The 121,873-nt window shown below is 36.2% G+C and overlaps 8 protein-coding genes, 2 long non-coding RNA genes, 2 other non-coding genes and 2 pseudogenes across 15 annotated transcripts; 2 read left to right on the forward strand and 12 right to left on the reverse strand.

The window, feature by feature from the left end:
* The first annotated feature begins 2,956 nt into the window (after positions 1-2,956).
* LOC113326874 lies at positions 2,957-4,899 on the forward strand. 4 transcript variants are annotated; one of them, XR_003348587.1, is made up of 4 exons: positions 2,957-3,525; positions 3,616-3,681; positions 3,777-4,262; positions 4,584-4,899. It is a non-coding gene; the product is annotated as an uncharacterized LOC113326874 (long non-coding RNA). The 4 variants fall into 4 exon arrangements; XR_003348586.1 differs by having other exon boundaries at positions 2,957-3,465; XR_003348585.1 differs by having other exon boundaries at positions 3,616-4,262.
* A 12,100-nt stretch (positions 4,900-16,999) lies between these two features.
* LOC113326889 (berberine bridge enzyme-like 8) lies at positions 17,000-18,899 on the reverse strand. The gene has a single exon (XM_026574555.1). The coding sequence runs from the start codon at positions 18,718-18,720 to the stop codon at positions 17,125-17,127; it is 1,596 nt and encodes a 531-aa protein (XP_026430340.1). The 5' UTR covers positions 18,721-18,899; the 3' UTR covers positions 17,000-17,124.
* Positions 18,900-21,493: 2,594 nt separating this feature from the next.
* Positions 21,494-23,385, reverse strand: LOC113326894 (berberine bridge enzyme-like 8). Its single transcript, XM_026574560.1, has one exon. It carries the CDS (start codon positions 23,266-23,268, stop codon positions 21,643-21,645), a length of 1,626 nt encoding a protein of 541 aa, XP_026430345.1. The 5' UTR covers positions 23,269-23,385; the 3' UTR covers positions 21,494-21,642.
* A 583-nt stretch (positions 23,386-23,968) lies between these two features.
* On the reverse strand, positions 23,969-25,798 carry LOC113282168 (berberine bridge enzyme-like 8). The gene has a single exon (XM_026531124.1). It carries the CDS (start codon positions 25,673-25,675, stop codon positions 24,092-24,094), a length of 1,584 nt encoding a protein of 527 aa, XP_026386909.1. The 5' UTR covers positions 25,676-25,798; the 3' UTR covers positions 23,969-24,091.
* Positions 25,799-27,782: 1,984 nt separating this feature from the next.
* Positions 27,783-28,679, reverse strand: LOC113275498 (berberine bridge enzyme-like 8; the record flags this gene model as incomplete). Its single annotated transcript, XM_026525051.1, has 1 exon — positions 27,783-28,679. A coding segment is annotated over exon 1 (897 nt), but the record flags the coding sequence as incomplete, so codon positions are not given.
* Positions 28,680-29,268: 589 nt separating this feature from the next.
* Positions 29,269-31,026, reverse strand: LOC113326899 (berberine bridge enzyme-like 8). Its single transcript, XM_026574567.1, has one exon. It carries the CDS (start codon positions 30,933-30,935, stop codon positions 29,340-29,342), a length of 1,596 nt encoding a protein of 531 aa, XP_026430352.1. The 5' UTR covers positions 30,936-31,026; the 3' UTR covers positions 29,269-29,339.
* Positions 31,027-32,367: 1,341 nt separating this feature from the next.
* Positions 32,368-35,089, reverse strand: LOC113326909 (annotated as a pseudogene).
* Positions 35,090-35,648: 559 nt separating this feature from the next.
* On the reverse strand, positions 35,649-40,975 carry LOC113282175. The gene is made up of 2 exons (XR_003326663.1): positions 40,751-40,975; positions 35,649-36,165 (listed from the first exon to the last, which is right to left on the reverse strand). It is a non-coding gene; the product is annotated as an uncharacterized LOC113282175 (long non-coding RNA).
* TRNAW-CCA lies at positions 39,283-39,354 on the reverse strand. Its single transcript has one exon. It is a non-coding gene; the product is annotated as a tRNA-Trp (tRNA).
* A 2,400-nt stretch (positions 40,976-43,375) lies between the features above and the next one.
* On the reverse strand, positions 43,376-45,152 carry LOC113326917 (berberine bridge enzyme-like 8). The gene has a single exon (XM_026574582.1). It carries the CDS (start codon positions 45,135-45,137, stop codon positions 43,548-43,550), a length of 1,590 nt encoding a protein of 529 aa, XP_026430367.1. The 5' UTR covers positions 45,138-45,152; the 3' UTR covers positions 43,376-43,547.
* Positions 45,153-59,862: 14,710 nt separating this feature from the next.
* On the reverse strand, positions 59,863-61,639 carry LOC113326924 (berberine bridge enzyme-like 8). The gene has a single exon (XM_026574589.1). It carries the CDS (start codon positions 61,622-61,624, stop codon positions 60,035-60,037), a length of 1,590 nt encoding a protein of 529 aa, XP_026430374.1. The 5' UTR covers positions 61,625-61,639; the 3' UTR covers positions 59,863-60,034.
* A 20,597-nt stretch (positions 61,640-82,236) lies between these two features.
* On the reverse strand, positions 82,237-83,946 carry LOC113326933 (berberine bridge enzyme-like 8). Its single transcript, XM_026574593.1, has one exon. It carries the CDS (start codon positions 83,930-83,932, stop codon positions 82,337-82,339), a length of 1,596 nt encoding a protein of 531 aa, XP_026430378.1. The 5' UTR covers positions 83,933-83,946; the 3' UTR covers positions 82,237-82,336.
* A 2,268-nt stretch (positions 83,947-86,214) lies between these two features.
* LOC113275574 lies at positions 86,215-115,841 on the reverse strand (annotated as a pseudogene).
* A 232-nt stretch (positions 115,842-116,073) lies between these two features.
* Positions 116,074-116,145, forward strand: TRNAT-UGU. Its single transcript has one exon. It is a non-coding gene; the product is annotated as a tRNA-Thr (tRNA).
* The last annotated feature ends 5,728 nt before the right edge of the window (positions 116,146-121,873 follow it).

Consider the following 121,873-nt stretch of genomic DNA (forward strand, 5'->3'; position numbering starts at 1 on the left):
TGTTTCCCCGAGTTTTTTTTCCATAGAGAGGAGGAAATAAAAGGAGTTTCCCATCTATGTCATCTTCCATGAATGTCGCTGTATTGAGAAGAAGAGGAAAAAGATTATTAGCTGCTCCATTCAATGGAGAAATCGAGATTTTGTGATTCTCTACAGTTTCATCATCATCTTCCTTTATAATGTGAATGTCCTAGTTATGCACTTACTGTCTTACAACATCAACCGCCATCCGCTTCTCTTGTTTACTGGTGGAAAGTTCTTATAAAAAGAGAAGTGCATTTAGGATTGTATAATGATTTTTTGAGTTTGTTTTCTCGGATGACTGTGCCTGGATGGACAGTTGATCATTATACATATCATTTTGTTCTTAAAGCTTGCAGTGAGATTTATGATATTCGTAGAGGTAGAATTGTTGATGTTGTTATTTGTAATAATGGGTTTGAGTCGAATGTGTTTGTTTGTAGTTTTTTGGTGGCAATGTATGCCAGGTGGTGCGTTAGAAGAAGCTCGGAAGATGTTCGATGAAATGTGTCATAGGGGAGCCCCTCTTTCTGAGGCCCGGAGGGACTCGACTGAAAGGAGAGGAACTGACGTGACTCGACCAGAGGGAGAGGGGATTTATCCACTCGAGCCTCCTGCAAGAGGAACTGACGTGACTGATAAAGTCTCATGTAATTCAATTGTTGCTGCTTAGTAATCTGGGGACTCGGATGAAGCTTTGATGTTGTTCGAGAGAATGGCGAGAAGTGTTAAGTTTTGGCCTAACGTGGTGAGTTTGGTTATCATTCTTCCTGCTTTTTCAATCTTCATATTAAGTGTCTAGTTTCGAGTAAAAATGAGTGAGATGGCACAAAAGGAACCAAGTTCATTTGTTAGTAGTTGGATAAACGACTCGTGTAGCATAAAAGGGAGGGAGATAGTGCATCTGTTGAGCACCTCAAACGGGTAGTGGAACTCTGGATTTAGATTATAAGTATGTTGATCTGTGGGGAAATTAGGTCATGTAATTCATAGTTAGGGTCAGTTGTACGTATTCTGGTCCTATTTGGATTCCTCATATCATTTTTCCAGTTCTTTTTATGAGAGGAATAGATATTGGCTCATTTTTATGTAAGTTCTTTTACTGCAAATCCTTTAATCTCCTAGAATATGTAAATTCGGGGTTTAAGGTTTTGGTGGTGGTGTTGGGTGGTGAGGACACCTTGTTCTGATGTTTTTTGGCTTAATTATGTCTTAATGGTTGGAACTGAATCAATAATATCATAATGGTATTGGCGTTGGTCATAATGGTTGAATAATTTTGTTACGCAGCTTCGAAAATGGTTGCATTACCTATTATGCATCTACAAAAATTGTTGCATAACTTGTTATGCAGTCCAAAAAATGGTTCAATAACACGTTATGCAGCTATTATTGTAGGTGGATGACAAGTTATGCATCCTTTTTTTTTGTATAACTTGTTATGCAGTACAGAGAATTGTTGCATAACACGTTATGCGCGCAATTACTTTTTGTTAGTATTGAAACCAACAGAAAAAAGGTTGCATAACACATTATGCACCTATAATAATATCTGCATAACATGTTATGTAGTCGAGAAAATGGGTGCATAACCTGATATGCATCCGTAAATATGGATGCATACTGCATTATGCATCAATTTGTTTTATGTACGCACTAAAATCAACCAAAACAATGGTTACATAACTTGTTATAGATGCATAACTTTGTTATCCAAATGCATAATTTGTTATGCAGTGGAGAAAATGGTTGGATAATTCGTTATGCGTCTGAAGAATGTGTTATGCATCTTTTTTGGTGGCTGCATAATGGTTATGTATCAAGTTTTCGAAAATTTTAGCTAAAATGATGATCACCTCCGATTTTTTCGTAAAAAACAAAAATTTGATATTCTTGTTTGTACCGTTGCGTAGCTCTCTTAAAAAGATTTCCAATGATATAAAATTTGTAAAATTCCAAGGCGCGGATTTTTAGATATGTTATATCCAAGTTGCGTTGCCAATTATACCCCTGATGCATAACCCGTCATGCGGATGCATAATCCGTCGTGCAGACATTTTTAACAATTTCATATAATTATGGGTTTCACGGAACTAAAAATTAATTGTGGGCTTGATAATGAGAATATTATTTTTTTTTGGCCCAACCACTAAGTTTCCCTTTTTGCAATGTGAAAACTATTACCACACCTAGGGGTGAGCATAAAAACCGGAACCACGGATTTAACCCGTATCCGTCCGCAAAATTGCGGATTTCACCCAAACCGCAAGACGTATGGGCCGGACACGGGTGGGATTCTCAAATCCGCATGCGGTGCGGATGCGGTTGCGGTTGTCATTTGAAAACTGCGGATTACCGCAACCGTAGAAAGAAGCAAAGTTTTCTTACCTGAGTATGAACCTAGGCCCAAAGAGAAAGAAGTGAAGTTCTTTGATCACTTAGTTAACTAAATGAATTTAGGCCCAAAGAGAAAGAAATAAAGTCCTTAAAACACTAACTGAATTTAGGCCCAACAAATAGAATCAAAACTAAGTTAACTAACTGAATACAATCAAAACTAAGTTAAGACACTAACTGAATTTAGGCCCAACAAGTACAATCAAAACTAGGTCAAATCCGCGGTTAATCCGTAACCGGCCCGTACAATCCGAGGATCCGCAAAGGTTAAATCCGCGGATGATTGGCCGGTCACGGTTCAATTTTGCAAACCCGCAACTTTGACGGTTCGGTTACGGGTGACCCCTAATCCACAACCGTCCGTCCGTTACACACCCCTAACCACACCTATTTTTAAAAAGTTTTCCACTGTGAAACCCACCGGCGGAAAACTTCATGGCCGCACCCAATTTTTCCTCAAAAATTACTCAGTCGTTTATATTTTCATTTATACTTTCATTTATACTTTCCTAAAATTATACTTTCATTTATATTTTTTCTTCGTTTCCTTTGTTTTCTCAGTCGGAGGAGATTTACGAACTAAAATTTTCTCTAGGTTGCACTATGACTTGTTTCTTTTTCACCTGGAAGGAGCTTTGAGATTCGAGAGCGTTTTCTTCTCTTCTTCTTATTCTAGATCTGGTTTCAAGTTTCAAGCCATTGTTTTCCAAGAAAACTGAGAGATGAGTGAGATCGAGAACAGCAGAGATAAATCAGATGGAGTGGAATTTGAATTAGGGGTTGGTTTGAATAAATCGCTGAGCAGCTGATGAATTTGGGAGGTCTGAGATGGTGATGAACACATGATGAAATAGAGATGGAAGATAAGATTCTGCTGCTGTGTTTTGATTTAGAAGACATGGGTTTAGAGCAGATTCGCAGATGGATGAGTTGCTGCTATGAAGAAGGTTCTGTGGATTGTATGGAAGATTCGAGTTGGGTTTGTGGCTGATTGTGAAAGAATTAGGGCTTTAGTTATTTCCCCAAATCAGGGATGGTCAAAATCGGGTTAGTAATACTGTTGATTCTCGTTACTTCAATGTATTTGGTACCGTTGGTCAAAATTGGGTTAGTAATACTGTGATAATCTCAACTTTTGTCAATACATTCGATTTAGGGTTTAAGTCCCTAAATTTTTGATTTTTATGCTTTTTTCAGATAAATGTTTACCAATGCCTTGAAGGAGGAGTGATTGCTGTTCTACAGTCTTATGTTGATGAAGATGTAAGTAAAGATTTCTTTCTTATTTTTTTTCTTTGAACGATGATGGAGCTACCATCTGATGCATGTCTGGTTTGGTCATGTGTTGTTTAGTTCAGAAGGAAGAGTCATTCTATACTTTGAGTTGGGCTTGTAATATTGATGGGAATCCATTGTTAGTTGCTGCTGGACTCAATGGAATTATACGTGTTATTCAACCAAAATAAATTTCTCATTCTATATTTTGAGTCATTCATAGAGAAACGAAATTCTCTTTTCCTTCAACTAAAATAAATTTATTTTATTTCTGAGTTGGACAATGATGATACTCGGTTTGCTAGCAATCATAGAGAAGCTGCCAGGGAGATTTCTAATGATTTGGGTACAGATGAGGATGTCTTAAGGGTTTGTTGTTTTCCCTTAATTAGCTATTTGAATTCACAAGATCTTCTGTCTGTTCGAAGCGTCTGCAAATTATTGCGCTCCACTGTCCGGGGTGATGCTCTTTTATATACTGATCATCCATTAAATGAGTGGGTTACAGACGATGGTTTTCTGCAATTAGCTAGCAGGGCTCAAGGAAGCTTGAGAACTTTGAGTAAACAGTAAGTGACTTAAACTACATTCATTCTCTTGTCAGTGTCATCAGAACATTATTGACATGTATGGGTTTGATTATTAAGGAATTAGGATAGTAATTTTGGAATTTCAGGGAAAAGTTATTTTTATTGGTTGAAAACTTAGCTGTGGATGTTGTTTTCTGCGGAAACTCTCTTGGCTGTGTATAACTAATGGTTGTAGGGGTGATTTTTTCTTGAGATTCAATTTGAGATTTTTGTATGACGTGCAGGTTGGTGATTTTTTGTTGTTGTTGGAGGTTAAGTACTAAGGAGCTAATTTTTTTGTGTTTGTATATTGGTTTGCAGCCGCGTGTGTGGGAATCCACATGCTATCATCAGAAAGTATGGACTGATGTGCCGCAGGCAGTGCTTCCGTAGCAATGCCAAGGAGATCGGTTTCATCAAGGTGAGCTGTCTACAAGCAATTGAGATTTTGTGGTAAATTTGATCATACACTTGGTTAGATGAGTTTTTGTGGCAATTCCATAATATATGTAACATTTCAGAGGTTGTGTTTTCTGAAAATAAAGTTCTGAATTGGTTTTTTCTTATCTTGTACACATCTCTCAGCAAAGTAGACCCTGTGGTAGGTGTTTGAATGGAATTTGTCATTTTGTTGTCATTTTGAGAAGCAAACAAAGAGATACCTTATATTGTTCTTTGTTCTGTAACAATCCTGCTGCATCATTTTAGAGTGTTTTATTTGCTAGAAGCAAACTGGTTGCTGCTCTTAATTGGATGTTGTACTGTGCAAAGCCCTTGTCGCACCATTACATTGACATTGATTTTGTACTTCTCAAATTTGACCTATTCTAGGATTTTAAATTGATATACTGCTGTAAACTTGAATATATTAGATGGGTTGTACTTGGAGTTTGTCATCAACTAAATTCAGGGATTTTTGTACTCGGATTCAAATTATGTTGTATGGAATTCAGACTACAAGAAGGTGAAAATGTTGTTGGTTGTTGAGAACTGGGAAAGGTGTTTATGCTGTTTGGTTTGTACTGGAGTTGATGAAACATGAAAGAAGATGATTGGTTTGTGTGGGAGTTGATGATGCAGTCTATAAAATGTTTGCATAACATGTTATGCATCTACAAAATTTGTTGCATAACTTGTTATGCAGTCCAGAAAACGGTTGCATAAAACGTTATGCATCAACTTTTTGTCACTATTAAAACCAGCAAAAACAAAGACTGCGTAACTTGTCATGCACCTACAATAATATCTATGCAGTCGTGAAAATGGATGCATAACCTGTTATGCATCCGAAAATATGGCTGCATAATGCATTATGCATCGAAAAAATTGTTGCACAATCTTTTATGCATCGAGAAGATAGATGCATAGTGCATTATGCATCAATTTTTTATGTACGCACTAATACAATGGCTACATAACTTGTTATAGATGCATAACTTTATTATGCAGACGCATAATTTGTTATGCAGTGGAGAAAATGGTTGCATAATTCGTTATGCGTCTGAGGAATGTGTTATGCATCTTTTTTGGTGGCTGCATAATGGTTATGTATCAAGTTTTCGAAAATTTTGCCTAAAATGATGATCACCTCCGACTTTTTCGTGAAAAACAAAAATTTGATATTGTTGTTTGTACTCGTTGCGTAATTCTCTTAAAAAGATTTCCAACGATATAAAATTTGTAAAATTCCAAGGCGCGGATTTTTAGATATATTATATTTAAGTTGCGTTGCCAATTATATCCTGATGCATAACACGTCAGGCAGATGCATAATCCGTCATGCATACATTTTTAATAATTTCATATAATTATGGGTGTCACGGAGATAATTATGGGTGTCACGATACCTAAAATTAATTGTGGACCTGACAATAAGAATATTATTTTTTTTGGATCTACGCGTAATTTTCCCTTTTACAATTCACTCCCGTTAAGGGACTATGGCATGGGCTAATTGGGCCTTGTTCCCGCCTTGTTCACTCACATTAAGGGACTAATGGGCTAACTGGGCCTTGTTCCCGATGAACAATTAAGCCGAACTAAATCGCCGACCAATTCGCGAATCCGATTGATTCGCGATTTATTCGTTCCCGACCAATACGGAACCATTTGCGAATGATTCGCCGAATCGCTAACTAGAGATCGGCCCTTCCATCGTGGCAGCGGTAAGTTCTAGTTAAATCTTACATTTGGTCGATTAAGAAGAAGCAACGCTCAATCTCAACAACCACTTCGGATCTAGGGAAGGGATAAGGAAGCAACTAGCTAGAATAAACTATAAACAAAAAATATTTAGAAAAAATAGTTGTTGTAATATATACTTATCCAGCAGTTAGACAGTTAGATGGGAAAAGCTAATGTAGAAAGATTTACCTGGCATTTTTAGGGGCGATCCCAAAAAAATTAAGGGTAATTTTTTTATTCCCAACTCATAGACAACGTTATGGGATGTCCAAATTTACGGAGATTACCATTGTATCCTTATACAATCGGTAGCTAAGGTAGTGGTATAATCTACCGATTATTAGTATTCTTAATGTTGTGGTCGTTAGCAATCGGTAGATAGGTGAAGGTCATAAATAACTTCATAACCTACCGATTATTCTAGTTCCCAAATTCGAAAAAATTGAAATTTTGACAAAAACAAAATTTGGGGCATCTGAATAATCGGAGGTTATTTAATATCCGATTATAGTATCTCCTAAATTCCAAAGATTAGTGATTTCGGCCAAGAAGAAATTTGGGGCAACTTTATAATCAGACGTCATATTCACTTATTTACTTACCGATTATTATAGTTCTCAAATTCGAAAAAATTGAGATTTATGCAAAAACAAAATTTGGGCAACTGTATAATCGGAAGTTAAATTACCTTAATTTGACTACCGATTATACAGTTGCCCCAACAAAATAGAGCCGTTGGAACTCTAAACTCTATATAAGGATTGTATCATTTTACCCTCTATGGAACACAAATACCTTTAAACTCTCTCCAACATCATCTTCAACATAATGGCCTAACCATTCATTAATCCTACAGAGTTCACGATAGAAGAAGATTTATCTTTATGTAGGCGCTATGTTCAATTCTATCCGAGACGAGGAGAAGAACGTAGGCAAGGAGGCATAATGAGTATGAGTTATTTGGGGAGAATTCACGATTTTTTTTGCGCTGACACCGGTAACCCAAATAACCGTCACTCTGCTGATCTTTTCTGCCGAATTGGTTCAATAAACGGACACGTCGAAGAATTCGTCCATTTAACTTATCTTGTGAATCAATATCGATTGAGGGGTGAAACCAATGATGAGGTTATAGAACGATCTCTCGGGGAATGGCGGAGATGGAAAAGATCAAGCTTCCGTTATGAAGCTCATTTTAGAATCCTTAGGGCGATGGAAAGATTTAATCCGTTTAGGATTCGTCCAACACGTCCACGACGCTAACCACAATACCTTGTAAAATAATTGTGGAAGTTTAATGAAAAGTTATGATTGTAAAATTATTATGATGTGTTATGAATATCAAAATATTTATGAAAATCAGAAGTTTTAATTCTTTATCTAACTACCGATTATACTCCAACGGCTATTTCGCTCAAAAGAAACTAGTCGTGCATCGAAAACCACAGACAATCGGTTGATAATACATATTGATAAACCTCCGATTATACTACTCTAATGAAACTGAGAACTCTGTTGACAAAACAACCTATAATCGGTAGATAACTATCCTTAGCTTTCGATTTCTAATAATCGGTTATCAGTTCTCAACCATTTTCTACCGATTGTATGTAATCATTGTACGTAATTTCAGTACAGTTTTGTAAAAGTACGCATCAACGGAATTTTCAAAAAAAAAAAGAGACGTTGGGACTCTCATCTATATAAGGAGGGTAAACTCTTCTTATTTATGCACCAAACAACACATATATAGCATCGTGTATTCTACAAATAGATTTTCTACTCTTATGAATTCATTATATATCTCAACTTACAAGCATGTAAATGTTTGACGCAGCTGAAGATTTGGTCATTGTCAAAACATGGTATCATGAAACAAGACGTGAAGATGTCATAGAAGGAAGGTTAACACCCGAAATATTTTAGGGGAGGGTATATAGCCAATTTTTGCGAGAGTGTGGAAATCCAAAGCAAAGATCACTCCAACAAGTTCATGATCGTTTCCGACTTGTCCAAAAAGGGGTAAATGATTACATAACGATACAAAAGAGGATCTTTAACGATATACACTTAAGCTTGTCGATCCAACAATTTGTAAATATTTGCATACTTCTTTTAAATAACACCTGGTGTCTCATCTTTCTTACTAAAACGAACTTAGCATTCTTTTGTGTTTGTTTATGTAGGAGACACTCGTAAAAAGACAGTACTTAGTGGAAAAGAGTGAAGAATTCACTTATGGTGGAAGTTATGAATTCCTGAAGTCCGTGGCAACAATATAAACATTGATTGATTGTTACAATAGGACGTTAATATGTAATGTTGTCTACCGATTCTGGGAAAATTTTCAATTTTTTTGTCAGAGTTTGGTGACAATCGGAAGTATATGTAATATGTTGTCTACCGATTTTGGGAAAAGTTTTCAGTTTTTTTTGTCAGAGTTTGGTGACAATCGGATGTTTATGTAATATGTTTTCTACCGATTCTGGGAAATTTTTTCAGTTTTTTTGTCAGACTTACAATCGGAAGTTAAATTAGAAAAGTTAATAACCGATTATAACATTGATTGAGTCTGTTTACAAAAGCTTGTATAATCGGTTGATATATTAATAATATAACTACCGATTAGAGCTTTATACTTCACAGTATTTTCCAAAAAATTCCAAAAAATACATCTTTCAAAAGTAACGATCATTCATTTTTCACAACTCCATTTTGACTACCTAGAAGTATTTTCTTTAATCGGCCATGAGACCCCTCCGCAATGCTTGTCGCCTCGTTCTTGAAGTTACGATATTCATATATCCATGTATACACAAACCTCTCCTTAATCAGTAACCATTGTGTTTTACAATACTCAACGGGTTTTGGGTAGTCCGTGCCATATTCATCCTCAAATTTCTTCAAGTTACGTTCGTAAATTGCCTCGGTCATTGACCAAACGATCTTGTCCCATGCTTTCATGAACGCTCTCCAAATCATTCCATCATCCTTCTATTTTTCATCAAATAACCTCTTCTATTCCTCTCGTTCTTCCATGGTTAATTTACTAATGCGCTCATCCTCTTCCTTCGACCTCTTGGTACCCTTCCTTGGTTTTTTAGCTTGGAAATGGTGATGACAATTTTGTTTGAGGTTGCATTGAATGTGCCACGTACATTGCAAGTTTCGGGCTTCAGGAAACACTACCGATATTGCATGCATTAAGGCTTGATCGTTATCCGTTACAATAACCCTTGGAAAATCATCGCCATTATAAATAGACCTCAACTTCTCCAACATCCAAATGAAACTCACGTTGTTCTCATGATCCATTAAACCCCATGCAATCGTAAACATGTTTTTGTCCGAAGTGTGAAAAGCAATGTTCAACAACGACATCTTATTTTTGTTTGTCTTATAAATGGCATCTATCAACAAAATTTGATGAAAACACTGAGCCAATTTGATCATTTCTGGATGTGCCAAGAAAATACGTACCACTTTACCATCTTTTTCTTCCGTTCTCAACGTGTAGTCATGTAACTAAGCTAACCACTGCTATTGTTGCATGGCTGTTCTACCATCCATTCTGTCCTTTTGATCGTAGCTAGGGACGACTTAATTGTAGACAAAGAAGACAAGTTGTCGGGGTCGTCCGCCTTTATTTTACTTAAGATCGCACTCGCCTTTTGGATCCGCATAGACCTCAGCGTCTTCATTTCATGTGGTTTAAACTTCGCAACCATTACATGTCCAATAAGAGTATCCGGATCATCGTGGTTGTGACAACCATTAGCAATTTTAGACATTTTCCACTCTTTACTTTCCCTACCATCGGGCTTATAGAAGACAATCTTAAATGGGCACCCAATCTTCTTTGTATGAGTTCGGTATTTCTTTCTCTCCGTCTTCCTTACATACTTATTATTCTTTCCCTCGTGACTCTTCTTCTCCCCACCTTGCTCACATATCATTTTAAACCGAATATTCTTAACGCAACGGTTCTGAACTACCATGCACATCTTCTCTTTTTCCTTGTTCATAAGCCATTCCTTGGCACCCTTCTTACTTCCAAATATCTAAATGTGCATATAAGAAAACAAAAATAATAAGCATAACCATCTAACGTACATGATTGGAAAAAGACAAGATAATTCATGACCATACCAAATCGTTTGCATAGTGTAGGGAAGTATCAGGCTTCAAATAATAATCATCATCAACCGCTACAACAGCCTACGCACGATAACAACAAGTTATGCATTAGCAATCAGAAGGCAGTTTAGAGAATAAATAACCGATTATATAACAATCGGTAATCAGTTACGATACAAGGCAACCGATTATCTAACAATCGGTAGTCTTGTACTACCATAGGCTACCGATTAACAAAATAGAAAAATGTACAAGCTTCTGTATAAAAACTTCAATAATCGGAGGATAAATTAATTCATAAACAACCGAATATGAAATATCAAGAATTACAAATATTTCATTTTTGTAGAAATTTGTATTTGGGGCGACTTTTGAAAATCGGACGTTTGTTGATGTATAAAGCTTCCGATTGTGACAAATTAAAGCTTCCAATTTGTTTTTTTTTTTTTATATTCGGTAGCTTAATACATCAACAAACGTCCGATTATAGATATATTGCAGACATTTTCTTATAATCGGTAGATATGTTACTCAATTGGCTACCGATTAAATGTCGTTCATGGCATTCAATGCATGCAGAAATCGAACTTTCACGTTCAAAAACACACTCAAACGCACATAACATGGGTATTAGAGTTTGTTAACAACATACATGTATGTTTGATGCATCATTAGCTTCGATTTCGGGTGATTATCCGTTTTCTTCCATGAAAGCGTCGTCTAGGGTTTCATCTTCATGAAAGTTTGGATCATTCAACATATACCCCAAATCATCATCTCTAAACGGTAGTGAACCTTGAACTTCAACAACTTCACGTTCTTCTTCGTACCTATCCATGTTTATGGAAGTTGGCAACAATCGGAAGTTGGCAACATACACCCACTTCTTCTTCTTTTTTATCTTCTTCTTCTCTCACTACAATCGGAAGTGGTGTTATCTCACAATAACTCAAAAGAAACACTACAAAAAACAAGGCTTCTAGGAACGGCCACTTCTACAAAAAACGTCCCTAGAGGTTAGTTGTTGGGACACTCTGCTTTAGCCGTCCCTAGAATTGTCCATTTGGGACGTACCACTCTGGATGTCACTAGTTGTCCACTAATTGGGACGCATTATTTTAAGCCGTCCCAATAGATAGGTTTTTCACGGTTGTGATTGAGTAATCGGTAGTTTAATATCTTACGCCTGAAAACACAAGAAAACATTTTACTTTGTTGGTTATATCGACCTTCTTTCGTTTTCTCTTTACCTTCTTCCTCTTCTGCTGAAAAAATCTCGTTAAGATAAACCTCCTCCTCCGTTCGTGATATTCTTTACACTAAGTTTGAGATCTCCGTCTAGTATAGTCGTCCCTAGGATAAAAGATTGCTTAACAAAAAATCTCGCTTCACTGTAAACGGAGGAGGTTCATTCTAAGTTTAGCTTTATAACTTCAACTACATCCATTCTTGTTGAGATCTCAGAAACGATGCAATCTAGACGGAGATGCAAACCTAATATCCTAATTTTATCTCAAACTTGTAAATTCTAAAGCAGCAATAGACGGAGATCTCAAATTCGTTCACAGTGAAGCGACACTTGATTCTCAGGTTGAATTTCTTCCTCTTTCTCTCTCAATCTTACGTTGATTTGATTTTAGGGTTTGCGAATTTTGTTTTGAAAATCTCACGTGGTTGTTTTTTGATTTTAGGGTTTGCGAATTACAAGAGAACACTTTCCGCGTCTTCATCGATTTTGGGTTTGCAAATTACAGATGCTCATCATGCAAACTTTGGGTAAGAATCTATCTCTCATTCCCTTTGAATATTTTTTGGTTTGATGTTTGAAACGAAGAATTTAAGGTTGCGGTTAGGAAAATCGCAGTATCTAATATTTTGAGGTAAAATTTGTTATTTGTTTCAATTAGAGAATATTAGTTTTGAGTTGAATCTGCTATATATTTGGTTCAATTAGAGAATATTATTGATTGAGATTGATAATTTTGAGTTGAATCTGTTATTTTTTAGTTCAATTTTATTGATTGAGTTTGATAATTTTGAGTTAAATCTGTTGATAGGAGTAAGAGGATATTCAAATTTCACTATACAGGAATGAACAAAAAGTGTAAGCACCAGAAAAAAGTCCTCCAGCACAAGTTTACTCTAGATTTGAATCGTTTTACTACGTTGATAGTAATTTGTAAATCATCGGCGAGCAAACTTTGCATCCTTTATATTATTAATTGTTGCTGAACTATATCTTTCAACCTTGCATCATTAGTACAGTTTCACGATTAGGATCTGTTTTTGTCGACTTTCGATGTAGCGGGTAAAATCCTATAAGAGGACCAGAGTACCATTCTTTCCAGTGGTTCAGATCAGGTACTCCTCAGTTTGTTGAAAATTAGATTTGATTCTGCGTTTCTTGTATTTCATTTTATGTACAGCACAGTGTGAATTGATCTATGATGTTAGCCGAGTATATTAGTCATCTAAAGCAAGAATGAAATCAATTTTTGACCCACAGCCGACTTCATGTTCCGTTAGAAAGAAAGTATCTCGAGTCGGTAATCTTGGACACATTACACGTATTTCTAATAGGCTTATTCAGCTGGGAAATGGAAACAGTCACATCCATGAATACATACAGGTTGGTGATAGTTCACATTGTCTATACTAAAAATTCAATTATTAGCTAATTTGCTTCTTTTTTTTTTGTTATTTGTGTATGTGATTTTGTTTGTCGATTTCGTTAATTATGATGTCTCTCTGAAACAGGGAATGCAACTGCTCTGTTACTCTTCTTGTCTCCACTGTAAGTTATCTCTCTCCATATGTTCTTTTGATCTTTTCCATTATAGAACTGAGAAATTTCATTCAGGTCTTACAGAATTTAGACATTAATGTCTTCTTTCAGATTCTAATTACATATTTGGGGTTAATTATTTTTCATGCTTAGCTTAATTAGGTTTCTTGAATTATCTTCTTTCTTGTTTTACCGACACCAATGGTGATCGTTAATTACTCTTAGTAACTTAACAAATAATTTCAACCTATTTCTATTTCTTGATAATGACCATCATAATCTGCAGAGTGACATTTCGTAGAATCATAAAAACCAATCTGACTCAACAATCCTCTGGTGTTTCCTTACATCATGACCTTGTTCAATTTCCTTATCTTTCTGGATGGTATAAATCTCTACCTTTCTATCTCTCTATAACATGATTGCAGAGTTAGTTGTTCTAAATGTCTGTGTAGGTTGCAAATTGCATCTCATCTGTGTCAATAGGTAAAAACAACAGGGTGCAACTTAGAGATTTCCTTTGACCTTTGTATAAGATAATTTTTAGTAACCGACACTGATTTCGAAATTACTTGTTATAAGTGATTCGCTGCTAGTAATGTTGCTGTGAGGCAAAGAGTGGTCCTGCATCAAAAATTAGCATAATAAAATAGTTAACAATCTATCAGATGCCAAGGCTTTATGTACACCTTGTATGCTAAGGCTTTTGTATTGTCAATTATTGTTACTAGAACTAATAGTATGGTGTTTCCTTGCGTAGCTTGGTTCAATAAGTGACACAGATGTAGATCTATTAGGACACTGTTAAGAGACTATGAATTTTAGGACAGGAGTGTCTCTCCGTTAGAGCACAAATAGAAGGGGATATCTTAAAATATCTAATAAAAAACAGATCGAGAACCTAAATTACTATGGTGTGCGATAAGTATAATTTTTCTCTTTTTCTGTTGTGAATTCATAAAGTGAAGTACTATGGTTTAAAAATTACTCGTACGAAATGATGACTTTTAGAGTTTTGATTTGCAGGTGAGAAGAAGCTATCGAAAGGTGATCGTTCCTGATAAGTAGAAAGAAGGTGTTATCCAAGAAACATCTCATATCTAAGAAAAACAGGTACATCATGTTATTTCCTTCCCTCCATCCATAACTCCTTGTATTATATATAAGCTGACTCTGCTCATATGGTATCTCTGAGTTTATTTAATCTAATCATACCTTATCTAATTTTTGATATATTGGTGAAGAACAGTAATCGAGTTTCCATCTCACGTTCTGTTATTACAGTAATTTTTGATATGTTGGCTCTTGTAGATTGCTTGAGATGTGAACATCGGGTGTTGAAGAAGGTATGCTTTCCTTACTAACAACTCTTATGTAGTATTATATTTTTCTCACCTCTTAGTTGATATTTTGGTTAGTATTGTAGGAGGCAACCTGGGGTTTATCCAACATAGCAGCAGGTACTCCTGCTCATAAGAAGTTGATATACTTTAGCGAGACATTTCCTTTGTTGCTACATCTTCTTTCTGTTGCTCATTCGACATAAGAAATGAGGTAGCGTATGCACTTGGTAACCTTTATGTCTCCCCGGTTGAAGAAAATGGCCAACCAAATACCCGAGTCCTTTTGATAATTTACCCTCGCATTTTGTTTGCTTTGATCTTGTTTACTCGATCCTTAGCGGATATAGAAAATAGGGCCAAACAAAAGGTTCAACAGTGACACACTGGCGGCTCCAAGCCACATATGAAATCCGACAAAGAGGTAAAGCTTCGAGTCGTATCTGTTTTTTGCAGTTGTATTACGAATTGACCTAACTTTTGAAATTGATTTACTTGTAGGGTCAAATGGAAATGCGGCAGGATACTGGAAGTTCAATGGAAATTCTGGTGCCATGTGCCAACGGTATGTGCCTTATCCCAAATATTCTAATTGAGGTGAGTTAGAACTCCTCCAAAGGCATATAACACAAACTGGAAATGCAAACCCATAAACTGAGTATTTATTCCTCTATCCCTGTCCCAATAGTATTTACCCTATTTGGTTTGTTCATTTCCATTTTCTCGTAAATAAACTGTGTATGTAAGTTAAGATACTAATTATTTTCAGTAAATAATGCATACGACAATATGAGATGCTGATAATTTGGTTCTAAGAAATTTCTTGTTTTCAACTTTCCCTCTTACAGGGAGGCGAACTTATTTAGGTTAGATACTACGGTTTCGTTCTTCATGTATGTCGATCGATGACTTTGTTGCAGAATTTCGATGATGGTAGATGGTAGGAATTAAATGCTACGGAGAAATAAAGTTCGTTCTGGAGCAGAAGCAATCAAATACATTTCCAGTGCAGATGGTGCACCGTTTACGTCCAAGATTTGTACAACTATGAACATCACCTGTTGATTGTTTTTGCGGAGTTTTTTCTTTTGTTGTATGAGACTTGTTATTCTAAATTTGAATCATTTTTGTGAAAAACTTGATTTCATGAATGAGAAAATACTGTGTGAATGAATGTTCATAAGGGTAAAGGGAAAGGCATCCTGCCAAAGAAACCAAGAAAGGTCTTACCAATTTTTTCAAACTTTAGCAACGCTTTTTTGGAGTTACTATTGGGTCACTGCTACTGTTGGAATTTTTCTCTAGGGACGGTTAGAAAAGTATTTGGGATGGATTCTAAAACCGTCCCTACAGCGTGAATCCGTCCCTATAAGTATTGGTGACGGTTGAATTAAGCCGTCCCTGGAAGCTAAAGCCGTCCCTAGTAGTATTAGTGACGGTGGTTCAGGGGACGGTAAGAAAACCGTCCCTAAATACCTGTTGGGACGACTTTTAGACTTTTGGGACAGTTTTATGACCGTCCCAAGAGGCCTTATTTTTTGTAGTGAAAATTCCAAACACTAATATATAGACCCCAGACTACCGATTACAAGAGTTTGCTTCCAATTATTTTGTGAAGCTACCGATTATTGTTTTGGCTACCGATTATTCTAGTTTCGTCAAAGGTTGAATCTGGGGCCACTTATAATCGGTAGTTTACAGGTTTGATTAGCTACCAGTTATTGAAGATTTCAAAAATTTATCAAAAGAAGGATTTAAGCAAAATCTCATTTTGGGGTAACCCATAATCGAGAGGTTAGGTAACCTATTTAGCTTCTGATTATGGCTACATCCAAAACGCAAACCAAATGGTTGTCTATGTACCCTCAAAACCTATGGAATTTGGCCAAGTTTGAATCTGGGGCTACTTATAATCGGTAAGTTTATAAGTTATTTTATCTACCGATTATAAAAGAGCATATTAGCCGAAATATCCACACATTAATCGGGAACTAATGAGTCTATATGGACTACCGATTATTGGTTAACTACCGATTGTTGTATTTGCTACCGATTGTATAAGGGCATATCGGCCATTTCGAAAAATCAAAGATAAGGGTAGCTTAGATTTACGCTTGGATGACCTTTTTTGTCTTTTTGTGTCGCCCCTAATTCTTTTGGGATCTCCCCTAAAAATGCGAAGATTTAGCCAGCGTTCACTGATTTTCTAGTCAAAATCTATGTAATGATGAAACAAAATATATGCACCAAAGTACCAAAAAGAATTTCAATCCAAAATCTGAACTTCAATATATGCAATGAAGATTAAATGTTTCTTAGACTTGTCTTATTCACTCAAAGATACATAACTGAGATAATAATTATTTGCACACAAGTTCATATATGTGATCCAAACACCCTTTTAGGAATTGCATAGTTACTGCGCAATACTTGGGATACTTTGTTCGGTTCTGAAGAAATTGTCTGGATCAACTTTGGTCTTCACATATACTAATCTGTCAAAGTTACCCTTGAAGTACTTGATGCCCCAAACCTTAGCTTGTGAGTAACTGGCAGTGCCATTTTTACTTGTTTCACCCAAGTCAAGATCTCTATAATTGACGTATGCTTCTCTTGGAGACTTGGAAACATAAGGAGTCATGAATTCATACATTCTTCTTAGCTGATTAATATACTCGTCAGATGTCGCCCCCTGTTCTCCGTTTGGAGCAGCAATGTAAAGAATTTTAAATAAGGTTCCATTTCTATGGGGGAATGGAGTTTTAGATTCTGAAATCTCACTCATTCTTCCACCATAAGGCATAAAAACCATAGTATTTTGCTCATCATTTAGCAATCTTTTCAATATCAATTCTAGATCAGTTTGCGAAATGGGTTGTCTCACATAGTCAGATTTTCCCTTAAAGTTTGACTTAGCTTGTGGCAACCTCCCTAGAATATCAATTGAACTGTTAAAAGGAAGTCCATCCAAGAAAAGTACCGATTGAATCCAACTCATTTCGATGAAATCCTTACTATGACTCAACTCAGGAAATGTCGCATCCATCACAATTTTAAGCTTCTTAGCATCCCCAAGAAATAGGGACCTAAATGATGCTGTAATTGTTTTTTCACCAGTTGTAGTAGCATGCACACGTAATGATAGAAATATGATAAGTTCTTGAGGAAGCCTATGTGCAATATCTTGCCACTTATGAACAAGAGATAACGCACCTTCTGCTAAGGTTTTGTCTACTCTGAAAACTGTTACAGTTGGTGGAACCAATACTAATTTGAGCTTCCATGAAAGGACAATTCCAAAGCTACCTCCACCACCTCCACGGATGGCCCAAAACAAGCCTTCTCCCATGGATTTTCTGTCGAGTATTCGACCATGAACATCCACAATTCGAGCATCAATAACATTATCACCTGCAGTTCCGTACCTTCTTAGCATGGCCCCGTACCCACCTCCACTAATGAACCCACCGAAACCTACAGTTGTGCAAATGGCAGCAGGGAAGGCGAGAGTGTTGCTTTTCTTGGCAATTTCATAATACAGTTCACCTGTAGTTGCACCAGATTGAACCCAAGCTATTTTACCTTTTACATCCACATCTACTTCTCGAAGATTTGATAAATCGACGATAATGAATGGAACATCTGATACATATGAAAGTCCTTCAAAGTCATGGCCTCCACTTCGAACTTTCATTTGAATTCCATGCTTTCTAGAACAAATTACGGCGATTTGAACATGAGATTCTTTCAAAGGTGTCAATATAAGAAAAGGTTTGGGAGTGGAGGATGTATTGAATCTTAGCATTGCCATAGTGGATTGCAGGACAGATGAATAGTTGGCATTTTTTGGGGTGTAGATTGGGGTAGAAATATCAGAATGAAGGGAAATGCATTTCAGGAAAACCCCATGCGTTGAGCTTAAAGTTGCAGACGATTTCGAGAATAAGAGAAAGAAAGATAACAATGTTGAAACTAATAGTAAGAAAGATGTTCTCATATTTGCTTGTTTCATCTTTGTTGTAAATATGAAGGTGATCGTATTGTAAACCTACTATTTAATGGAATTAGAGGGTTTGATTCGTTCTCCTCGTTTTTTATTTTATCATTAGCATGGATTACAACACTTCAAGAAGACACATAAGGAGATGGGAACGTTCAGCTCTTAGATCATTGAATTTTGCCGCCTACTACGATCTCATATTTGACTGCTAAAGCCATATAGAGTATAAACGATGCCTTGTATATATCAAGAAACGAGAAAAATATACCAAGTCGCATATCAATATACCAAGTCGCATATTAATATGCATATAGCTAGCAAACTTTGAAGATGTACGCGTTTTAATGTATCAAGTTGATGATTTATTATTTACCTGTATACCCGGCGATAGTTTGAATGTTGAATTCTTGAATAATGAACATATACCTTAAAATATCATGGACAAAAGTTGAAAATTGTAAACTAGAAGGAAGGTGTTTCAGAGAGTGGTTGTGGTAAAAATTGCAAATTCTGTTTTTTTTTTTTACCAACAGCCATTGTTTGCCCCGAACAACCATTAGCACGTTAAAATAAGTATTTCAGATTAAAAATCCTTTTTCTTTACTTGATTAAGAGAGTATCATTCAAGACCACGGGGAGACAAATGAAGAGGATAAAGAAGTAAAGTTGGGTCTCCGGCTCCCCATCCCAACAAATATGGTTCCTTGCTAGTTAAATAGCAAAGAAATATCTTGATTGAATCTGCCAATTAACTGTACAACAAATATGGCTTCCTTCCTACCTACTTCCAGCACTAATATGACTTTATTTGGCAACAAAACGTCATTTTCAGTTGCCTATTATTATCGTTAGGTTTCAAAAAAAAAAAAAAGGTTAATAAATGTCAGTATATTCGTGAAATATAGGCTCATGAAAGTTTGATTTCTCATGATATTGAGATGTTTCATTATTCATGAGTGTGAGTTTGTTTTAATCTTTATTTTTTGAGATAAATTAAAGTGATAAAACTAGTTGTTCCAAGTCATTTCGTTGCTATCTTTGAGGATTACAAAACTTTGAAAATAGTTAAACTGAAAGGAATTTGTTTGAGGATCATCTAAACCAATATGTAAAGCGTTAGTGAGTTCTTCAGTTAAACAAATGGCACAAAATACTTTGGGATACCCGAGAAAACCAATAAGCTATGTGATTAAATTCCAGGTTCAAGAAAGTGATTGTTTTCTTGAATTAACTTCTAAGAACAAGAAAATAAAATAAGAAATAGGCGAAGGTTTGTATGTATCAAACCAACTACTTGCTTGCGAAGTGCGGTCATAAATTTTTGATCTTTCATGAGATGGAGATGTGCCGTTCATGAGCATAAAGACTCTTAAGCCATTTCATTGATTGCAATCTTTGAGGTTGATGCATCTTTGCGGACAGATAAACTGCTTTATGTTTGAGGGAATATTGAATCAATTTAATTTTTGTGAGTTTATGAGTTAAGACAATTGGATTTGTTACATTCAGATATCCGAAAAAAATCTATGAACTTAAATATGTTTGTTTCCATATCTATCAGCACAACTGTAGTCATGTGCTTCGAAGATACTGACACTGGCGGAGAAGGAGTCGACCTTCTTTATCATTATCAGTTATTGGGTGGGAGTTGCAATACTCTTCACCAATCACTCAGTATCCGTCAGTTTTTTTGGTGGTATGTATGATACCTTAAGGCTAAAACAAACTACAAAACCATGAAATGTTTTTCCGGAGCTACATTTACATGTTAAAAATTATTAAGTTACGAAATTGAAGGGACTAGAAGTGCAGTACTACTTGTTTTTTGGTCCAATGGGGGCCATGGCCATGACTGACTATCCGTCAATCCCACAAGACTTGAAGTCTTAAACTCTGACGCTTTTCCAAGCGCCATTTTCACATCTTCGTTCCATAAAATACTACCTGGTGCCATTTTCACATCTTGGTTCCCTTGTAGACACATGTAACACAACCTAGCCAAGTAAAGAAATTAGTTAGATACAATGGCAGGCTATGGCGATATTGTTCTAATTCCGTATAAGAAGGAATTAATTATGTAGAAATTTAAGCTGCTAAATGGATTGTGACTTTTCTTGATCCACCTCACGAATTGTTTCCTTTTAGATCCGTCTATGTACAACCCAGCAGGTAAGTTTTTCAAATTTTTTTCTTAAAATTTTGAATAGGTTGTGCTAAAAATAGGGTTTTGCAAGAACCTATTAACAAGATTTTCTTGATTGTTTTACTTCTAGAACCATATTTGGCTGTTGCGCTGTATGTTTACCCCGACTAACTAAAAGTATTGCTGAGGAAAAAGAATGATGATATTCCAGAGGAAAGACGACATCGGCTGCTGCATTTGCTGAGCCCTAGGTTGTTTGCTGGAGCCTGCATGTATGTTGTTTGAGTTGTACATTCTTTTTGTACGATGTTTATTCCCATGCCAAATGTTAATATTAACATCAATCAGCTTAAGTTTTCTGCTTGTAGTTTAAAGAGCGATATTAACTATATCCAATTAGGATGATAACAGATACGATCATTTAATTCTTTTTTGATTCTGCAAGCTTTTTTCTAGGATTTGGCAAGTAGCAAGAACACGGATGAGGATTTAAGCTAGCAAAGAAAACTGCTTCTGCTTTTTGATGGATGCAATCTAGTGTCTTTGAAGTTTTGGGATTGCAAACAAAGTGGAGGTATTATCTGTATTTTCTACAAGGTATAAGGTATTTATTCTGAACATTTCATGTAGGCAAATAGGCAATGATTTTGAAGTATATCACAGACTTTTCTTATTCATGGCTCAGAGATAACTGAGATAATTGTTATTAGCACACACAAATACTTTTTTTCTTTTTGAAAATCACACAAATACATATATGCAATCAGAACAACCTCTTACAAATTAAATCGTCAATATGCAATACTCGGAATACTTTGTTCGTGTCTAAAGAAATTGTCCGGATCGACTTTGGTCTTCACGTATACTAATCTGTCAAAGTTATCCTTGAAGTACTTGGTGCCCCAAACCTTAGCTTGTGAGTAACTAGCTGTGCCATTTTTGCTGGTTTGGCCTAAATCGAGATCTCTATAATTGACATATGCTTCTCTTGGAGACTTGGAAACATAAGGTGTCATGAATTCGTACATTCTTCTGATCTGATTAATATACTTTTGAGATGTTGCATCCTGTTTTGCATCCCAATATACTAAGTATATAATCTTAAATAAGGTTCCATTTCTGTGTGAGAAAGGAGTTTCAGATTCAGCAATCTGACTCATCCTTCCACCATAAGGCATAAACATCATTCCGTTTTGCTCATCTTTTAATGTTCTTTCCCATATCTTTCCTAACCCAATTTGTGAAATGGGTTGTTTCACGTAATCAGATTTTACCTTAAAGTATGACTGCGGTTGAGGCCTATTCACTAAAATATCAATAGAACCATTAGTAGGAAGGCCATCTAAGAAGAGTACAGATCTAAGCCAGCTCATTTCGATACAATCCTTAGCCTCCAAACCCAACTCTGGAAATCTTTCTTTCATCACAGTTTGAAGCTTCTTGGAATCCCCCAGAAACAAAGAGGTAAATGTTGTTAGGATTGTTTTATTTCCTGTTGGAGTAGAATCCACTACACCTACCCCGAGCATTATAAAGAGGTCGTGAGGAAGTTTGTGTGCGACTTTTTGCCACTTACGAACCAGTGAAGTTGCACGCTCTGCTAAAGTTTTACCTACTGAAAAAACAGTTACAGTCGGTGGAACCGAAACTAACCTGATCTTCCATGAAAGGACAATTCCAAAGCTACCTCCACCCCCTCCCCTGATGGCCCAAAACAAGCCATCTCCCATAGATTTTCTGTTGAGTATTCTACCATGAACATCAACTATTCGGGCATCAATGACATTGTCGCCTGCGGTGCCGTATTTCCTTAACATAGACCCATACCCACCTCCACTAAAGTGCCCACCAATACCTACAGTTGTGCACATTCCTGCAGGAAAGGCGAGAGTGTTGCTTTTCTTTGCAATTTTGTAATAGAGTTCACCTGTGGTTGCACCAGATTGAACCCATGCGATTTTATCCTTTACATCCACATTTACTTCTCGGAGATTAAACAAATCAACAATAATGAATGGAACATCTGATATATATGAAAGTCCCTCAAAGTCATGACCTCCACTTCGAACTTTAATCTGAATTCCATGATTTTTAGAACAAATCACAGCTGTTTGAACATGGGATTCTGTCAGAGGTGTTACTATTAAAAAAGGTTTAGGAGTGGCGGATGAATTGAGTCTCAGGCTTCCCAAAGTGGATTGCAATATGGTTGAATAATTAGAATCTTTTGGGGTGTAGACCGGGATGGAAACATTAGAATGATAATAAAGGCATTGAAGAAAGTTGCCATGAGTTGAGCTTGAAGCTTCAAGGTAGACAAAGAAAGACAATAATAGTGAAATTAAGATTAAGGAAGAGTTTGATGATGTGATACTCATTTTTGCTGGTATCGGCTTTGTTGTACATATAAAGGACATCGTATAGACTAGCAATGTACAGTATATATATTGTCGATAACTTGTCTAGGACTCTCCAGTAATTTTATTTTAATGTGACGAACAAGATTTGAGTGTCAAACTCTTAAATCATCGAGATCTGGTACACCTAGCTAGTAGTAAAAGATGCCACGATTATATGTCTGTTAACCATATAAAACACTAAACGAGATCTTTAGTCAATATAGTGACACAATAATACTACATGCCTTCTTAAGTATCAAGTAATTAATGATATTACTTTTGAATGTTGAATTCTCCAGCCTTATCTGTTTAGCGAAGAAAATTGGTCGGCAAGTAATAAGTTCATATTGACTGGTTCACCGGTCGAGCAGATTTCAAAGAACTGAAAGTATTAGGAAGGTGCATAAAACATATTCTATTGTCATGATTATCGATGTTTGAACTTTTAACTTGCCTGAATTGATTGAAACTGTTTATTAATATATTTTTTGTCCGATTTTGGAGATTTTCCGTGACAGAAAAGATTGTACAAGTAATGCAATGCACGCATTGTTGTATATTGACTTAATATTGTATTAGAAGGTACTTTAATCTCATTTTTGAAATGTACCCGTTCAACTTTTGATTATGCCTCGAAGAATTTTCTTCTAATGTTCACTGATTATGAGCCAAAACTAATTCTACGATTAAAAGAACATATACATACACCAAACAGAAATTTCAGATAATGAACGTTAATTAAGTGTTTCTCAAATATTCAAAGATAAATGACTGAGATAATTATTATTAGCACGCACAAATACAAATATGTAATCCAAACACCCTCTTACGAATTACATAGTTAAAACGCAGTACTTGGGATACTTTGTTCTGTTCTGAAGAAATTGTCTGGATCAACCTTGGTCTTCACTTTTACCAATCTATCAAAGTTACCCTTGAAGTACTTGGTGCCCCAAACCTTAGCTTGTGAATAACTAGCTGTGCCATTTCTACTTATTTTTCCCAAATCAAGATCTCTATAATTGACATATGCTCCTCTTGGAGACTTGGAAACATAAGGTGTCATGAATTTATACATTCTTCTTAGTTGATCAATATATTCTTCAGATGTAGGAACCTGTTTTTCGTTGGGAGACGCCATGTAAAAGATATGAAATAAGGTTCCGTTTCTATGTGGGAAGGGAGTTTCAGATTCAGAAATCTCATTCATTCTTCCACCATAAGGCATAAGAACCAAAACATTTTGCTCATCATTAAGCAATCTTTTGGATATCAATTTAAGACCAGTTTGGGAAATAGGTTGTCTCACGTAATCTAATTTTCCCTTAAAGTTTAACTTCGTTTGTGGCAACTTCCCCAAAATATCAATTGAACTGTTATAAGGAAGTCCTTCTAAGAAGAGTACAGATTGAATCCAACTCATTTCAATAAAAGCGTTACTGTCACTCAACTCAGGAAATGTCGCTTTCATTACAATTTTAAGCTTCTTAGCATCTCCAAGAAACAGGGACCTGAATGATGCTCTGATTGTTTTTTCACCTTTCGTAGTTGCATTCATTACACGTAATGAGAGAAATATGAGAAGTTCTTTCGGAAGTCTGTGTGCAATATCCTGCCACTTATGAACAAGAGACAATGCACCTTCTGCTAAGGTTTTGTCCACTCTAAAGACAGTTACAGTAGGTGGAACCGATACTAATCTGATCTTCCAAGAAAGGACAATTCCAAAGCTACCTCCACCACCACCCCTAATGGCCCAAAACAAGCCTTCTCCCATGGATTTTCTGTTGAGTATCCGTCCATGAACGTCCACTATTCGAGCATCAATAACATTATCACCTGCGGTTCCATATTTCCTAAACATGGCTCCATATCCTCCTCCACTAATGTATCCACCGAAACCTACAGTTGGACAAATCCCTGCAGGAAAGGCGAGAGTCTTGCTTTTCTCTGCTATTTTGTAATAAAGTTCACCAAGGGTTGCACCCGACTGAACCCATGCTTCCTTACCCTTTACATCCACATTTATTTCTCGAAGATTGAACAAATCAACAATAATAAACGGGATATCTGATGTATATGAAAGTCCTTCAAAGTCATGCCCCCCACTTCGAACTTTTATCTGAATTCCATGCTTTCTAGAACAAATTACAACGGTTTGAACATGCGACTCTTTCAGAGGTGTTAGTATAAGAAAGGGTTTGGGAGTGATGGATGTATTGAATCTTATGAATGAAATAGTGGAGTGCAGGATAGATGAATAGTTAGCACTTTTTGGGGTGTAGATTGGAATGGAAGTATCAGAGTGAAGAGAAATGCATTTAAGAAAATCTTCATGGGTGGAGCTTGAGGTTGCAGACGATTTCGAGAATAAGATAAAGAAAGATAACAATATTGAAACTAATAGTAAGAGAGATGTTCTCATATTTGCAGGTTTGTTGTAAATATGAAGGAGATCATATAAACTGATATCGTATATATAGTATCATAAGCCTACTACTTAATGGTATTAGAAGGGTTTGAATCATTCAACTGGTTTTAATTTTAACATTGGCGTGGATAGCATCAACAAGACACATAAGAAGATGTGAACGCCAATCTCTTAGACCATTGAATTTCATCATCTATTCATATTTGACAGCTAAAGCCATACAAAGTGTAAACAGTGCCTTATAATATCAACAAACGAGAAACATATACCAAGTCCCATATCAATGAACGAAATTACTTTAATATCCATATCAGATAAAAAACTGATAAGAATAGATATTATACATTTTAGCCAAGGTTTCACCTATTTGCCACCTCCATTTACCTATTTGCCACCCTATCAAAATATTAAAAACAAAATTCACTTTTCAGTTCTACTTTCCCTATTTACCAACTACAAAAAGTCGGACTAAATTTGACTACAAACAATTCCTACTCTTATATTTCTTCTTCTTAAATAATTCCCTTTTGATTGAACCGCCGTTAAAAAACTTTTAATCCTAGGTTTAGAACTCTGTTTAATTATGATGCACAAAATTTCTATTATTTTTCTTTTCAATTTATTTGTTTGTGTTTATGGATGTTACTTAATGTGTTCATCAATTAGGGACCTATTCAATTTATTTATGCAATTAATTTTAGGTTACGCAGTCAAAACTCATTGAAGAACAACATTTGTAGTCGTCCAGAATTTAACGACTGCATATTTCATAGGGTCATAATTGGATGACTATTTAGTAGTAGATATATGCTCAGCATGAATTTCGTATAACAAAGAAATCAAGAGATAGGGAGATGGGACAAAGAAATCCAGAGATGAATGGTGTTGAGGTAGAGCATAATGCATCGCTGATGAAGAAGGACGTAGTTGCAATGATTATGATCAATTTACAGATTAGATAATTGAGTTAAAGATACAGAACATGATTTTCCCGGATCTCCCAAATGATACATAAAAATACTAGATTCAAGCTCTAGATTTTCAGTCACTTTGGCATGATCCAAAACTAACCCAATTCGATTACATTAGATTGGATCAGACAAAAAATTAATAACAACATGTCTACTGTCTACATATATACAGTGAATTATAGTCATCACAATTTCAGCCACTGAGGAAAAAGTGAATGATCACTATCTCAAACAGCCACGTCCAGGTCATGACAGCCATTAGCATGGAACTCTCTTTCGCGTGGTTTTTTTTATTTATTGATAACAAAAGAGGAGGAGTGAAGGTGGTGATCGGTGGGGGTGGAGACAGAGATGGAGAAAAATAATAATTGGGATTTTATTTTTTTGTTTGTTTAGTTATTGGGTTGGTTTAATTGTTTGGTGTAAACAACAAGTCAAAGGTAACATTTAAGATATTCTAAAACTTTTATGGGTGGTGAATAGGAGAATTAAGGGTGGCATTTTGTGTGGGTGGTAAATAGATGAAACCTTAGCCAAAACACCAAGAAAGGTATCGAGATAGGGATGAAATTGTATTCTAATTACAAGTTCGATGTGTCATTCAAGCCTAATGGCCGGTTTACCATCTAAATAATGTGGGTGGTGGAAGCGTGTTGGTTGCGTTAAAGACACCTATACACGACATAGCTATTAGATTTTGAAAATTTATGATTATTGTACTCCGAAAAAAAAGTTGATGATTATTTAACGGCCAGTACACATGGAGATAATTTGAATGTTGAATTTTCGAATGCTTGTCTAGCTAAGAGTTCCAAGTACTATAGTCGGGTACACGAAGCATACCCAATCTAAAATCCTGAATTGTTTGAAAACCTGATGCATTTCTATATCGGAAAATGGGTCATTTGTCCAAAAAAAATTAAAACATGGTTCAAATGGACGAGTAAAAATTATTATGTGTGAAATGGACAAAAAAAATAGCAAGAATGAAACTGGATTCATCGCGGCTTAAACTTAAAAAATAGTAAGGATGAAACTGGATGCATCCTGATATAAATTAAAAATAAGAAAAAATATTTGAAAATGGATAGGATGAAACTGGTTACATCCTGGCTATTTTTATATTTTTGTCCATTTGAACAGTATGTAGTAGCATTCACCACACCTATTGAGAGAAATACGATAAGCTCTTGAGGAAGTCTATGTGCAATATCTTGCCACTTATGAACAAGAGACAATGCACCTTCTGCTAAGGTTTTGTCCACACTAAAAACAGTTATCGAAGGTGGAACGGATACTAATTTGAGCTTCCATGAAAGGACAACTCCAAAACTTCCTCCGCCGCCTCCCCTAATGGCCCAGAACAAGCCTTCTCCCATGGAGTTTCTGTTGAGTATCTTACCATGCACATCCACTATTCGAGCATCAATGACATTATCACCTGCAGTCCCAAATTTCCTTAACATAGCCCCGTACCCACCTCCGCTAATGTAACCACCAATACCTACAGTTGTGCAAACCGCTGCAGGAAATGCGAGAATGTTGCTTTTTTGGGCAATTCTATAATAGAGTTCACCTGTGGTTGCACCAGATTGAACCCATGCTACTTTACCCTTTACATCCACATTTACTTCACGAAGATTGAACAAATCAACAACAATGAATGGAACATCTGATGTATACGAAAGTCCTTCAAAATCATGACCCCCACTTCGAACTTTAATCTGAATCCCATGTTTTCTGGAACAAATAACAGCGGCTTGAACATGTGATTCTTCTAGAGGTGTTAATATAAGAAAGGGTTTTGGAGTGGTGGATGAATTGAATCTTAGCATTCCAATTTTGGATTGCAGGATAGATGAATAGTTAGCATTTTTTGGGGTGTAGATCGGGATGGATGTATTAGAATGAAGAGAAATGCATTTAAGGAAATAGACATGCGGTGAGCTTGAGCTTCCAAGCGAATTCGAGAGTATGACAAAGAAAGATAACAATAGTAAGTAAGATCTTAATGAAGTAGTTCTCATATTTGCTAGCTAGTTGAGGTTTGCTGTGTAAATATGAAGAAGGAGATCATATATAAACCGATATCATATGTATATACAGTTTCACAAACTTACCGTTAATGGGACCAGAGAGGATTGGAACGTTCAGCACTTTTCTGATCATTGAAATTCGTCACCTAATACGATTAGACAGCTAAACTCATACGCGTTTTAACGTGTTTATATAGTAGTATTATTTTTATTTTTATTTTGAAGCATGGGATGATGGGATGTATTCATACACTATTACCAACAAATTTGTTTTCATTGACATAACTAACTTATTGTTGTCATCTGATTTGATATCTTTTGATGCATCTCTCTGTTCTACCAATAATCTTGAAGTTGATGGAATCATCCTCCATGGCAGTGACGGGTAATATGCAGTTGGACAATGTAACACCTACCAGGCAGCTTCAGCTGGTCAGATATCATTTTCCTCGTTCGGAATCATATCTTTTAGCTTTCTTTAAATGATTACGTTTAATCTTCAAAAAAAAATAAAATAAATAAAGGACAATTATTTTGATCTCATCGATAATAAATATGTAGATTTCTTGGAAGGTTCAAATTCGGAAAATGCCTTATAGATATATATATATATTTATATTTAAAGTAGCAGTTCTTTACGTTTCTCTTCTTCTAGTATGCTATACTTGGAATACTTTGTTCGTGTCGAAAGAAGTTGTTTGGATCAACTTTGGTCTTCACATGCACCAACCTGTTGAAGTTACCCTTGTAATACTTTTCACCCCAAACCTTAGCTTCTAAGTAAGTTGTTGTGCCATTCTTGTTTTGACCAAGATCTAGATCTCTATAGTTAACGTATGCTTCTCTAGGTGACTTGGAAACATATGGAGTCATGTACTCATACAGTCGTCTTACGCGATCGATGTATTTTTCGGATGGTTCCTCCTCACGAATCCAGTAACCCATGTAAACAATCTTGAATATGTTGCCGTCTCTATGTGCGTAAGGGATTTTAGATTCTGAAATCTCATTCATCCTTCCGCCGTAAGGGACGAGGACCGACATAGTTTGCTCCTCTTTGAATAGTCTTTCCCACAGCCCTTCTAATCCGATTTGTGGGATGGGTTTTTTCACATAATCAGATTTCACCTTAAAGAACAACTTCGGCTTAGTCCTCTTCAGTAAGATGTCGACGGAAGTGGGAACTCCATCCAAGAACATTCCGTCCAAGAATAGTACAGACTGAATCCAGCTCATTTCAGTACAATCTTTGCTCTCCAAACCCAGCTCAGGGAAACTCTTTTTCATTAATTTTTGAAGCTTCTTGGCATCCCCAAGAAACATGGAGCTGAATGTAGCGACTATCGTTTTCTCCCCTTTCGGAGCAGAATTTGCTGCTGTTAATATTACAAGAATAACGAGTTCTGGAGGAAGTTGGTGTGAAACTTCTTGCCACCTATGAACGATATTCGTTACACCTTGTGCTAAGTTTCTGTTAACTGAAAAAACCGTTACATTGCGTGGAACGGAAACCAGCCTTATCTTCCATGCAACAACGATACCAAAGTTCCCTCCACCGCCCCCTCTTATGGCCCAAAACAAATCCTTTCCCATAGTTCTTTTGTTAAGAAGTCTACCATGAACGTCGATTATTCGAGCATTAATTACGTTATCGGCTGCCATGCCATGTTTTCTAAGCATGTAGCCATACCCACCTCCACTCAGGTGTCCACCAACACCTACAGTTGCAGCAGGACCTGCAGGAAAAGCGAGAGTCTTACTTTTTTCTGCAATTCTGTAATACACTTCGCCAAGGGTTGCACCAGATTGAACCCATGCTTGTTTATGCTTTACGTCGACTTCGATTGATCTGAGATTGAACATATCAACAATTATAAACGGAACATCAGATATGTAGGAGAGACCTTCGAAGTCATGCCCCCCACTTCGAACTTTAATCTGAAGACCGTACTTCCTAGAACAGATTACAGCTGCTTGAATATGAGATTCTTGTAAAGGAGTTATTATTAAATCTGGTTTACGAGTACTGGATGAATTGAATCTGAAGTTTGCTATATTTGATTGCAAGATGGATGAATAATTTGAACTCTTAGGTGTGTAGATTGGGATAGCATTTGTCTTGGAATGATGGGAAAGGCAATAAAAAAAGTCTTTATGAATTGAACTGGATGTACCTATAGAAACTGAGAATCCGGCTAGGAATGAGAACAGAAACGACACCAATATTGAAGATCTTGAAATGCCCATTTTTGTTTAGATAGTGTTTGAGTTCTTGAACCATTAGTCTATATACGGAATTTTAAAAGATTTTCGAGGTCAGAGTAATTACTTCATAACGAAGAGAAGATCATTGATTGATATTATTATTAATGTCAACTCTTCTGTTGATTAATAGGTAAACAAATATAGAACATGTGGAAACTGCATCCATCCATTCATGACGGGATCAACTGCTGAAATAAAGTAATATTACCAGTTATTTCTAGTCTCATTCCTCTCTGCATTGAAAAATGAAAAGGACACATGTACGACACCCACGCTTACACATAAAATGTACTGTAGAAAAGATTCAGCTAAGGCTCACTGATTTGAGTTCGACACCCAAGCATTCGTGTATTGTTTAGGCAACAAATTTGTTTTCAGCTGATTAGCAGGTGGTGGAATCATCCTCTACGACACTAGTGACAAACAGAATGCTGGCCGGTGCACAAGTTCTTTTGAAAGCTATACAGTGGGCGGAATCTCTACATAGAGACAGTGTAATTTTTATACGTGTCTCTAGTTAATGCTATCAATGGAGAACCTGATAATTGATCTCAGTTGGAAGGCACTAGGCAGGGTCCATAGTCTTGTTGTAATCCACTTGGCTCATGAGCTTCAACATTTTGTCAAAGTAGATTTGTACGTAAGGGTAGCGGGTACTATGGCTAGATAAATATGCTTGTGGTCGTGTCCATAATGAAAATATGTGCTGGGTGATGCACCAACTGACCGACCTCCTAGTGTCTTTTGGGCGTTCTTGTATATTTTAGCTTTCTTTGAATGATTATGTTTAATTTCGAAAATAGAATTAAAATAACTGACTGACAATTATATAATCGATCCATAAAAAAAAATGGTATGATGCTAATTAAAATATCTGACTGACAATTATATAACCGATCCATAAAAAAAAAATGGTATGATGCTAAAAAAATTGGATTGATGCTAAAGAAAAAAAAAAAAAAAAACAAAGGACAAACATCAAAAATTGTAAACTTGAAGGAAGGATTATATAATTAGATATTTTTAAGATGGCTTGGAAACGTCATGTACTTGTACGGTCGTCTTATTGCGGTTGACATATTTTTAAGATGGCTTTTTCCCGAATGATTGAGTCTGTAGATTGGGATCCGATTTGTCTTAGAATGATAAGAAAGGCAGTAAAAGAGACTTCGTGTATTGAACTGGATTTACCTATATTGAAACCAATATTGAAGATCTTGAAATCCCCATATCTCTTTGGTGAGTGTTTGAGTTCTTGAATCATTTGTCTATATACGACATACAGAACTTAAAATATTTCTGAGGTCAGTCAGAATAATTACTTCGTGACGAAAGAAGATCATTGATTGGCACTATTACTATTAATGTCAACTCTTATGTTGAGTAATTGGGAAAAAAATATAGAACATGTGGGAACTAAATAAACTAATACTCCAATTAATGAAAATGAAAAGGATACATGTGTGACAGGCGCGCTTACAAAGAAACTGAAAATAACAGAAAGTACTAATGACACACTTAAGAATGCTAGGCGGTATCCTTATTACTACTAGACACGCTATAAAAGAGGATTATAACTACCCTGGCAAACCCATCAGAAGAAGAAATGAAAATGATTTCTCTTGGTCCTATCTTATGTATAGGTTTACCAGAGCACAATCCACCTTCTGATAGTTATAATTAGCTCACTCACACAAATACATAAATGTAATCGAAGTTACTAATTAAATCTTTAATACATAGGCAATACTTGGGATGCTTTGTTGGTTTCTGAAGAAGTTGTCTGGATCGACTTTGCTCTTCACTGCTACTAATCTGTCGAAGTTACCCTTGAAGTACTTGGTGCCCCAAACCATAGCTTGTGAGTAACTGGCTGTGCCATTTTTACTGGTTTTGACTATATCAAGATCCCTATAATTGACATATGCTTCTCTTGGAGACTTGGAAACATAAGGAATCATGAATTTGTACATTCTTCTGAGTTGATTAATGTACTTTTCAGACGATGCAACCTGTTTTTCGTTCCACGAAGATACATATAAAATCTTAAACAAGTTTCCGTTTCTATGTGGGAAAGGAGTTTCAGACTCTGAAATCTCACTCATTCTTCCACCAAGGCATAAAAGCCATAGCAGTTTCCCCATCATTTATCAATCTTTCCCATATCAATTCTAGACCTGTTTGGGAAATGGGTTCTTTCACATAATCGGATTTTCCCTTGAAGTATGCCTTCACTTGTGGCCTGCTCCCTAAATATCAATGGAACTGTTAGTAGGTATGTTATCCAAAAAGAGTACAGACTGAATCCAACTCATTTCAATAAAATCTTTACTTTCCAGGCCCAACTCTGGAAATGTCTGTTTCATCACAATTTTCAGCTTCTTAGCATCCCCAAGAAACAGGGACCTAAATGTTGCTCCGACTGTTTTTTCATCTTTTGTGGTATTCACTACACGTAATGTGAGAAATATGAGAAGCTCTTGAGGAAGTCTGTGTGCAATATCTTGCCATTTGTGAACAAGTGAAGTTGCACCCTCTGCTAAGGTTTTACCTACTGAAAAAACAGTTACGGTAGGTGGGACGGACACTAATCTTATCTTCCATGAAAGGACAATTCCGAAGCTACCTCCACCTCCTCCCCTAATGGCCCAAAACAGGCCTTCCCCCATGGATGTTCTGTTGAGTATTCTACCATGAACATCCACTATTCGAGCGTCAATAACATTGTCACCCGCAGTCCCATATTTCCTTAACATTGACCCGTATCCACCTCCACTAATATGCACACCAATACCTACAGTTGTGCAAATCGCTGCTGGAAAGGCAAGAGTGTTGCTTTTCTTTGCAATATTGTAGTAGACTTCACCTGTGGTTGCACCAGACTGAACCCATGCTGCTTTACCCTTTACATCCACATTGATATCTCGAAGATTGAACAAATCAACAATAATGAAGGGAACATCTGATGTGTATGAAAGTCCCTCATAATCATGACCTCCGCTTCGAACTTTAATCTGAACTCCATGCTTTCTAGAACAAACTACAGCGGTTTGAACATGCGATTCGTCCAAAGGTATTAATATAAGAAAGGGTTTGGGAATGGTGGATGAATTGAATCTTAGCAACGCGATAGTTGGTTGCAAGATGGATGGAAGTATTAGAATGAAGGGAAATGCATTTGAGGAACTCGCCATGCGTTGTTGCCAACACATTCGAGAAGATGGAGAAAGATAAAGATACTGAAACTAACAATAGCAAGAAAGATTTTAGAGAAGCAGTTCTCATATTTGCTAATACAAGTATTGTTGTAAATATGAAGGAGATAATGAAAACTGATATCGCATATATTGATATATAGTCTTATAAATTTGATTGTTTCTTTGACTGGTTATATTACTGTCATGATTACATCAAGAAAACTTGAACGTTTTCACCTACTAGGATTTTTATATTTGAAAGCTAAAGTGAGATAAAGTACGCGTCATAGAGACGAGAAAATATGCAAATTTTTTAAATTTTCTGAATTTATCATTGTAATGATTAATTGCAAGTTGAATGGGAATAGAAATGATACTAATATTAAAAGATCTCGTGATGCTCATTTTTCCTTTTTTTTAGCTCTTTTAGTCGTTGGAGTGTCGAGTTTTTAAATCATTGTCCATATAAAGAAGCGAAGATCATCGAGCAATATATAAAAATATAGAACATGTGGAAACTGCATCCACCAGTTCATGGCATAACCAATTTGCTGGAATAAAGTAATACTATTATTTACAGGTTATTTCAAGTCTCATTCCTCTAGCAAACTCCAATTCTAATGGTTATGGATATTAAACTTCGGTCTGGCTGTGTCATCAGTAACAGGTTATTAGGTTATGGGAAGATTAATATTAAGATTCTTAAGGTGCACTTAACGAATGCAAGGACAAGGGTTTTATAACAAACCCATTATACCAGCTTGATCAAAAGGAAAAAACAATGATTTCTTATGGTCCTTGCTTTTGTATTAGTAGTCTAGGCTGAGCAGAGCGCACATTCTAAACAATCGCGGATATCAGCACCTTCTAGGGGCTTATGCATCTATGAGTACACTTCTGCGTACACGGACCTCACAATGGTATAAAATACTCCATCTTTCGCATATTGATTTACAATGTCTACGGTGCATTTGGACCGCGATCCGCGGATTTAACCGGACCAACCGTTAATTTACGGATGGATGCCCGGACCGTTCGTTAACGGGTTGGATGCGGATGAAACTTTTGAAGTCTAACGGACAACGGATCGGGCCCGGATGCAACCTTGAAAATCCGTTGGACATCCATATCCATTAAATTAAGGGAAATTATATAATTCTAGAAAATACTATGGATCATTTAGAAATTTTTAAGATGTTTGCTTGGGGTGTTGTACATGACATATTTATATTTGTATACATATATAGGATATGTAGGTTTTATAAGAAGTCATTTGTGTCAGCTTATTTTCTCTATTATAAATTTTACTAAAACAAATCCATTGGATTATCCGCATCCAATCCGTCCATCCGTGCATCCATTGGATGCAAAATCCGTTGAATATGGATTGGATGCGGATGCCAAATTTGAAATCCGTAGTGCAATGGATTGGATGCGGATGAGGCGAAAACCGGTCCATACCGGCCTATGCTCACCCCTAGTCCACGTACATATGAGCTTAAGAAAATTTATTTGTTCGAATTTAATTTCCGAGGAAAAAATCCACACTTGGGCTTCTCAAGCCCATCAGGCGAAGGTGTGTACAAACTACAAAGTACAAACAAACTAAATGGCCCATAATCTAAATCTTTAGCTCAAGTCGGAAGGCACATGGACAACTATGTTTTTGTTTCAGTCGGTAGGTTCTTCTTGCGCGCACAATTTATCAACTCGCCAGTCCCAAGTCGGGAGTGGGAGTAGTGGACGGCACCGCGTCAGGCTAGCTTCTCAGAGCAGCGAACACCTCCCTAACTCAGACTGGTCCTTGTGAGCTGACTCTTTTGGCATCCAAAATTCAACAAACTTCTGCTCCACTTTAATTCCCAACCAAATTTTACCACTAATACTTAAAATCTTGGTTCATACATGGTTGAAAGTCTATCATGCCATTTAACTCAAAGTAAACCATTTTTTTTTGGCATTCGTCTTCTCTCTTTTGGCACCAATAACGCCTTCTTTAAGAATACTTTAAAGTCCTACAGAGAAAGAGAATCAGTTGTTTTTCGTATAAGTTCAAATACTAATGACAAAAAAATTTAATAAGCTTCTACTCCACATTAATTCGTCAACCAAACTTTGCCACTAAAATACTTGGATGGCACAAGCATCTCATTTTCATGAGTTTATCATGTCAGTAAACTGAAAGTAAACAAAAATTTGGGTTGGATGCAAAGAAAAATGGGTCATAATCTCAGAATCAATATGCCAATAACTCTCTACTGCTTTTAATCTGTCAATTTCTCCTCCCACTAACAGTAGTAGTTGTTTTGGGCAATGGCCCCTCTCAAGTCTTCTACCTTTTCCCTAAAAAAGACTGAAAGCTTTCTTCTTCTGCCATTTGAACAATGACTTGTCACTTAAACACCACTGCATTGAATATCTCTTACCAAACCCTTCTTTACATACCAAAAACTTCATCTTCCTCTCATTTACAGTCGCTGAATTCTCTAACTTCTTCCTGCAACGTTTATCAAATTTACTTACTAGCTTCATCTTCATCAAATTCTTTCTTCTTAAATTTTCCAACCATGGAACATAATACCAGTCTTCAACCCCATGTTATTATCATGCCCAGTCCAGGTATGGGTCATCTCATACCAGTCTCTGAATTCGCTAAACGCCTCGTTCTGGTTCATGGCTTCTCGGCAACACTCATCGTTGCAAATCAAACAAATTCTCCAGTCAAGGCAGTAAAATTATCTCTCGAACAGAATTCTTTACCAAATTCTATCAATACCATCTTTTTACCTCCAGTCGATATTAGTGATCTTCCTAGTGGTTCTGAGATCGAGGCTCAGATGAGTGCAATTGTGACGCGATCTCTTCCTGCCCTTGCTGAATCCATTCAAGATATTACTGCAAGTCACAGAGTCGTCTCCTTTGTCTGTGATCTTTTCTCTACGGAGTCGATTGCTATTGCTAATCAATTTGATATCGATGCTTACATATTTTCAACATCAACTGCTATGCTGCTGTGTCTGTGTTATCATATACCCAAACTGGACAAAACTTACTCTTGTGAGTTCAGAGATGTACCTGAAATGATTCAGATACCGGGTTGTGTACCGATCTGGGGAATCGATCTTATTAAGCCATTACGAGATCGGAAAACAGAGACTTATGCAAGAGTGATACATTATTGGAAGAAGTTGAGTTTGGGCAAAGGCATCTTCATCAATAGCTTTGAGGAGATTGAACATGGTGCTATTGAGGCTTTGAATGGGAAACAATGGGACAATCCGCCAGTTTACGCAATTGGACCGCTTATCAGAACAACGGGTGAGCGCAATGATGGATCAGATGAGTCATGTTGTCTGAAGTGGTTGGATAATCAATCACCAGGTTCTGTTCTGTTCGTGTCGTTCGGTAGCGGCGGAACCCTCTCAGGTGAGCAACTAACAGAATTGGCTCTAGGGTTGGAAATGAGTGAACAAAAATTCATGTGGTTTTTCAAAAGTCCTACACTTAGTGGAAAGGCTGCTAATGCATCTTACTTGTGCGCCCAAAATTCTGTGGATCCTTCGGGAGTGTTACCTAAAGGATTTTTGGACAGAACCCAGAATTCAGGTTTGGTAGTTTCATCATGGGCACCACAAATTCAAATCCTCGAGCATGGATCAACTGGTGGGTTTCTGACCCATTGTGGGTGGAACTCAACCCTTGAAAGTATCGTGCATGGTGTCCCCTTAATTGCATTCCCACTCTTCGCAGAGCAGACAATGAATGCAGTGATGCTTACTGATGACTTGAAAGTAGCTATACGGCCGAAAACAATGAAGAGTGGTATTATAGGACGTGATGAGATTTGTAAGGTTGTCAAGAAACTTATGGAAGGTGAAGAAGGAAAGAGACTTAGGAGTAAGATGGAAGAACTTAAATGTGCTGCGACTAGTACATTGGCTGAAGCTGGCTCCTCGGCTAAAACATTTGCTGAGGCAGTGAGCGGGTGGAAAAATCACTAGTTATCTTCCATTGATAAGGAGAAATAAAGGACCAGAGCATGAGGGATGAAACAGGAGAACCTAGAAGGATGTCAAGCATTCATATACAGTATGTAACTACTAATGATTCTTCCACCTCCAGAATTGAAACACTTTTTATATTGAATATTTGCAATTTCTCTCTGTATTGAAAATGACCAGCAAATTCCAATACTAAATTAAACTTGGGTCTGACTATATTCTTATGGTCCTTGCATTTGTTTGAGTTTTAGACTAAGCAGAACCCCCACCTTGACCTTCTAAGCAATTTAGTGATTCACTCCCGCAGATACCAGCATCGTTTATGTGCTTAGGCATCTATGTTAAAGAGTATAATTCTGCATACACGGACCTCGTACAAGGTTATAAATACTAGTATACATTGATTTCTAAGACCCGTTATTGTCACTCTAAGGCGCTTCAGGACATGGTTGCATACAGTGCAGTATTGAACTCTTGAGTCTTGTCTGAGTCGAATGTCCAGAAAGTCTGACTCAGAGATGACCAAATGAGGAGTATAATTCAGATCAGATGAATTAGATAATTCAAATGAATCATACAAAACAAACATTGTTCAGTCCCGTTCATTCACCAACTCCACTGTTGTGAAGGTCTATTTGGTGGAATGGAACTCGGTGAGTCGCAAACTAAGAAAACAAATCATGTTACATGCCCATTGTTTGCTTCATATCATTTCTTAGAGCTACCGAATTGTTCTTTGCTAAATGAGTCAGACTTCAAAGCATTCAGACATGTTCAAATTCTGCTTCCAGTCACTCAGTCAGTCAAACAAAATGGTTTCCAAATTCCAACCAAGGATTTCAAACAAAAGAATTAACAATGCCAAGGAGCTTCTGACTATTTTCCTAATCTAAAGGTGGGTTTACAACTGATACGTATGCAGATAAGGGGAATTTGCTGATCATTGAAATTTTTTGTACATACTGTGGACTGAAAACAAACAAGGATGAAATGGTAAAGAGAAACAAACAAATATCATATTTCGAACTACAGGATCTATTCAATTATGCGGTTATTAATTGTTTCTGAGTTTGCAGGCATTAGGATCTTACTAATATACTAAACACGAGAAACAACTCTAAGCCATTGTAGGGAATCTGACGTGAATCGAACACGTAACCTTCTGACTTGGAGTCAGACACGCTACCATTGCGCCACATATTCACATTGTGTAGAAGGATGACATGGGAGTACTCTTTTGTACATAATAATTATAGTCTCAAAATTAACGTAGATATAAGTTGTGCATGACATGGCACTATGGCAGTTGCGCTCAACGTTCATAAGCCTTCCTACTTATCAATGTCATTCAAATCAACAAGCACATGTTCAGTATATTTTATTTTCATCGGCAGGTATTTCCTTAGTCACCAGATTCATGATGGAAGCGTGCTCCTAACAAGGGAGAAATGCGCTTCTATTGGGTGAGAAACATTTCACTCTATCTAACTGTAATAATTATGTTGAAGCATATCTAATATATGGCTTCATATCCTACTAACCGTATATTCTCATATATTCCTACATATATCTAGCTCCTTTATATTCTAGGTTAGCTTCCCTATAACCATGTAACATCTGTATTACTTACCTAGCTAGTTTTAGTCTTTATCATATGAAGAAGTTACGGTCAACACATATCTTACACTCATATAAATGGATACAATGAATCTATCCTCCCCTACATCGTCTACACCTCCACTACCAACCCCAAGTTCACAGGATACATAAGCACAAAATCGCCTTCAGAAAGCTCGAAACAGTAACTGAATGATTGAGATATATTGTAGGAAACTAGAAAGCAGACACTTTATTAAGATCTTCTAAATGTTTTATTATGTTTTTTAGGAAATGGTATAACTAAAATATCTGTGTAACCTAAATTACGCTCCCGACACGCTCCTCAAATTTAATTTTGAAAATTTTATGAATCTCAATTCCGATCTCACTCCTGGCCTTGCTCGGCTCCTGGTGACTAAGAGTAATTCCCTCTCTATATGAAGAATCAACAAACACAACTACCAGCACCCATATGAACCCCATCACCACCATCCACATCTCAAAGAAATCGCATTCGTATAACTCACAGTTCCAAAGTATTCCAATCATTATCAGCAGACAAATGCAACCTACTCCATGTAATTTATCCGAAATTAAGATAACTAATATCGTTTGCAAAAACATTCAACACATATAAAAACTTCCAAGCTACCAGCAGTCTGATTGAGAACAGATAACCTAAAATCCTTTCAATCACTTTCCTGAAAGATAAATTACTCTGTAACAACTAAGATTCAACATTCATATTCAACAACTAACTCAGATATTCATAGTACTACAACATGCATATTTAACCAACATTCTACATCACACCAACAGTAACATCTAAAGCCCTAAATTTCATGTTTCTTCAAATACATTCAAAATACAACATTCATAGTAATGCCCTAAATTTCATGTTTCAACTAAAATCCTAAATCAATTTTGCACAAATACTAATTCCTTAAACTACCTAAATGCGTAGTAAAGTGAAAAATAGAACTGGGTTTGATGTACTAACCTGTTTTGAATCACCATGACCTCAATTTAAGCTTATTTCACGACTGAGATGGAGAAGTAGCCAAGCTTCGTCTTCTTCTTCCTTCAATGGTAGCAAAAAATCTTCAAGAAGCCATGTATCAAAGAGATTTCACTCCAGCTCTCCAACTTTCACTCGATTCTCCCAATTTTCCTCTCGATTGAACTCTCTGTTTTTCTCCTTAAGGTCTCGCTCGAACTATTGAGGGTACGATATCTCGTTTTGACCAGTCAATGACCGATATTTACTACTTAAGGGCATTCTAGCACGGCTGGAACAGATTCACATTAAGTTTGAGTATTTGACTGTTTGAGGGCCTAGGGGCTAACCTGACCTGTAGCCCGTCCCTATTTTTGGCCCAATAATCTTTTGTGCACGAAACTTTTAAAAAATTTGTATTTAGCCCATCTATATTTATGATAAATCGTGGTAGTTTAAGCCGAATAACTTTTAGCCTACTGATTTTCTTTATAAAAAATAGTAAAATTTTCTTTAATTTGTTTTCTCATTTTTGTTCCATAAATTCCTTTCTCTGTTTGTTATTAATTTTGTGAAATTTAATCTTTTATAAATGTCAATTTTATAAGAAAATCCAAATTGTTCATTGATTATGTGATTTTCGTTCTCAAAAAATTGATCACTTAGAAACAAATGATTCATGCGAAGTTCAAGCCTAATTCAGGGAATTGACAAGAGAAATTTCAAGTTTGCATTTGGGTGTTGATATATGATTTGCAATGGAGTTGAAAGCGGTCAACAAAGTTCAAGATCAGTAGGATTAATGGCAAGGAAGTAAAGCTAAGTGGTGCTGATGCTAAAGCATAGAAGTTGGCTAAGTGCGTTTTGCAAAAGCTAGCAAAGACTATTCAATTTTAGAAAGAGTTCTGAAAGTGCATGCATCGAAGATGAAGACAGGTATAGAGTTTATACTTGGTTGCGTTCAACGAGGGCGTTGAACGAATTAGGTGGGGGAGGTCTATTACAGGTCAGTCAAATGATGCATAATGATTGCGTGTTACAGTATTGCAGGCCAAGTCAGTGTTCGACAATGATTGCGCGACACTGCGTACACTGTTAAGTGCTAAGAATGGCAAAACCCCGCAAGGGCAGTGAAGCGCAAAGGTAGCGTTACACTGTAAAGACATTTGGCTAAGTAATGAAGCTTATTGGCCGACACAGTGAAGCTTAATTGAGGGAAAGGAAAGACACGGCTAAAGTGACAAGATGCAATATGCGATGTTGGCATTAAGGCATATCCATGGAATTGAGTTGGCCCAAACTCAAGGATGATACAAGAAGGTAGAATAGACCAAGAGTTGGTCTATGGCATTAGTTCAAGGCTGGCCAAAGCTTGAACAGTGCAAACAAGCTAACATTGTAATAGTCGAATTGTTATTATCAAGCAAATTGGCTAAGTGACACATACGACGCATGAGCAACCAGAATGGGCTTAAGGAGCTTGCCTTGATAATTGAAGCACAAGGATTGTCCTTGCATTATCTTCGAGAAAGAAGTATGCAGGTCCAAGATGGATGAGCATTGGATCAAGGCCGTATTCAGTAAAGCACTATAGTGGCGCAATACCGCTCAAGTGAGGGTTAGGAGTTGGTTATGGCTTTACAAGCATGCCAAATATGTGATACAAGGGAGAACGGTTATAACGTGAGTTTATAACCATATTAGAGTGTTCATAACCACCAAGAACAGGTGTGGCACCAAATGACGTGACAACACAAAAGATGTCAGTTGAAGTTGGTGGTTATGGAAACTACTTGAACACTTGGTTGTCCAAGGCTTATGCAAGCGGTTGCACTGAAGTTTTGGCATTATCCTAGATAGTATAAATAGTCTATGAATCAATAATGTTGGTGTTGTTCAATTGAGAGAAGAACCACTGATTTGCAAAGAGAGTTAGGCATTCACCAAGAGGGTGAATGGCATGTTTTGGTCCATGGGATGGAAAAAGTTTGTAATCTTCCTTTGATGCAATAAAATGGGTTAATTGTGTCATGTCTTTGTGTTTATGATGTTGCTGATCTTGTGAAGTTGTCAAATTGGTTTGATGCATGGCAAACCTCTTATGCTTATGGGGGCATGTGGAGTTAGAGAGAAATAAGAAGAAAAGACTTATGTTGTACAAAGCCTTTAGAGTGAAGGCAGATGCGTACTTTGATGCAAGTATGCAAGGCTGAGTGATTTTAGGTGAAGTTGATTCACTAAACCATAATCATTGCCGGTCATGTTCCATGAAAATTTTAGGCGATTAAATGGGCATGTGACACAATCGTAGTTGTATCCTTGATATATAGTTGATATGCAAGATGATGACCCATAACCTAATAGATGATAACCGGCCCGTAAAGCTAAAACATGGGGTTTTGTAGCCCGTCTAAACACTAGCACCGCATTATAGTTATTTTGAAGTTCTCTACAAACCCAACTCATTAAGAATTTATGGGAGGGGAGGTGAAGCAACATCGGGCATTCCTGAAGACATCTACCTTGAAATCCTTGTAAGCTACTCGTGAAATCAACATATATATGTGTAAGTGTTTTGTAAGTCTTGGTTTGAAATTATTTCAGGCCCTAATTTTGTTAAGATGCACCTTGATATTACTACAGGAAGAAAGAAATATAATCTCATATTTTTCAATCTAAAATCTGAACTTTTATGTAGGCAATTATTCTTATGTATTTCTTAGACTAGTCTTATTCACTCAAACATAATTGAGATAACTATTCGCACACACAAATACAATATATGCAATGAAATAAATCGCTAAAATGCAATGCTTGGGATACTTTGTTCGCTTCTAAAGAAATTTTCTGGATCAACTTCGGTTTTCACATATACCAATCTGTCGAAGTTACCCTTGAAGTACTTGGTTCCCCAAACTTTAGCTTGTGAGTAACTTGCAGTGCCATTTTTGCTCGTTGGACCCAAATCAAGATCTCTATAATTCACATATGCTTCTCTTGGAGACTTGGAAACATAAGGAGTCATGAACTCATACATTTTTCTCAAACGATTTATATACTTTTCAGATGAGGCAACCTCATTCCAAGCAGCAACGTAAAGAATCTTAAATAAGGTTCCATTTCTATGTGGGAAAGGAGTTTCAGATTCTGCAATTTCGTTCATCCTTCCACCATAAGGCGTTAAATTCATACCAGCTAGCTCATCGTTTAACAATCTTTCCCATACCATTTCTAAACCGATTTGTGAAATGGGTTGTCTTATATAATCAGATTTTCCCTTAAAGTATGACTTCACGATTGACCTACCCCTTAAAATATCAATGGAACTGTTAGTTGGTAGGTTATCTAAGAAAAGTACAGACTGAATCCAACGCATTTCAATAAAATCATTGTTCTTCAAACCCAATTCTGGAAATGTCTCCTTCATCACAATTTTAAGCTTTTTAGCATCCCCAAGAAATAGGGACGTGAATGTTGCTCTAACAGTTTTTTCATCTTTTGGAGTAGCATTCCCTACGCCTAACGAGAGAAATAGGATAAGCTCTTTAGGAAGTCTGTGTGCAATATCTTGCCACTTATGAACAAGCAAAGTTGCACCTTCTGCTAAGAATCTGTCCACTCTAAAGACCGTTACAGTAGGTGGTACGGGTACTAATCTGATCTTCCATGAAAGGACGATCCCAAAGCTACCTCCACCACCTCCTCTAATGGCCCAAAACAAGCCTTCTCCCATGGATTTTCTATTAAGTACTCTACCATGAACATCCACTATTCGAGCATCAATGACATTATCACCTGCTGTGCCATATTTCCTGAACATGGCCCCGTACCCACCTCCGCTAATGTACCCACCAATACCTACAGTTGTGCAAGTTGCCGCAGGAAAGCCGAGAATATTGCTTTTTTCTGCAATTTTGTAATAGAGTTCACCTGTAGTTGCACCGGACTGAACCCATGCTAGTTTATTCTCTGCATCTACGTTGACTTCTCGGAGATTGGACAAATCAACAATAATGAATGGAATATCTGATACATATGAAAGTCCTTCAAAGTCATGGCCTCCACTTCGGACTTTTATCTGAATCCCATGCTTTCTCGAACAAATAACAGCGGTTTGAACATGCGATTCTTCCAAAGGTGTTAATATAAGGAAGGGTTTGGGAGTGGTTGATGAATTTAATCCTAGCACCAAAATAGTGGATTGCAGAATAGATGTATAGTTAGCATTTTCCAGGGTGTAGATCGGTATGGAAGTAGTTTTAGAATGAAAGCAAATGCATGTAAGGAAATCGCCATGCATTGTTGCAAACGCATTCGAGGAGATAATGAAAGAAAATAATATTGAAACGAATAATAGTAAGAAGGATCCAAATGAAGTAGTAGTTCTCATATTTGTTAGATCAGGTTTGGTTGTTTACATAAATGAGAACATATAAACAGATATATATATATATATATACTATATACTATATTTTGTGCCCGTGCTACGCCCGGGTGGCTTCGCAAACTTGGTTCACCAATTGAATCTACAACTACAAATAGAATGGCATAGTTATGCACCAACTACAAATACAATGCAACTGCCTCTTTCTTTAAGCCATATTTTTGATTTGGTAAAGCTCGGCTTCGCCTCGCCTCTCCCAGTCCCAATATGATTTGATACAAATGTATAATGCATCACTGCCTCTTTATTTGGACCATATTTTTGATTTGGTAAAGCTCGGCTTCGCCTCGCCCCGTCCCGATATGATTTGGTAAAGCTGGGCTTCGGCTTCGCCTCGCCTCTCCCAGTCTCGATATGATTTGGTAAAGCTCGGCATCGGCTTCGCCTCCCCCACCGATTTGATTTGGTAAAGCTCGACTTCGCCTCGCCCCAATTTGATCCCGATGCATTTTTGATTTGGTGTCGCCAAGTTTCTGCATAAAATTGGGACGCCTGAATTCGGCTTCGCTAACAGTCATCGTTACAATAAGCCATCCGACTCAAACCCTTAGTTCATTACACAAAACAACTTAATGTTCCAAGCATGAAACATGTACGTCCTTATTTGAAAAATTAGGTAAATACCATAACTACTTTTTAAAATTTAGATTATCATTATGAACTTAATTACATTATTGTGTTTGTTTAGCCAATTCATATGAAATGTTTTTAAACTCAGCTACATGTTAGTCCTTTTACACACTAATATCTAAACAATCAAGAGCTAAGATTTATTTTTCTTAGCAGCAGAACCAGCCTGCGGAAGTCTTTCGGTTTTTCAAATAGACGCACCATCAGCCTGTCGAAGTCATTCGGTTTTCTAAATAGGCGGCGTGTCCAAATTTTTATCCAGCAGGTGTTCATGGCAAACACTACTGGCATGTATAATACCATGGTGGTTTCTTTTCCACTAAATTAGTATGTGAACTGTAATATTTTCTAACAGTGAGAACTACGGGTCGAGATATAATAAAAATAAATTTACTAATTACATATGATATACAGAATACCAATACCTACAACCGGCGATATGGCAAACAAAGGTGGATCAAATTAATCAACTAAAACAAAACTAATGATTTACAGAAGTATCCATAAATTATCCATAAATTGATCAATGTTTTCCACTTTTTCAGTAACGGCAACAATAGCTTTTCTCTTATCAGCCTACGTAATTTAGTAGTTTAAAATCCAAGCAAAAAATAAACCTAGCTAAAATTCATCGGTAACTATCTGATGATCTAGCCTTCCACGACATGATACACCCAGCAGGTAAACCATGTAAAAAACATAGGTGAAGGGAAGGTACTGGTGACCAATCTATATAACAAATGGTATCCATATTAAGTTATTATATAATTTTGAATCCCCTAATTCAAAAATTGTCTAAGCATTGTGATATCTAAGGTGTAATTTATGAGTATCACTGGATCGGTTAATGGAATTCATAACAACAGTAAATTAATTATAATATGGAATATCTTTGTAAACCAAGTGCAGACATGTTTGTAAACCGGGTGAGGACACTTTGAGGTGTGGAGCTGCGTCTTCTCCCCTTCTTGTATTCCTTTTATTATATTGTTGCAACCACATTGCAAGGTTTTCATCATTTTCGCTTCTCATCTTTGCCTAAATCAGTTTACCAATTGGAATTTCCCCATTAATTAGAATTGTGATATTGAAGCGAATTGTATCAATATGCTAAATTAGTCTTGTCGTTCTGTAAGTAAGAAAAAGAAAATTGGTATATTAATTTGTGTCTCCAAAAAGATTATAGAACACCAAAATGTTAATCCAATATCGTTTGCCAAGTAGTAATGTAGACTAAGGCCCACGCAAGATTATATGTCTAGAACTTTTAAATCTTAGTGGTGATGTTTGTATGCATGCTTAAGAGTCCACAGAAAGAAAGACAGTCAACAATCAAAGAACAAATCATTAAGGTTTTAATTTCCTAGTTCATAATGTAGGATTTGTTGGGAAGGGTTTCATAATTTTGATGTTAATGGTGCCTTGACCATCCTACATGTTTTTCTTCTTTAAATTACTCTAGACACATATATTGCATCAATCAATACACCTATTAAAATTAAAATAAGGAAATTTCAACACTATGTAGTTTTGACGTAGATTAATAATCACTATAATTTCATCCACACCAAAATACAAACTAAATTGATCGCAAACTGAGGGACCCAAACAAATTAAGCAAGAATACAGAGAGCCCTCATATTGGGAAGTGAACTCATTGGACAACAACTTTTAGAACGATTTAATTTATCCTTAGAAAAATAATGGGCTATCTAATATCAGGGTAATGTGAATGCTTCCAAAAAAAAATTATCATGTAATGTGAAAGCTTTCAACTATATATATATACAAAAGTCAATACTGACCATTTTACACAGCTAAACATCACCTTGCAGCTTCCCAGTCCCACGCAACTCCAGTAACTTTTCCCCACCAAATTCAGCACCTTTTGTGAAAATGTTCCCCACCTAATGTACTCTGACTAACATGTGGCCTGTAATTGGACACAAAATGCATTAGAATAACTAATTCCATAAACTTCTGCCATAGTAATGAAGGTCAGAGAGTATAATATGGAGTAACAAAAACCAAATACGTTAGATAAAATGAATTATTGTTGACTAAAACCTGTCATCGTAAACTCCATAACTTCTGCTATTATAATCTACTTTATATTTTTACATAAAAATAAAAGTTGCTTTGCTACTGGAGTTTATTTACAGATTTGGGTTCAAACAGAACCGGCGCAAGAAAATATTCAAAGGGTATCTAGATTCTTGATGTTGATGTTTTGTATAAACCTTGTTAATAAATAACAGTAGACACATACCTATAGCACCAAATCAACATGTTTAAATTCTGAGTAGTCCAGCTTGCGGCTTGCAAGTAAAAATTGAGAGAGCGTTGATCACCTTATCATTTGTTATTTTTCCTCCGGAAAGTAGACCTATGTGATTTGCTGGCATACGCAGTATAAACCATGAGTATCTAAGGAGAATATCATAATGCTACAGTTACCACATCTAACTCAAATACAACATATACCACCCCTTCTACCAAGGTCAAAAACGACTTAATTTCAAAATGCTTATATTACACAGCCAAAACTCCACCCAAAGGTTTTTCATTTCAGCTGCCACTTCCGTTAAAATTATGGGTCGGATAAAACCATGAATGATATAGGTATATATTTGTTTTGAGCCGCTTAACCTCCATAACCACATCCATCACAGACACTGTCATCATATATATCATCAACCAATCACCACAATTTTTGTGTCAACAAATTTACCGAACAAAGTTTCATTATTAACCTCAATACACAGCTGCATTAGTTGTTGCTTACAAATCTATCTATCCCCTAGTTTTCTAGGTATAATCTTGATTTTATGAATTAGGAACTAATTATTGCTAACATAGGTATATAATTTTATCGAACAATTGTGAAATGAAATGAGAACCTTCTATTGCTTGTGTACCCTAATACCAAACTCATGAGAATGAAGAGAAAAAATCCATGCTATGTACCTCATTGGTTCACGAAGGAATATTATCCATTAAGTGCATATATACCAATCCATACACCTCTTTGGGTTTACAGTATCCAGACAACCACCTTTTGTCGCGAATCAGTGCATAACTTCATGTGTTTTTCCAAGGCATAATATAATTAAGGAAACAAAGATCGTTATGTGCCACCGCTGAATAAGCAATGTCTACACATGCAAGTGTTAATATGTATAATGTGAATTTTTTCAAACCTTCTGGACAGTCTCTAACACATATTAAGCTGCAAGCCTGTTTGTCTGGCTTGTTTATCATGAATCAAACAATGCTTAGAGATAAAATCACATATCACAAAATTTACAGATAAATAAATAGTAAAGAGAAGCATACCTCAAACTTGTGACTCTAGTAGGAGTAAGGATGAAGAGTGATGCCTTCATTTCTATAACACCACCTGACTCACAAACCGCACCTTATTGTATTAAAGGGGTTTTAAACAAAGGTGCAGAATGCTGCGCATCCAAAGTAGTTTTAGTGATAATAAACATTTAGCTGAGTACACAAAAGATATCCCTTATTTACACACTGGTTGTAATGACTACCTATTTACAACATGTCGAGTCATAAGATAATTTGTGAGTACAGACAGCATCACCCAAGAAGATTTTTTTTTTCTATCATGTGTAAAAAGAAAAAAAAACATAACTTTAGGGTTTTTAGAGATCAGAAACCATCCTTACCAAGACATTGACTGAGCAGAACAATTCAAAAAATAAAAAATCATAAAACCCTTTGCTGCAATATTAATAACATACCACTAAAAATTGAAGAATCCTAATAATTATTAAACTTTGCATCAGAACACTCTTTTGGAGTCCAAGTCATTTGATTAAGGTGACATTTGTGTTTCCTCCCCTACTTCTTCTGTACTTACCATTCATCTTTGAACAGAACCATGAACAAAAAAAAGGAACAAACATCATGAGCGATTTTAAACCTTGGGAAACCTTCAGCGTGTGACATCAAAAATTATAGAATCACCAATATCAAACCGTTCAAAAGAAGAACCCTAAAATCAACAGAGATGAATATACTTTCTTCAATGGAAATAAATATCACTAATAACGTCAAACCGTAAAAAGGAAGAACCATAACAGTAGGAAGAGAGAAGGAAAAATGTCACATGCAACCTTCACTACCGCCATTAATGGAACCTTAAACCTGTCTAAAAAAGGAGAACCCTAAATCAAACAGAAGAATTATGGCTGGTTTTAGGTTTTTTTTTAGGTTTCCGCACATAAAATGTGTTCTTCAGTAAAAAAAACTAATGATGATTTGTTTTCCACAGAAGAAAACCTAGGTTTGTTCCTAGCGTTTTTTTTTTTTTTTTTTGGTTACTGGGATGATAAATATAAAAAAGCATATTTGTGAGAGGCAAGTTGTTTTTCTTTTCTTTGTATCATCATCTCCATGAAGAAAGCATATCGTAGGGTTTGTTTTTAGGGTTTGTTCTTTTTTTTTTTATGTTTTATGAGCGAAACAGAAAAGGGTTTGGTATGGGTTTTTTTTGGTTTTATGTTTTGCGCCTGGAATTTATATGGGAATTCCTTTTTTTCTCTCCTTTGGGAAAAATGAACCGGAGCAATTCTGTAAGACGATGATGGTCACCGTTCAACGTGGAGCTTAACGAGCTTAGGATTTTAAAGGAGTTAGATATATGTATAGTCTCGTCATATACCTTCTATTATTTGAACATTAAAATCTTTTACTCTCTAATGAATTGTTATTAATGGGGAATAGGATTTGAACATTCAACGGTTTTACTGAATACATTATGGGCACATATCACATTAAGAAGACGTGAACGCCTGAGACCACTGATTTTCCCCCAACTACAACAGCCAAAGTCACGAAAAAGCTTTGTGAAAGTTCAGCATTTAAATTACAATAAAACTTTGAATGTGTCGCATCAATGTTGAATTTCGGGAGATAGTTTGAACTTAATGTTAAATCCGGGAGATAGTTTGAATAAAATTTTCCATCACAGCTAAGACCCAATCGCCCGACAAGGTCTTTGTTCCGTAGTAAAATTTTCTTTCAGATGTGTCAACCACTGACTCTTTCTTATGCACAGTTTTTCGTATAATGACCTACCATTTCCAAGAGTTCGCCATTCAAGATATGGGGAGGAATATTAGAGGCTCGGAGGTAAGAAGTAGGTTGGAAAAGAAAATTCAGATACTAGAAACATTGAATTAATGCCTAGCATGAGATGTCACTAAATCAAACCCAAACACTTCATTCAGTGATTGCATCGAATGATCACATAAAGCAAACCGAAGTTTTTTAAAAAAAAAAATACAAAGAAGAAAGAAAGAAAGAATTTTTCAAAATAATAAACAATAAAAAATAACATAAAATGAAACAATAATATCCAAGACAGAACCCTAATAATGGATAATAGAACAGTACTTGAAAGATCTTTCCATTAAACAGCACATCATCTTTCTTGCTAGTACCTACCTTCATCCGGATTTTTTTTATTCTTATGCGCCGAGTTACACGACGTGCCCTTCGTTTACGGAGAAAGGGAACGACATGAGAACACTCGAGAGGCTGGTAACAATAGCATCTGGTGTTTCAAGATGAACCAACATTCAGGCCATCTGTGAAGAAGGTCAGGTCACACAGATGCTAGAAGGAGTTATTGAAGTTTCAGTGCCTCCATCCCCATATACATGTTATAAATTTACACCCAGTTGCTCTAATTAAATAAGATGCTTGATCAAAATGCTGCTACTGTGTTTCAGCAAGTACTTCTGTGGAAAAATCACCAGTTCTTGCATTGATAAGGAGAACAGCAGAACCTAAGAGGGATGTTTAGAATTCATATACGATATGTAACCACTGATAATTCTCCCACCTCCAGAGTTAAACACTTTTATATTGAATAACTGCAATTTCTCTCCGAAATGGAAATGACCGGCAACTTCCAATACTAAATGGAATTAAAATTGAGTTTGAATATATTCTTGTGATCCTAGCTTTAGTTCGAGTTTTAGGCGAGCAGAACTCACCTTCTAAACAATTCAGTGATTCATCCCGCAGATATCAGCAACCGTTTCCGTGCTTAAGCAGCTATGTTAAAGAGTATTATTCCGTGTATACGCACCTCGTAACAAGGGTATGAATACTAGTGCATCTTGATTTCTATGACTCGTTAATCAATATTCACTCTAAGGCATTTCAGGACATGATTGCACACAGTGCAGTTTAGAACTCTTGTCTGAGTCGAATGTCCAGAGAGTCTGACTCAGATATGACCCGATCACGAGTATAATTTTTCAACTGAGTCACACAAAAAAAAAACATTATTCAGTCTCATTCACGCACTGTTTTTAGGGTCTATTTGACAGATTCGAACTCGATGAGCGCAAAGTAATAAAAGATATCAAGGTTAAAATGAGTCAGACTTCAAAGCATTCAGACATGTTCAAATTTTCCCTCCAGTCAGTCAACCGAAGTGGTTTCCAAATTCCAACCAAGGACAGGAACAATTTTTACGCCTTACCATGGCATTGATCGACTTGAGATTGAACTTTTAAATCTACGGATGGAACAAGATTTCACTTAGAATGATGGGTAAGACGGTAAACAAATCTTCATGTCTTCATGAAGGGATTTGATGTTCACATCGAACGGAGGAAACCTATTTTGTTGCATACTGAAATTTTTTTTGAGGCATACTAAATAATGCCAAAATAGGGTCACTAAATAAAAATAACATCACCCCTTATCCACCCTTTTTAATATGTCATAACTATCCTTACATAATGGTGTTAATGATTATGATTTATTTGATTAGCTAGGAATTTTAAGTATTGATTAAAAGTTATCTTATTAGTGGTGATTAGTAATAAATCAATTTATGTGCGAGTTGGGATTTTTGAGGAGAAGACGCCGTGAAAAAAACTGGGTTTTGCAATTTTGATATTAGTGATTAGAAGTGACCAAATGTGTGATTCAAATCATAGATAGACTTCTATACGAGGTTTAATTACTTTTTATAAGTTGAATCTGTCAAAAATTTAATTTAAAAACCCAGATCTACTGACAGATGAACAGTTCAGCTGATAACTTTTCAGCCGAACCTAGGTATATTTTCAAAAAACTGAGGTTCGGCTGAGAAGTTATCAACCAAACCTAGGTATATTTCAAAAAACTAAGGTTCGGCTGAAAAGTTATCAGCCGAACTTCACTCTGTAACTGACGAATTTTGGTTCGGCTGATTCGAAGAAAATCTATCCAAGTCGCATTAGCCGAACATAGTGTTTCTCTAAATCATACACTAGGTTCGGCTCAAAATTGATACTCCAAGATCAGCCGAACTGATCTTCTGAAAACCTTAATTTCATCTTTGAAATCATATTTTATCGATCAAACAAATAAAATCAATCAAAACAAGACGGGTTTGTTACACATACATTCTAAAATACATCTGAGAGCAATTGAGATTTGGATTTCGCACTCCAACATCGCCCACTTCGATTCGTGTTTGCTTTGCTTGATCAATTTCTTGATTGAATTGGAATCCAAGATGTTTGAGTTTAAAGTTTATTTTGATTTTTGATTTTAGGTTTTTGAGGATAAGGGCACTCTAGTAATTTAAATTATTTAAGGATATATAGGTAATTACACTACCTTTAGACACCCCTTATAACCCACCCTAGATGGTATAATGAATGAGTATGATAAGACCACGTTTTATGGAACATGTCAACGGTATTGACCCGATGCGTCACTCAGGCATATTTGGTATATATGATCCTTTATACAGGTTAAGTCTCTCAAGATTGTGGAAGCCACCCTGGCTAGCAAGTAAAGGGCGTAGCGAGCACACAAGTCCAATGGAGGCACAAGACATTGGATAAGCACATATTATTTATTATTAGAGATAATAATTTATTTAGGTATTTTATTATATTTTAAGTATTTAATTACGGGTCGCGAGTTATAACCCCAAAGGTGTCACTATCCATCCACAAAAAACCCATCCAAACAAAAGTGACACAAAACCCCAAATAACATTAACAGTCTAAACTACCCTTCCCCAATTCAGCCCAAAAGAAACTAAAAAAAAAAACTCGTTTATTGCTTTTCCACTTGCGTAACGGACAAAAAGAAAATAAAACTTCTGCTGAGTCTTCTCTAACTCCATCAAAAACCAGAAATCCCAGATCTGAAATTCAATCGAAGCGAAAATCATCCTCTGCTTCTCGATTTTACCTTCTTCTCTTCTTCTATGGTTACATACTTCAACCATTGAAGCAAATTCTGACCTAACTCGCTTATTTGTGTGACCTAATTTGTCTAAAATACAAAAAATGGTGAAGAAACGAAATCAACAGGAGAAAAAGAAAGATGAAAATCTAAAGAAAACTATGAAACCACCTCCCAAAGGTAAGAAATCGTATCAATTCTCCAATGGTTTATGTTTCACTTTTTTCAATTGAAGGTGAATCAAAAGATTATTAGGCTTAGGTTTCATTTGATTTTTTTGGGTTTTTTGTTTGCTTTTAAGTTTCGTTTTTTATGTTTAGGTTTCATTTGATTTCAATTGAAAACTAATTCACTGTTCAATTTTGGGTGTGTTTATTTCTTGTGTTTTCTGTTGGGCGTGTTTTTTTTTTTTGATGAAACCAAATCTGGTTACATCATTTTCAGTTATTTGTGAATCCAATTTCAGTTGTTGTTTGTTTGATGAAACCATATTTCAGTTGTTGTTTGTTTGATGTAACCATATTTGGTGTCGTCATTTTAAGTTATTAGTTTACTTCTAAATGTCAAAAAAAATCTTAAAGATTTGTCACTTGTAACCGTATGAATACGTTTTAAAGATGGAATCAGATTTGGTTTCATCATTTTTCAGTTATAGTTTCATCACTTTGTTGGTGCTTATGTTTACATGTGGCTTAACGACAGGGAAAAAGAGAAACATATCCTTATAGGTGCTCTTTACATCATTTGTGTGCGCTAGCATCTGAAATAAAAACTTTGATACACAACAAGAACTGCATATTAAGGCTCTGGTTTCATTTCCATTTTTAGTTAGTAGTTTCATTTGTTTTTTATCCTTATTGGTGTTTTCAATTAGTGTTGTCTTTGATGAAACCTGTTTCGGTTTCATCCTTTTTACCTTTAGTTCGCATATTGCTGGGACCAACTACTTTGTTGGTGTTTTCATTTGGCATTGTCTTTTGATGAAACAAATTTTGGTTTCATCATTTTCATTTAGTTAATGGTTTCTTTGATGAAACCAATTTTGGTTTGTAAGTATTTTCATGTGCTTATGTATTATTTACGTCTTTCACAACAGGAAAAAAGAGATTTACAGAACCATATACAGGGAGTGTAGGAGATGCAATTACATGAAGAGCCCGTTGAAGGGAAAAATGAAGTCTGCTGAAGAGAAAACATGAGAGTAAAGTTGGCACTGAAAAATCATGATGACAAAAACATATCAATAAATACATGTAAATATCAACTAGTTGTAATTGCATTTTGCAATATTATATTTCCTTCAAAATGCTTAAATAGTTTCTGAAATATTTTAATTGCTTATGAATGTTTCAATTGTTGAAGTCATTTTTTGTCGAATTGATGCAGTTGTATGTTTGCTTTCAAACCAAACTTAAAAGAGATATAAAACTCATATATGAGATATGAACCATGTTTTGATGAAGTTTCAATTATGAGTCTGTGGTAGTTTATCTGTAGAGGAAACATCTGATGGTAAGAACACCTACCAGTAACTATATGTAAGAAAGTAATGTACAAATATAAGGTTCATACTGCAGATGAAACCAAAGAAACAAACAGTAAAAAATGATGAAACCAAAAAGGGTTCCACCGAAAAATGATGAAACTTATTTTGGTTCCAGTAAATTATAAAAGCCCGCTACTCCGATAAACTTAAGCCTACAAATTATAAAATCCTGAGTACCAACCAAAAGGAAAACATTTTCCTTTTCAAGACCACTTATGATGATGTTCATAAGGTATCCAGAACGTAAATCATCTTGTGGGGTCATGCCATTTACTTCACACCACACATTGTTTTGAACCCATCTTGTTCAAAAAATCTTTCATAACCATCATAGATTCGGCATCAGACAACTTCCCTTTAATACAGAAATTTTTTTTGGGTAATACTTGATGAGCAACTTCTGCAACCACGGCAAGGGCATCACGCCATCTCACAGGCTTGAAGCATCCATCAGGACCATGAATCATGGGAACATTTGACCTCTGCCTTTTTAGTCCATCATAACAGAAATGTGTTTTGTCGGATATCCATCCCTTATTAATGTCCTGCAACAACAACATATATCCAATATTAAATAATAATATCTTTGCATGTCTGAAATATCTTTAGCAGGTAAATCCGAAACTTGGAAAAGATCAAAAAAAAGGATGACAAAAGCTAAAGGATGTGCAAGTTAACCTCATTCAATCGTGGAGTGATTCGCATGATCTCTGGACCTCGGCAATCAGTTCTGATGTTTGAACTGACAACATATGTAACATCAATACTCTCGGTCCCCAAAAAAAGGATGACAACATATGTAACATCAATTCTGGGGAAATTTATATTGTACTCTTGTTTGCCTTGGGAATTATCTAGCCAACGCGAACAAAAACAATACAACTTTTCCTGGTTTCTCAATGAAAACCAAAGAATTACACGCTCTAAATTGTGATTCCATCACTTCAGTAATTCAAACTAAGTGGATGATTTGAGGAAATACCTTCGCCGAATCGGATCTTGTTCTGCAAGAGTGTCTGAGATCGTTGAGCATAAACTGTCACTTTACAAATATCATAAGCAAAGCACTTGAGTCCTCTTTACAATAAAAATGTCAGTAACAAGATTTAGTTTCGTCGATAAAACCTCAAAAACAAAAAAAAATCTTATGAAACAGAAACTTGTTTCAATATAAAATTATTTATCATCAACAATGTTGGTTTCATCGATAAAATTTCAAAAAATAAAACAAAATTAGATGAAAACCAAATTTGGTTTCACCAAAATTAGATGAAACCGAAATCGGTTTCATCGTAAATTTACTCTTGAATGTTTTAATTTTCCTTTTCCACCGATAATGTATCACCAAGTACGAATACTCTATATCAAGTTCTGGATGCAATGACACAACTTCAATGAACCTGCAATACCCTAACTATCATTTTCGAATTTTCTTCAATCTTATATCCTAATTCATGTCGAACCAACTTCTAATACTTCCACCAGACCATCAATTTCGCCTTCAAAATCTTCTGTGAATATTTCTATGAGACCTTGATTCATTAGTTTTCTCAAATCATACTCATCTCTGTAACCAAATCTCTAAATTATTGACACCCTCTTTTTCATCACATTAGATTGTAAAAACCCATCCAATTATTCAGTTTCATAGTTAAATTTACAGAAATCAACCATGAATTCAAAAACAAAACCCTAACTACTGCGAAATCTTAAACAAACAAATAGAATTTTCAAACCTCTAAAATCAGTTACAATTAAAACAAAATTAAACTATAGAGATACGAATTACAATGAAGAATTAAAGAGGTTTTAATGCACTAACCCCTTTTGAAGAACCACGGTCTAGATTTAACCCTCTTTCTCAATTATTACAGAGAAGAAAACCAAATTTTGAAGACGAAATTAATGTTGGTGGTAACGTAGGTGTTGCTGCTGGTGGTGACGGAGGTGTTGCTGCTGGTTTTCGTGGAGATATATTGTTACTGCTGGCGGTGATCGTGGGGAGAAGGAGACAAAAACGGAAGAAAGAAGAAAAAAGAAAGGAGAGAAGACGAAGAAGAAGAAAAATTCGTAAAAAAGGTATGTTTGTATTTTTTTTTTTAAGTTTCAAAAACTAAATTTATTCTTTATAATTTGAGCTGGGGTTTTTGAGCCACTTTTTAGTCAAACGGTTTTTATTTATTAAAAATAATATGGCTGAATTTTTTGCACCACAAGTTTGGTCACCTTGGTGTTTTATGACTAGTTTTGATTTAATTATTTTATTTAGAATTTATATTTAATTAGAATAGTATTTTAGGAGTAGTATTTTTTCTTATTTTCCAAATAATGTAGCCTATAAATAGGCCTTATGAGTTGATTAATGATAAGAAGAGAATTATTAAGCAAATTGCTACCCCTTTGGTTTATTGGTTCCTCGAATCATGACCTTTTTGAGCTTGAACTGCTGGTCGTTGAATAAGAAACAAATCTTTTCTTATCAATTGGTATCAGAACAAGTTCGCTCCTATCCCAACTTCCACAATCATCATCAATCATCGTCACTACACCCATTACAATCATCTCCATCTTTCATCGTATTTAACAAAAGAAGAAAATTTTTTTGCTGAAGTTGCTTACACGTTCAAGTCAGAACAAGATATTGAGGACATCTCTAACTACGAAGTCCATATACTAGTGACATCATCGGTCTGTCTAAAGCATCGTCCATCAGTTACAAGGTTTTGTTGCGCCGGGGAAACATACAATTGAGGCTACATAATTGTTAGGTGAGGTGAGTTAACTTGCGCTCTACTTCCACCCACTTGCATTCATCCATCTGTTACAGTAAAAACATCCCGTCCTGTATCCAACACCTTAAGGTTGTTGGCCTCTTCCATCAATCATTAACCTCCACCAAACCCTATTTTATCGTCATAATTAACATCAGAAACCACACGTCTCTTTCCACGTAATATCTTTTATTCGATTGGTTACTGGGCCCAACAAACCATTATCTTTTATTACAAGCCCAGTTATCTCAACGGCTGCATCCTAGGCTATTACCCGTTGGTAAATGGTAACTATATACAAAGACGGCCGGTTACAGTTTCATCACGTAACCAGAATGGGCTTAATGAGCTTGCCTTGATAATTGAAGCACAAGGATTGTCCTTGCATTATCTTCGAGAAAGAAGTATGCAGGTCCAAGATGGATGAGCATTGGATCAAGGCCGTATTCAGTAAAGCACTATAATGGCGCAATACCGCTCAAGTGAGGGTTAGGAGTTGGTTATGGCTTTACAAGCATGCCAAATATGTGATACAAGGGAGAACGGTTATAACGTGAGTTTATAACCATATTAGAGTGTTCATAACCACCAAGAACAGGTGTGGCACCAAATGACGTGACAACACAAAAGATGTCAGTTGAAGTTGGTGGTTATGGAAACTACTTGAACACTTGGTTGTCAAAGGCTTATGCAAGCGGTTGCACTGAAGTTTTGGCATTATCCTAGATAGTATAAATAGTCTATGAATCAATAATGTTGGTGTTGTTCAATTGAGAGAAGAACCACTGATTTGCAAAGAGAGTTAGGCATTCACCAAGAGGGTGAATGGCATGTTTTGGTCCATGGGATGGAAAAAGTTTGTAATCTTCCTTTGATGCAATAAAATGGGTTAATTGTGTCATGTCTTTGTGTTTATGATGTTGCTGATCTTGTGAAGTTGTCAAATTGGTTTGATGCATGGCAAACCTCTTATGCTTATGGGGGCATGTGGAGTTAGAGAGAAATAAGAAGAAAAGACTTATGTTGTACAAAGCCTTTAGAGTGAAGGCAGATGCGTACTTTGATGCAAGTATGCAAGGCTGAGTGATTTTAGGTGAAGTTGATTCACTAAACCATAATCATTGCCGGTCATGTTCCATGAAAATTTTAGGCGATTAAATGGGCATGTGACACAATCGTAGTTGTATCCTTGATATATAGTTGATATGCAAGATGATGACCCATAACCTAATAGATGATAACCGGCCCGTAAAGCTAAAACATGGGGTTTTGTAGCCCGTCTAAACACTAGCACCGCATTATAGTTATTTTGAAGTTCTCTACAAACCCAACTCATTAAGAATTTATGGGAGGGGAGGTGAAGCAACATCGGGCATTCCTGAAGACATCTACCTTGAAATCCTTGTAAGCTACTCGTGAAATCAACATATATATGTGTAAGTGTTTTGTAAGTCTTGGTTTGAAATTATTTCAGGCCCTAATTTTGTTAAGATGCACCTTGATATTACTACAGGAAGAAAGAAATATAATCTCATATTTTTCAATCTAAAATCTGAACTTTTATGTAGGCAATTATTCTTATGTATTTCTTAGACTAGTCTTATTCACTCAAACATAATTGAGATAACTATTCGCACACACAAATACAATATATGCAATGAAATAAATCGCTAAAATGCAATGCTTGGGATACTTTGTTCGCTTCTAAAGAAATTTTCTGGATCAACTTCGGTTTTCACATATACCAATCTGTCGAAGTTACCCTTGAAGTACTTGGTTCCCCAAACTTTAGCTTGTGAGTAACTTGCAGTGCCATTTTTGCTCGTTGGACCCAAATCAAGATCTCTATAATTCACATATGCTTCTCTTGGAGACTTGGAAACATAAGGAGTCATGAACTCATACATTTTTCTCAAACGATTTATATACTTTTCAGATGAGGCAACCTCATTCCAAGCAGCAACGTAAAGAATCTTAAATAAGGTTCCATTTCTATGTGGGAAAGGAGTTTCAGATTCTGCAATTTCGTTCATCCTTCCACCATAAGGCGTTAAATTCATACCAGCTAGCTCATCGTTTAACAATCTTTCCCATACCATTTCTAAACCGATTTGTGAAATGGGTTGTCTTATATAATCAGATTTTCCCTTAAAGTATGACTTCACGATTGACCTACCCCTTAAAATATCAATGGAACTGTTAGTTGGTAGGTTATCTAAGAAAAGTACAGACTGAATCCAACGCATTTCAATAAAATCATTGTTCTTCAAACCCAATTCTGGAAATGTCTCCTTCATCACAATTTTAAGCTTTTTAGCATCCCCAAGAAATAGGGACGTGAATGTTGCTCTAACAGTTTTTTCATCTTTTGGAGTAGCATTCCCTACGCCTAACGAGAGAAATAGGATAAGCTCTTTAGGAAGTCTGTGTGCAATATCTTGCCACTTATGAACAAGCAAAGTTGCACCTTCTGCTAAGAATCTGTCCACTCTAAAGACCGTTACAGTAGGTGGTACGGGTACTAATCTGATCTTCCATGAAAGGACGATCCCAAAGCTACCTCCACCACCTCCTCTAATGGCCCAAAACAAGCCTTCTCCCATGGATTTTCTATTAAGTACTCTACCATGAACATCCACTATTCGAGCATCAATGACATTATCACCTGCTGTGCCATATTTCCTGAACATGGCCCCGTACCCACCTCCGCTAATGTACCCACCAATACCTACAGTTGTGCAAGTTGCCGCAGGAAAGCCGAGAATATTGCTTTTTTCTGCAATTTTGTAATAGAGTTCACCTGTAGTTGCACCGGACTGAACCCATGCTAGTTTATTCTCTGCATCTACGTTGACTTCTCGGAGATTGGACAAATCAACAATAATGAATGGAATATCTGATACATATGAAAGTCCTTCAAAGTCATGGCCTCCACTTCGGACTTTTATCTGAATCCCATGCTTTCTCGAACAAATAACAGCGGTTTGAACATGCGATTCTTCCAAAGGTGTTAATATAAGGAAGGGTTTGGGAGTGGTTGATGAATTTAATCCTAGCACCAAAATAGTGGATTGCAGAATAGATGTATAGTTAGCATTTTCCAGGGTGTAGATCGGTATGGAAGTAGTTTTAGAATGAAAGCAAATGCATGTAAGGAAATCGCCATGCATTGTTGCAAACGCATTCGAGGAGATAATGAAAGAAAATAATATTGAAACGAATAATAGTAAGAAGGATCCAAATGAAGTAGTAGTTCTCATATTTGTTAGATCAGGTTTGGTTGTTTACATAAATGAGAACATATAAACAGATACCACATATATATATATATATATATATATATATATATATACTATATTTTGTGCCCGTGCTACGCCCGGGTGGCTTCGCAAACTTGGTTCACCAATTGAATCTACAACTACAAATAGAATGGCATAGTTATGCACCAACTACAAATACAATGCAACTGCCTCTTTCTTTAAGCCATATTTTTGATTTGGTAAAGCTCGGCTTCGCCTCGCCTCTCCCAGTCCCAATATGATTTGATACAAATGTATAATGCATCACTGCCTCTTTATTTGGACCATATTTTTGATTTGGTAAAGCTCGGCTTCGCCTCGCCCCATCCCGATATGATTTGGTAAAGCTGGGCTTCGGCTTCGCCTCGCCTCTCCCAGTCTCGATATGATTTGGTAAAGCTCGGCATCGGCTTCGCCTCCCCCACCGATTTGATTTGGTAAAGCTCGACTTCGCCTCGCCCCAATTTGATCCCGATGCATTTTTGATTTGGTGTCGCCAAGTTTCTGCATAAAATTGGGACGCCTGAATTCGGCTTCGCTAACAGTCATCGTTACAATAAGCCATCCGACTCAAACCCTTAGTTCATTACACAAAACAACTTAATGTTCCAAGCATGAAACATGTACGTCCTTATTTGAAAAATTAGGTAAATACCATAACTACTTTTTAAAATTTAGATTATCATTATGAACTTAATTACATTATTGTGTTTGTTTAGCCAATTCATATGAAATGTTTTTAAACTCAGCTACATGTTAGTCCTTTTACACACTAATATCTAAACAATCAAGAGCTAAGATTTATTTTTCTTAGCAGCAGAACCAGCCTGCGGAAGTCTTTCGGTTTTTCAAATAGACGCACCATCAGCCTGTCGAAGTCATTCGGTTTTCTAAATAGGCGGCGTGTCCAAATTTTTATCCAGCAGGTGTTCATGGCAAACACTACTGGCATGTATAATACCATGGTGGTTTCTTTTCCACTAAATTAGTATGTGAACTGTAATATTTTCTAACAGTGAGAACTACGGGTCGAGATATAATAAAAATAAATTTACTAATTACATATGATATACAGAATACCAATACCTACAACCGGCGATATGGCAAACAAAGGTGGATCAAATTAATCAACTAAAACAAAACTAATGATTTACAGAAGTATCCATAAATTATCCATAAATTGATCAATGTTTTCCACTTTTTCAGTAACGGCAACAATAGCTTTTCTCTTATCAGCCTACGTAATTTAGTAGTTTAAAATCCAAGCAAAAAATAACCTAGCTAAAAATTCATCGGTAACTATCTGATGATCTAGCCTTCCACGACATGATACACCAAGCAGGTAAACCATGTAAACAACATAGGTGAAGGGAAGGTACTGTGACCAATCTATATAACAAATGGTATCCATATTAAGTTATTATATAATTTTTGAATCCCCTAATTCAAAAATTGTCTAAGCATTGTGATATCTACAGGTGTAATTTATGAGTATCACTGGATCGGTTAATGGAATTCCATAACAACAGTAAATTAATTATAATATGGAATATCTTTGTAAACCAAGTGCAGAACATGTTTGTAAACCTGGTGAGGACACTTTGAGGTTGTGGAGCTGCTTCTTCTCCCTCTTCTTTGTATTCCTTTTATTTATCTTGTGCAACCACATTGCAAGGTTTTCATCATTTTCAGCTTTCTCATCTTTGCCTAAATCAGTTTCACAATTTGGAATTTCCCCATTAATTAGAATTGTGATATTGAAGCGAATTGTATCAATATTTGCTAAATTAGTCTTGTCGTTCTGTAAGTAAGAAAAAAGAAAATTGGTATATTAATTTGTGTCTCCAAAAAGATTATAGAACACCAAAATGTTAATCCAATATTCGTTGCCAAGTAGTAATGTAGACTAAGGCCCACGCAAGATTATATGTCTAGAACTTAAATCTTAGTGGTGATCGTTTGTATGCATGCTTAAGAGTCCACAGAAAGAAAGACAGTCAACAATCGAAGAACAAATCATTAAGGTTTTAATTTCCTAGTTCATAATGTAGGATTTTGTTGGGAAGGGTTTCATAATTTTGATGTTTTAATTGGTGCCTTGACCATCCTACATGTTTTTCTTCTTTAAATTACTCTAGACACATATATTGCATCAATCAATACACTCCTATTAAAAATTAAAATAAGCCCGATATGATTTGGTAAAGCTGGGCTTCGGCTTCGCCTCGCCTCTCCCAGTCTCGATATGATTTGGTAAAGCTCGGCATCGGCTTCGCCTCCCCCACCGATTTGATTTGGTAAAGCTCGACTTCGCCTCGCCCCAATTTGATCCCGATGCATTTTTGATTTGGTGTCGCCAAGTTTCTGCATAAAATTGGGACGCCTGAATTCGGCTTCGCTAACAGTCATCGTTACAATAAGCCATCCGACTCAAACCCTTAGTTCATTACACAAAACAACTTAATGTTCCAAGCATGAAACATGTACGTCCTTATTTGAAAAATTAGGTAAATACCATAACTACTTTTTAAAATTTAGATTATCATTATGAACTTAATTACATTATTGTGTTTGTTTAGCCAATTCATATGAAATGTTTTTAAACTCAGCTACATGTTAGTCCTTTTACACACTAATATCTAAACAATCAAGAGCTAAGATTTATTTTTCTTAGCAGCAGAACCAGCCTGCGGAAGTCTTTCGGTTTTTCAAATAGACGCACCATCAGCCTGTCGAAGTCATTCGGTTTTCTAAATAGGCGGCGTGTCCAAATTTTTATCCAGCAGGTGTTCATGGCAAACACTACTGGCATGTATAATACCATGGTGGTTTCTTTTCCACTAAATTAGTATGTGAACTGTAATATTTTCTAACAGTGAGAACTACGGGTCGAGATATAATAAAAATAAATTTACTAATTACATATGATATACAGAATACCAATACCTACAACCGGCGATATGGCAAACAAAGGTGGATCAAATTAATCAACTAAAACAAAACTAATGATTTACAGAAGTATCCATAAATTATCCATAAATTGATCAATGTTTTCCACTTTTTCAGTAACGGCAACAATAGCTTTTCTCTTATCAGCCTACGTAATTTAGTAGTTTAAAATCCAAGCAAAAAATAACCTAGCTAAAAATTCATCGGTAACTATCTGATGATCTAGCCTTCCACGACATGATACACCAAGCAGGTAAACCATGTAAACAACATAGGTGAAGGGAAGGTACTGTGACCAATCTATATAACAAATGGTATCCATATTAAGTTATTATATAATTTTTGAATCCCCTAATTCAAAAATTGTCTAAGCATTGTGATATCTACAGGTGTAATTTATGAGTATCACTGGATCGGTTAATGGAATTCCATAACAACAGTAAATTAATTATAATATGGAATATCTTTGTAAACCAAGTGCAGAACATGTTTGTAAACCTGGTGAGGACACTTTGAGGTTGTGGAGCTGCTTCTTCTCCCTCTTCTTTGTATTCCTTTTATTTATCTTGTGCAACCACATTGCAAGGTTTTCATCATTTTCAGCTTTCTCATCTTTGCCTAAATCAGTTTCACAATTTGGAATTTCCCCATTAATTAGAATTGTGATATTGAAGCGAATTGTATCAATATTTGCTAAATTAGTCTTGTCGTTCTGTAAGTAAGAAAAAAGAAAATTGGTATATTAATTTGTGTCTCCAAAAAGATTATAGAACACCAAAATGTTAATCCAATATTCGTTGCCAAGTAGTAATGTAGACTAAGGCCCACGCAAGATTATATGTCTAGAACTTAAATCTTAGTGGTGATCGTTTGTATGCATGCTTAAGAGTCCACAGAAAGAAAGACAGTCAACAATCGAAGAACAAATCATTAAGGTTTTAATTTCCTAGTTCATAATGTAGGATTTTGTTGGGAAGGGTTTCATAATTTTGATGTTTTAATTGGTGCCTTGACCATCCTACATGTTTTTCTTCTTTAAATTACTCTAGACACATATATTGCATCAATCAATACACTCCTATTAAAAATTAAAATAAGGAAATTTCAACACTATGTTAGTTTTGACGGTAGATTAATAATCACTATAATTTCATCCACCACCAAAATACAAACTAAATTGATCGCAAACTGAGGGACCCAAAAAAATTAAGCAAGAATACAGAGAGCCCTCATATTGGGAAGTGAACTCATTGGACAACAACTTTTAGAACGATTTAATTTATCCTTAGAAAAATAATGGGCTATCTAATATCAGGGTAATGTGAATGCTTCCAAAAAAAATTATCATGTTAATGTGAAAGCTTTCAACTTTATATATATATACAAACGTCAATACTGACCATTTTACACAGCTAAACATCACCTTGCAGCTTCCCAGTCCCACGCAACTCCAGTAAACTTTTCCCCACCAAATTCAGCACCTTTTGTGAAAATGTTTCCCCACCTAATGTACTCTCTGACTAACATGTGGCCTGTAATTGGACACAAAATGCATTAGATAAATATACTAATTCCATAAACTTCTGCCATAGTAATGAAGGTCAGAGAGTATAATATGGAGTAACAAAAACCAAATAAGTTAGATATAAAATGAATTATTGTTGACTAAAACCTGTCATAGTAACTCCATAAACTTCTGCTATTATAATCTACTTTATATACATAAAAATAAAAAGTTGCTTTGCTACTGGAGTTTATTTACAGATTTGGGTTCAAACAGAACCGGCGCAAGAAAATATTCAAAGGGTATCCAAATTCTTGATGTTGATGTTTTGTATAAACCTTGTTAATAAATAACAGTAGACACATACCTATAGCACCAGATCAACATGTTTAAATTCTGAGTAGTCCAGCTTGCGGCTTGCAAGTAAAAATTGAGAGAGCGTTGATCACCTTATCAGTTGTTATTTTTCCTCCGGAAAGTAGACCTATGTGATTTGCTGGCATACGCAGTATAAACCATGAGTATCTAAGGAGAATATCATAATGCTACAGTTACCACATCTAACTCAAATACAACATATACCACCCCTTCTACCAAGGTCAAAAACGACTTAATTTCAAAATGCTTATATTACACAGCCAAAACTCCACCCAAAGGTTTTTCATTTCAGCTGCCACTTCCGTTAAAATTATGGGTCGGATAAAACCATGAATGATATAGGTATATATTTGTTTTGAGCCGCTTAACCTCCATAACCACATCCATCACAGACACTGCCATCATATATATCATCAACCAATCACCACAATTTTTGTGTCAACAAATTTACCGAACAAAGTTTCATTATTAACCTCAATACACAGCTGCATTATTTGTTGCTTACAAATCTATCTATCCCCTAGTTTTCTAGGTATAATCTTGATTTTATGAATTAGGAACTAATTATTGCTAACATAGGTATATAATTTTATCGAACAATTGTGAAATGAAATGAGAACCTTCTATTGCTTGTGTACCCTAATACCAAACTCATGAGAATGAAGAGAAAAAATCCATGCTATGTACCTCATTGGTTCACGAAGGAATATTATCCATTAAGTGCATATATACCAATCCATACACCTCTTTGGGTTTACAGTATCCAGACAACCACCTTTTGTCGCGAATCAGTGCATAACTTCATGTGTTTTTCCAAGGCATAATATAATTAAGGAAACAAAGATCGTTATGTGCCACCGCTGAATAAGCAATGTCTACACATGCAAGTGTTAATATGTATAATGTGAATTTTTTCAAACCTTCTGGACAGTCTCTAACACATATTAAGCTGCAAGCCTGTTTGTCTGGCTTGTTTATCATGAAATCAAAACAATGCTTAGAGATAAAATCACATATCACAAAATTTACAGATAAATAAATAGTAAAGAGAAGCATACCTCAAACTTGTGACTCTAGTAGGAGTAAGGATGAAGAGTGATGCCTTCATTTCTATAACACCACCTGACTCACAAACCGCACCTTATTGTATTAAAGGGGTTTTAAACAAAGGTGCAGAATGCTGCGCATCCAAAGTAGTTTTAGTGATAATAAACATTTAGCTGAGTACACAAAAGATATCCCTTATTTACACACTGGTTGTAATGACTACCTATTTACAACATGTCGAGTCATAAGATAATTTGTGAGTACAGACAGCATCACCCAAGAAGATTTTTTTTTTCTATCATGTGTAAAAAAAAAAAAAAACATAACTTTAGGGTTTTTAGAGATCAGAAACCATCCTTACCAAGACATTGACTGAGCAAACAATTCAAAAAATAAAAAATCAAAACCCTTTGCTGCAATATTAATAACATACCACTAAAAATTGAAGAATCCTAATAATTATTAAACTTTGCATCAGAACACTCTTTGGAGTCCAAGTCATTTGATTAAGGTGACATTTGTGTTTCCTCCCCTACTTCTTCTGTACTTACCATTCATCTTTGAACAGAACCATGAACAAAAAAAAGGAACAAACATCATGAGCGATTTTAAACCTTGGGAAACCTTCAGCGTGTGACATCAAAAATTATAGAATCACCAATATCAAACCGTTCAAAAGAAGAACCCTAAAATCAACAGAGATGAATATACTTTCTTCAATGGAAATAAATATCACTAATAACGTCAAACCGTAAAAAGGAAGAACCATAACAGTAGGAAGAGAGAAGGAAAAATGTCACATGCAACCTTCACTACCGCCATTAATGGAACCTTAAACCTGTCTAAAAAAGGAGAACCCTAAATCAAACAGAAGAATTATGGCTGGTTTTAGGTTTTTTTTAGGTTTCCGCACATAAAATGTGTTCTTCAGTAAAAAAAACTAATGATGATTTGTTTTCCACAGAAGAAAACCTAGGTTTGTTCCTAGCGTTTTTTTTTTTTTTTTTTGGTTACTGGGATGATAAATATAAAAAAGCATATTTGTGAGAGGCAAGTTGTTTTTCTTTTCTTTGTATCATCATCTCCATGAAGAAAGCATATCGTAGGGTTTGTTTTTAGGGTTTGTTCTTTTTTTTTTTATGTTTTATGAGCGAAACAGAAAAGGGTTTGGTATGGGTTTTTTTTGGTTTTATGTTTTGCGCCTGGAATTTATATGGGAATTCCTCTTTTTTCTCTCCTTTGGGAAAAAGTGAACCGGAGCAATTCTGTAAGACGATGATGGTCACCGTTCAACGTGGAGCTTAACGAGCTTAGGATTTTAAAGGAGTTAGATATATGTATAGTCTCGTCATATACCTTCTATTATTTGAACATTAAAATCTTTTACTCTCTAATAGAATTGTTATTAATGGGGATTAATAGGATTTGAACATTCAACGGTTTTACTGAATACATTATGGGCACATATCACATTAAGAAGACGTGAACGCCTGAGACCACTGAATTTTCCCCCAACTACAACAGCCAAAGTCACGAAAAAAGCTTTGTGAAAGTTCAGCATTTAAATTACAATAAAAACTTTGAATGTGTCGCATCAATGTTGAATTTCGGGAGATAGTTTGAACTTAATGTTGAAATCCGGGAGATAGTTTGAATAAAATTTTCCATCACATGCTAAGACCCAATCGCCCGACAAGGTCTTTGTTCCGTAGTAAAATTTTCTTTCAGATGTGTCAACCACTGACTCTTTCTTATGCACAGTTTTCGTATAATGACCTACCATTTCCAAGAGTTCGCCATTCAAAGATATGGGGGAGGAATATTAGAGGCTCGGAGGTAAGAAAGTAGGTTGGAAAAGAAAATTCAGATACTAGAAACATTGAATTAATGCCTAGCATGAGATGTCACTAAATCAAACCCAAACACTTCATTCAGTGATTGCATCGAATGATCACATAAAGCAAACCGAAGTTTTTTAAAAAAAAAAATACAAAGAAAGAAAGAAAGAAAGAATTTTTCAAAATAATAAACAATAAAATAACATAAGAATGAAACAATAATATCCAAGACAGAACCCTAATAATGGATAATAGAACAGTACTTGAAAGATCTTTCCATTAAACAGCACATCATCTTTCTTGCTAGTACCTTCATCCGGATTTTTTTTATTCTTATTGCGCCGAGTTACACGACGTGCCCTTCGTTTACGGAGAAAGGATGAACGACATGAGAACACTCGAGAGGCTGGTAACAATAGCAATCTGGTGTATTCAAGATGAACCAACATTCAGGCCATCTGTGAAGAAGGTCAGGTCACACAGATGCTAGAAGGAGTTATTGAAGTTTCAGTGCCTCCATCCCCATATACATGTTCATAAATTTACACCCAGTTGCTCTAATTAAAATAAGATGCTTGATCAGGAAATGCTGCTACTGTGTTTCAGCAAGTACTTCTGTGTGGAAAAATCACCAGTTCTTGCATTGATAAGGAGAACAGCAGAACCTAAGAGGGATGTTTAGAATTCATATACGATATGTAACCACTGATAATTCTCCCACCTCCAGAGTTAAACACTTTTATATTGAATAACTGCAATTTCTCTCCGAAATGGAAATGACCGGCAACTTCCAATACTAAATGGAAATTAAAATTGAGTTTGAATATATTCTTGTGATCCTAGCTTTAGTTCGAGTTTTAGGCTGAGCAGAACCTCACCTTCTAAACAATTCAGTGATTCATCCCGCAGATATCAGCAACCGTTTTCCGTGCTTAAGCAGCTATGTTAAAGAGTATTATTCCGTGTATACGCACCTCGTAACAAGGGTATGAATACTAGTGCATCTTGATTTCTATGACTCGTTAATCAATATTATCACTCTAAGGCATTTCAGGACATGATTGCACACAGTGCAGTTTAGAACTCTTGTCTGAGTCGAATGTCCAGAGAGTCTGACTCAGATATGACCCGATCACGAGTATAATTTTTCAACTGAGTCACACAAAAAAAAACATTATTCAGTCTCATTCACGCACTGTTTTTAGGGTCTATTTGACAGATTCGAACTCGATGAGTCGCAAAGTAATAAAAGAGATCAAGGTTAAAAATGAGTCAGACTTCAAAGCATTCAGACATGTTCAAAGTTTTCCCTCCAGTCAGTCAACCGAAGTGGTTTCCAAATTCCAACCAAGGACAGGAACAATTTTTACGCCTTACCATGGCATTGATCGACTTGAGATTGAACTTTTAAATCTACGGATTGGAACAAGATTTCACTTAGAATGATGGGTAAGACGGTAAACAAATCTTCATGTCTTCATGAAGGGATTTGATGTTCACATCGAAACGGAGGAAACCTATTTTGTTGCATACTGAAATTTTTTTTGAGGCATACTAAATAATGCCAAAATAGGGTCACTAAATAAAAAATAACATCACCCCTTATCCACCCTTTTTAATAATGTCATAACTATCCTTACATAATTGGTGTTAATGATTATGATTTGATTTGATTAGCTAGGAATTTTAAGTATTGATTAAAAGTTATATTATTAGTGGTGAATTAGTAGATAAATCAAATTTATGTGAGAAAGTTGGGATTTTTGAGAGGAAGAAGAAGAAGTGAAAAAAAACTTGGGTTTTGAATTTTGAGATATTAGTGATTAGAAGTGACCAAAATGTGTGATTCAAATCATAGATAGACTTCTATACGAGGTTTAATTACTTTTTATAAGTTGAATCTGTCAAAAAATTTAATTTAAAAAACCCAGATCTACTGACAGATGAACAGTTCAGCTGATAACTTTTCAGCCGAACCTAGGTATATTTTCAAAAAACTGAGGTTCGGCTGAGAAGTTATCAACCAAACCTAGGTATATTTTCAAAAAACTAAGGTTCGGCTGAAAAGTTATCAGCCGAACTTCACTCTGTAACTGACGAATTTTGGTTCGGCTGATTCGAAGAAAATCTATCCAAGTCGCATTAGCCGAACATAGTGTTTCTCTAAATCATACACTAGGTTCGGCTCAAAATTGATACTCCAAGATCAGCCGAACTGATCTTCTGAAAACCTTAATTTCATCTTTGAAATCATATTTTATCGATCAAACAAAATAAAATCAATCAAAAACAAGACGGGTTTGTTACACATACATTCTAAAATACATCTGAGAGCAATTGAGATTTGGATTTCGCACTCCAACATCGCCCACTTCGATTCGTGTTTGCTTTGCTTGATCAATTTCTTGATTGAATTGGAATCCAAGATGTTTGAGTTTAAAGTTTATTTTGATTTTTGATTTTAGGTTTTTGAGGATAAGGGCACTCTAGTAATTTAAATTATTTAAGGATATATAGGTAATTACACTACCTTTAGACACCCCTTATAAACCCACCCTAGATGGTATAATGAATGAGTATGATAAGACCACGTTTTATGGAACATGTCAACGGTATTGACCCGATGCGTCACTCAGGCATATTTGGTATATATGATCCTTTATACAGGTTAAGTCTCTCAAGATTGTGGAAGCCACCCTGGCTAGCAAGTAAAGGGCGTAGCGAGCACACAAGTCCAATGGAGGCACAAGACATTGGATAAGCACATATTATTTATTATTAGAGATAATATATTTATTTAGGTATTTTATTATATTTTAAGTATTTAATTACGGGTCGCGAGTTATAACCCCAAAGGTGTCACTATCCATCCACAAAAAACCCATCCAAACAAAAGTGACACAAAACCCCAAATAACATTAACAGTCTAAACTACCCTTCCCCAAATTCAGCCCAAAAGAAACTAAAAAAAAAACTCGTTTATTGCTTTTCCACTTGCGTAACGGACAAAAAGAAAATAAAACTTCTGCTGAGTCTTCTCTAACTCCATCAAAAACCAGAAATCCCAGATCTGAAATTCAATCGAAGCGAAAATCATCCTCTGCTTCTCGATTTTACCTTCTTCTCTTCTTCTATGGTTACATACTTCAACCATTGAAGCAAATTCTGACCTAACTCGCTTAATTTGTGTGACCTAATTTGTCTAAAATTACAAAAAATGGTGAAGAAACGAAATCAACAGGAGAAAAAGAAAGATGAAAATCTAAAGAAAACTATGAAACCACCTCCCAAAGGTAAGAAATCGTATCAATTCTCCAATGGTTTATGTTTCACTTTTTTCAATTGAAGGTGAATCAAAAGATTATTAGGCTTAGGTTTCATTTGATTTTTTTGGGTTTTTTGTTTGCTTTTAAGTTTCGTTTTTTATGTTTAGGTTTCATTTGATTTCAATTGAAAACTAATTCACTGTTCAATTTTGGGTGTGTTTATTTCTTGTGTTTTCTGTTGGGCGTGTTTTTTTTTTTGATGAAACCAAATCTGGTTACATCATTTTCAGTTATTTGTGAATCCAAATTTCAGTTGTTGTTTGTTTGATGAAACCATATTTCAGTTGTTGTTTGTTTGATGTAACCATATTTGGTGTCGTCATTTTAAGTTATTAGTTTACTTCTAAATGTCAAAAAAAATCTTAAAGATTTGTCACTTGTAACCGTATGAATACGTTTTAAAGATGGAATCAGATTTGGTTTCATCATTTTTCAGTTATAGTTTCATCACTTTGTTGGTGCTTATGTTTACATGTGGCTTAACGACAGGGAAAAAAGAGAAACATATCCTTATAGGTGCTCTTTACATCATTTGTGTGCGCTAGCATCTGAAATAAAAACTTTGATACACAACAAAGAACTGCATATTAAGGCTCTGGTTTCATTTCCATTTTTAGTTAGTAGTTTCATTTGTTTTTTATCCTTATTGGTGTTTTCAATTAGTGTTGTCTTTGATGAAACCTGTTTCGGTTTCATCCTTTTTACCTTTAGTTCGCATATTGCTGGGACCAACTACTTTGTTGGTGTTTTCATTTGGCATTGTCTTTTGATGAAACAAATTTTGGTTTCATCATTTTCATTTAGTTAATGGTTTCTTTGATGAAACCAATTTTGGTTTTGTAAGTATTTTCATGTGCTTATGTATTATTTACGTCTTTCACAACAGGAAAAAAGAGATTTACAGAACCATATACAGGGAGTGTAGGAGATGCAATTACATGAAGAGCCCGTTGAAGGGAAAAATGAAGTCTGCTGAAGAGAAAACATGAGAGTAAAGTTGGCACTGAAAAATCATGATGACAAAAACATATCAATAAATACATGTAAATATCAACTAGTTGTAATTGCATTTTGCAATATTATATATTTCCTGTCAAAATGCTTATAATAGTTTCTGAAATATTTTAATTGCTTATGAATGGTTTCAATTGTTGAAGTCATTTTTTTGTCGAATTGATGCAGTTGTATGTTTGCTTTCAAACCAAACTTAAAAGAGATATAAAACTCATATATGAGATATGAACCATGTTTTGATGAAGTTTCAATTATGAGTCTGTGGTAGTTTATCTGTAGAGGAAACATCTGATGGTAAGAACACCTACCAGTAACTATATGTAAGAAAGTAATGTACAAATATAAGGTTCATACTGCAGATGAAACCAAAGAAACAAACAGTAAAAAATGATGAAACCAAAAAGGGTTCCACCGAAAAATGATGAAACTTATTTTGGTTCCAGTAAATTATAAAAGCCCGCTACTCCGATAAACTTAAGCCTACAAATTATAAAATCCTGAGTACCAACCAAAAGGAAAACATTTTCCTTTTCAAGACCACTTATGATGATGTTCATAAGGTATCCAGAACGTAAATCATCTTGTGGGGTCATGCCATTTACTTCACACCACACATTGTTTTGAACCCATCTTGTTCAAAAAATCTTTCATAACCATCATAGATTCGGCATCAGACAACTTCCCTTTAATACCGAATTTTTTTTGGGTAATACTTGATGAGCAACTTCTGCAACCACGGCAAGGGCATCACGCCATCTCACAGGCTTGAAGCATCCATCAGGACCATGAATCATGGGAACATTTGACCTCTGCCTTTTTAGTCCATCATAACAGAAATGTGTTTTGTCGGATATCCATCCCTTATTAATGTCCTGCAACAACAACATATATCCAATATTAAATAATAATATCTTTGCATGTCTGAAATATCTTTAGCAGGTAAATCCGAAACTTGGAAAAGATCAAAAAAAAGGATGACAAAAGCTAAAGGATGTGCAAGTTAACCTCATTCAATCGTGGAGTGATTCGCATGATCTCTGGACCTCGGCAATCAGTTCTGATGTTTGAACTGACAACATATGTAACATCAATACTCTCGGTCCCCAAAAAAAGGATGACAACATATGTAACATCAATTCTGGGGAAATTTATATTGTACTCTTGTTTGCCTTGGGAATTATCTAGCCAACGCGAACAAAAACAATACAACTTTTCCTGGTTTCTCAATGAAAACCAAAGAATTACACGCTCTAAATTGTGATTCCATCACTTCAGTAATTCAAACTAAGTGGATGATTTGAGGAAATACCTTCGCCGAATCGGATCTTGTTCTGCAAGAGTGTCTGAGATCGTTGAGCATAAACTGTCACTTTACAAATATCATAAGCAAAGCACTTGAGTCCTCTTTACAATAAAAATGTCAGTAACAAGATTTAGTTTCGTCGATAAAACCTCAAAAACAAAAAAAATCTTATGAAACAGAAACTTGTTTCAATATAAAATTATTTATCATCAACAATGTTGGTTTCATCGATAAAATTTCAAAAAATAAAAAAAATTAGATGAAAACCAAATTTGGTTTCACCAAAATTAGATGAAACCGAAATCGGTTTCATCGTAAATTTACTCTTGAATGTTTTAATTTTCCTTTTCCAACCGATAATGGTATCACCAAGTACGAATACTCTATATCAAGTTCTGGATGCAATGACACAACTTCAATGAACCTGCAATACCCTAACTATCATTTTCGAATTTTCTTCAATCTTATATCCTAATTCATGTCGAACCAACTTCTAATACTTCTTCCACCAGACCATCAATTTCGCCTTCAAAATCTTCTGTGAATATTTCTATGAGACCTTGATTCATTAGTTTTCTCAAATCATACTCTCTCTGTAACCAAACTCTAAATTATTGACACCCTCTTTTTCATCACATTAGATTGTAAAAACCCATCCAATTATTCAGTTTCATAGTTAAATTTACAGAAATCAACCATGAATTCAAAAACAAAACCCTAACTACTGCGAAATCTTAAACAAACAAATAGAATTTTCAAACCTCTAAAATCAGTTACAATTAAAACAAAATTAAACTATAGAGATACGAATTACAATGAAGAATTAAAGAGGTTTTAATGCACTAACCCCTTTTGAAGAACCACGGTCTAGATTTAACCCTCTTTCTCAATTATTACAGAGAAGAAAACCAAATTTTGAAGACGAAATTAATGTTGGTGGTAACGTAGGTGTTGCTGCTGGTGGTGACGGAGGTGTTGCTGCTGGTTTTCGTGGAGATATATTGTTACTGCTGGCGGTGATCGTGGGGAGAAGGAGACAAAAACGGAAGAAGAAGAAAAAAAGAAAGGAGAGAAGACGAAGAAGAAGAAAAATTCGTAAAAAAGGTATGTTTGTATTTTTTTTTTTAAGTTTCAAAAACTAAATTTATTCTTTATAATTTGAGCTGGGGTTTTTGAGCCACTTTTTAGTCAAACGGTTTTTATTTATTAAAAATAATATGACTGAATTTTTTGCACCACAAGTTTGGTCACCTTGGTGTTTTATGACTAGTTTTGATTTAATTATTTTATTTAGAATTTATATTTAATTAGAATAGTATTTTAGGAGTAGTATTTTTTCTTATTTTCCAAATAATGTAGCCTATAAATAGGCCTTATGAGTTGATTAATGATAAGAAGAGAATTATTAAGCAAATTGCTACCCCTTTGGTTTATTGGTTCCTCGAATCATGACCTTTTTGAGCTTGAACTGCTGGTCGTTGAATAAGAAACAAATCTTTTCTTATCAATTGGTATCAGAACAAGTTCGCTCCTATCCCAACTTCCACAATCATCATCAATCATCGTCACTACACCCATTACAATCATCTCCATCTTTCATCGTATTTAACAAAAGAAGAAAATTTTTTTGCTGAAGTTGCTTACACGTTCAAGTCAGAACAAGATATTGAGGACATCTCTAACTACGAAGTCCATATACTAGTGACATCATCGGTCTGTCTAAAGCATCGTCCATCAGTTACAAGGTTTTGTTGCGCCGGGGAAACATACAATTGAGGCTACATAATTGTTAGGTGAGGTGAGTTAACTTGCGCTCTACTTCCACCCACTTGCATTCATCCATCTGTTACAGTAAAAACATCCCGTCCTGTATCCAACACCTTAAGGTTGTTGGCCTCTTCCATCAATCATTAACCTCCACCAAACCCTATTTTATCGTCATAATTAACATCAGAAACCACACGTCTCTTTCCACGTAATATCTTTTATTCGATTGGTTACTGGGCCCAACAAACCATTATCTTTTATTACAAGCCCAGTTATCTCAACGGCTGCATCCTAGGCTATTACCCGTTGGTAAATGGTAACTATATACAAAGACGGCCGGTTACAGTTTCATCACGTATGTACCAGCACTCCAGTACAAAAAATTTGTTGTGTCACCAGTTTGATGGCAGAGATCCTGAAGGTTGGTCGTTTCAAGCACAATTAATTTTTGAATTTTGTAAAATTCCATCAAAAGATTTTGTGAAAATAGCTGGTGATCACCTTATTGGTAGTCCACTCAAATGGTATAAGTGGATGCAAGATTATATTTCAGGGTCTTGGAAGAATTTTTGTTTTTCTTTATTAAAGCGTTTCGGAAGTGATGATCCCTCTCTTGTGTCTGCTAACTTGTAACAAAATTTAGATGATAATCGTGTTTATTGGAGATCCGCATTCCAAGAATTTAAGGAGCGTGAAAGAGCTAAAGTTGTTAAACCACAAATAATTATATCTGATTATTCAATTATTGAAACTTCAACACCCAGTGAGCCGATTAAAATTTCAGATATGGTCAATGTTCCTCTGGAAGCTGTCGGAAAAGAAAAGCAGGTTATGGGTGCACCAAAACCGGACCTTGGGGGCAAGGTCTTATTTAAGGAGGGTGGAATGGTAAGATCACATGTGGAGCCAGTATCAATATATATAGTGGACTTTGAGGGCAAAGTCCCATTTAAGGAGGGTGGAATGATAAGACCACGTTTTATGGAACATGTCAACGGTGTTGACCCGATGCGTCACTCAGGCATATTTGGTATATATGATCCTTTATACGGGTTAAATCTCTCAAGATTGTGGAAGCCACCCTGGCTAGCAAGTAAAGGGCGTAGCGAGCACACAAGTCCAATGGAGGCACAAGGCATTGGATAAGCACAAATTTTTTATTATTAGAGATAATATATTTATTTAGGTATTTTATTATATTTTAAGTATTTAATTATTTTATTTAGAGTTTATATTTTTTTAGAATAGTATTTTAGGAGTAGTATTGTTTTCTTATTTTCCAAGTAATGTAGCCTATAAATAGGCCTTATGAGTTGATTAATGATAAGAAGAGAATTATTAAGAAAATTGCTACCCCTTTGGTTTATTGGTTCCTCGAATCATGACATTTTGAGCTTGAGTTGCTGGCCGTTGAATAAGAAACAAATCGTTTCTTATCAGAGTATGTCTAAAAAAAATGAGTATGCCTCAAAACAGGTTTCAAACCGAGAGCTTGGCTAGGAAGGAAAAAGGAAAAGAAACTGTTTGTACCATATAGTTCGGTATACGGCCCCCAAGTGCTTCAGACCAATAATACTACCCAAGATATGTATTGGACCCTTAGGTTGGGAATATAATTAAAGCCCATATAACATTTATCCTTATACACCTGGGGTGAGTATGGACCGATTTTCACCTCATCCGTATCCAATCTAATACTTTACAGATTTAAAATTTGGCATCTGTATCCAATCCAATATCCAATGGATCCACAATTGGACGGGTTAGATACAGATAATCCAATGGATTTGTTTTAGTCAAAATTTATAATAAAAAAACCAACACAACTGACTCCTTATAAAATCTACATATCCTGCATATTATACAAATACTACCTCTGTCCCACTGTTAGTTGACCTACTTTATAACTAATAGTGGGACGGAGAGAGTATAAAAATATCATGGACAACACCCCAAACAAACACCTTAAGAATTCTTAAATGATCCATAGTATATATTTTAGAACTACATATGAATGCCCTTATTTTAACGGATTTGGATGTCCAATGGATTTTAAGGTTGCATTCAGGCCCAATCCGTAATCCATTGGGTTTCAGAAATGCCATCCTTATTCAACTCATTAATGAGCGGTCTGGACATCCATCCGCAAAAGCACGGTTAGTCCCGGTTAAATCTACGGATATCAGACGAAATGCTCACCCTTATATACACCCAATAAGTTACGAATCCTTAAGAAACGTGAATCAGTTACTGATAAGACCAGATAAATTTTGAAAGCTAGAGGTTAAAGATCTCTAGAAAAAAGGGAATTGGTTTGAAACTGGAGAGCATTTGGTCAAAATACATAGTCAAAATGTATCCTAGATGAATATTGAACTAGACAAAATTCTTCTGTAACTATAAATAGAGGTGGAATTCCAACTGGAAAGATACACATATCTGATCCTTCTCTATCCTTAAAAACCTACTTATATCTCTTACTCACTGAGGCATCCGATTGTCTTTGCATGTACCTCCAATTTCATCCGCCAACAATTATTGAAGAGCAAAAGTTGATAAGGAACCAATTCACCAAATAGATGGAATTTTCTCATCTATCAGAAACGTATCACGACATATACTGTTGAATCATCTAACGACTACAACTTCATCTTCATATATATAAATATCGAGGATTAATTGTTGTACAAACACTTTTGCTACAACAAAAATAAATATGAAAGATCTTGTAATGTTTTTTTTAGTAGCTCATTTTAGTAGTTTGAGTGTTGATTTATGGAATAATTACTTATTAGTGAAGCGAAGATCATACTTGTTAGAGCATAGCTCGGTCGACCTCGCATGCATTGCTATATCAAGCATGTTTGTCAATGTTAGTAATCAAAACTATGGGTCTTGATTTCTAGTCTACATAGCTAAGTCTCGCACTAGGATAGAAAAGTGTAGTTGAGCTCAAGGACTTCATGGAGATTCATCATACAACGACGAATATCTACTCAAGGAACCGTGGAACTTCATAAAAAAAAAGGTATGTGGAGACTTGAACTTATCTATCACTCAAAAGTCTATTTATTCTATCTCCTACTTCTTATGAGATAAAAGTCGTATGCTATATAGACTGGATCATACACATTTGATATTTCGAGCTGAGTATACTCTACTTATCTATATCTCGAAATCATGTGTTGGTACAGCATTTCGCTTTAATCAAGTTTATCTTCACCTAATGACGAAAGTCACAATGTTTCAATCACTTTGAAAATCGCTTTGACGAGAAATAGTGTAACAACTATAAAACGTCCTTTAAGAATGTTTCAATGGTTGGAATGAGAGTTTAGGTCTATATAACCAATGATGGATATAAGCATTGTGTGGTAACACATATGTGCACAAGTCCTATTCCTTAATCCGAAGTTTACGAACTTTGTTGATTGATAGAAACCGGAGGAATTGGCTTTGCCAAGTCCGCGAACTCAGTTTGCGAACTCAGTCCGCGAACTGACGGAAGTTCTCTTACCGAGAATTTATGCTAGGATTTCCAAAAACTCGTTTGCGTGTTTAGTCTGCGAACCTAGTCCGTGAACTGGAGGAAGTCTCTTTGCCGAAATTTTCTGCTGAGTTTGGAAAACTCTGTCGGTTGCCTTAAGTCCGCGAACTTGTTTGCGAACTTGAGTGGGTTATGATATAAAGATGTGCTCTGAACATGAACCTTAAATTACTAAGGAATGCAGTATGCAAACCGTGGCTATAAAGTTCATGAGCCGATTCAAATCGAAACGAATCATCTTTGTTTCAGTTGTGTCTTGTGTAGTTGCATAAGATCTCATAGCAATTGAACAACTCTCTAACTAGTTCATTTGAGTCAATTGAACTAGTTATGGTGAAGAAGAACAAGGTTTAATATCAAATGCTCATATGGTTAACCTTTTGGGTTACTATGTTGAACCAACATACACGTACACGTTTGGGCACGGTTTTCACAAACCCAGTAAACGTATATCTCAAGTGTGTGTGACAAGCTAAGTTTTCGATCTAACGGTTGAGAAATATTAGCTTGAATCTAAATCATATTTTCATCTAACGGTGAATATTGATTATTTTTTACCTAAGGAAAAACCCTGATTTGAAGACTATATAAAGGAGACATCTAGCATTGGGAAAAACTAATCCCAACACGTCTGTGTGATACTAGTGCGCTCGATAGAGTCGATTCTCCTCTAACCTTTGGTTTTCTTCTCTAAAACCAGGTTAACGACTTAAAGACTTCATTAGGATTGTGAAGCCAGACCGATAATACTTTTATCGTAGTTGTGAGATCTGATCTTGCATCTTCTATCGTACGAGTAAAATCTTATTGATTGGCTTGAGATCGTGAGAGTTCTATGATAGGAAAGATAAAGAAGTCACAAACATCTTCGTCTCACTGTTTGTGATTCCTCGACGTCCTCTTGTTTATACAAGTAAGACCGTTGTAAGGTGATTGATTAATCTAGGCTGTTCTTCGGGAATATAAGACCGGATTATCAATTGGTTCATGTTCACCTTGATTTCATATCATAAGACGGAACAAAAGCCTAGGGTTCTTCTGTGGGAGACAGATTTATCCTTTGATAGACTTTTCTGTGTGAGACAGATTTGTTTATTATCAAGTCTCTGATTTTGGGTTGCAGCAACTCTTAGTTGTGGGTGAGATCATCTAAGGGAATCAAGTGCGCAGTGTCCTGCTTGGATCAGAGGCGTAGGGAGGACAACTGTACCTTGGATCAGTGGGAGACTGATTGAGGTTCAACTATAGTCCAGTCTGAAGTTAGCTTGTAGTAGTCTAGTGTCTATACCGGCTTAATACAGTGTGTATTCAATCTGGACTAGGTCCCGGGGTTTTTCTGCATTTGCGGTTTCCTCGTTAGCAAAAATTTTGGTGTCTGTGTTATTACATTTTCCGCATTATATTGTTTATCTTTATAATTGAAATAATACAGGTTGTGCGTTTGTGATCATCAATTGGAAATCCGACCTTTGGTTGTTGATTGATATTGATTGATCCTTGGACATTGGTCTTTGGTACCGTCCAAGTTATCTCTCTTTGATAAAGACTCGCAGATTTCCATTTGCTTGAGTAAAGATCAAATCGAGAGATTGAGATATAAACTCTTTGATATATCTTTTTATTGATTAAGTCTAATTGTCTAGTTGATTCTCATAAAAAGTATATTGGAGTTTGTCCATACAGATTGCTAATCGAAATATTGGATGGTGTTATTAGACCCCCGCTTTTCCAATACTAGTACTAACATTATTACAACACAAATTAAACTTGCATCATCTGCTCCCGTTTCCGATCTGCAGTGCACTCACCGATTTCGAGTCGAAAGTAATGTAAAGATGAAACTGAACATAAGCGCCAAGTTGAATTATCAATTTAAAATCTGAACTTTTATGTAAGCAATTATTCTTAAGTATTTCTTGGACTTGTATTATTCACTCAAAGATAACTGAGATAATTATTAGCACACACAAATACAATACATATGTAATCAACTTAAATCATTAAAATGCAACACTTGGGATACTTTGTTCATTTCTAAAGAAATTATCTGGGTCGACTTTAGTCTTCACGTATACCAATCTATCAAAGTTACCTTTGAAATACTTGGTGCCCCAAATCTTGGCTTGTGAGTAACTAGCTGTGCCATTTTTACTCGTTTGACCCAAATCAAGATCTCTATAATTCACATATGCTTCTCTTGGAGACTGGGAAACATAAGGAGTCATGAATTCATACATTTTTCTTAGGCGACTAATATACTCTTCAGATGATGCGTCTTGTTTTTCATTCCACGCAGCGAAGTAGAGAATCTTAAATAAAATTCCACTTCTATGTGGAAAAGGAGTTTCAGATTCTGCAATTTCGCTCATCTTTCCACCATATGGCGTTAAATTCATACCAGTTAGCTCATCGTTTAACAATCTTTCCCACATCAATTCTAGACCTGTATGTGAAATGGGTTGTCTTACATAATCAGATTTTCCCTTAAAGTATGACTTCACGGTTGACCTACCCCTTAAAATATCAATGGAACTGTTAGTAGGTAGGTTATCTAAGAAAAGTACAGACTGAATCCAACGCATTTCAATAAAATCACTGTTCTTCAAACCCAATTCTGGAAATGTCTCCTTCATCACAATTTTAAGCTTTTTAGCATCCCCAAGAAATAGGGACGTGAATGTTGCTCTAACAGTTTTTTCATCTTTTGGAGTAGCATTTGCTACACCTATCGAGACAAATATGGCAAGCTCCTGAGGAAGTCTATGTGCAATATCTTGCCACTTACGAACAAGTGAAGTTGCACCTTCTGCTAAGGTTCTGTCCACTCTGAAGACCGTTACCGTAGGTGGTACAGTTACTAATATTATCTTCCATGAAAGGACGATTCCATAACTACCTCCACCACCTCCTCTAATGGCCCAAAACAATCCTTCTCCCATGGATTTTCTATTAAGTATTCTACCATGCACATCCACTATTCTAGCATCAATGACATTATCACCTGATGTGCCATATTTCCTGAACATGGCCCCGTACCCCCCTCCACTAATTAACCCTCCAACACCTACCGTTGTGCAAACTGATGCAGGAAAACCGAGAATATTGCTTTTCTCCGCAATCTTATAGTAGAGTTCACCTGTAGTTGCGCCAGACTGAACCCAAGCTAGTTTATTCTCTAGATCCAAGTTGATTTCATGGAGATTGAACAAATCAACAATAATGAATGGGACATCTGATACATATGAAAGTCCTTCAAAGTCATGTCCTCCGCTTCGAACTTTCATCTGAATCCCGTGATTTCTAGAACAAATTACAGCGGTTTGAACATGTGATTCTTCCAAAGGTGTTAATATAAGGAAGGGTTTGGGAGTGGTTGATGAATTGAATCTTAACACTGAAATAATGGACTGCAATACAGATGTATAGTTAGCATTTTCCGGGGTGTAGATCGGTATGGAAGTGGTTTTAGAATGAAGGGAAATGCATGTAAGGAAATCTACATGCGTTATTGCCAACGCGTTCGAGAAGACAATGAAAGATAATAATATTGAAATGGGTAATAGTAAGAAAGATCTTAATGAAGTAGTACTTCTCATATTTGCTAGTTCAGGTTTTGTTGTTTACATGAATGAGAACTCATAAACAGATACCACATATATATATACATATAGTCTCATCATAAATCTTCTATTAATCGATGAAAGGATTTGAACATTCAAATCTCTCATAGACTTGCTATTAATGGGGATTAACAGGATTTGGACATTCAACAGTTCTACCGATACATTATGGGCATAGATCACATCTCACTGTATTTTTCCCCTACTAGCTAGGACAGCCAAAGTCACGAAAAGCTTTGTGAAAGTTCAGCATTTGATCAAGTCCCTAAAGGCTTTAATGCGTCAAGTCACTAAAGGCTTTAATGCGTCAATATAAATGTTGAATTCCGGTAGATAGTTTGAACTTAGAATGTTGAATTCCGTAAATGGTTTGAACTTAGAATGTTAAATTCCTGAAGATAGTTTGAATAAAATCTTCGGTCACACACTAAAACCAATCGCCCGACAAGGTCCTTGTTACGTAGAGTAAAATTATCTTTAAGGTGTTACAACCATTGATTACTTATGCACAGTTTTCGTATAACAGGACCTACCATTTCCAAGAGTTCATGGTTCAGGGTTCAAAGATATGGTGGAGGAATATTAGGGGCGATACTTGGAGGTGACAGAGTGGATTCAAAAGGAAATCTTCTTGATATTGAAGCACGTAGAGGTGTAAATTGGGATGGGCCAGCACGTTTATGGCACAATTCAGCACGTTAAAATTCGAGCACAGCACAGCACGTGACCAGCCCAGCACGGGCACAACAGGTTTGTTTAATGTGTTATGCTGTGCCAGAAAAATAGACACAGCGACACAGCACAGCACGCGAAGAAAGCGCGCCACTGCGTAAAATACTACATAATACATCACCTTTGATGCATATTTCATAAAAGAAAATCATTGTTTTAGCCAATTTCTGACATTTTATTTTCGTTATGCTAATTTATTTTTGTAATAATATATGTACTAACTAAAATAAGTGTGCTAGCCCAGCACATCACGGCACAACACGTTTATTTTTTCTGGCACAACACAGCACAGCACGTCTGAATCTCTGGCACAGCACAGCACGCTAAGCACGTGACTTCGTGGGCTGGGCTGTGCCGGGACGTCACGTTTTACACCCCTAGAAGCCATGAACCCTCTTAATTACTGGTATAGTAAATAAAAATTTAGATACTAGAAACATTGAATTAATCCTGGCATGAGATGTCACTAAATTATACCCAAACACCCCATTCAATTATTGCATCGAATGATCACATAAAGCAAACCGAAGTTCAAGTAAAAAACAAAGAACAAAGGAAATCACAAGAAAAAACAATAAAAATACGTAAGAATGAAAAAATAATAACCAACAAAAAACCCTAATAATGGATAATGGAACAGTACTTGAAAGAACTTTCCATTAAATGGCACATCATCTTTCTTGCTAATACCTTCATCCGGATTTTTTTTATTCTTATTGCGCCGAGTTACACGACGTGCCTTTCGTTTACGGAGAAGTGGAGCATTTTTGCGACGTCTTCGTCTTATACTACTAGGACATTGAACTGAACCATCGGTGCCACTGTCCTCATCACTTTGATTCTCGGTTTCCTCATCAGAACCTGCAGAACTGCTCTCATCAGTGTCACTTTCGTCCGTATTCCCCCCTGGATAGGAGAGATCATCGAGCGTTTCATATTCCCACAACATATCACATAGCTTCTCTATCTCCAATTGGTTGGCCATTACAGTATCCAAACCTTGAAACCTAATAAATAGACACTTCTTCTTCTTGTGATCTCCGAGAGATTTTGTTGTTTCCTCTGGATCACTTAGCTTTGAATATATAGGTGATGAGTCCTGCAGGTAAGTATATATAAACCTTATACGAGGATTCTATTCCCACTCCAATTCTACTTCTAAGTTCTAACACGAAACTGTATTATGACGTTGCTATGTTTTCAGTGTTGTGCGCAGTGTAATTAATAAGAATATACTTATCCACGTCATTCCACATAGATTCCTCGTGGCAACAGAAGCCACCGATCACAGACCTCAAGAAAATCTCAACCCCTCATTGCCACCAATATCCCATTTCCAAAACACCGACCATGCAAAACCTAAATCACAAACGGCCATTGTAAATCTCGTATAATTACTTAATAATATGTACAGATTCAACCAGGGACAAATGCATGTATAATGTATTACTTATAAACTGTCAGTTACCTCCAAAACACAACTATTTGACAGTATACATGCAGATAAGATCATAAGATTATCTATTTCACTGTGTGAATTCGGCAATTTCAAATACTCGTGCAGTTATATCGCTAGAAACAGAAACGAGGAAATCTAAATTTCTAGAAGCAGACAGAGACTGAATGGCATCGCAATGACCGTTGAATGTCTTCTTACATTCCCCTGAGAGGCTATCCCATACTCGTACTTTATCATCTAGACCTCCAGTAACTACGTACCTAGATGAACTTAGCCATGCCAAGCAAGTTACACCATCCTGCAGAAACACGTAAATTTTGTTACAACTAGTTTTTCCACGGTAATTGTAACCGCAGATTTTCCTACAGCCACACCCATTTTGATATTTCGTAGATCTAAAGTTGATTCCTCTACAAATTATGAAAATAAATGCTAGAAGTGTGAATGAGATATGGTTTTTTACGTGGTTCGATCAATGTGATCTACATCCACGGATTTCACTACTATATATTTGTTTACATGGGACTCCAGTAATGGGATATTGTTGAAGCTCTAACTCCAGGAGATGGATGAGAAGAAGATGGTGTGCCTCCCTCCATGTGTCTCTCTCCCCTCTCTCTCTTGAACTTTTTCCTTATGTACTAGGGTTGGGAGGTGGAAATTACATATATATCCTTTACTCACAAATTAAGGAAGCTAAGGTAAGATACAATGGAGGCAATCCTAGGGACACTAAGTTGTATCGGCTTTTATTTGGCACCACGCGTTGAGTGTCATTTTTGATATCCACATTTTGCCCTTTTTTCCTTGAGCATTGCTTGAAGAGCGATCCTTAAGGAAAAATCCATTTTGTCGTTGTTGTTGAAACGAGACGCGTGTTGTTGGAGTAGTCGTTGATCTTTGTTGGTGAAGGAACGAGCGAAAGAATGCTAACTTGAAAAGTGTATACTTGCCTCTATTCTTTTGCGAAGTTCCGAAGCCTTGTCTTGTACGAAGTTGGAAGTGTCCTTTAAGAAGTACTAATCCTCGAAATATAAGAAATATAAGAAGCTATCGTCCTTCAATGCGAATAAGAAGTATTGCCCCATGTTCTATCAATCATATGAAACTACCAATCCTTGTTCTCTGCCTCGTGCTATGCTGTAATGCAAATAAGAATTAGTATTCAAAATTTTAAAGATCCAAAAGTTTCATTTATGGGCAAGTTCAAATCGTTTTGTTTGTTTGGTTTCCATTGTATGACTTATTTCGTCTGATTTGATAGATACCTCCCATGGAAATGATCCTAATGAGGTCGTTTGCATTTGTCTTCTACTTGTATAGGGTCTTATGCCCCTTTTCTAGCATCCTACTACTTTCCATGTGAAATATCATATCATTTAAAGCAAAGGAAATATCCAAAAAAAATATTAAAATTGATATATGTGCGGGGGTTTTCTCGATTTTGTAATTTGTATCTCGTTTCATATAATTGTATCGCATTTTATCAATAATTTTTGAAATTTTACGATTGAAAATGTTTGTGAAAATCATTTTGCCAAAGTATTGTGCGATTGAAAGTGTTTTTAAGTAGAGATAAATATTCAAGGAAAGGGTACTTAGCTTAATTATGATTCGCTGCCTCTTGCTTCTTCGCTGCCTCGTGCTTCTAAAGGGTGCGCATTGGTTTGTGTTAACAGACTGTTTGTCGGAACTTGGTTTATCTCCCCGTGACAAAGTAAATTTCACGAAGTAGTTTCTATTGATGCAACTCTTCCTCCACTTTCTTTGCATCGTCCATTAAAGTTTTATCAACCATGGTTGCTCCCTTGTTCCCGGCAGCAGCAGCAGTTTCCATTAAAGCTCAATCTTCCTCTCTTTTCAATCCAACTATAGCACCATCTTTCAACTCTACCAGCAACTAGGCAACGTCCTCGTCGGCTTTACTTTGTAGGCAACGGCCTCGTCGGCTTTACCACTTTGTGTCTTCGAATCATAACTGATTATCCCTGCAACAAATTTTAAAATCAAAAATAAGAAAGAATACTCCCCTTTACCCGTCGTCCTCTTCTTGATCTTCACGAAGTTCCTCTCATATCCTTCTTTGGGTATTCCACGAAGTGAATCATCTCGCCAGTTGCTGGTCCTCTTTGTCCCTTACGGTTCATGCTTCGACCACTTCTTTTGAGCGTAATGATTGTCGACGAAGCGGCTTTAAATCTTCACGAGGTAAATACTTCAAGAAGTGAATCATTCCCGCGAGGTAAATATTCACGAAGCTACTCCACGAAGTAGCTTTAACCATTTTCTCTAATTCCGACGAGTTGACCTGGACGGTCTGAGCTATTTTATCTTCGTCGAAATTGGTGACGAAGTAACTTCTTCCAAATACTTCGTTGATTTTTCTTTACCAAAGTTGCTGACGAAGTAAACTTCGCAGAAGTTCTTCTTCCTTTACCCTTGACAGCTCATACGAAGACGATCAAACTATCCACCCTACTTTGCTGCTACTTCGCCAATCATGATTCAAATATGAATTGCCTTCGCTGGAACGTCTGACGAAGTAAACTTCGTCTATCACTCTTCTTCCCTATCTGATCTTTGCCCGGGCTTTATTCTTCGCCAAGAATCCGCTTCCCTTCGCTGCTTCTTTTTTTGGAACGAGATGACTGGTCCTGACGAGCTGCCCTGGACTGTTCCAAAACTTGACCTTGTTTATTGATTCCTTGGAGCTAATTCTTCGTCGGTGATGTGGTGTGCCTTTCTTTGTTGGGATTGAACTGTCAGGTTGAAGTGGAGCTTTTCTCCACGAGATGAGTTCTTCTTTTACAATTTACGCATCGCATTCCTATTTTCGATGGAATCAACACATGCTTAAAGGAGGACTTAATCATTCATACTACAATGAAGGCAATCCTAGGGACACTAAGTTATATCGGCTTTTATTTGGCGCCACGCGTTGAGTGTCATTTTTGATATCCACATTTTTCCCTTTTTTCCTTGAGCATTGCTTGAAGAGCGATCCTTAAGGAAAAATCCATTTTGTCGTTGTTGTTGAAACGAGACGCGTGTTGTTGGAGTAGTCGTTGATCTTTGTTGGTGAAGGAATGAGCAAAAGAATGCTAACTTGAAAAGTATATACTTGCCTCTATTCTTTTGCGAAGTTCCGAAGCCTTGTCTTGTACGAAGTTGGAAATGTCCTTTAAGAAGTACTAATCCTCGAAATATAAGAAATATAAGAAGCTATCGTCCTTCAATGCGAATAAGAAGTATTGCCCCATGTTCTATCAATCATATGAAACTACCAATCCTTTTTCTCTGCCTCGTGCTATGCTGTAATGCAAATAAGAATTAGTATTCAAAATTTTAAAGATCCAAAAGTTTCATTTATGGGCAAGTTCAAATCGTTTTGTTTGTTTGGTTTCCATTGTATGACTTGTTTCGTCTGATTTGATAGATACCTCCCATGGAAATGATCCTAATGAGGTCGTTTGCATTTGTCTTCTACTTGTATAGGGTCTTATGCCCCTTTTCTAGCATCCTACTACTTTCCATGTGAAATATCATATCATTTGAAGCAAAGCAAATATCCAAAAAAAATATTAAAAATGATATATATGCGGGGGTTTTCTCGATTTTGTAATTTGTATCTCGTTTCATATAATTGTATCGCATTTTATCAAAATCTTAGCAAGAGCCCAGAATTTTAGTCGCTTTAGTGGTCAAGCAACCAAAATTGCAACTACACACCATCTCGGCTGCTATAAACTTATGTCCATTAAATTTAAACCACTACCAAATGTGTTTGGCCCCTAGATCTCTTTGACCGAGTGAAGTGTAGCGACAAAAAAGTGCCTGTATAGCTAGTTACTTTGAGGCACCGTCACATAGCAACTCAAAAACAGATGGGTTGGTATAACCTCTCTCAGCAATCTACACACCACCTGTTCAAACGAGAACTTGGTTTTTGATGTCGGCATTTGCAATCTTAGTATTAATGAAACAATCTTAGTAGGATTTACATGATGGAAAAATGATTCCATGAAAACTCTTTCAAATTAATGTTTTCATTCACATGATCAAATGTTTGAACACAGAAATGCAAAAAAAAAAAAGAAAAATGAACATGAATCGACTGAATTAACATTTATTTTAAACCCGACTCTTTTACGAATCCAACCCATATATTTCAAGTCGGAATCTGAAACTTTTAACACTCGGATACAAGAATTCAAAAGTGAAACCCAAGTTCCGCCTTGTCCTTTCCTTCTTCCGTGCTGACAACTATATCAATTGCAATCCCCGTTATCAACCGTGAGAATGCCTTCAATAAATTTGCAGATTAAATAAATCAATATATAACATCCTTATGAAGAAAAATAAAAACAGACACTGAAAATATAGCAGCAGATTAAAGCAAATTCATTCCGGCACATACTTATTCCTCAGCCGTTGCTGGTGCTTGTGTTGAATGTTTAATTTAGTCCTGCATACAGGAGGTCCACAGAGTGATGTTATGACGTAGAAGTAGCATCATCAAAGTATTGTCCTTATAGGATTCCTTTTCTATCAGTATCTTAAATCTTCAAGTAAATAACAGGAAAGAATTACAAGAAAAATGTTGTCCCTGGAGTTGTTAATAAGATTTTTCAATGAGCAACAGTCACACAACAAGGGATGCACAAGATGAGGATTTAAAAAAGCATGGTAATTACTCATGTCGATTAGACACTTAACAAAGCCATGTCAACTGGTAGGTAATCCTCTTTTTGAAAACAACAAATTGCCAGTATTAGTCAATCATTAGTTCTGCTATGTATGCTGTTAGCGAGCTACTTTTAAAAAGACTTCTGTATTCAAGCTACCTATATATAACAAAAGAATATATTTTTTAAAATGAATGGCACCAAAGGCGAGCACTTGTATGCTCCCATCTCTTATAACTTGCACAATCTTGAAAGTTAATTTTCATTTTCCACAGATTACTAATGAAGCCAATGCAGATTATGTATTCGTCAATGTTATAACCAATAACCTGCAACTATTCATTAAACATTTTGAAAAACCAACCACTTTTGTGACTTGAGGAATGTTAAAGAGGACAATTCTGATGAAGTACTGATGTATGTCCTAAAGAATCAACAGAAATTTTGAAATCTTATTAACAAGTCCGGGCATCTTCTAACAGTTGAAGTTACAGAGCAATAGGATGGGGTTAAGTACTGACTATAATTAAAAATCAACCAGATCAACCTATGTGTTTCCTTATATTGTTTTCACCAGAAATAAATGCATGTTCCAGACCTGATTCCTTCAAAGCCATATCCAAATCCTGAAAATTGTAACAGTTCATATATATATGGAAATCAAACAAAAACCTTTGTTTCGTGAAGTATGTTATCCATTAGTGAATGAATGAATATACTTACATCCAAACTGATGTCTTTTACTTGCTTCGGGTCATACATGCTAGTGAGCTCGCTGAGAAATGTCAAAATGCAATGCATTAGACCACTATCTTACTCAAATTTTACATATATGTGTGCCGTGTGAGGGAAATGTAATTGAACAAATTATTCTATTATTAGTTCACTATCAAACTAAGAAAATTAGTGGAATCTAAAACACCCGCGGAACCCAAAAAAAAAGAACCTTTTCTCAAATACCCAATACCCATAATCAAATGTAATGTAAGAAAACTCGTGTTTTTTCTGTTGACGCAATGCGGAAGTGTGATGGGATTTATGGAAATGATTTGAGAAATGGGTATAGGAAAAGAGGTTGGTTAATTGAAAATTATTGGTTTAAGAAAAGTGAGGCTTTGATTAATTTTTTAAATGGAAAATGTTTACAAGGAAATTTAGTGTAGCTCTTTGGCTCACTATGTTTACAAAAGGCTCTTTGGCTCTTACTAACTCTAGCTCTCACTCTACTCACTTCTTCACTCACTTGAGTTTTTGATTGTTGTTGGATGATCAAAATGAACCCATTGATTGCCTATTTATAGGATCAATGGAAAACTCTAGAAATAAAACATTCTAGAGAACACTTGATCAATCTAAGATTAGTCTAGAGATTGAATATTCTAGACCATGACCAAGGGACCTAGAGACATGGAATATTTTAGAGTCTACAATTGAATTTCTAACCAAAAAAGAGAAGAGTCTAGATATCTCTAGACTGGGCCCAATCAATGGAGATAAGCCCATGGGTGTTTTAGCTAATCTAGACCATCACAAATTATCTAATATCTTTAACACCCCCTCTTAATTTGTGATGTTAAGCTTTTCTCTAAAATGGTTGAACTTATCCGCCGTGACTGCTTTTGTGAATATGTCCGCATTTTGTTCTTGTGTTGGACAAAATTGGAGCTCAATTTCCTTGTTTTCTACCATCCCTCTGATGAAGTGGTGTCGTAGCTCTATATGCTTCGTTCGTCCGTGGAAGACTGGATTTTTTGTCATAGCAATTGTAGACATATTGTCACAGTAGATAGTCGTCGGCTGATTTTGCCTTTGTTGTATGTCGGCCATTAATCTTCTCAACCATACTGCTTCACATGCTGCACTTGTTGATGCTATGTACTCTGCTTCGGCTGACGATAGTGCCACCGTACTTTGTTTTTTGGAACTCCAAGAGATAACTTTTGTTCCCATACAGAAAACATAGCCTGATGTGCTCTTTCGGTCTTCAATAGAACCTGCCCAATCGCTATCTGTGAAGCCAATTAAATCATTATCTTTTTCTCTTGTATACTTGATGCCAAAATTCTTTGTTCCCTTGATATATCGAAGAATTCTTTTTGCGGCGGCGTAGTGTAACTTGCTTGGCTCGCTCATAAACCGAGAAACAATGCTGGTTGCATTGACGATGTCTGGCCTTGTATTTGTTAAGTAGATCAGTGAGCCGACTAGACTTCTGAATAAGGTTGGATCTACTTTTGGCGCTCCATCATTTTTTATCAACTTCTCATTAGTACCCATTGGAGTTGAAATTGGTTTGCAATCCATCATGTTGAACCTTTTCAGTAAGTCTTCCGCATATTTTTCTTGAGAAATGAATATTTCTTCTGGAGATTGTTTTACTTGAATCCCAAGAAAATATCGCATAAGTCCTAAGTCTGTCATCTCATATTCTTTCATCATCTCCTTCTTAAAATTTTCTGCCATCTCTTGTTTTGTGCTGGCGTAAATTAAATCATCAACGTAGAGACAGACAATTAGGAAATCCGTACCTTGTTTTTTAATGTAGAGGGATGGCTCACTTGGACTTTTCTGAAATCCATTATCTCGGAAATACTTGTCGATTTTGCTGTTCCATGCACGCGGTGCTTGCTTCAGGCCATATAGTGCTTTCCGTAGACGATAAACCATTTTTTCTTTTCCTTTTCGGACATATCCTTGTGGTTGTTCAACGTACACCTCTTCTTCAAGTTCTCCGTTCAGGAACGCTGACTTTACGTCCAATTGGTGGACTTTCATTTTGAGTTGAGCTGCCAAGGCTAACACCATTCGGATTGTTTCCATGCGAGCGACTGGGGCGAATGTCTCGTTGTAGTCGATTCCTGGTTGCTGGGAATATCCTTTTGCAACTAGCCTTGCCTTGTGCTTCTGAATCGAACCATCTTCGTTGTATTTTGTCTTGTAGACCCATTTCAGACCAATTATTTCTTTGTCAATTGGCTGATTAACAAGCTCCCATGTCTTATTTTTCTCGATTACTCGCATTTCTTCGTCCATGGCGTCTCTCCATTTTTCTTCTTTTGCCGCTTCCTCATATCTTTGAGGCTCTAGTGCTATAAATGCACAATTAGATATTTCATAAATATCTCTTAGGGAACGCACCTTTCTAGGTGGGGCACTTGCTTCCGATGAACTTGGACTTTGTTGTGTTGGACTAGGAGACCTCGGGCTTGCTGGTGGAGTACTTTCTTCCTGACGTGGCTGATCTGGCTCTTCTTCGATGACTAGTGGAGACTCGTGGTTATCTGGTTCATCATTCCAATCCCAAGCTTTGAATTCATCAAAGATAACGTCTCTTGATATTACCAGTTCATTTGTATCTGGCTTTAGAAGTCTATAGGCTTTAGACTCCTCGCTATATGATATGAATATTAGCTTTTCTCCTTTTTCATCAAACTTTTCTCTGTGTGAGATGGAATATGTGAATATGCAACGCAACCAAAAATTCTGAAAGAAGTTACCTCGGGCTTTTTCTTATGCCAAGCTTCATATGGAGTCTTGTTGAGAACTGCCTTTGTTGGAGAACGGTTAAGGATGTAAACCGCCGTGTTGACTGCTTCTGCCCAGTAGCTATTAGGTAGCTTCCTTGCTTTTAGCATACTCCGAGCCATTTCCACGATCGTACGATTTTTTCTTTCCGCGACGCCGTTTTGTTGTGGAGTGTATCGAACGGTTAGCTCCTTCTTAATTCCATTTTCTTTGCAGTAGTTGATAAACTCTTTTGAAGTAAATTCTCCACCACGGTCTGTACGGAAAATCTTCAATTGATGGCCACTTTGCTTCTCTGCCAGCGCCTTGAATTCTCGGAATTTAGTGAATGCCTCGGACTTTTGCTCGAGAATATACACCCACATCATCCTGGTATAATCATCCACGAATAAAAGAAAATATCTTCTGTTGTTGAGTGAGGTTGTTCTTGTCGGACCGCAAATATCGGCGTGCACCAATTCGAGGGGTTCTTGCTCTCCACGATTGTTTGTAAATGGAAGTCTATGAAACTTCCCAAGAATACAGCCTTCACATATTTTATCTCCACCGATGATATTGGGAAGACCAATTACCATGTTATTTGATTTAAGAACCTTCAAGGATCTGTAGTTTAGATGCCCGTATCTCAAATGCCATAGCTTTCCTTCGTCAATATGGTTGGTACTCATTGCACAATTTTCAATTGATGCATAGATAGGGGAAAGACAAAATTTCCTGACATTTTTACTTTTGCCACCAATTGCTTGTTAATTTTATCATAAATTGTGCATTCTCCGTCTTCGAAATGTAGTGAGTACCCTTTTCTTATAAGTTGTCCAACACTAAATAAATTTTGAGCTAGGCCAGGAACATAAAGAACATCAGATATGTATCGAGTTTTACCTGACCTTGTACGTACGGATATGACTCCTCTTCCTTCAACATTCTGGAACTTTCCATCTCCGAGCTTGACCGGTGGAATCTCTTGCTCCTCCAATTTTACGAAATATTCTTTGTTTCCTGTCATATGGCTGCTGCATCTGCTGTCGACATACCATATACCTTGCACTTCTTGTTGCGAGGTGAGGAAGGAATAAAATACTTGATTTTGAGAATCATTTTTCTCGGAATAATTGGCTTCATTATTTTTAAGCCAACAATCTTTTTCCATGTGATTTAAGTTATCACATTTGGTGCACTTGTACTTGCAATTTTCAGTTGCATGGCCAAACTTTTTGCAAACACTGCATCGGAGATTTGAGGAGCAATTTTTTCCGTACCTTTGGTTATTGTTTCTATAACCTCCTTTTCCTCTTCCACGTCTGCGGTAGAAATTTCTGGGTCCTTGAGTTGACGTCGACCCTTTCTCGTACTGCGAGTTGGATGAGGATCCCCCTCTGGAGCTTTCTTTTCTGGCTTCTGTATTTTTCTTCTCACTGAAATTTATTTTTGATTGAAATGCCTGCTCCAATGGTTTCTCCGTGAACCTATTTATCCTTTTCTCGTGCGCCTCGAGTGAACCCATTAATTCGTGTACCGAGAGAGTCGATAAATTTTTGGACTCTTCAATGGCAGCGACGATGTGATCGAATTTGAACGGTAAGCTCCTTAAAATCTTTTCTACAACTCTTTTATTTTCTATGGTATCTCCATAACTACTAATTTGATTTACTATACCAGTAACTCTTGAAAAGAAATTCTGGATAGTTTCATTTTCTTTCATAAGTAAATTATCAAAATCTCGCCATAAATTTTGTAGTTTAATGGAGATTACCTTTTCTGATCCTTGGAATGCTACTTTGAGAATATTCCAGGCCTCCTTTGAAGTTTTCGCCACCGAAATTCGAGGAAAAATAGCTTTGCTTACCCCTTGTTGTAGAAATAGTAGTGCTTTAGCATCCTTCTTCTTGTTTTCTTTGTACTCCTTTTTCTCTGCATCCGTCCATGACGATAGAGCTTCTGCCGACTCGGGTACCTTATAACCATCTTCTACAAAATCCCATAAGTCTTGTGAAATGAATAATGTTTTCATTTGTAAACTCCAATAATCATAACTCTCACCATCAAAAATTGGAATTAGACTTTGGGCATAATTGAAACCTTGAATACTTTGGTTAATTGCCATGGGTAGAGTTTTAGGATTACTGGGTTAGGTTTGATCTGATACCAAATTTGTTGGCGCAATGCGGAAGTGTGATGGGATTTATGGAAATGATTTGAGAAATGGGTATAGGAAAAGAGGTTGGTTAATTGAAAATTATTGGTTTAAGAAAAGTGAGGCTTTGATTAATTTTTGAAATGGAAAATGTTTACAAGGAAATTTAGTGTAGCTCTTTGGCTCACTATGTTTACAAAAGGCTCTTTGGCTCTTACTAACTCTAGCTCTCACTCTACTCACTTCTTCACTCACTTGAGTTTTTGATTGTTGTTGGATGATCAAAATGAACCCATTGATTGCCTATTTATAGGATCAATGGAACACTCTAGAAATAAAACATTCTAGAGAACACTTGATCAATCTAAGATTAGTCTAGAGATTGAATATTCTAGACCATGACCAAGGGACCTAGAGACATGGAATATTCTAGAGTCTACAATTGAATTTCTAACTAAAAAAAAGAAGAGTCTAGATATCTCTAGACTGGGCCCAATCAATGGAGATAAGCCCATGGGTGTTTTAGCTAATCTAGACCATCACAAATTATCTAATATCTTTAACATTTTCAGCCTTGGAAAATCAATTTAAGAACTTAAACATATGAAGAATTCAGAACTCAAACCAAAGAATATAAACTAAAAGCTAATGCATGATCCAAACATGTACTCTCACAACTAGCATCAACACCACTACATGTGCTCTTAAGAACCAGTTAACAATTAAGGAAACTCTGAGTTTCCAAATGAAAAGGGGAATTCATTGAATGAAGTTGAAATTCATCCAGTAATTTTATTAATCGCATAGCCCATGTACGCGAATCTCCATCGATTGTAACTTTGGGAATAAAAATATCCTTGAATCAACATCACTACATCACATATGACATATAATTCAGTTCGACAACGCTAATTTCAGGTGGAAGATTAAATGAAGAATGCAATGTAATACTTCGCAAACAATGTCAACAAAACTCCAAGTTTCCAAATGAAGAATTGATTGAATATATACCCAGTAATTCTAATAATCGCCTTATTCGATGTACAAATCTCTATCAATTGTATAAATTTGGCCATGAAAACATCCTTGAATCAACATCACCATATCACAAAATCAGAAATGACAGATAATTCGACAAACACAATCAGAGTTTGAATAACTGAAATCCATAGGAAAAAGAAAACAAACATCACCCATCCCTGATATTCAAGAAATATAGACTCAAAATTATCTTTCCACAGGTTAATAAGCATCAATTTTCTCAATTGAGGACTCTCACAAGATCCGGGAACTTCACAGTTGAGTACAGAAATTTAATGCGTAAAATTACAAGAAAAAACACAGAAATTCTCACATGTAATCATTTCTCAATTGACAGAAAATTGGGTTTGACGTAGTATGATGGAAAAACCAATCCATACCCACTTCATCACCAAACCCTAACATTGATTCTCAAAAGAAAAATAACAATAAATCAAAACATCAATTTCCCCGGTTTCGAATTTCAGAAAACATCAATTTACCCTTCTAAATCAAAATCCACATCGAAATCAAAAAAATCCCTTGATTAAAACATACTGAAAACCAAACCAGAGAGACATTTATGAACCCTGATTTCTCTCTTTGGGATCTTTGATTCCAAAATGAACGAAATCGAAGATGAAAGACTTTTCCCCAGTAAATCAAAAGCGAAAGAAGGATGAAAGCTTCAATTTTGCTTTTCGTTTTTGTTTCTGAGAGATAAAAGAGGTTTCCAAGAGAAGGTGAGAGTTAATGCCTCAGGGTTTCAATTTTAGGTTTCACCCAAAAAAGAAAAAAAAGCAACAACGCTCCCGCCAATTCATCAACCCAAGATATTTTCGCGCCACATAAAAGTTGTGGTGGAATTTTTTTTCCACTGTTGGATAAGGTAGCAATCCGCATGACTTTACAACCATACGATTGAAGAGTCTGGCTTTCAAATGGCTAGATACAATATCATGCGGATTCATCTTTTTGTTCTGTTGTTGAGATTCAAAGAAATTGACAATGAGATTCAAAGAAATTGAAAATGAAATGGCGACCCATATGTATGGTTTTGAGGTTCCCTTTTGGGCAAAATGAATTTCATACGTATCAATAACGTTTTTTTTCTTCTTGTTATCGGTAAAAAAATTTGATGTTGGCGAGTTTTGAATTCAAGTCATTAGGGAAAGTTTTGAATTCAAGTCACTGATATATCACCTAGTGACTTTACCGTTGTACTACAATGATGGTGAGTTTCGAATTCGGATAAAGTAATTGATAACAGGAGAAATGGAGTTCGAGACAAATTAAGTGAGTCCGAACGACATAGGGTAAGATTGACTGATAAAAAACTAAATTAAGTGAACTAGATAGACACCCGGTTTGATTTAATAGTTAACCATATAAACCCATGGAATTCAAGGAAAATAAAGTAAGGTCGAGCGATATTGGATAAAATTGATAGATAACGGGTGAAATTGATTAAAGTTAATAGACATTCGATTAAAATGACGGTAATTTTTTCAATGCCAACTGTCTATAAATTCAGTGTAGGGTTCGTCTTATATGTGATAGAAATTATGAGTCGAACTCTGTAAAATTTTAAGGTTCGACTTATATGGGAAAGAAATTATTAGCCGAACTTAATGTTATTCAGGTTCGACTTGTGTGTGAATTAAAATACAAGCCGAACCTTGTATGTTAGAATTAAATGTTTGCATATGATTTCTTATTTTAATTTTCGATGTTGGAATGGCGAAGATGGAAAGGAAAGAATTTCAAATACGAAGCTCACTACCGCATTCTTCGAAAGTTTCTCATAACCCGTTTGGAATACTAGATGGATGGTTTTGTTTTGTAATGCTACCATGTTCTTATGTAATGGGAATGTAATTTGGAATGTTCTTATTTAATGGGAATGTAATTTGGAATGTTTTCTTTTGTAATGCTACCATTTTCATGCATCGACCTCATGAAATTTTATTCAAGTTCCTGAATATCATTCTTGCATACATTTTCAACTGATGCATAGCCTCATGCATCACTTTTCGACGGATGCATGGACCTCATGCATCACTTTTCGATGGATGCATTGTTACATGCATCACTTTTCGATGGATGCATTGCCTCATGCATCACTTTTCGACGGATGCATGGACCCCATGCATCACTTTTCGATGGATGCATTGTCACATGCATCACTTTTCGATGGATGCATGGACCTCATGCATCACTTTTCGACGGATGCATAGACCTTAAACAAACCATTTTCTGTCGACTTCGAGAATGAAAGTGGCTCTGAGTACGAAATCTGGCCGGAAGTGGACTACTATTAATATGAATTCATTGAAATGAGAACCCTAAAATTAATATGAATTCAATTAAAATTGAAGAAATTGGACCCGCGAATAATCTAAATTTGACAAAATATGATATTCAATCAAATTTACATTTTACACTTCTATTTTGTGCCCAAATAATGCCGATCGACGTTTTTGCACATTTAGCCGATTTGCGTGCGCATTTTTTGGAGGGACGAAGGGTTACAGGGACATCCCATTTATGCCCACATAAATAAAAAGTTGTCAAATGCATGTACTAAATATAAACTTAACTAGTCCAAGAAATCTTGGAGATAGTATCTTAAGATTAGTTCAAGTGCATCTTAATTCACCTTCTATCTTGGAGAGGGTATCATAAGAAAGTGTGTTTTCTTTGTGCTTTCTCTTCGTGCATTTGTGCTTTCTCTTTGTGTTTTCGGATTGAATTTCGACTAGTCACATAGGTCATGAAATAATTTAGAGTAGTCACACAGGTCATGAAGTAGTTTTAGTTCACACACACAAATTCGTCATCTTCGAGAAAGAAACTTGCTCGGAGATCGAAACCTGGCCAGGAGCGGACTACTATAAGTATGAATGTTCGTAAGAAGGATGAATCACACCATTTACTGGTAAGATTCCATGGGAATATTCTCAGAAACCTTAAACACACCCTTTTCTGGCAACTTCGAGAAAGAAAGTGGCTCCGATTTCGAAAGCTGGACGGAAGTGGACTACTATAAGTCAGAAACTTCGTAAGAATGATGAATCCACCCATTTACAAGTAAGATTCAATCGAAATATTCTCTGAAACCTTAAACAAACCCATTTCTGTCTACTTCGAGAATGAAAGTGGCTCTGAGTACGAAATCTGGACGAAAGTGGACTACTATTAATATGAATTCATTGAAATGAGAACCCTAAAATTAATATGAATTCAATTAAAATTGAAGAAATTGGACCCGCGAATAATCTAAATTTGACAACATATGATATTCAATCAAATTTACATTTTACACTTCTATTTTGTGCCCAAATAATGCCGATCGACGTTTTTGCACATTTAGCCGATTTGCGTGCGCATTTTTTGGAGGGACGAAGGGTTACAGGGACATCCCATTTATGCCCACATAAATAAAAAGTTGTCAAATGCATGTACTAAATATCAACTTAACTAGTCCAAGAAATCTTGGAGATAGTATCTTAAGATTAGTTCAAGTGCATCTTAATTCACCTTCTATCTTGGAGAGGGTATCATAAGAAAGCGTGTTTTCTTTGTGCTTTCTCTTCGTGCATTTGTGCTTTCTCTTTGTGTTTTCGGATTGAATTTCGACTAGTCACATAGGTCATGAAATAATTTAGAGTAGTCACACAGGTCATGAAGTAGCTTTAATTCACACACACAAATTCGTCATCTTCGAGAAAGAAACTTGCTCGGAGATCGAAACCTGGCCAGGAGCGGACTACTATAAGTCTGAATGTTCGTAAGAAGGATGAATCACACCATTTACTGGTAAGATTCCATGGGAATATTCTCAGAAACCTTAAACACACCCTTTTCTGGCAACTTCGAGAAAGAAAGTGGCTCCGATTTCGAAAGATGGACGGAAGTGGACTACTATAAGTCAGAAACTTCGTAAGAATGATGAATCCACCAATTTACAAGTAAGATTCAATCGAAATATTCTCTGAAACCTTAAACAAACCCATTTCTGTCGACTTCGAGAAAGAAAGTGGCTCTGAGTACGAAAGCTGGCCGGAAGTGGACTACTATTATGAATTCATTGAAATGAGAACCCTAAAATTAATATGAATTCAATTAAAATTGAAGAAATTGGACCCGCGAATAATCTAAATTTGACAAAATATGATATTCAATCAAATTTACATTTTACACTTCTATTTTGTGCCCAAATAATGCCGATCGACGTTTTTGCACATTTAGCCGATTTGCGTGCGCATTTTTTGGAGGGACGAAGGGTTACAGGGACATCCCATTTATGCCCACATAAATAAAAAGTTGTCAAATGCATCTACTAAATATGAACTTAACTAGTCCAAGAAATCTTGGAGATAGTATCTTAAGATTAGTTCAAGTGCATCTTAATTCACCTTCTATCTTGGAGAGGGTATCATAAGAAAGTGTGTTTTCTTTGTGCTTTCTCTTCGTGCATTTGTGCTTTCTCTTTGTGTTTTCGGATTGAATTTCGACTAGTCACATAGGTCGTGAAATAATTTAGAGTAGTCACACAGGTCATGAAGTAGCTTTAATTCACACACACAAATTCGTCATCTTCGAGAAAGAAACTTGCTCGGAGATCGAAACCTGGCCAGGAGCGGACTACTATAAGTCTGAATGTTCGTAAGAAGGATGAATCACACCATTTACTGGTAAGATTCCATGGGAATATTCTCAGAAACCTTAAACACCCTTTTCTGGCAACTTCGAGAAAGAAAGTGGCTCCGATTTCGAAAGCTGGACGGAAGTGGACTACTATTAAGAATGATGAATCCACCAATTTACAAGTAATATTCAATCGAAATATTCTCTGAAACCTTAAACAAACCCATTTCTGTCGACTTCGAGAAAGAAAGTGACTCTGAGTACGAAAGCTGGCCGGAAGTGGACTACGATAAGTTAGAAGCTTCGTAAGAACGATGAATCCACCCATTTACAAGTAAGATTCCATCGAAATATTCTCTGAAACCTTAAACAAACCCATTTCTGTCGACTTCGAGAATGAAAGTGGCTCCAAGCTCGAAACCTGGCCGGAAGTGGACTACTATTAATATGAATTCATTGAAATGAGAACCCTAAAATTAATATGAATTCAATTAAAATTGAAGAAATTGGACCCCGCGAATAATCTAAATTTGACAAAATATGATATTCAATCAAATTTGACAAAAACCATAAAATCACTATGTTTAACGTAAAATGCTTCATAATTTGATATCAACTCAACTTATATTAAAAAATCAATTAAAGTGCGGAAAAAATATCGAGCATCATGTGGCCGGTAACTTCTGTATGCGCTTATTTGTATCATATAAATTTTTCCCCACCTAAAAATTACATCGCCATCTTTTCTGGTCGCCAATCGTAGAATTGGAACATTTTGTTGAATCGCAAATTACCCCGACATGTGATTCACATGACAAATAACATTTTGTTTAAATTTTAATAATTTGGATGGGCGCCAAATTTTCCAACATGTACCAAACAAAATTTGGTTTAAATTTTTGTAATTTGGCGAGCCAAAATTCCCCCCAACTTCTTACTCACAGGCCAAAAAAATTTGGTTCAAATTTTGTTAATTTTCCCGAGCGCGAAATCTCCCCGAGTAAATTTGTTTCCACCCCATGTGAAATGGGAACAAAAGTTATCGACTATATTCTCACCCGTATGAGTCGTATAAGTTAGAAGCTAGGGTTTCATCTTCACATTTTTAAGTTCTCGTTCTCTCTCTCTTTTAGGTTTAGTAGCAGCGGCTGCAGGACAATCGAGAGTCTCTCTTCATTGCACTCTATATTCTTGGGTAAATCATTGTTCTTTACTTCGATTTTAAGTTCATGTTTTCTATCTGAGCATGCATACCTTTGATTTTAATCTTTTAGATTCACTGTCTAGGGTTTAATTTGGGGATTCATCAAAAGTATTGATTTTTAGTTTTAGTTTTAGTCTTTGAAGTTGTCTTTTTGCTACTTTAAGCTTTGATTTTAAGCTTAGGATCTCATTTTGAGCAGGCATGTATGTTATTTTAAGATTCCACCGCCTAGGGTTCAGTTTGGGGATTAATTTTTTTTTTCTTTTTTGTCTTTTGATGTTTGTTTAATTCTCTTTTACATTTTTTTTTGGGTTGGATGGAATCTTCCATTAACCTTTGTTTTTTTTTTGTTTTTCTTCTTTCTCTGTAACTTCTCCTGTAACTTAAAAAGAAAGGAAGAACTCTAAATCCTTTGATTTACCTTATGTTCCATGGATTTTTACTTTGAAGTTCATATACCCTTGCTATAAGTTTTGGGTGTTGGTAAATGTGAAGTCTGCTTGTTGAGTGATTTCCCTATAGTTGTTTTATAAATGGATAGAAATAGAGGGTTTTTTTCTTTTCTTTTCTTTTGATGTATCTTTTTTGCTGCTTTAAGCTTTGTATAGTTCTCTTTTAAAAAAAGAAAGAACATTTAAGTTTTATAGATTTTTTTTTTGTCATTTATACCTTTGCTGTAAGTTTTGGGTGCTGGTAAACTTATGAAGTTTAGCTTGTTGAGTGATTTGCCTTATTTTTGTTTTCAGAAATGGATAGACATAGAGGTGGTCACGTGAAACAAGTTTCCCGTGGTGATCCCATGACCACTCCACAGTACTCTTCTTCTCCCCCAACACAAGAAAGGGCACCGGCTAATATGCGATCTGTAAACGGTAACAATATTCCTTCCCCTTTCTCGTAGTTTCTCCCTTATTTTGTTCATCGTATCATTTCATTTTTTTTCATATCTAATTGTTTTGTTTACGGGGTTACTGCAGCAATGGGTGGTACGTCTTTAAATGTATCAAAGTCCAGGAAGCGACCTGCTTCAGCAGTAACAACTCCTCAAAGGCCGTTAAGATAAGACAGTCAGTGATAGATATTGCATTACAAGCAGCTAGTACTCAAAGGCCCCAAAGTTTAATTCAAGTAAAACGATCATTGTTGTTGGGTGATGTAGAAAAGCGTCAATCATCTGTTCCACCACATAATGATGTTGAAGGCAACTTCAGTCAACGTTCTGCTTCTAGGCAGTTATCTCATCCACAGCGTCTTGAGTTTGAAAATCGTAGCAGGAAGCGTTCTACTTCAGCTTCTCAACCGACATCTGTGCACCACAGCAGTCCTCGGGTGTCTCCTCGACGACATACTCAGTTTGCTCGTAATGAACGTGAGTCACCACCTCGTAGGAGTCCTCTACGACGTACTCTATTGGCTCATGATGCATGTGAATCAACACCTCGTAGGAGTCCTCGATTGTCTCATCGACAACAAACTCAGTTGGCTGAAAATGAAGATATATCACCAGAGTTAAGTCGTCGAGGTTTTTCGCAGGAAGCTTCAAATTCTCCTGTGGAAACTGATTCTGCCCATCCACCAGCTATAAGTAAAATATGTTAACTTCTATCTATTCTGTCATAGTTGATAGTTAACACGATTATCCTAAAAACTGATTTTGTTGGGTGATGTCCGTTTCTTGCACAGAGACTAGGGGTATTACCACCCTTCCTAAAGTTGCAATTAGAGATACTGACACGGATAAACTGAAAGTGGAAGTTTTTGAAAAGAGCTTGGTGGGTACATTAAGCCTTGAATATATTCTCATGATAGGAATGTGGGTGCGCCAAAGTGACAACTTCCCTTTGACTGTGCGTTTGTTTATAAACATGCCTGAAGAAAAGATAGCAAGAGTATCTAAACTTGTCAGGTTAATACTTAATTCACCGTTTCTATTTTTTTCTAGTTCTTTGGAATTTTTTGATCACTGGTCACTATTTAACAAATTTTTTTTGTTCTAGGATTACTATATCTTAGTACCTGATGATGAAAACGCTGAAGAGGCTATTAGAACACAAATGAGGTTGGCTTATGTTAGATATCGATCTGAGTTGGCGGGGTACTACAGAACGTTTAATAGTCATGAGGAAGCTTTGCGACATCCATCCCCAAGAATCCGCAATGTTGATGATTGGGCTTATATGTGTGACTTCTTTAACACTAATGTAAAGTTTAAGGTATATAAAATTTGCTGGTCTTACCCTTTGCAATGAATTGACATTTTAGATAATTATATTTTATGTGTTAACCTTTAACATGGAGCTGCGGTGTCCAGCTAGTTGCTTGTAAATCTGATTATGATTTCTCTATCATAAGAAACAGTAAAAAGCTATATTTTTGGTGAAGGAGTGTCTCTTAATTTTCATTTTTATATTTAATTGTAGGCTGCGTCTGAGAAATCAAGGGATGCACGTAAGGCACAAGTTCTGAACCATACCAATGGTACAGTGGTAGGTTTTTAAGAAAGCTACAACTACACCTGCAAGTATACATGGTCGAATGTAGCTAGTGATGGGAAGAAAGGGAAAGTCCTCAGGGACTTGGAGGGTGCAAATGTTGTTTCTACTTTTCTAGTGACAGTGGGAATGAATTTTGTGTTGTGTTGAAACACAACTGAGCTGTTTTGGTATGTGACTGAAATAGTGACAGAAAGTAAAGGTAACAGTGGCAGGGTACTAAGGCTTCAAATCCACCATTTTACCTATGCTAAGGCAATCTCAGTTCAATACTGCTCTTGTCCCTTGTTAGTTATCAGTCAGCTTCTAGGCTTTCTGACTAACTAGATGGCAGTGGAGGTTCTATGCCTGCTGCTCATCAAAGGGTTGGGTTAGAAAGGAGGCTAGAGGCACTAAGATAATTCTAAACCTTGTGATAGTTGGGGCTCTCACACTGAAACTACCCGCAGAGAAGCCACTTAGGTGTTTTAACAACCTAAAGGATGTTCTTTGATTAAGACTATCCTAAACATTTCAGCACAACAAGCACAATATCTAGCTTGGATTGAATTAGCAGAAGCATCATGATTTCATCTCCCCCTTAGCAATTAAACTAGAACATGATGAATTGAACAACTGAAATTTAAAATGAACTGATATTGAAAACAAAATTAACAGTTGAGGTCCTGGCTATTCCAGGCCTCTTGGTGGTGCTCTGGCTAGTCCAGGCATGCCCATTACAACATACCAAAGCATCTATTTATACTCAATTACACTTTACAAGCAAAACCCCCAAAACAGTAAATTAGGGTTTCTGAAAATTGAAATTCAGTTTACCTAATCTTTGATAATGGCTTCTGTACGTCGACCCATTCTTCTTCTGACTCTCCTGATGCTACCCATGCCTCCAATTTGTGTTATTTCTCAACCTAATTTACCAAACTCACACGCCTAGGGTTTCTGAGAAGAGGCGAATGAATTAGGTGAATTAGGTCTCTGAAATTAGAAGGGAATAGGTGATGGATGATGGGGTGATGGGGTTGTTGGTTATTTGAGAGCTCGGTGGTGGTTGATGCGGCAGGTTGTTGGTGGCGGATCAGGTGGTGAAGGTGAGGCTGTTGCAGACGGAGTGGAGAAGATGGAGATGGAGTCGATGGAATTAGGGATAGGGGTGTGTTTGGTTTTGGGTTATAAACCTAGATGCTAGGGTGTTCAGTGGGTTTAGCAATTGTTGATGAACAGCGAGGATGAGACGTTGGATGCGAAGATGATGGATCGATCTAACGGCGAGATGGAAGGAAGCGGGAAGCGACCGTTGGATGCCCGATACAACGAAACTGACGGCTCAAGATGGAGTTAGGTGTTGTAGTGTTTGACAGGAGCTTCAGACTTCGATGCACGACGATGAAGCGACCGTAGGGTGCTGAGATGATCCAATCTGACGGCTAGAAAGGGAAACGGGTATGGATATAGGAATTGGATTTGGGTGAGGGTTTTGGGCCTTGGGTATGCCAAGCCCATATCTTCTTTAAGAATAATTCTTCCTCTTCAAGCCCACTTCTAGTTTATCCGGCTCTTGAAAACATCATTCTTCGCTGCCTTCCTGCGGGAGTCTTGACCGTTTCTTTGCTCTTTTCGCTCAACAATTCATCCAAGCTTTATTTAGTACCTAAAAATACAAAATTAATTAATAAAAATATTTATTCTTGAAAACAATGAAAATACAGAATATGGGATAAAATGTAGAATTAATGCACAAAAGATGAGTTAAATGCCAAGAAAAATATATAGAAATATGCACTTTTTAGCACTCATCATACAGAGAGTTTCACCAGAAAAGCGTATGATAGGGTAAGTTTTAAATTATTCATTGATGCCTTTTCCTTGTTCTTCATGTGTTAATTACTTTTAACGGTGGTAAACTCACAAGTTCTATTTCATTAGGCGCGCAAAAATCTCCAGATTGATCCACTCAGTATGTTCATGGTAACCCACAAGGCTAAGAAGCTTGGTAAACTGTGTGAAGATTGGCAGGTACGAATCTCCTTCATACTAGTAATAAATTTGAATAATGCTTGAGACTTACTGTTGGTCTAAATGTGAACTAAGCATCCCAAGCTACAAGGTCCAGATACGCAGCATGTGTCATCTGTTACTGTTGGTCTGATAGCAATGTGTAGCTCAAATTTGTGTAGCTTTTTGGCTATGCATTTCTTACTGTTGGTATGATGGCAATGTTTTCATTCTTCCTAAGACTTTGATTAGCAGATGTTGCAATATTTAACTGAATCCGTTTGGAGATGGTCGCAAAAACTTTATCTTTTTAGGAAATAAAATGAAACTGCAAAGAAATAAAGAGATAGTGCAGATATAATAGACACATGCCTTTTCACTTGGTTAAGTTATCTTCAACTTGTAACAGACTCACAGACATGCCACTTATTTGGGCACTGCTTATTCTATTACTGTAGTTTTGTTTTGTTGTCTTTTCTTCATTTTCTTCATAGTAGCTACATAAGCTTGAATTTTGATTTAGTTGCTTGTTTTTACAACTTGTATGCAGAAAGAGATGAACCAGATCAGTGAGAAGGTTCGCCGAGGAGAAGTCAACTACACACCTGAGGAAATATTTGCAATGGTTGTTGATCCACGTCGTATAGGGTCTAAGCGTACTCGTAAGTCAAAAGTTGTTGCCCGCTTCAGCTTATATGAGAAAAATGAAGCACAAATGGTTGCTCTCCAAGAACAGTTGGACTCTGAAAAGAAGAAAGTTGCGAAGCAAGACAAAGAAATCTCAAAGCTTCAAAAGAGGGAGCGTAATCTCAGAGAGTACTTGAATGATGTTTTGCAGACGCTTGGTTGTCAACCTGTGCCAGATGATTCAGAAGATGAGTCCTAAGATGAAGGTGAACATGAAGTTGATGATCGATTTACTTGGGATGATGTGCAAGAAGATGAAAATGGCTATGCTAGGGACGATGATGATTTGCAAGAAGATGAGAACAATTATGTTGGGGTCGATGATGATTTGCAGGCAGATGGATGTGCTAATGATAATTAGGAGAATGAATTGTCAGGGGAGGATGAATAGGATGAATGTTGAATGTGCAGTTTTATTTTGGTGAACATATAGGTCCATTTCCTTCACTGGATCCTTTTGTTACTTTTTTGTGTGGACCTGTATGGACCTGTATGGTTCTTGTTCTTTTCGGGGATGGTTTGCAAACAATTTGGTTAACTCGATGGTTTTTGTTTTTTTTTGTAACAAGTTAATTTGCTTGGGTGGGGATACTGATACCACGTGTAATTAAGGAATGGTTTTAATTAATTGGAAGTGGATAATTATAATTATGAAATCTTAATTAGTAATTACCTTCAGTATTAATTTTTAAATGTAATTAATTTTCGGATTTCTAAACCAGGAGTACAAAAATTTGGTTTAAGCAACCAACTTCAGGCCATGTATAGGTATTTTAAATGCTCTTGGGTTGCTTGGTCTAGCTATGAAGCAATCAGAATTTATTTTAATTGCTCAAAGGGTACTTGGTCTAGCTAAGAAGCGATCGGTATTTCACTCTCTAGTTTTGGTTGGTCTATCTATGAAGCGATCGGCGTTTCACTTGCTCAAGTATGGTTGGTCTAAATCTAAAGCGATGGTTATTTTGCTTGTTCTAAGCAGGTCGGTCTAGCTATAAAGCGATGATTAATTTGCTTGCTCTAGGTGAGTCGGTCTAGCTATGAAGCGATGATTATTTTGCTTGCTCTAGGTGAGTCGGTCTAGCTATGAAGCAACGAACAAAGGAGATGCTACATGATAGTTGGTTGATTATTAAAGCAATTGCCTAGCTGCTCTAGACCTATAGAGATCCCACCTTTTGCAACTTAAGAGCGAGAGCCAAATTAAGTCGCTCTAAGGGTTAGAGCGATTCAATATGGGCTTTTTCAACCAAAACTGCCAGGTTGCTTAATCCAGTTTTTCTTGTAGTGTTGTAACTGCAGATTTTCCTACAGCCACACCCATTTTGATATTTCTTAGATCTAAAGTTGATTCCTCCACAAATTATGAAAATAAATGCTAGAAATGTGAATGAGACATGGTTTTTTACGTGGTTCGATCAATGTGATCTACATCCACGGATTTCACTACGATATATTTGTTTACATGGGACTCCATTAATGGGATATTGTTGAAGCTCTAACTCTAGGAGATGGATGAAGAAGAAGATGGTGTGCCTCCCTCCATGTGTCTCTCTCCCCTCTCTCTCTTGAACTTTTTCCTTATGTACTAGGGTTGGGAGGTGGAAATTACACATATATCCTTTACTTACAAATTAAGGAAGCTAAGGTAAGATACAATGGAGGCAATCCTAGGGACACTAAGTTGTATCGGCTTTTATTTGGCGCCACGCGTTGAGTGTCATTTTTGATATCCACATTTTTCCCTTTTTTCCTTGAGCATTGCTTGAAGAGCGATCCTTAAGGAAAAATCCATTTTGTCGTTGATGTTGAAACGAGACGCGTGTTGTTGGAGTAGTCGTTGATCTTTGTTGGTGAAGGAACGAGCGAAAGAATGCTAACTTGAAAAGTGTATACTTTCCTCTATTCTTTTGCGAAGTTCCGAAGCCTTGTCTTGTACGAAGTTGGAAGTGTCCTTTAAGAAGTACTAATCCTCGAAATATAAGAAATATAAGAAGCTATCGTCCTTCAATGCGAATAAGAAGTATTGCCCCATGTTCTATCAATCATATGAAACTACCAATCCTTGTTCTCTGCCTCGTGCTATGCTGTAATGCAAATAAGAATTAGTATTCAAAATTTTAAAGATCCAAAAGTTTCATTTATGGGCAAGTTCAAATCGTTTTGTTTGTTTGGTTTCCATTGTATGACTTGTTTCATCTGATTTGATAGATACCTCCCATGGAAATGATCCTAATGAGGTCGTTTGCATTTGTCTTCTACTTGTATAGGGTCTTATGCCCCTTTTCTAGCATCCTGCTACTTTCCATGTGAAATATCATATCATTTGAAGCAAAGCAAATATCCAAAAAAAATATTAAAATTGATATATATGCGGGGGTTTTCTCGATTTTCTAATTTGTATCTCGTTTCATATAATTGTATCGCATTTTATCAATAATTTTTGAAATTTTACGATTGAAAATGTTTGTGAAAATCATTTTTCCAAAGTGTTGTGCGATTGAAAGTGTTTTTAAGTAGAGATAAATATTCAAGGAAAGGGTACTTAGCTTAATTATGATCTGCTGCCTCTTGCTTCTTCGCTGCCTCGTGCTTCTAAAGGTTGCGCATTGGTTTGTGTTAACAGACTATTTGTCGGAACTTGGTTTATCTCCCCATGACAAAGTAAATTTCACGAAGTAGTTTCTATTGATGCAACTCTTCCTCCGCTTTCTTTGCATCGTCCATTAAAGTTTTATCAACCATGGTTGCTCCCTTGTTCCCGGAAGCAGCAGCAGTTTCCATTAAAGCTCAATCTTCCTCTCTTTTCAATCCAACTATAGCACCATCTTTCAACTCTACCAGCAACTAGGCAACGGCCTCGTCGGCTTTACTTCGTAGGCAACGGCCTCGTCGGCTTTACCGCTTTGTGTCTTCGAATCATAACTGATTATCCCTGCAACAAATTTTAAAATCAAAAATAAGAAAGAATACTCCTTTTTACCCGTCGTCCTCTTCTTGATATTCACGAAGTATCCCTTTCACGAAGTTCCTCTCATATCCTTCTTTGGGTATTCCACGAAGTGAATCATCTCGCCAGTTGCTGGTCCTCTTTGTCCTTTACGGTTCATGCTTCGCCCACTTCTTTTGAGCGAAATTATTGTCGACGAAGCGGCTTTAAATCTTCACGAGGTAAATACTTCAAGAAGTGAATCATTCCCGCGGGGTAAATATTCACGAAGCTACTCCACGAAGTAGCTTTAACCATTTGCTCTAATTCCGGCGAGTTTACCTGGACGGTCTGAGCTATTTTATCTTCGTCGAAATTGGTGACGAAGTAACTTCTTCCAAATACTTCGTTGATTTTCCTTTACCAAAGTTGTTGACTAAGTAAACTTCGCAGAAGTTCTTCTTCCTTTACCCTTGAAAGCTCATACGAAGACGATCAAACTATCCACCCTACTTTGCTGCTACTTCGCCAATCATGATTCAAAGAAGAATTGCCTTCGCTGGAACGTCTGACGAAGTAAACTTCGTCTATCACTCTTCTTCCATATCTGATCTTTTCCCGGGCTTTATTCTTCGCCAAGAATCCGCTTCCCTTTGCTGCTTCTTTTTTTGGAACGAGATGACTGGTTCTGACGAGCTGCCCTGGACTGTTCCAAAACTTGACCTTGTTTATTGATTCCTTGGAGCTAATTCTTCGTCGGTGATGTGGTGTGCCTTTCTTTGTTGGGATTGAACTGTCAGGTTGAAGTGGAGCTTTTATCCACGAGATGAGTTCTTTTTTTACAATTTACGCATCGCATTCCTATTTTCGATGGAAACAACACATGCTTAAAGGAGGACTTAATCATTCATACTGCAAACAACCAATCAAGTTAGTGAACAATCCGAGTAAGTTTGAGATGTTTGTTATTATGCTAAGAATGAGTCCTTTCGTGGAAACTTCCCCAAATAGATTGCAGGTTTTTACATTCCATGTTTTGAAATCCGATGATTGGGTTTGTAAAACAAAACTTATTTGGTTCAAATCTGTAATCAAAACTTGTTTTAGATAAAGATTTCGCTAGATAAATCAGGTTCTAGTAAGAACATAAACTGGTTTTTGAATAATTTTCCCTAAAATTTTTGTTTCAAAAACCACAGATCTAAGAAGATTAAACACAAAATTAGAGGAATAGGAAAGGAATTCATCCTTTTGATCTAGTTGCCGACGTCGCTTTGTAAATCTGTTCTTCATCCCCTGTCGTTGGCTCCCTTATCTGTCTATTGAAAGTGTATTTTCCCCACAATCTTCCCTGTTTTCCCTTGAAGCTCATGGATCCAGTGGGATTTGTTAATGATTATAACTAAACTTTGACGAATCTCCTTTGGATTAAGAATTAGAGACAGGATAAATCCTTTACTCCCCCTCCGCCAAAATGTAACTGCAGATTTTCCTACAGCGATACCCATTTTGATATTTCTTAGATCTAAAGTTGATTCCTCCACAAATTATGAAAATAAATGCTAGAAATGTGAATGAGACATGGTCTTTTACATGGTTCGATCAATGTGATCTACATCCATGGATTTCACTATGATATATTTGTTTATATGGGACTCCATTAATGGGATATTGTTGAAGCTCTAACTCTAGGAGATGGATGAAGAAGAAGATGATGTGCCTCCCTCCATGTGTCTCTCTCCCCTCTCTCTCTTGAACTTTTTCCTTATGTACTAGGGTTAGGAGGTGGAAATTACACATATATTCTTTACTTACAAATTAAGGAAGCTAAGATAAGATAAAATGGAGGCAATCCTGGGACACTAAGTTGTATCGGCTTTTATTTGGCGCCACGGTTGAGTGTCATTTTTGGTATCCACAGTAATTTAAGATCATTAGATTTGGCATTATAAGTTTTTCCACGGTGAGGCAACTCAGTAGGGTGAAAATAAAGAGTAGTTCTTATTCGCAAGGCGGAACACTGAATTCACATGGTGATGAAGTTTTCTTTGTTTAGGTTATCGTGAGAAAAGAAAAATATTTCAAACTCTCTAAAGTCCACACATTTCAGTCATTTTCACCAACAAAAACCCAACCAACTTTCGATTGAGTTCCTATCAGGATGATCAACTTAGTGAACACATCAACTTCATCTCAATGAAAATAACAGCTAATGGATAATTTCCATGACCACTTGATTCCTAAAATGTAATCAAAGAGAAAATCGAGGATGTATCTTAGCCAAGGCCCATCGAGCCATACCTCATGATCACATGTACAGCGTACAATGGATTGTTGCAGGTCCCAAATGATGAGTTTTTGATCAAGGCCACCAGTTGCAGCAAAAGGATGGCTACAAATGAAAGCTAAATTATGAGAGGATTTCTACAGGATGCGATTAAATTGGTCAAGACTCGCATTTGTGTATTTTAAGTATTGATCACTTGAACCTATTTTGAAAAAAATTTAGCTCAGTGCAGGTAAACGAAAAAATACCTGGGAGAAAGGCCGATGCACTCAACAGAGCCAGAATGAGATAGTAGAGAATTAATCACCTGAGAGGAAGAAAAACCATTTTAGAGCCACTAAACCTGTAAAGTTTATGCACCACCATATATGTAAACACAAATTCTCTTATCAGGTTTACGCATCAGTCTTCAGAAAGAAAACAATAAATGACTGAGAATTAATATAGTGAAAAACAATAAGATAGACGGTGATGAAGGAACCAGACCATCCCAGTTATTAAGTTCACTATGTGAACAGAACTTTCCTTCGATCCTGTTATAGGAAGACTAGAGTCTGAGCTGATAACCAAACATGTTAAACCTTTGGTATGATATGGATGACCTAGAAGAGAGGAAATCCTTTAAGATTCAAGTAAAAATTAAAAAATAAAAACAAGATAATAGAATTTTTATGCTTAAGCAGTACATGGTGCATACCCCTATTAGATGACAGTTGATTAACTGTCATCTAATAGGGGTGTCATGACTGCTTAGTGCAGTCGATTTAAGCCAGCAATTTGTACAGCAGGATGGAAAGGAAAAAAAAAAGATTACACAGTGCCTAAGTACCCCTAATAACGTGCACGCTCTCTCCCGTTTCAACGTTCCACACTCTTAGAGATGCATCATCAGAGCCAGAACAGATTGTTTTACCTGCAAGCAAATAAAGAACGGAGTTTACATCCTATGACTGGGTAATGAATAATTATTAACGCAGCAAGCTTGACATTGAAAAATACCATCAGGGGTGATATCACCACAAGTAACACTGCCAGCATGACCAGAGAACACAATTGGGATACGCAATTGTATCAGCGTTCCATAACCAAACAGTGCCATCTTCTGACCCAGCCAAGACATGTCCTCTTGGATGCCACCTGACCCACTGAGAGTATAGAAGATAGTCAAATAATAAAGGATTTCAAATGGAGATCTTTAAAAAAAAAAAAAAAAAAAAGTTGTATTCGTCAATATGTCACCTCAATTCCCCCTCCAGGACCATCAAGTGTACACTTGAGACTACCTGAAGGCACGTCCCACACTTTAATAGTTCCATCCAAGCTTCATGTGGCTAGCAACTGCCCATCTTTGCTGAAGGCTAAACTGGACACAGAATCTTTATGACCTGCAAATAGAACGAATTGCTTCCTTTTACAAATACATGAAGATGACATACTGTGCACGTACAAACAGAAAACAATTCAAGAAAACAGAAAAAGTATTACCTTGGAGTTCTTGAGCCCAATCTCCTACACCCATCTTCCATAAAAATCCTTTGTCATCTCTTCCTCCAGTTGCCACAAGGGTTGCATCAGTAGGACTACATGCCACCGTGTATAATTCACCTACCAAATATAAACAAACACTAAGAATGTGTAAGAAGTATGAAACAAAAGTTATATCAGAAGAGCCTATCAGAAGTGCCTAATTCAGCTCTCAGATTGTCAAACTATCAACCATAACAACACTAAATAATAAGTATACCAGTATGGCCTGTGAATATGTGCATCGAATCATCCGGTTCATCTGCAGCCACACCCAATAAAATTTTAAAAACGAAAACATTATATAAGAAGAATTGCTCAAGCTGATTGATATATATATTGATACATACCTTCATCAGCGTCAGGAAGATCTGATATCATAGACGCAGTGAGTAAGAGATGGTGTCTGAAGTAAAGATTTAGAACGAAAAGGAAATCCAAAAAAAAAAAATACTTCACCTTCTTCATCAACATTGATTTCTTCAAGAACAGCTTCTTCATTTAAGAATAATACTTCTTCACGGTTCTCATCTCCATCTTCTTGCTCTTCGTTTCCGTGTGTATTCATCGTTTCTCTCTTCTCTGTCTTCTGATAATGGAAGCCGTGAAAAGAGGAAATGGTTTGCAGGGTTTTAGACGCATTCAGGTCTAAATATGTGACCCAAAATATGTCCGTGGCCCAAATTAACCAATTAGTCCAAAATCCATATACTGTATGTTTGGAGTTTCTACTCGATGGAGATCACCAGGTTTAGGATGGGAAAGGACCCAAGTTCAATTCTCTGAATTCCATCAAGCCTGCCCTTATAGCTCAGTGGTAGAGCGTCAGTCTTGTAAACTGAAGGTCCGCAGTTCAATCCTGCGTGAGGGCATCAGTTTTACATTTTTTATTTTTCCGGTTTCCGCAAAAGATTTGAGATTCTTAAGTATGGAAATAGAGGTCACACAACATTTCTTTTGTGAAAAAAAACGTGCTGATATGGCATCAATTTTACATTTTTTTCTCCAGCATCCGCAAAAGACTTGAGATTCTTGAGTATGAAAATAGGGGTCACAACATTTCTTTTCTGAAAAAAAAAACGTGTTGATATGAGCTCCCGGAGTTTTTATATTTCTTGCTCATAATTACAATATGACAGGAGAAAATATGAGCTCATAAAGTTTTTTATATTTTATTGCACATGCCAAATTACAATATGACAGAAAACGTGCTGATATTATTTGTTTAAAAATGGTAAAATCTCTCTGATCACAATTCAAAATTTAGAACCAGGATCAAGCTTTGCTTTTGACTATGATTCCTTTACCTAGAATCCTTGCCGAGATCTATATTATGAGTATTACTTTCACTATTTTTTGAAGCTTTAATTTTCACGGTATCAATAGTAGTGATTCATACTCATAAACAACATTATTCTTGTAGAATGAACTAGTAACATTTTATAGAATGGATTGTAAATGATTGTTCATTCTGGGGGTTCATTTTGTATATGAATTCGTAACTGTAGTTCATTCTAGCAGTTCATTTTATAGAATGAACACGTAAGGTAGTTCATTTTTTAGTTAATTTTTGTCAATATATAGCTTTATGATATATATGAAATTTTGTTAAATTATGACTTGTAATGCCAAAGATATTTAATATGGGTCAGGATCGCTTAACAAAAGGTATTGACAAACCTTACATACCGTTGGATTTTAGACATCTGATGGTTAACATAGTTGATGATATGGCACATGATTTATGTTTAGTATGTGTTTGGCTAATCACTTTAATAATCTCGTATCATAGGAAGGACAATCAAACGAAGAAAATTTTAGTTGAATGTGATCAAAAATCGCGTATCATAGGAAGGACGATCAAACGAAGAAAAATATAGTTAAATGCGATCAAATTTTTTTTATCAAATAAGAATGTATTTTATTTAAGTGTATTACAATCATGATTAGCTTGATAGATATTGACTGTTTGATGGATAATTTAGCTTAGTAAGTACAGTCTATGTGAAGTACAGAACTCTGTATATACCCATATTGGCATCATTGGGTTTGAATTAATGATGATCTAGACTAAAAACCACTGATTTCATCTTGTAAAGATGATCATATTTAAACTGTATGAAAAACTTGGATACAAATCAATTGTTTTCATACGGATCAGTTTGGTTTTCATGGTGTAATTAAGGTATTGGTTTGGTTGTGCTAATGTTTATTTTGTTGGTACTAAATTTGATAATGTGGCCATGGTCCTTTTCTGATCAAGCTCTTGTTTTGGTACATATTGTTTTAGGGTTTTCTGTATTGTTCGCTCAATTTTGAGCATTGGATTTCAGGTTGTTGTGAATAGTAAGTTTAATCTTTTTTCTCTGATCTAGGGCTAAAGCTATATATGAGTGGGAGAGGAGATAGGCAGAGGAAAATGACGGACCAAACACAAACTAACACTAAATTACGTGCCATGTCATCAATTATCTTAACCAGTAGATGTCTAAAATCCAGAGGTAAGTAAGGTTTGTCGAAAGACTTTGTCAAAACCTTTTGTTAAACGATCCCTTCCCATTTAATATTTTAAGTTTTTTTCTTCTATTTGTAGAGACAGAGGGAGGGTGGGGGTAATTCTAACACTATCTTACACAAGAAACCAGACCAAACTTAACCGAATATGAGGAAAACCGAACCGAACAGATAAATTAAGGGTAATCAACAATTTTAATGAAAAATATTCATTTCTCGGTTCGATTCTTGTTTATCCTAAAAGCCGAACCGAATCCATCGGTTAAAAACCGATTTAGATGAGTCGTTAGATATTGTTAATCATTTCTACTGATTAGTATATATTTCCTTACCAACAACCCCTAAATTTATTTACCTTCTTCATCTCTATCGCCTCCCTTCTTTGGCTCTGACTATTATAACCCCGATCAGAAAATCAAGTCTTTGTCGATATGAAAGAAAAATTTGGATATTATATTAATAGTAGTTTGCATATTCAACGGTATCTTATTATTATTGGTTTTACACTACATCTCAATTACAGTGTCTTGGGAAGATATTTTTGTAAACTTCTTTGACAACAACTGCTCTCCATATACTACTATCCAGTAAATATAATCATGATCACTATTAACCCAGCATGTCAAGTAACATCATCATGAACATCTCCAGAGCATAAATTATTAATTAGTTATTAAACATACCTAGCTAAGAAAGAAAAGAGAAGAAAATAGATGCTTATTTTGGGTTATATCTCTCAAAGAATAAAAACATATCTGTAATCCATATCTTTTTAGCTCTTGTCTTTCTTCCGATGTTAACTCATTTTATTTTAGAATTGACAATTTGTATAAATTTTGTGATGAATTCTTATTAGAATTGACAATTATTATGTAACATCCGAATAATTTAATTGATTAATTCTAGAATTGGTTTTGATGGAGTTGTTGAATTTTCTCTGGCAACTAGAGAAACTTTGAGTATCAAATTATTAGAGAGAAAACTGAGATGGATTGAAGTTTCTTACCGAACCGAACCTAATTCGATGATGATAATCATTGTTATTAAAAACATAAGAACCGAGGTCATCGATTTCGGTTATAGTTCAATCAGATACAGAGATGAATTGTACCTTGTGCGGCCTTATGTGACACTTTTTTAAAATAAATGATGACATCATTCGTGTGGGTGACGTTTATCCTAAGATCAAACATCAATTTTTGGACCAGAATAATATAATTTTTTGACAAAAAATCTTATAGCAATTGGGTCAGGCCCACATGACCAAACTGAAACATAATTTCTCATATTAAGTCCAAATGTTAGTTTTTACTAAACAAATATTCTTACTAGTATAAAGGAAGTAGTTTTTCCGAATTCTGAAAGAGGTGCCTTGCTCTTATAACTGTCTCTTGTTAGAGCATTTCTTGGTTGAACCCACCAAGTGTTTGTAAGTCAAGGTTGGTTGTCATATGTTATCAAAACTTGTTAGAACACTGCTCGGTCGAACTCGCAAGCGTTGTTATCTCAAGCTTGTTGTCAAGTTTAGTTGCCAAAACTATAAGTCTTGATTTCTCGTCTACTTATAGCTAAGTCTCGGATTAGGATAGAAAGTGTAGTTGAGCATTAGACTTCACGGCGTTCATCGATTGAAGACGAAGAACTACTAATGGGAGCTTGTGGAACTTCATCAACAAAAAGTATGTGGAGACTTAAACTCATCTATCACTCAAAAGTTTATCTATTATATCTCCTATTTGAGAAAAAAGTCGTATAGCTATATAGACTTCAATTATACACATTTGATATTTCGAGCTGAGTTTAACTCGTTTTCATATTTATCGAAATATATGTTGGTAAGATTTCGCTTTAACCAAGTTCATCTTATATTCTTGACGAAAGTCAAAAGATGATCATGTGAAAATCTCCTGGTAGCATCTTACATGATTTGTGTGAGATAGTCGTTTGATGTAGACTCGAAATGTTTCGTCTCATTCAATCACATGAAAATTGCTTTGAAGCTAATAGTTTGTGTGAGACAGCTATTCCCGTCTTCCAAGAATGTTTCAATGATTGAAATGGAGTTTAGAACACTTAACCATGATTGGATAAAGCATAGTATGCGTACTTGCATATATGTAATCCAAGTCCAGGAACCATAGTATGCATACCCGTATGCGTACTGGTTGGTTTAGTGAAAGTCCGGGAACCTTGTAGCATACCAGTACGCGTACTGGCGTGAGGTTCAGGTCCTGGAATTTCTACTAAGTTTGGAAGGTATGCGTACCCGTTTTCATACTGGTGAACCCAAACTAAGTCCGGCTACTTAGGTATACGTACCCGTTTGCATACTTGAGTAGGTTATGTTCTAAAATCAGTTTGTTCATGAACTAATACATTTATATAATAAGGAATGCAATATTTTGTAAACCGTGACTATAATGTTCATGAATTGATTCATGTGAATCAAAATTGATTTTGCTTTAACTGTGTCTTGTATAATTCTATAAGAATATAAACAATTGAACAACTCTAAAACTAGTGTCATTTGAGTCACTTGAACTAGTTATGGTTAAGATGAATGCGGTTGATATGAAAGTGTTCATATGGCTAACTTCGGTTAACTATTGTTGAGCCAATAATGTGCACACGTTTAGGTACGGTTACTCATATCTAAATGAAGTTACTTTTCATTTGTGTGTAACAAGCTAAGCTCGATCTAACAGTTGAAAGATGTTAGCTTGAGTCTAATCAGGTTTTCATCTAATGGTGAATATTGAATGCTTTGTTACCAAGGTAACATTGATTTCAAACCCTAATTTGAAGACTATATAAAGGAGAACTTTAGAAACTGGGAAACCTAATCCCCGCACCTCTTGTGTGATACTAGTTGCGACTAGAGTCGATTATCCTTTAACCTTAGGTTTTTCACGAAACCATGTAGATTAACGACTTGAAGACTTCTTTGGGATTGTGAAGCCAGACCCAACTATTTTCTCTACAGTTGTGTGTTCTGATCTTCTTGTTTTCTATCGTGATTGAGTACTATCTTCTCTAATATTTGCTCGAGATTTAATCTCCGATAGGCAAGATAAAAAGTAGTCACAAGCATCTTCGTCTCATCGTTTGTGATTCCACAATATCTTGTTTCGCTACCATACGATTAAGAATATTGTGAGGTGATTGATATTTCTAGAGGTTGTTCTTCGGGAATATAAGTCTGGTATATCAATTGGTTCTTGTTCACCTTGATTTATCAAAAGACGGAACAAAACTTATAGGTTTATCTGTGGGAGACAGATTTATCTATTCAATAGACTTTTCTGTGTGAGACAGATTGGTTTATCAAGTCTTCGACTTTGGGTCATATAAACTCTTAGTTGTGGGTGAGATCAGATAAGGGAATTAAGTGTGTAGAGTTATGATGGGATTTAGAGACGTAAGGAGCACAACTGTACCTTGATCAGTGTGAGATTGGTTAGGGATCAATTACATTTCAGTCCGAAGTTAACTTGGAGTAGTCTAGTGTCTGTAGCAGCTTAATACAGTGTGGTGTTCAAATATGGACTAGGTCCCGGTGTTATTCTGCATTTTCGGTTTCCTCGTTAACAAAATTTCTGGTGTCTGTGTTATTTCTTTTCCGCATTATAGTTTCTTATATAATGGAAATATCATACATTGTGCGTTAAGTTCAATCAGTGCTTGAATCCGGACTTTGGGTTGTTGATTGAATTGATTGACACTTGGATATTGGTTTGTGATACCGTCCAATTTATTTTTCTTATTCAATCGGGCTCGCAAATTCCTATTTTTTGATTGCGGATTGTATTTAGAAATTGAGATATAACTCTTTGATATGCTTTTCTTAAGATTGAGTATGACTGCCTAGTTGATTCTCTTGAAAGTATATCTGAGTTAGTCCATACAGATTGCTAAGCGAAATATTGGGTGTGGTTGTTAGACCCCTGCTTTTTCAATTGGTATCAGAGCAGGCAAACACGTTTGAGACCTCATAAGTCTGTGTTTGTAGCGATCTGACTCTGTGGACAATAGTGCCATCTTTATAAACGTACCTCCAGTCTTCGAATTATGGTGGAAAATTTTTAT

The sequence above is a fragment of the Papaver somniferum genome, chromosome 1 (assembly GCF_003573695.1).
Source record: "Papaver somniferum cultivar HN1 chromosome 1, ASM357369v1, whole genome shotgun sequence".
NCBI lineage: Eukaryota > Viridiplantae > Streptophyta > Magnoliopsida > Ranunculales > Papaveraceae > Papaver > Papaver somniferum.

Excerpts from the sequence above, each read along its gene's own strand:
- LOC113326889 (XM_026574555.1), bottom strand. The coding sequence starts at position 18,720 with ATGAAACAAGCAAATATGAGAACATCTTTCTTACTATTAGTTTCAACA.
- LOC113326894 (XM_026574560.1), bottom strand. The coding sequence starts at position 23,268 with ATGTCCTTTATATGTACAACAAAGCCGATACCAGCAAAAATGAGTATC.
- LOC113282168 (XM_026531124.1), bottom strand. The coding sequence starts at position 25,675 with ATGAGAACATCTCTCTTACTATTAGTTTCAATATTGTTATCTTTCTTT.
- LOC113326899 (XM_026574567.1), bottom strand. The coding sequence starts at position 30,935 with ATGGGCATTTCAAGATCTTCAATATTGGTGTCGTTTCTGTTCTCATTC.
- LOC113326917 (XM_026574582.1), bottom strand. The coding sequence starts at position 45,137 with ATGAGAACTACTACTTCATTTGGATCCTTCTTACTATTATTCGTTTCA.
- LOC113326924 (XM_026574589.1), bottom strand. The coding sequence starts at position 61,624 with ATGAGAACTACTACTTCATTTGGATCCTTCTTACTATTATTCGTTTCA.
- LOC113326933 (XM_026574593.1), bottom strand. The coding sequence starts at position 83,932 with ATGAGAAGTACTACTTCATTAAGATCTTTCTTACTATTACCCATTTCA.